At 38.1% G+C, this 144,179-nt stretch overlaps 1 pseudogene; it reads right to left on the bottom strand.

Annotated features, from left to right (window-relative positions):
• Positions 1 to 30,897: 30,897 nt before the first annotated feature.
• Positions 30,898 to 143,475, bottom strand: LOC133752676 (E3 ubiquitin-protein ligase makorin-1-like; annotated as a pseudogene).
• Between the last annotated feature and the right edge of the window lie 704 nt (positions 143,476 to 144,179).

Raw genomic sequence — 144,179 nt, 5'->3', positions numbered from 1 at the left:
TCATAGAGTTGCATTTGTGTGTCTAGTCCCTAACATTTCTCAAGGCTTTCTAAAAGTAATAGGCATATGAAATACTTTAATGAATTTTATATAGTAGACAGTTCTCCATCAACACTCTATGACAAATTCATTAATGAGTTTAGATTTTCATATTGGGGAAGACTTTGCTTCTTCAAAAAAGTAGTTAAACTCTGTAAAGAGACTTGTAATCTAAAGAGACCTGAAACCAATCTGTTTTCATCTTGCATCCTGTTCTGCCTTCCATGATATCTGATGTTTCCAAGGATTATGACTTTGAGGTTTCTTTTTTTTTTTTTAATAAATCAGTTCCTACAAGAACTATTTCAGTCATATCTTCTATAAATTTGGTGAAATTTCTTAGCCAATGTCTTCTGTCTTCCATAATCTTTGGTCTTCTAGATTAGTGAATTTTATTCATTTTCTCTGTAATCTTAGGTATGTTTTATAAGATAGAAAAAGATGTATGAGAGGCCAGCACCGTGGCTCAATAGGCTAATCCTCCGCCTTGCGGCGCCATCGGCACACCAGGTTCTAGTCCCGGTCGGGGCGCCGGATTCTGTCCCAGTTGCCCCTCTTCCAGGCCAGCTCTCTGATATGGCCCAGGAGTGCAATGGAGGATGGCCTAAGTGCTTGGCCCTGCACCCGCTTGGGAGACCAGGAGAAGCACCTGGCTCCTGGCTCCAGATCAGCGTGGTGCGCCTGCCGCGGCGGCCATTGGAGGGTAAACCAACGGCAAAAGAAGGACCTTTCTCTCTGTCTCTCTCTCTCACTATCCACTCTGCCTGTCAAAAAAAAAAAAAAAGAAAGAAAGAAAAAGATGTATGAGCAACCTATGTTCAACGAAAGTCTAGCCAAGATTTTTCATTACATTTATAAAATTTAATGGATGGGGACAGTGCTGTGGCATAACAGGTAAAGCTGCCTCCTACAGTGCCGGCATCCCATATGGGCCCCGGGTTCAAGTCCTGGCTGCTCCACTTCCAATTCAGCTCCCTACTAGTGTGCCTGAGAAAGCAGTAGAGAATGGCCAGAGTCCTTGGGCCCCTGCACCAGTGCGGGAGACCTGGAAAAAGCTCCTGGCTTCTGATCAGCACAGCGCCAGCTGTTGTGGTCATTTGGGGAGTGAACCATCAGATGAAAGACCTCTGTCTCTCTCTGCTTCTCCTTCTCTCTGTGTGCAACTCTGACTTACAAGTAAATAAATACATCTTAAATAAAATTTATTGGTACCAATTCTTTACACTTATAAAATACTACATAAATGTTCTTCTTTTAAGGAACTGGCAATCACTTTGAAATGAATTACATAATGAATACAGGCTTTTTTGCAGGCAGAACTGTAGATTTCCTGTTAGAGATGCCACCTGGCTTTACCTGGCCAGCTCTCCTCCCAGGCCAGCTACGTAATGGGAGTCAACAGGGTGCCTTCCCAAGGAGGTTCACACCTCCCTTAGGATGTACCCCATGTGAAGAGATAAATAAGTCTGAGCCTTATAATTTACAAGGCCTCAAAGCGCACCAGATTATTATCGACCCCCATCTGTCAGGTTCTATTTGCCTCTCAATCAGAAAACTTAGTTGTAGCTTAGATAGCACCTTTCTTAGGCTCTCTAATAACAAAGCTGTCCTTTGTATCTAGCCCACTTGGACTTTGTAACCATAGCCTCTACTCTACCACCAATGGCTCTACTCCCAACCTGTGTGTACTGATAGTCCTCTCCCCCACTTAATGTTGTATGATTGTTCAGAATTTCTATACAGACAAACCCCGCTACCTGCAAAAGTTAAGTGGCCTTTCTCTCAGTCTTGGCTGGAATCAGCTTTAAGTCACATCCATCAAACTGTCCCCACAAGGATCGAAAGACCCCCCACATTTCCTCTCTTCTATGAAATCCTCTCATTACCTGGTTAATGCTACTCTTAGGATCATTGGTTACTAATCTCACCCTGACTTTTATACTACAGTGTCTAAGTGTTTACAGCAGGTTATAATGGAACAAACGAAGACCTTCAGCAACCAGGTGGTCAACCAAATACTGCTACAGGAATATACTCGGCTTCTCACCCAGGAGACAGCGGCCTGAGACATTGCCCCATGCCAGCGAAGAGTACCTCGTCGCCCCATGTCAGCAGGAAGTAGCTCTAAAGACAGATCATTGTCCCTCTACCCCTCCTGGACTTCTGGGACTAATGTAATCCCATACAATTCCTGCTTTATAAAAAACAAAAGGGGGGAATGTTAGGAAACTGGCGCAGTTTTAGCCAGGTGGCCACATGGCCTAACCTCTGTGGTCAAGCTCCACCCCATCCTAATGGGATTCGCTGCTCCTGCTTCCCTGCCCACCCTTTGCAAAGTTTTAAAAGGGCCTGTTCCTGAACACGTGGCTCTCTTGGCTTCTCTCCTGCTCTCTTGGCTCGTCTCTCTGCTCTATTTTCTCTCCTTACTAGCTCCTCTCCTCTGTCTCTCTCTCTCTCTCTCTCTCTCTCTCTTATATTCTCTTTCTCTTCACTGCCCTAACCCTCTGGTCTGTTGGGTGTTCCCCAATAAACCCTCTCCCTTACTCCGGTGTTCAGTGTGTTTTGTGACGGCTAACACATGAAATTTATATGCCTTAAATAAAATTTTAAAAAAGAAAAAAAAAGAAATACTAACACCTCCTTTTACTCTTAATTGAGCAGTAAGTAAATGGTAAAAAAAAAAAAAATCCTCACCTTTCAATGCTAAAACCCTGACCTTCTGGTCTTGGATATTGGGAAGTCACATCTCATTAGTCAGGAGTGTCATTACTAGTTTTGTGACCTTGGGCTACTTAGTTAATCTCTCTGATCCTCAGTTTCCTCATCTATAATATGAGGATCATAATTACAGTGCTGACCTCAAAGGGTTGCTGTAATGATCAAATGCATACATTTCTGTAAAGTGCGTAACACATGGCTTATCACATGAAACTGATTAATGTTAACTACTATTAAGAGAAAACTAAAGTTGCAGAACATTATGTAAAATATGATATTGTGGAGGTCATGAAAGTCTGATCATGTCTCCCCTCAAGAGAACACGCTATTTTGAGCACAGTTGGCCTCCAGCTACCAGTGCCAAACTTTAAGATTCATTGTGATTCTCGTATGCTAAGGCTTCACTTTTCCTTAGATGCTGCCAAGTAATGACTGACAGGGTGGAGAGCCAGATTTGCTCTAGATTTGCACCATCCCTAATCCAGGACTTCTCTGTAGGCAACTCCTTTTTGAGGATTCCCCCATCAGTGTAGCCAAGAAATTTTCACAACTACATTGTATAGTTTGAGTCTATCTTCCAAATCCTTTCTCTTTCCACTCTTATTTCACAGATGTCAAACCTAAACTTCAAGCTAAAGGTTCTCCCTTCCTACTCCCTCCTCCACCTTTATCCTTCACGAATACTTTCCCCAGTAGATCTCTTTGGTATGTCATGCCACACTGACAGCTGTTTCTCTGAAGAGCCAAACTGATACAGAATATGATGTGTATGAGGAAAATAAAAGATACACCTTTCAGAAAAATTCTGGAAAGATAAATTTAAAAAATTGTCAATGGCCTGCAAGAAGTAGGAATGTGGGTTGGAGGATTTGGGTTTTTCTAATTATTGTTTTATATTTTATTTGAATTTTGTTTGAATTCTTAGTTAAAAACATAGATTAATTTTAGAAAGACAAACAATAAACAAAAAGAACTAAATTCAATCAGAAGAATCATGATATAATGAAAATGGATTTGGATATCTGCTCTGACATCTTTCAACTGAGGAAACTAGTTACTCAACCTTCCTCTCTTCATTTGGAAAAATTGGGACAGTGATTGCTACTTGACATTATATCTAATATAAAAAATGTATTCCCACCAATGAAATCCAAGGTCAAAACATTTAGTTCTCATTCCTTAACTCTAAGACTAACCTTGTCAGAACATGTGTTATATAGCATTAGCCAAGGATGGTAAAGGATCTTATCTACTCATTGATAGCATCTCCATCTGTTTTATATAATTTGAAGTATGTTATGGGGATCTCGATATTTGTAATATCACTGATGTCTGGAAAGCTCTTCTCTTAGATATATAGCTTACTCACTCATTCTTTTTACTTCTCACTGAGGCCTGACTCTGACCAACCTCACTGCTAGTCCTGTCAGTCTCAATCGTTTATTCTTTTCTTTTTCTGTTACTACAGCCTTTCTAATCTTCCAATATACAAGGGTACTTCCAAAAGCTTGTCTAAACAGAATTAAAAATAAGGTTTATTTTCATGCAAAAAAATTTGACATTCACGTATACAAAGGGTACCCAAAAAGTTCATGGAAATATGCTTTATGAAAAATATCCATACATTTCAAAATATTTTGCACCAAAATAAACTTATCTTTTAAGTCTGTTCTCCCATTTACTTCTGGAAGTAATTTTGTGCTACAAAATCTCTGATACTGTAGCAGAATATTACTGCTTGCAAGAGCTAAACTGATTATAGCACCAAAGAGACACTAATTACTATGATATAAGGTTAACTACACACCACTCAGAGGCAGTTTCATGAGATTTTGTTGTGCTCTCAGTAAGCATTTGAGAATGGTGCTCTCAGACAAGAAACGTAGATATGAATAGGTAGACAGATGGTCATTTTAGAAGGAGATAAGAACCTGAAATTGAGGTGGTCTCAGGAATGGAACACAAGCTTAAGTTAAATAATGATTTTTGGAATTTATGCTGCATTCCAGATTATGCTGGTACCCATATACAGACTCAAATTTAGGCAGCCAGAGGACAAAGGATAAAAAGATGTTCATTAGGCTAGTAAGTAATGAGATTAAAAACAGAAATTTGGTCACTAGGTTTGGTAACAGGATCAAGAGAAAAACTGAAGTTCAAGGGTACTTTAAAAAATTTCATGGAAGAGGCCAGAACTGTGGCTTAGTGAGTTAAGCCAAGCTATTGTCTGAAATATTGGCATCCCATATGTGCACTGGTTAGAGTCCTGGCTGCTCCACTTCTGATCCAGCTTCCTGATAACCCATGTGGGAGATCTGGAAGAAGTTCCTGGCTCCTGGTTTTGGTCTGGCAGAGCCCTAGCTGTTGCGACCATTTGTGGAGTAAAGCAGTGGATGGAAGATCTCTCTCTGTTTCTCCTTCTCACTCTCTCTGTAACTTTGCCTCTTGAATAAATCAATAAATATTTTTTTAAAAAAATACATAGAAAATGAAATTGTGGGATAGGCATTTGGTGTAGTGGTTAAGATGTCACTTTGGATGCTTGCATCACATATCTGGGTGCCTGGGTTTAAGCCTCAGCTCTACTACTGATTCCATCTTCTTATTAATTCAAACCCTGGGAAGTGGCTCATGATGGTTTATGGGAGACCTGGATCGAGTTCTGAGTTCCTGGTTTCAGCCTGACCCAGCCCGGGGTTGTTGGAGATATGTTAGGAGTAAATCAATGAATGGAAGATCTCTGTGTCCCTCTGCTTCCTGTCCTTGAAATTAAATACATAAAAATTTACAAAAAGTATATGGATTTAAAAGACAAGTTTATTAGGTATATAAAAATTGAAATAATGTATACTATGAATATTCAAAAATTCATGAAAAATATATTATAAAAAAGGAAGGAAATTTAAATTTTTTGCAAAAAATAAACATTTATCTATTTATTTTTTGAAAGAGTAAGAGTGAGTGAAAGAGAGAGAGATCCATCTGCAATTCACTTCTCAAATGGCCACAATGGCTGGGGCTTGTCCAACCCAAAGCCAGGAGCCTGCAACTCCATGTCACATGAGAGGCATGCGTCCATTCACTTGGGGAATTTTCTGCTCCTTTCCAAGCCGCATTAGTATGGAGCTGGATCAGAAGCAAAAAAGCCAAGACTAAAGCCAGAACTCTGATAGGAGATGATGGTGTCTCAAGAGGCAGTTTAACCTGCTGTGCAATAATGCTGGTTCCCCAAATAAATGTTTTTTAATTTCTTTTCCCCATGAACTTTTGAAATATCTACATATACTTCAGAAGAACAACTTGCAATACTTGTTCTTTTCTCTTACTGGGCATTATAATAACCTGCAGAGCATTTTTTTTTTAAGTAGAATCCTGGGATCATTAGAAATCAGAATTTTCAAGGCACTGTAAACTCAAAATTTACATTTTAAAAAGCTTCTTGAAATCATTCTACTGGAGTAAATCTGCTGACATTTTGCTCACTTCATTTTAGCTGATTCACTGCAAGACTGGTCTAAGATCTTGGAACGCTTTTGACCCAGAAAGTTAGGAATCAAATAGCATCTGAAATGGGGAAATAGAGGACTTAAGGGGTAGTTAAATAGCGTGAAAAAAGAAGAGTCTCAAAATTTCATTCCCTTTACACTGTATGAACCAAAAGGTAAAGTTTCAGGCCGGTGCCACGGCTTACTAGGCTAATCCTCTGCCTGCGGGGCCGGCACCTGGGCTCCTCTTCCAGTCCAGCTCTCTGCTGTGGCCCAGGAAGGCAGTGAAGGATGGCCCAAGTGCTTGGGCCCTGCACCCGCATGGGAGACCAGGAGAAGCACCTGGCTCCTGGCTTCGGATCAGCCATTTGAGGGGTGAACCAACGGAAGGAAGACCTTTCTCTCTGTCTTTCTCTCTCTCTCTCACTGTCTAAATCTGCCTGCCAAAAATAAATAAATAAAAAAAGGTAAATTTTCAGCTTTATCATTGCCATCCTCTACTCAATGTCAATCACAGCGCCTGCTGCATGTTAGGTGCTCTATAAATATTTTCAAAATTCATTGCATGTGATTATTGTCAAAGGGCAGATAGTGATTAAAATGCCAGTTTAGATGCCCACAGCCCATTTTGTGGTACGTTGGTAAGAGTCTTGGCTCTGCTTCTGATTCCAGCTTCCTGCTAATACAGACCCTAAAAGTCAGCAGGTGACAAATTAAGTGATTGGATCCCTGTCACCCATATGGGAGACTTGGATTGAGTTCTAAGCCTCTGGTTTCAGCCTGAATCAACACCAGCCTTTGCAAACACTTGGGAGTTAACCAGCAGACTGAAGGTCTGCAACTCTATCTTTCTATATCTCTCTTTCTGTCCAATACAAAAATTAGCATATAGGGGATAAGTTTTTCAAGTATTTGAAGCTCATCTCTGTGTGTGTGTGTGTGTGTTTGTGTGGCCAATAAAAAATTAGCATGTAAGTGATAATTTTTAAGTATTTGAAGCTCATGTTTTCTCACTTGGTGCATAATGGAAGCAGTCTAAAACATGATCTATTCTTTCAACACAGCCATTAGTATCCACTTACCAAGTTTAAGAACTTTATTGCACCTCTGAATCAGGCTAGTACTGGCAGAAAGAACTGGATATTTTAACAATTTCCACTGAGAACAATTCATTATCTCTTTTTCTTGAACAAAATATCACCATCTATTCAGATGTTGATGTTAGTACTAAGCTTTTCTGTGAGCATGGAAATTCACTCTTTTACAACCCTTGCTGTCACTATGGGTTCCTTCTGTTCTCCTTTCTTTGTCCCTTTTGTGGGGGGGGGGGGATATGTTTAAACCATCTAATTTTCAACTTGGTCTAAAAACCAGGTATGTAATGATGCATACAAATACATTACACATTAATGATAAAATGCATTTAGCTGATGACTAGGCCATTGATATTCCTATCTTGCAATGAGCATCTGTGAGCTCTGTAATTGCTGCTTCTGTAGTAGTTTCACTACAGCACCTTAAGGGCAATCAAGTTCACAATAGTGGAAAGTGATACAAATCACTGCAACTTGTAGCTTTTGCAGATTTGTGATTAGAGTGAGATTTCCTTCTATGAGTTGTATCTTATGAACATTAGTGTCTTTTGAATAAGATGAAATTGCGGCACTACAGTATATTCCTTGTTTTCTAGGCCCCACAGGCTTGGGAATGAGAAGGTGACAGTCATTACCAGCTACCTCTGTTTCCCTAAATTTCTATCAATGTGCTTTCTGAAAACTTCAGCCTCCCTTAAAATCCTCCCAAACATTTCTGAGGATCTCTTTGAGTTACTACCTGTGTGCTAAGTGAAGCCGTTTGCTTAGCTACTAGGTAGTGCCTGTTGTTTTCTACCTCTTTACCATTGCTGATGCTTCAGTGACTTTTATTGCTATTAGTGTCAAAAATGCCGATTTCAAGTCAGGTGTTTGATACAGCAATGAAGACACTGCTTGCGATGCCTGCATACCATATTGGAGTGCCTGATTTTCAGTCCCAGCTCCACTGCAAATTGCAGCTTCCTGGTAATGCACACCTTGGGAAGCAGCAGGTGATGGCTCAAGTACTTGAGTCCCTGCCATCCATGTGAGAAACCTGGATGGAGTTCTGGCCTCCTGTCTTCAGTTTGGCCCAGCCTTGGCTTTTGCAGGTATTTGGGAGAATGAACCAGCAGATGGAATATCTCTGTTCCTTTCTTTCTCTCTCTCTCTCTCTCTAATAAAATAAAATAAAATATTTAAAAGATTTATTTATTTATTTGAAAAGCAGAGTTACACACAGAGAGAGAGAGAGAGAGAGATCTTCCATCTGCTGGTTCACCCCCAAAATGGCCACAACAACTGGTGCCAGCCCAAAGCCTGGAGCCAGGAACTTCTTCTGGGTCTCCCATGTGGGTGTAGTGGTCAAGGGACTTGAGCCATCTCCTGTTGCCCTCTCTGGTGCAACAACAGGGAGCTGGATCAGAAGTGGAACAGCTGGGACTCAAACTGGTACCCATATGGGATGCCAGCACTGGGGCCAGAGCTTAACACACTGTGTCACAGAGCTGGCCCCTAAAACCAGTTTTTAAAGGCCAATTTTATTCATGCTAGTTTCCACTATCAGTGTAAATGCTGCTGTGATATAAAGACAAAGCTGATGATAGTGTTATCAAATGCTTTGGGCTCAATAGTTAAAGCCAAAACTCCATGTTTTCTCAATTTTTTCTGTATTTTTAATGTTCAAAGAGATTTTCAAAAGACACACAGCAGTCATATCAGGAGCCATATTAATCACAAGGAAGCTAGTAATACTTGAATTCAAGCCTGGTGAGAATTTAAATAAGCATATCTGGTAACTTTGATTGTTGTCTTTATCCATATTACACGATATGATTTTATTGGCAGAATAGATTACAACCTGCTTATACTATATTGTTTCCAAAGATGGCTAAACAATTTGTCCTATTCCACATGCCTTTTAGCAATATTGTTTTGCCAGTCCATCCATCAGAAGGTAGAAGCCATTTTTTCCTCTCCATGGATCTTGGCTGTCTCATTATTTTCCTGATTCCACAGGATGTTGCAGAAATGATGTGTTGTGACTTATAGGCTAAACCTTAAGATAAGCTATATCCTTAATTTTTACTCTCTTAAAAGTCAACTGCCAAATTAAGAAATTTGGGCTATCTACTAAATGATAAAAGACCACATGGAAAGAGAGAGGTTGCAAAGAGAACTGAAGTGCTCCAGTTGAGAACCAGCCCCAAGGTTCTAGATACATGAAACAGTCTTGGATCTTCCAGCCCTCAGTTAGGCTCTGTGTCCTTAAGCTGACATCATGTGCTATCACAAGTTAGGCATCCCTGCACAGTCCTGCCCAAATTTCTGACTGAAAGAATTAGGAGCAATAAAAGGTGTCATTCTAAGCCACTTTTGGGGGCAACTGGGTAACTTCTTATGCAGCAATAGGTGACAAAATCTTCCCCTTTATCTGGAAACATCTCAATATACAGAGATGAGTCTTCAATGTCTTGGATATGTAATACCTCTTTGATCATGCTTTATAATCGATTGATTCTAAGATAGTGCTTGACTCCGATTAGGGCAATCCAAGAAATAGAGGGTCACAGAGATGGGGATTCCTTGGAGTCTGGTAGCATTAACAAGTCTCCCTGAAAGAAAGTTCTATTGTACATTTCCAAAGGGTTATCCTGGATTCTTCCCAAGCTTTTATTGTTTAGCAATTCCCTCAGTTCTGTAAGCCAGAAGGATTTTTTCAACAAATTCTTATAATTGTTTTTACTTAAGACAATTAAGTACAGATAAAATTTACATATAGAATATACCAACATGAATATACTAATAAGAATTCTTTCTGAATTTGATCTTGAGTTTTCTCTGAAGTTTCACTTTAACTAAAAGAGCAAAATCATCCTTTTAGCTCAATTCTAATTTATTCTAATAAGTGCCCAACTTATTTAAGTTATTTGGGGGCAAAATGTCTTTTGGGGATTGTATTCTAACTTCCCCTTCACTTCATGGTATACTTACTTGGGTAGAATACAAAGAAAAGTACATGCTTTATTACAGTGTCTGTACATCAGGCTTTCATCTGCTTCCACTGGACAGCACACACTTCCGGCCGCCAGTTTCATTGCTGGCACTAGAATGAATTTTATAATTGTTTTATTGGATTTTATCTCACTTGTATAATATTTTCCTCCTCTCTTACTCTATAATGCGCAGGAAAAATAATGCCTGCTGTGAGTCAGCCAACCATAGCTAATGATATGTAAAATGTGAGCTGTGGAAAAAAGGTAAATTTGTTTTATTCCTTCAACAAATACTGATTTTTATAAAAAACAAAAGTATTTATATTTAAGCTTTCTTGCTAAGGACGAGAAAATCCTGCCCATCCTCCATCCCCAACCAAGCAAACAAACAAACAAAAAAACCTGAACTTTCTCTTTTGAAAATCAAAGGCAAAAAAAAACATAAATGAAGACTCATTTGTTCTCCCATTTATCCTGTTGTTGGTTCATTAGCTGGGGTTATGGCAGAACTACAAGGAAACAGGAGTTACTGAAAATAAAAATGCTTTCATTAAAAATCTCAAAAAATATTATACTCATCATATCAACTAGAGTGTATCTCTATTGTTTGCCATGCAAAAGGCCTGAACTATTTATGATGACAGAAGTTAGTCATAATGCATGTGCTTCACTCTGTGTGTGCCACTCTCAGTTAACTGGAAAAAGCAAGTCCCTATTGATCTGACAGAATTCAATATCTGAAATTAAACCTAGACTGACTTAAATGTGAAATAAAATGAATTTTTAGCAAAACTAGGCTATCAGAATGTATGAAGGGGGCTTCAAAAATTTTGTGGCTAATAGGATTAAAAGATGCAATTGCTTTGGTGGAAAGAAGTTTTCAAGGGGCTGGCACTGTGGCATAGCATGTAAAGCCGCTGCCTGCAGTGCTGGCATCCCATATGGGTGCCTGTTTGAGTCTCAGCTGCTCCTCTTCCCATCCAGCTCTCTGCTATGGCCTGGGAAAGCAGTAGAAGATGGCCCAAGTCCTTGGGCCCCTGAACCCACATGGGAAACCCAGAAGAAACTCCAGTCTCCTGGTTTTCTGGTTTTCGATTAGCACAGCTCTAGCCATTGCAGCCATCTGAGGAGTGAACCAGCGGATGGAAGACCTCTCTCTCTCTCTCTCTCTCTCTCATTCTCTCTCTCATTCTCTCTCTCTCTCTCTCTCTCTCTGCCTCAGCTTCTATGTAACTCTGCTTTTCAAATAAATAAATAAATCTAGAAAAAAACAAGTTTTCAAATCTATGAATAGAATCTTCAAAGCAATTGTTGAAAACGTGTGTTATGTAAATGATATGCATAGATTTCACTTTTTTTTCACTAACATCAAATGTACCTTTTAATGTCATTCTGCCAACAACTTTTTAAAAGATTTATTTATTTATTGAAAGGCAGAGTTACAGACAGAGGGAGAAAAAGAGAGAGAGAGAGATTTTTGATCCACTGATTCACTCCCAAAATGGCCTCAGTGGGGACAGGCTGGAGCCAGGAACCTGGAGCTTCTTCCAGTCTCCCATTTATGGGCAGGGGCCCAAGCACTTGGGCCATCTTCCACTGTTTTCCCAGGACATTAGCAGGGAGCTGGATTGAAAGTGGAGCAACCAGGATTAGAATCAACATCCATATAGGATGCCAGCTTTGCAGGTGGCAGCTTAACCTGCTGTGCCACAATATGGCTCCATCAAGAACTTCTGAAGTCCCCTCATAAACAGTATTTTACTTTTCAAGGTGGACTTGAGTAGAGGAGATTATGATTTAAACTGACATTAGCTAGATTTTCCAGGGATAGCGTTTGATGGAATCCTATGATCTTAATTCTGCTAGAGTGGCACCGAAGTATCTAAATAAGAATGAGACAAAAATGCGAAAATTCAGTTAATCTGGAACTAGACTGAAAGGTCATCATTAGCAGCCAGCTTATCATATGTATCTAGATTCTGACTAATGGAGTAAACACAGTAGGACAAAATATGCAGAAAATCCAAATGAAATATAGGATCCAGTCCTAAGAGAGAAGATTAGACTATTAAGCAGAGCTGTTGACTGATTGGAACTACATGAGGGGACCAGGATGGGGTACATGAACCGGAGGCCAACATGAGCCTGGGATTGGGGTTAGGGAGTGGAAATACAGACAATAAAGAATACTCAACCCAAGGGCTAAGTGAATTCTTGTAGTTCACCCCTAGCATAGTGAATATCCTAGTAAGAGAAGCAGTGGATGATATGTGGAAGATGAGAGACACAACGGAAAGAGGCTATATAATCCGAATGTTCACTCAAGAATGTTCATCTGTCATACACTACAGTAGCTAAAATAGGTTAGAGATATGAGAGAATGGAGGTTTGGTACCAGAAAATAAAGATGTTTATTCTAATGATGCTCCAACAGTTATTTTATAAAAAATTGTTATATTTGCATTTATGCCTTAGTTATAAACCCTATATTAAAACAAGTTTGAAGGATAATGGTATGCTCTCCTTACATAAGAATTCCCCATAGTTATTACATATTTTATAATACTATTTTCCATTATTTATTCTTTTTGATGAAATGCACAGCAGCCAAGGTAGTATACTGCTCATTTGTGTTTCATGGTTTGCCTTAGTTGTCGGACTTCTGGTTAGTATAGGCCTGTAGGTATTGGTAATTAAGGTCGTCTTATCTGGATTAGCCATAGAAAACTATTTATTCCTGTTATGAGTATTCTAAGTCTGCAATAGCCAAGTAGCATAAATGGAGTGGCTTAAACAACAGATATTTTCCTCACAGTTCCGGAGGCTAGAAGTCCAAAGTCAAGATGTCAGCAGAGTTGGTTCCTTATGAAGGCTGTGAAGGATTTATTCTAAGGCTCTCTTAAACAGCCAGGTTTTCCCTGCGTCTTCACATTGTCTTTCCTCTGTATGTGTTTATGTTCAAACTTCCTCTCCTAAGGATGTCCTTATTGGATTATGACTCACGTTAGTGACCTTGTTCTACCTTAATTATCTCTTTTAACAATCTATCTCCAGATAGTCACATTCGGAGGTACTGGTAGTGAGGATTTCCACATATGTACTCTGAAGGTGAAATAATTCAGTCCATAACAGTTCTAATCCAACAATTTGCTTTGCTTTAAGACAGATATAGTTTAAATGATTATTTTACTTTCATTTATTTCAAATACCTCTTTAAATAGTCACTTAACTGGTCTCTCCTTCTCTAGTCTTTTAATATATCCATGACATTGCCACCAACTTCCTCTCCTTTGCAAAAGCTCGCAGTTAGCCCTCATGGTATGCAAAATGAAATACTAAATTTTCAGCCTGACATCCAAAATTTGGCACCTCAGATTATCTGGGTTTGCTGATGAATGTGATTATAACTTTGGATTATTTATATTTTTAGAATTTTGCAAATGAAATCATATATTCTTTTTCAGGTAAACTAAGAATACCAAAAAATTGTTCTTAATTCTCATGACAACTGTCAAATTTTAGTCTCAAGCAGGTTTCCAACAGGAGTCGCATTATCAGGAAATAATTGTGACACAGAAGCTAGGCAAGCCAAAAAGAAGGGCAGGTTGGTAAATGCAGCCCTCAAAGGCCTATTAGAGCAATTAGCATCTGTATTAACATTAGCCCTGGCAGAAAGAGTTTCAGAATTATTTCTCATCCACTTTAATGAACCTTTATTATAGAAACCCTGAGGTATTTTATATCTCACATGGAAGAGTATAATTAGACACAAATTGATGGGCCTATGCCTGTTGTGATACTAGAATTTATAACAGATGATTCTGAACCTGTTCTCTGCCTGGTATTATGCCTCAGTGGCATTTGCAAGTGCTGTAACTAATCTTCTAAAATAATCGGTAACCAATCTGCACACCATTTCCCACTTCCTGATACACAAACCATTATGAGAGCAGCCAGGTGCAATTTTTTTACAGCTCTTCCCAAACACTATTGAGCATCTAATGACCTTGACAAAATTATCTTCATTAGAGTCTTGAACACTAATCCACTTTGTCTTGGTAAGAGTATTTTGTAGTAAAATGAGTTTTGGGTAATCTGCAGTCTGAAAAAAATCTTTGTTTTAGGTACATTTCCCCTTAAATGTTTTCTCTTATAACTCTTCAATTTACCTATGGTTCAGTAATTTAATTGATTCAATGCATTATTAGCCATCTTGGTATAATATTTTGTTTGAATTGATCTTGGGGAATTAAAACAGAATGACATAACAGCATGATGTTCTTTAACATAAAAACATCTCTTGTCTATTTCAGCTAAATGCCCACACTTAACCTTCTCCATGGCCTTCTTTAAAATAAATTGAAAATTCGGTATGCTCCCAATAATAAACATGTTATTAGTCAAAATAAAAACTCATACCAGGTATGCTTCATGAATATATGTAACCAGAATCCCTATGAGAAATATTCACAGGCAATTTTGGATAACTGAGAGGGTATAAGATGCTATAGCTCCATTGTCCATTGAAAATATTTTATTAAACAGGCTGGCATTGTAGAGCTTTGGGTTAAGCCACCACCTGCAAACTAGCATCTCATTTAAGCCCAATTCAAGTCTCGGCTGCTTCACTTCTTATCTAGATCCAGGTCTATGCTAATATGCCTGGGCAAGCAGCAGAAAATGGCCCAACTATCTGGGCCCCTGCCACTCATGTGGAAGACCCAGATGAAATTCCAGGCTCCTGGCTTTGGTCTGGCCCAGCCCTGGCTGAAGTGGCCATTTAGGGAGTGACCCAGCGAATGGAAGATCTCTCTTTCTTTCTCTCTCTCTCTCTCTGTGTGTATTTGTGTGTGTGTGTGTGTGTCTAGCTCTGCTGTTCAAATAAATATATCATTTTTTAAAATAAAAATATTTTATTAAGGATTCATAATAATTACTGGCATCTTGCCATTTATTGTAAGAGCAGAGGCATGGGCTTGCACCTTCCATGACTCACCACCAAATGGACTGATCATATGAAGAGTATTACATGATGAAAGCAAAGCAAGGCTTTGGAGCTTTTATCTGAGAACAACGCACAGAGAACACACAAATGACTCTTACATTGTATTAGCTTTCCCAGACTGGCAGAGAACCTTTCAGGAAAAGTCCTTAAGTAGAAAACTCAATTGCCGAAATTTCAATGACTGTAGGACTTCCTGCCTCACTGCTTACTACCTTGGTAATTGACTTTCACATTTCACCACATGACTTTACGTGCGTGTTCCAATCAGACCTTTGCTCTCTTCCTTTTTTCACTTGCCTCTTCCATGTTCTATATTTTTAGTAAAGTCTTGAAGCATCATACCTATATACTTAATGTGATTCTTGTTAGAGCTTGTCCCAGAAGCTCAAAAGGTCAAAAATTTTGAGGGACCACTATGTGGAGCATTTAAGCATGCATTTGTTACAATTAAAGTATTCAAGTTGCTCATCTAAGAGGTATAATACAGTAACAACTTTAGTATTACAAGGCAGGTTCATTCTCATCAAATAGTACTATTGGAAATGACCTTCTTCAGAGATTGTTTGGTTCAAATCCAATTATGTTGCAGATAATAAAACTAGGCATCCAAACAAAATAAATTAACAAAAAAACCAGCCACATTACTAGAGCTAGATCTGAAACTAACAGAAAAGCTCCAGACCCTGAACATAGTGCTTACCCTAATAGGCCAAGTTCTACCCCTTATCCAGTATGTATCATGAAGCCTCCAATTTTAGTAGTTCTGTCTACACAGCAAGCTATCTACCTCCTAGTTTTGGTTCAAATATATAGGTGAAATAGAAATATAAAGAACATTTGATCTTGATGCATCTGCAAGGTTTCTTCAATTGACCTCACAATTTAAATAGCCATTTAGTCAAAAAACAGCAGAAAGATATGTCCTATGACTGTAATGCATATATTTATGGTGATAAAAATTATATAGCAGTAATATTACTTGGGTCAAGGTATCTCACTGTTCTGAAACACAGTTTTGTCATTTATAAAATGGTCAGATGAAGGCTGGCGCTGTGGCTCACTAGGTAATCCTCCACCTTGCGGTGCCGGCACACCGGGTTCTGGACCCGGTCGGGGCACCGGATTCTGTCCCAGTTGCCACTATTCCAGGTCAGCTCTCTGCTGTGGCCCAGGAGTGCAGTGGAGGATGGCCCAAGTGCTTGGGCCCTGCACCCCATGGGAGACCAGGAGAAGCACCTGGCTCCTGCCTTCGGATCAGCGCGGTGAGTCCGCCTCAGCAGCCATTGGAGGGTGAACCAACGGCAAAGGAAGACCTTTCTCTCTGTCTCTCTCTCTCATTGTCCACTCTGCCTGTCAAAAAAAAATGGTCAGATGAAAACAGACTTGGGGAGGAGCCTTGTGGCATTGCAGGTTATATTATACCATCACCTGTGATGCCAGTATCACATATGAGCACTGGTTCCAATCCCAGATCCTCCACATTTGATCCAGCTTCCTGGTAATGTGCCTGTGAAGGCAACAGAAGATGGCCCAAGTACTTAAGCCTGTGCCAACCATGTGAAAGATCTGGATGGAGTTCACAGCTCCTTTCTTCAGCTTGGCCTAGCCCAAGCTATTACAGCCTTGGGAAGGGAGCCAGGAGATAGAAGATTTCTCTCTCTCTCCCCCTCCCCCAGTCACTATTCTTTTCAAATAAATAAAATAAATATTTTTAAATGAAATAAACAAGGATAACTAATGGTTTTCATCATACACAAACATGGATCATGATCACAGTGTGCATGCATTATCTTTATGGTTAGAATTTCATAATTAAGATACTACTTGATCACAAATATGAATAATCCTGAGAGTCTGAAATAAACTGAAGTAATTTTAGAGTTTATTCTTGTCTCAGTAAAATTTATTTTGATTTCTCTTTTTATGACCTTAAAATAATACATTATGATAGCATAAATTATTAAAAAGACTTCCTGTCCCCATTAATTTCTACCTTTTCTATAATAAAACTTTTAACCAATCCAATTCAATTGTATTGTTAATACTGCTTTGTAACTGGACTGACTACATCTTTTCCTTTTCATATTCTGATGAATGAAAGCAAACTACTGGGGCTCATGCTGTGGCACAGCAGGTTAAAGCCCTGGCCTGAAGCACCAGCATCCCATATGGGCACCTGCTCTAGTCTCAACTGCTCCTTTTCCAATCCAGCTCTCTGCTATGGCCTGGGAAAGAAGTACAAGGTGGCCCAAGTCCTTGGGCCCCTGCACCCACGTGGGAGACCTGGAGGAAGCTCCTGGCTCCAGGCTTCAGACCAGCACAGCTCCGACTGTTGACACCATTTGGGGAGTGAACCAACGGATGGAAGACCTTTCTCTCTGTCTCTCCCTTTCACTGTCTGTAACTCTACTTCTCAAATAAATAAATAAAATATTTTTAAAAAATAAATAAAAAAAGCAAACTGCTGAGCTTGTGACTGACTAAAGTGTCCTACCATTCCAATATAAATAATGCTTGCTTGTGAATTACAGAAACTGACTTTGAGAAAACCAGCTACAGTTGCAAAGTAATCTAGCATTCCCTGGTCATCCTGACCAGAGGTTTCAATTTTTGTAACAAAATACAAAGGGGTACAAATAACTAAGGGCACAATAAGCATGAGCTCCAGGTTGAGTGAGCTTCATCCTAATTAATGAAACACACAGCCTCTTTCAGCTGTCAGCCAAACAATATTTTGTAGCTACTTAGGTATCTTGCTATATTCCCTCCAGATAAAGTCAAGTCATCAAGCAAGGTTTCCAAGGAATTGCTGATGTGTGAGATTCCCTGTTATCAGACCCACAACTAGTTCATCACCTGGCTCAGTGGCCCATGCTCCTGCAATGCCCCAGACTCTCCTCACTAAGCAGGATGGTAGTTCTTGAGTTGCTGCTAATCTGCTGCCCTCTCATCTGGTAATAGATTAAACCGTCTCGTCTCTTCCTTTTACCCTTCAACCTTGTCCTCATTATTTTGATTCAGCTCAAGAGACAGGGTGAGAACCTACAGTACCACTTTCATCATATTGCCTCAAGTAGTGACAGCTGGGTCATACATGGGACAAGGGGGAATTGTCACCAGTGGTGGGCATTGTGGTGTAGCGAATTAAGCTGCTACTTGGGACACCCCCATCCTATATCACAGTGCTTGGGATTGAGTCCTGCCTCTGCTTCCAATCTAGCTTTCCAGCTTTCTGTTGCTTGGGTCCCTGTCACCCATGTGAGACACCAGGTTGGAATTCTGGGCTCAGGGTTTCAGCCTGGCCCAGACTCATGTTGAAGTGAACAAGTTGATGCAAGATCCATCTCTCTCTCTCTCTCTCTCTCTCTCTCTCTCTCTCTCTCTCTCTTTCATGCTACCTTTCAGATACATAAAAATAAACTTTCTTTGAAACAAATTAGTAGTCACTAATAATTTGTATAACATATAAAATCTCCATAAGCAATGGAGTTTGGATGCCTTCAACAACCATATCAGGCATTCCAGGCACTAGATTTTTTTTTAAACAGGCAGAGTGGGCAGTGAGAGAGAGAGACAGAGAGAGACAGAGAGAAAGGTCTTCCTTTCGCCGTTGGTTCACCCTCCAATGGCCGCCACTGCGCTGCGGCCGGCGCACCACGCTGATCCGAAGGCAGGAGCCAGGTGCTTCTCCTGGTCTCCCATGGGGTGCAGGGCCCAAGCACTAGGGCCATCCTCCACTGCACTCCCGGGCCATAGCAGAGAGCTGGCCTGGAAGAGGGGCAACCAGGACAGAATCCAGCAGCCCGACCGGGCCTATTGAGCCGCAGCGCCAGCCCAGGCACTAGATCTTGACACTATTTGAATTTCTGTGGGCCAAAATTCCCCCAAAGTTCACAAACTGAACTTCAAAGGATTTTTAAGTGGCCACTGCTAAAAGTTCAAGAGATACCATCAAATTACATGCAAATATGTGCATATTTTTGTGATGCACATATATTTAAGGGAGTTGAAATGAAAAATAGAGTCTGTTTTTACTTTTTTATTCTAATTATCTTGGCTGATGCACTTTATTAAAAAGTGATACCTAACTTCATTGCATTCTGTGTTGTCCCACGTGAAATTTCCATCTTTCTCCAATGTTTCACTTCCATTCTTCTCTAGGCATGTCTAAATTTTTCTCTCCGTGAGTCTTAAGAACACACTGTCTCCTTAAAATTTAATCTGTGATCAAGTACAAGGCTTCCTCTATTTTTTAGTCATTTTTAGAGTCCTAGTTATCCACTCATCCTAGAGTGTTTCATCTCAGATTTTCTCCTAGCTTTCAGAAAAGTTTGCCTAAGTATTGGGCTTAGGGCTCACTAACTTTGGCGGGTGGGCAGTGTTTGGTGTAGGAGTGGTATTGAAAGTTTAATTGTAGTCAGCATCCACTTTGGGTGGAATTTGAAATTATATGAGGGACCTTTAAAAATTAGCTCAAGTTTTAAAAGCAGAATTAGTTATGAAAGTGAGTACTTAGGGGGCCAGCATCATGGCACATTGCATGAAGCTGCCATCTGCAATGCCAGCATCTCATAGGAGCACCTGTCAGAGTCCCAGTTGGTATGCTTCCAATTCTGATACCTGCTAATATACCTGTGAAAGCAGTGGGAGATGGCCTAGGTGTTTGGGTGTCTGCCACCCATGCAGGAGACCTGGATGAAGTTCCTGGCTTCAATTTGTCCCATCCCCAGCCGTTGTGGCCATTTGAGAGTGAACCAGCAGATGGAAGACCTTTCTGTCACTCCCTCTCTCTCTGTAACTCTGACTTTGAAATAAATAAGATTTTTTTAAAAAGAAAGTTAACATTTATTTAGAAAGATAAAATAAAAAAAGTTTTTAAAGCTGACCAATATTTCAGATGTCAAAAATAAGAAATATACACATCTTTATTAATAACTATATGTAATATTTTATAAATTACTTTTTCCCCTCTACATTTTTGACTGCACATTCTTTCATTGCCTGTTCATATGACAGTAATTTTTTTTTAAGATTTATTTTATTTATTTGAAAGACAGAGCTACAGAGAGGTAGAGACAGAGAGAGAGGTCTTCCAACCGATGGTTCACTCCCCAGATGGCAGCAACAGCCAGAGCCACGCTGATCCGAAGGCAGGAACCAGGAGCTTCTTCCAGGTCTCCCATGTGGGTGCAGGGGCCCAAGTACTTGAGCCATCCTCCACTGCTATCCCAGGCCACAGCAGAGAACTGGATCGGAAGAGGAGCAGCCAGGACTAGAACCAGCGCCCATATGGGATGCCAGAGTTTCAGGCCAGGGCTTTAACCTGCTGTACCACAGCGCTGGTCCTGACAGTAAAATTTTAATATAATTTTCCTAGCATATATTACAATACAGCTTAGTCTTTTCTCTTGATAAGATGTTTTTTAAATGTATTCTCATTTATAGATGTCCTCTGTCTTCTTTTTAAACTTACTATTTTGAATAATTAAAGACACACAAGAAGTTGCAGAACTAATGCAATGTCTCTGCATAATCTTCATCCAGTTTTGCCCAATAATGACGTCTTGCATAGCCATAGTGCCAAATCAAAACAAGGAGATTGGTGCTGGTACAATGTATGTATAGACGTCTATGTCCCTCTATTACATGTATAGATTCATGTAACAACAGCCACAACCAAGGTACAGAACTATTCTGTCACCACAAGAATACCTTATGCTTTCATAGCCACATCCACCTCTCTCCCCAGTCCAATATTTGTATACTCTAATCTTTCTCAATTGCTACAATTTTGTCATTTTGAGAGTATTATTTAGAGAAAATCATACTATATGGAACTTTTTGAGAGTGACTTTTATTTATATTAAATTATATATCCTTGAGGTCCTTCCAAGTTGTTGCATATACTGACACTGTGTTCATTTTATTGCTGGGTATTAATTCATGATGCTGATACATCAGTTTGTTTCACTATTTGTGTTGGATGATATTTTGCTTCCAACTAGGCTAATATAAATGAACTTGAAATGAATAACTGTAGATAGGTTTTTGTGTGGACATGCATTTTCATTTATCTGGGATAAATGTCCAGGAAGGCAATGTTTGGGTTATATTTGATCATATGCTTAGATTTTAAAGAAACTAGCAGGCAAACCATTTTCAGGAGTAATTGTATCTATTTACATTCCCAGTCATGTATGAGAGGTACAGATGCTGTATCTTCACCACTCATATTTTCACACTTTATTTTAGCTGCTGTGATAGTCATGTAGTGATGTATCATTATGTTTTTTTTAAAGATTTATTTTATTTATTTGAAAGTCAGAGAGAGGAGAGGCAGAGAGAGAGGTCTTCCAACCGATGGTTCACTCCCCAGTTGGCTTCAATGGCTGGAGCTGCGCTGATCTGAAGCTAGGAGCCAGGAGCTTCCTCCAGGTCTCCCACATGGGTGCAGGTGCCCAAGGACTTGGGCCATCCTCTACTTCTTTCCCAGGCCATAGCAGAGAGCTGGATGGGAAGTGGATCAGCCGGGTCTTGAACCGGTGCCCATATGGGATGCCGGAGCTTCAGGCCAGGGCTTTGACCTGCTGCGCCACAGCGCTGGCCCCTGTATCATTATGTTTTAAATCTGTATTTCTCTAATGACTGGTGATATTACTTATTTGCCATGTGTAGATATTCCCCAATGAAATACATATGTATATTTTTCCCATTTTCTAACTGGATTATGTCATTTCTTACTGTTGAATTTTCAGTGTTATTTATAAATTTTAGCTACTTATAAATTTAAGTCATGAGCTCCTCATCAGATACATAGTTTGAAAATATTTACCTCTCATCTTTAGCTTGTATTTTCAACTTCTTTTTTTTTTAAGATTTATTTACTTATTTGAAAGTCAGAGCTACAGAGAGAAAGAGAGACAAAGACAGAGAGACAGAGAGGTCTTCCATTCAGTAGTTCACTCCTTAGATGGCAGTAACAGCCAGTACTGGACCAGGCTGAATCTAGGAGCCAAGAGCTTCTTTCAGGTCTCCCACATGGGTGTCAGGAGCCCAAACACTTGAGCCATCTTCTGCTGCTTTTCCAGGCCATTAGCGGGGATCTGGATCAGAAGTGGAACAACTGGGACATGAACCAGCACATATATGGGACGCCAGCATAGCAGGCCGTGGTTTTACCCACTACACCACAATGCCGACCCTTTAACTTCTTACTAGAATCTTCTACAGAGCAAAAGCTTCAAGTTTCAATGAAGTCCAGTGTATTCAATTTTTGTTCACTTATGAATCATTCATTTGGTGTCAATATGCTTTTTGCCTAATCCTAGGTTCTAAAGATTTTCTCCTATATTTACTAATATACTAATATAGTTTTATAGTTTTCAGTTTTATATTTAAGTCCATAATCCACCTTGAGTTAAATTTTATGAAGGTGAAATTATAGTTGCAGATTTTTTTCCTAATTTGTATCATGATGCTTCATCATCATTGGTGAAACAGCTATCCTTCATCCTTTGAATCACTTTTGCATCTATGCCAAAAATAAAATGACCCTATATACCAAGTTATATTTTTCTTCTTTTGAATTTCATTGACCTATGTGTCTATTCCTCCAAATACAACAGTCTTGATCACTGTCCCTATGTAAGTCTTGTAATTAGGTAGACTGAGTCTATCCACTTTAGTCTTTTTTTTTTAATTTTGAAAATTATTTCATCAATTCTAGTTCTACCTCCTTCCCATATGATTTTCAAAGTAATATTATGTACACTTACAAAATATCTTTCTGGGAAATTGATAACATTATGTTAAATTTGTCAACTTAGTGAGAATTGTCATCTTTACTCTGCTAAATCTTAAAATCTGTGAATGTAGTTTACATTTCCATTTGCTTATACCATATTTGATTTATTTCATCAGTGTTTTATAGTTTTTAATATAGAAGTCCTGCATATATTTTGTTCGATTCATATCTAAGCCTTTTATGTCTGAGTGGTAGTAAATGGTGTTATATTGTTAATTTGGGTTTCCTCATGTTCATTGCTAGCATATAGAAATACAAGTCACTTTTTATATTAATCTTATATCCTGTGAAAGCTCTTTTAGATCATATTTGATTTCAGATTCTCAAAGTCCACATTTTACCATACCATATCATTCTCTACATCAAAATGCACTTAATGTAGCATTGTAAAATCTTCCTTTATTGTGTTTAGGACTTATCTAATACTCTGACACTTATTCTGCAAGATTTAATGCTGGTACTATCTTGATTTAACTAGAAGGTGTAAACAGAAGCTTTTCAGTTACCAATAGACTCATATATTCCTACCTAAAACTTAACCTAAAAGCTTTGTTTACTGAAATGTTAAGAAGATCAAATTCACACCAGAATAAGTACTAAATCATTGTAATTTTCAGCAAGCTTATCCTTTATTGTTAAAATTAGGTCTACAAATGCATCAGGAACTGACATGTTTGGTGAGTTACCAAGGGCTTCTGGACTTCTATTCCAGGTGACTCATTATCCATCTCACCTCTCTCTTTGTCTTTACTTAAATGCAAATGAATCTCTTTCTGGTCTGAGGCAATTTTTTCCCTTCTTATTTCTTTGAGAAGCTCTATTCTGATTATAATTAAATTCAATTAATGGGTGAGGCTTCTGTCAAACAATGCACATAATTCAGTTAAACTTAAGGTGTAATGAATAAGACCAAGTTAACACATGTACAAATGATGGGGCAATGACAACTATATTGCAACTGCCTCGCGGCCAAAAAAGATTCCTTCAACTGTTAAAGTGAATTTTTATTTCAGAGGCAGTAAAAATGGGAAAAAATGTGTATTTTACAATATATGAAATATTTTTAGAAGAAGGAGCTCTTTCCATTGAAATTAAATTCTAAGAGAACAAGGATTATATCATCTTCATCACTACTTCCCTAATGTCTAAAACAGCTCTGAGCATATAGTGAATAGTTAATAAACATATGTTGTTGCATTGACTCTAAATAGGATTTCAAATATATAGATTACTTAGCTTCTTTCAAGTCACCAACCATTTATCTTTTTTTTACTGCAAAATTATTTTCAACTCACATTTTCCTATTCATTCACAAACCAAGCCATCACATATCTCTTTCCATTTTTTGTAAATTATTACTTATAACTTCTTACTTTAATCTTTTATCTCAATTCTGATACTCTATAGTCAATCATTTGTGTCACCAAAATGGCTGTGCAGTTAAGACTGGACTGATGATTTGGACATAAAATATCATGCAGGGTAATTTAACATATGGATATGAAGAAAAATGATAAAATTTTATTATTCTTCCAGATGGATGTAAAATGTGTTCTTGACACTTTCATTTATGATTTCCAACTTAGATCATTGCCAATATACAGTCACTACATCAATCATCCCCATTTAATTGTTTTGGTTTCTTTAATTACTAATCACTGCATAATCAATAGCTTCATTTGTGCAATCAATCTGATTTTGTCATGTATATAGCTAATGGTGTCAGATGATTCCTATTTTCATCCAGTCTTTTTTATCATAGTTTTAATGGTTGAAAAGTATACACTTGCTAATATCCATAGCCAAAGAAATAAAAAAGAATAGCGATTTCATGAATTGGAATTCCATTTCCTCCTCTATCATCAGGGTTAATTATATGAGACCTAGCCTCTATTGTGAATAAAATTAAACTGCTTCAATCATTCCCAAGTCTATTTCTTTCCAGTAAGTCAAATGTTTCTTAAATCCTCATCTGTTAATCAAGAACAAGGCTTTGTGTTACCCAAATGATTTTAAAAATAAAAAGAAATATAATGTTATTAACTTGGTACCAAGTATGTTTAGCTATTAGTATTTGACTCTAAGTGAAGCCAAAGTATCATTGAAGCAGCCATGATAGCATCACTCATTAAATATACATGTGTGATGCAGAATACTGCTGAGTACTCTAACAAAACTCTACCCAAAGTTTGGTGTAGGGCCAGTGGTGATCTGGCCAATATTATCAATTGGCAACCAAGTAAATAAAAACATTGAAATAAATCATTTAAAATGTCTAAAGGAAACACAGTAATTTTGTATTTATTGAATATAATGATAAAATAATCATTCAGAATTTTATTCTGTATGCTACTCTTCATCAATTTTTAATTCTTTTATTTTTAATTTTGTATATAATAAACCTGCCACAGATTGAAAATAATACATTTGATCCTTCAACAGAGATAATTTGAGAATTACTACTCTAGACTGTTAGTGATTTTATTTTTTAAACTAAACTTTATTGATTAGCGTTCAGTGAAATGAAGTCCTTTATTTGCATATCATTATAGATAATTAAATATGGTTACTACACTTACCTTTAAAAAGCAAAGAATAGTTAAGAGCTCAATTATGAGATAAATTCTTTTATGACATTTTATTGTTTGATATATTTGTTTTGCTAGTATTCATTCAGTGTCTCTGGAGGTTCTCTAGTATTACATTCACATCAGTGTATGTAGAATACTGTTTTATGAAGTCACTGGTTGAGTGTCCTTAAGTTGTATAACATTAAGTTATTTATTAATATTTTGGGGCCTAGGACATTACTAGTATTTTGAATAAAATTATAAGCATTCTAAGAGTTCTTTATATATATAAATTGAATCTTCTCAATAATTAGCCATACAGATTTGTTCATTTAACCTACATATTTTTAAAAAAGAAAAATGATAAAATTTTAATTGATAGAATATATACTTTTTCTACCATACCCTTTCTTGAAATGTATATGGAATATAAATTTTTAAATAGTAAATATACAACATTTTTATTTGTGTTATTTCAGTAGACTATGAGTATTTTATAATATGATTTGTGAAACTTATACCAAGTACAAATTTGTGATTGATATTTCTCACAAAAGGTAAGATTCACAAGTAATAATTATCTGTTTCGTCAGAAAAGTTATAAGGTTTGTGGCCACTTCTATACTCTTTTCCTGAAAGATACGCAATGCCTGAACAACCCTGTATTTTCCTGACTATATTATCATAATATTATATCACCTTTCTTCCACCTCCCTCCATCAGGGTCCTACCCTCTCTCATGAGGTGCTTTAGGTATAGTGTTCAGTAACTTTGGAACCAGATATCCATGTCTGAATCTCAGATTATTTACTTAATAGCAGGGTGGCCTTTTAAAATGTGTTATTTAACATTTCTGTATCTGAATTTTAATGTCTGTAAGATGGGAATAATAGTGCTCACTTCACAAGTTTGCTGTACTGCCAATATATTTTAGTAAAACACTTTTAAAGACACTAGTACAGTGTAAACAATGAATTCAGGTCATCACCAGTAAGTGGAAATAAATTATTCAAAATAATGATAACTGCTACACTACCAGGTGACTACAAATAACCTCCCCCAGATAACTAAAAGTGATTGGTACACTGACTAAGATATTAAGCTCTTATTTTCTACATTTCTACATTTCTACATTACTAGATTACCAATGTAGTATAAGTTGCAGTCAGTCAATTGTAAGATGCTCAAGTACAAACAGAAGCCCATGGAAGGGATAATTTTAGTCAATGTTATGGTTTTAACAGGATTTTGGTTCCCCAAACTCATCTAGATGTTTAAACTGGTCTTATGTTAACAGTTAGGGAGTTATGCTAATGGTTGACTGGTTAAGGGTGGAGAGTTGATCTAATTGTGGCATCTGGGAATTGAGCCTAGCATGAGGTCATCAGGGCACTAGCAGCTTGCTCTTGGAAGGTTATTGTCATGAGAGGGTTAGTTATATCAGCCAAGCATGTGTCTTCCCTCCCTCTACTTCCTGGTTTGCCATCCTCCAGCTTTAGCAGACACCGAAGCCAGTGGGCTCACTTGATCTTTGTGGACATCCAAACTGCAAGGCAAAGCAATGCTTCCTCCTTCCCAAATAACTTCTTTCAGGTATTTAAATTGTAGTAACAAAAAACGAATACAGAATATTGCTAACAGAGAGGTGGGCTCATAACTAATTAACTATATCTGAAGATGTGAAGGAATCTTTGGAATTGCTTTACTGGAAAAGATTAGAATTCGAGGGAACAGCCTAGAGAGAGTTTAGAATTTTGCAGGCAGAGTATTATGGGAAACTCTGATGATGGCTTAGCAGACAAGAACGCCTGTCAAAACCTGCACAGTGAAGGCCATGCTGAGAGTTTTTCAAAGGAAAATGAAGATTCTACTGAGAATTGGACTAAAGACCATCCTTGTGATACAGTGGCAAAGAACCTGGCTTTTGCACATCACTGTCCTGAGACTTTGTGGGAGTCTGCACTTGAAGATGACAGACTGGCTTGTTTGGTGGAGATTTCAGGGTAGCAAAGGATTCAGGCTGCAGCATGGGTGTTATTGGTTGCAGTAAGCAAGTTTCACAGTGAGAGTGAATAGCAAAAAGGAGCAGAGCAGGATTTTGAAAATTTGCACCCTGGCTAGGGAAAAAAGGAAGAAAAACCTTGTTTGGGACTGGAAATAGAGGTAGAGAAAGTGCTTGCTAAAGAGATTAGCTCAGATGGGGCCAGCGCTGTGGCAGGGCAGGTAAAGCCGCTGCATGCAGTGTTGGCATCCCCTATGAGCGCCAGTTTGAGTCTCAGCTGTTCCACTTCTGATCCAGCTCTCTGCTATGGCCTAGAAAAGCAGTGGAAGACGGCCCAACTCCCTGGGCCCCTGTACCTGTGTGGGAGATCCAGAAGAAGCTCCTGGCTCCCAGCTTCAGATTGGCCCTACTCTGGCCATTGCAGCCATTTGGGGAGTGAACCAGTGGATGGAAGATTTCTCTCTCTGCCTCTGCCTCTCTGTAACTCTGCTTTTCAAATAAAAATAAATCTTAAAGAGAGAGAGAGAGAGAGGGAGAGGGAGAGGGAGAGGGAGAGGGAGAGAGAGAGATATTAGCTCAGGTAAAAGGGAGTCATGTGTTAATAGACAAGACAGTTGGAGAAAGACCCTGAAAACATATCAGAGAGTTTTTCAGGGAGACTCTCCCATCAGAGTACCATGTGAGGCCTAAATGTGTGAATTGGTTTTGATCTTCCAGGGCACAATCCTTTCAGGAAGCAGCCCTAGGGTAGCTTGCTCACAGGAGCCAGCTCCACATCCTGGCTTGCCTGTGGTCTCTGAAGCCACTGTTGCCCTGATTCAAATGGGCCCTGGTGGCATGGCTCCTGTTGGTGGCAGACCTTGTCAGCTTCCACGTGATCCTAGTTTTTTGAAGAGATAAGAATGCAAGAGTTAGGAGGTCATGGTGCCGTCCACCAAGATTTCAAAGGAAAGCCTAGGAGGCCAGACAGTTACTCTGTGGAAAGGTTGGAGTCTGCATTAAAGCAATGCCTGGAGAACCTGTGAGAGTAAAGTTGCAATGGAAGCCCTAGAAAAGGTAAGAGGTGGCAACAACATGAGATGCCAACCAAGGAAAGCTGTGAGTAGTGTGACAGGCATGGCTAGAAAAACCCCAGACATCAGCAGGCAGCCTCAGATAGCAACCACGTGGGCAAAGAGGAACAGAGCCTTGCAGGCATGGAAGCCTCCACATAAACTTCAAAGGCTATTTCAAACAACTGGGAGCTCTGGCAGAGGTCAGTTGCAGTGGAAGAGTCACAGCTAAGAGCCTCCACTAGGCTTTCTCTATCAGGAAAATATCTAGGGAGCTGCAGAGATGAAAAACCAACTTATGAGAACTGAAGCATGAGCTACAACCAGCAAAGTTATAGGTGCCATTGGGATCCCTACATCCCAATGTACACAGTGTGCCTAGGATGCTGGGTATGGCACTTCAGTATTTAATGCTTGCCCTGCTTGATTTCAGACTTGCTTTGGTGCAATGAATCTTTTCTATTTTCCTTCCTTCCTTTTATTGTAATGTAAATGTTTAACCTGCACCTGTTCTGCCATTGTACCTTGGAAGTATGTAACTTGTTTTTGACTGTACAGGATTTCAAAGTAAGAGAATTGGAATTGAGGCTCAGAGGACACTATGGATTTCTGAATTAATTTTGGAGTAAAATAAGACCTTGGAACTTTTAGAGATGGAATGATTGTCGTATGTGAGAAAGACATGAGTTTTTAGGAAACAGCGACAGATTCAGCTCTTCACAGTCATGCAGACATTTCAACGTCAAGGTCTTTTGTTAAAAGTTAGTGGATTAATGTACATATTTGACAGATTAGGAATAGAGACTTGATCTAATTATAGTGTCTGGGAGGTGAGCCTAGACAGAGATCTTTGGGTCATTAAGGGTTGCTGGCAAACGGTGATTCTCATGAGACAGTGGTTATATAAACCAAGCATGCTTCCCATCTCCCTCTGCTTACTGCCTTGCCATGTGATCGTCCTTTGACCATCCTCCAGCTTCATTGGAGGCCCAAAACGATAGGGTCATTTTGTTCTGGACTATGAACCTCCAAACTGTAAGCTGGAATAAAACTTCTTTCCTAAGTGTATCTCTCAGGTGTTTTAGTTATAGTAATAAAGAGCTGACTAACATAGTCACAATAATGTTTTAGGCAGACAGGATGCCACATGCTATTATATCTCCCTGTACACAGCACCTTAAACTCTTCCACCCTGGAAGTTAAAAGCAAATGATTTTCTATTCATAGGCTTGATGCATCTAGCTTTCATTGGAAATAACAAGTTCTGATAGGGACTATTATACTGACAATTATATTGACAAAGAAAGTAAACAGACTGTAATTAAGAGTGTTGTAAATAGCAGATTTCTAGTTCTAATTGCTGTAAGTCACTGGTAGACAACTCCAGTAACTTCTCAGTAACTTGAATTTGTAATATGGAATTTGTGATAGTTTAAAAAGAAATTGTTACTTGTGAATTTTCTTTGTAAATGAGAAAATGTAATTATGAATTGTTTATGCAGACATCAATTATTTAAGCAATGAATAATTAATAACTTACAGAACAAACATGATCTTAAATGCTTAAGAATTTATAATTCTAAAATTAAAAGTGTCTCACCATAAGCTCATTATATTTTAATTAAAACCTGTCTGGTTGGTGCCTATTCTTAGTAATATTTTCCCTTATTTATTTATTTATGTGACTTCATTATCCAATACCTACTATATATCAGACACTATCTCAGGTGCTGTGTATACATTATTGAACAAAATAGATACTACATCTGCCCTCAGGGATATTTCATGTACTTTAAAAAAATACTATTGTCTTACAATTTTTGACACGTTTGACTTTTCAGTAATACTGACTTCTCTTTCTTTCTCTTTTCATTCACTCAAATTAATGACACTAGTGTAGTTGGATCGAGATTTCCTTTCTCCTCACATCTTTCCATTGCAGGAAAAAGGTTTAAAAATATATGTAAGAAAAACATTGTAAGCTATAGATTGATAAAATTCATGTTATTATCAAAGTTCCAATAAAACTAATCCAAACTGATGCCCTCAACTGGGCTTTACTGTCGTTTCAAAGCCTTCCACACAGCATCTGAGAAGGCAGCACATTTTCTGTGTCAACAGATAGTCAAAGCATAATGAGAACACATGGGTTATCATGGAATCAGAGCAGGAATTTCAGCGTGATCACTGAAAATATTTACTGAGATGGGATTTAGGTCACCTGAAGGGCCCCTCTCTTCTTCAAGAGTGGGACAAAGAACTCGGGAAGCCAAGTTCTGCCGCACTACATGACTATAGAGTATCAGACCCATCATACCAGAGGAGGGGCTAATACCTCCTTCATTACTGAGCTTAAAAGCCCTATAGTTGAAGGGTGAAGGTTACTTTCCCGAAATCTGACATCTAGCACAGCTAGACGTCCGTAAATTATTCCTGTCTTCTGTGTAGGCCGACAGGCCATCTGCCTAGTTTGCACTGTCCCTTTGCTGACTGTTTTCCCGAGGCTTGCTACCTAATCTCTGCCCTCAGATATGCTAATATCACAATTTCACTGTTCTGGAAGCTACTGAAAAGTGGCTGTGCACTTGTCTATTTTTATTCATTATGGGTTAAGCTTAACAGTTTGAAACATTTTCCCCTTATTTTCACATTTCTAGGGAATACACCTATCTCTCACATGCATAAAACTACATGTCCCACTAAATGAGAAATATGCTCAAAGGGATTAGGTAGATACATATTACAAGATTCATTTTGTCCTCAAGCAGTTAGTTTGTTCTGGCCAGATATCCTTGAGCTCTATAGCCATTAGTAGAAAATTTTATAGTAAATTTTCCATTATGTCTTAAGATAGTAAACTTATGTCTTATTTTGTTCTGTGCTGCTATGATAGAATACTTGAGATTGGGTAATTTATGCAAAAAATTATTTCTCATGGTTCTGGAGGCTGGGAAGTTCAATATCAATGTGTTGGCATTTGATGAGAATCTTCTTGTTGCTTCATAATATTACAAAAGTCATCAAAATGGTTAGAGAGGCCGGCGCCGCGGCTCACTTGGCTGATCCCCTGCCTGTGGCACCAGCACCCCAGGTTCTAGTCCTGGTTGGGGCGCTGGATTCTGTCCTGGTTGCTCCTCTTCCAGACCAGCTCTCTGCTGTGGCCCAGGAAGGCAGTGGAGGATGGCCCAAGTGCTTGAGCCCTGCACCCGCAGGGGAGACCAGGAGGAAGCACCTGGCTCCTGGCTTCAGATCAGTGCAGCATGCCAGTCGTAGAGGCCATTTGGGGGGTGAACCAAGGGAAGGGAGACCTTTCTCTCTCTCTCTCTCTCTCTCTCTCTCTCTCTCTCTTACTGTCTAACTTTTTTAAAAAAAGGGTTAGGGAAAGGGGCAAGGGCCAAACTCATTTTTTATAAGGAACCCTCTCCCCTGACAGCAGCATTCCTCCATTCATGAGCGCAGAGCCTTTGGGACTTAATCACCTCTAAGAGGTTCTGTAAACATTGTTGCTTTGGAGATTTAGTTTCCAATGCATGAATTCTGGGGTACACATTCAAATCATAGCACTGAGTTTAACAGAAGTAGATATGGGGTTGGTGTTATGGTGCAGTGGGTTAGGTTGTTGCTTGTGATGCCGAATCCCATAACAGGGTGCCAGTTTGAGTGTGGTTGCTCCAGATTCCTGCTAATGAGCCTGGGAAGGCAGTGGATGATGGCCCAAGTGTGTGAGACCCTGCCACCCACATGGGAGACCCAGATGGCTCTTGGTTTTGGCCTGTCTCAGACCTTGATGTTGCAGCCATTTGGGGAGTGAATCAGCAGATAGGAAGTACCTCTCTCTTTTTCTCTCTGTGCCACTCTGTCTGTCAAATAAATCTTTTTTTTTTTTTAAGTACACATGGTTCTTGCCTACTGATAGTTCAAGTTAGGCAATTTTTTTATGGTGGTGTGAATACAATACACATTCAGGAGAAACTAAATTTGCAATTTTTAATTTCAATCTTTTCCTGAAATAGTGAGATACAGTACAATATGTCCTTGTACTGTTTGGCAGTGGTAGTGAGCTGCAGCTTCCAGTTAGCTATGGGATCATAAGGGCAAGCATCCAGTTTTATACACTGCTCTGTGTTACTAAATTATGATGTTTGGTAAGTTAGGTATACTAAATGCATTTTTTACTTAGTCTATTTTCAATTTATATTGAATGTATTGTGACTTGACAGCACTGTAAGTTGAGGAGCAGCTATAGGTTTTGTTATGCTTCTTGATGCTGGACTATTATCATTACGCTTTTCTAGAAGAATAAGAGACTCGAGATATTAAAAATTCTATTTCATGGGGTGGGAGTTTAGTGTAGCAATTAATATCCCACATCACAGTATTGGGTTTGATGCCGAGTCCTGGATTCTGACTCCAACTTCCTGCTAATGCAGACACTGGTAGGCAGTAGTAATGGCTCAAGTAATTGGGTCCCTATTACACACATGGTGGATCCAGATGGAATTTCTGGCTCCTAGTTTCAGCTTTGCCTAACCATGACCATGGTGGGCATTTGGGGAGTGAACCAATGGATGTTAACTCTCTGTCTTATTGCTCTTCAAATAAATAAAATTTTAAAACTTTGTTAATTTTAATTTACAAGGAAAAATATAGATTTCATTAGTATAGATGATGCTACTACATACATTTTTGCTTTTTTGTAAAATTTATATTTTCTAAGCAGTTTAATAATATATGTTGGAACAGGAGGATATAATTAATAGTAAGTACTGATCATTTATTGGTTATATACTATATTCCAGAAACTATACTAAGTGCTTCACATATTTACTTTTCATAGCATGAAATAAGTATCAATACCCTCATTTTTTTTCCAGATAAAGCTAGTAGAAGCTTGAGAAAATTAAGTTCATAGTCACATAAAGAGTAAAGTTGAGAGCCAAGATTAAATCCAGATATATAAATGGACATAAAAGAACAAAAGATTATTAATGAATAAAAACAATTCCTTGATTCTCATGGGTGTTTTTAATAAGTAATAAGCTTTATAACTTAGGACCAGATACTTAGGCCAAGAATATTAACATGAACAGATACGATAAAATATGAAATGAGGATATATAGTGCACAAATGACTAATAAAGTGTGAGATGATGGAAAAATGGTGTTAATGAATTTTCAAGACTTAATATTTATTCTCATGTCCTGATGTCTACAGAGGCATTGGCATCTGTTGGGATCCAGTATATTACATAGCCAGTTTCTAAGACAGTAGATCTCCCTTTCAATGACTTTGTACTAGTCCGGTCTGTCATTGTGGATGGTCTCTTGAGCCAGTTATGTCCCTTGTGATATAAAAGGAAGTTACTCTGTGAGGCTGATTCAGCTGACATATGCCTCATTTACTTTCTGTGTTCTTTATTTTTAGAACACGGCCATGATGCTGGAAGCAGTTCAGCCATGTAGTGATCATAACATAAAAAACAGTTGCTAAAGATGGATAAACAGGAAGACAAAAGGTGACAAGATCGCTGTCGATATTTTGGTGTTATCACTTCAGCCCAGGACTGCTTAACTCCAGAATTTGAACTATCAGGAGCAATGCAGCATAATCGTTTTGAGCACAGACTCTGAAATCAGGTTGCCTGGCCTTGAAGCCTAGCTCTGCTGCTTATTAGGTGCAGGACCTTGGGCGAGTTACTGAAACTCTCTGTTTCTACTTCCATGGTAAAATTGGGAAGGAAAAAATATACCTTAGCTCAGTAATATTGAGAAAATTTGCTAAGTTAACACATCTAATAGGGCCTGGCACATAGAAAGAACTTAGTAACTGTTAGCTATAATTATGACATAGCAGATATAGAGCTGCTCAATTATGTAAGCCTTATTTTCATTGTATCTATTGTTTGTAATTAATTGTATTTTTTAAGATTTATTTTATTTATTTGAAAGGCATAGTTACATAGAGGGAAGGAGGGAGAGACAGAAATCTTCCATCTGCTGGTTCACTCCCCTTATGGCCACAACAGTCGGAGCTGGGCTGATCTGAAAGCCAGGAGCTAAGAGCTTCTTCTGAATCTCCCACATTGCTGCAGGGGCCCAAGGACTTGGGCCATTCTCTGATGCCTTCCCAGGCACATTAGCAGGGAGCTGGATCAGAAGCACAGGAGCTAGGACTCAAACTAGCGTCCATATGAGATGCCAGCATCACAGGCCGTGGCTTTACCTGCTACACCACAGTGCTGGGCCCCATCAATTGTAATTTTTAAATGATATATTCACCATCAAGTCTTTCTTCAATTGAATATGGAAAAATCTGCTTTTGTGAAATTACTATTTTTACATTCATTATGTATTACTACTCTTCATCTTAGGCAGTGCGATGTACAGTACATCCTAAAGTGTGCTGTGAGAAACACTGGACTTTGAGTGAAAATGATACTTATAGATGTCTCTTCTTGGAAATGTATACGTATGTGTATGTGTGTCTGTGTATGTACACATATATTCCACTGCTCCTCCCAACAACCTCACAAGATACTTTTGTTATCTCCATTTGCAATGACGAAACTTTAAGGGACAGAAAGTGTGTTAGTCTGATTAGTCTTCTACCCTACAAATAATACCCCAAAATAGGTAGCCAAAACAACAGAAACTTATTTTCTCTGAGTTCTGGATACTGAGATGTTCAAGATCAAGTTTCTGGCAAATCCACTTTCTAATAAGGGCTCTCTTCTTGGCTTTCAGATGACTGGTTTCTTGCCATGTTGTCAGATGGCTAGTTCTTTGTGTACACACATACACACACACACACGAGAGAGAGAGAGAGAGAGAGAGAGAGAATATCTGAGAATCTACTGGGTATGTATTCTCATAAAGACACTGATCCTATTAGAACAGAGTACTATTCCTATGATCTCAGTTAAACTTAATTACTTCTTTAGAGGCTCCATTGCCAAATACACCCACAATGGGGCTTAGGCCTTCAACGTGTTCTTGTCCAAGGTTACTTTAGTAGTAAACAGTGGAGCCAAGAGTAACATCAGATCAGGCTTCTCCAAAAAGGTGGCATTTTACCTAAGAATTGAGTGAGGTAAAGGAGCCAGACATTAGCCATGAGAAGATCTGAGGAAAGAACATTCTAAGCTGAGGACAAATAAAGGCAAAAGCTCTCAACCTGAACTGATACTCGATCATTAGAAGAAAAGAAAGGCCAGTACAGCTGGAGAATAAGTGAGAAGGGGACAATTTGTCCATTTTATGCATATTTACTGGAAATCAATTATTTGCCAGGCCCCATTTAATTCAGTGGGAATGTTAGTGGCCACAACAGACAGGTATTATTTGAAGAGCTAGTGTGTGGGAATTTTCCACAATTGAATAAAGACATGATTCTCAGATGGGAATAAAAGACATGAGTTCTGAAACAGATTCTCAGCTCCTGAAAACTGAGTAGAACAAATAAAATCACATATTCATGCTGTGGTTATACTATAATATGGCAATGATAGTTAAAAAATTAAAACTAAATAAAATAACTCATAAAGGGAAACATCACAGCAAGACATTTACAATTAACCAAAGACAAATATATTCCATATCAAAATTTGTAAGATGAAGTAAAGTGGTACATAAAGAAAAAATGGGGGCCGGTGCTGTGGCATAACGGGTAAAGCCGCTGCCTGTAGTGCTGGCATCCCATATAGGTGCTGGTTTGAGTCCCGGCTGCTCTCTGCTATGGCCTGGGAAAGCCGGAGAAATGGCCCAGCTCTTTGGGCCACTGCACCTGCATGGGAGACTCAGAAGAAGCTCCTGGCTCAGAAGTCTCCTGGGAGACTCAGATGGGCACAGCTTCGATTGTTGCGGCCAATTGGGGAGTGAACCAGCGGATGAAAGACCTCTCTCTCTCTCTCTCTCTCTCTGCCTCTCTCTGTGTAACTTTGACTTTCAAATAAATAAATAAATATTTTTTAAAAAAGAAGCAAGCATCATGAAAACACTCGACAGCACCAAATTCATTAACAGAGCTGGTACAATTAAAAACAAACCAACCAACCAGGAGTTAGTTCTTATCCACCAATATTAATCTGGTCTGTAAATGGATGGAATTAGATAATGGAAATAATTGTACAACACTGTGAGTATACTGAAAACTACTGCATTGAAAACTTCAAAACAATGAAAATGGTGAATTTTAATATTTTTTAGAATTGACACCTGCCCTATCATCTTTCTTAGTTGCAAGTAAATTATACTAAATTAAACAGAAGTTTTCTCTGATGCAATAACATAAACATCTTAATAATCCATACCATGATTAAGTACCTCTTAGACTCCTCAGTTATATAGTGAAGTAGTTTAATTGGATGATTACTGAGTTCTATTTTCAGTCCAATCTATTCTTGACTCCATTGGGATCTGTTTGGAAAAACAGACCTGTGTTGTCATGATAGATTCCTCTGGTAATAAAAATAAAGAAATGATGATTTTAACAATATCAACTTTTGCTTTCATCTTCTTCTTCTCAGTATCATTTAAGAGGCACAATTCATGTTTATTTCATAATTTAAATATATCAGGTTCAAGGGTAATCTTCTTCCCTAATAATGCAAATGTTATTTATTCTAAATGTATGCTTTTATGTGATTTTTTTCTGAAGTTAAAATATGTCATTACTACCTTTGATCTTAGCAAAGATGAAATATCATAGTGAAGTGAAATAAACAAATTTTTTAAGAAACAGGAGTATTATTTCTATAATGAAAATAGAAACCCTAAATCCTTCAATCAGATGACTGTCTCAGTCCTAATCCAAAGAAAACATTTGCTCTAGGCTGCACAAAATATTTACTTACACAGAACAAGCAAGGCACAAAAAGACACATGTGGATGTGAGAAAGTTTAATCTCTCCTCTTTAGGCATCCAAGATTTTACCCTCTATTGGGCACATTTTCTAAGCCTTATCAAAGTTCCTCTTTTATAAGAATGGAGTGAGGGTAGAGTGGTTAAAGGATGTGGGAGAAGACTTTCAATACCAGCTAAAAATTGGAGAGTAACTACTAACAATATTACATTAATATAGAATAAAAGCCTTTTTGTTTCTATTGAAAAAAAAGTATTCAGAGATAGGTTATTTTTTTTTTAGTATTTAAAGTTGTTTTAGTCGAGAAAAGTGCTTCTTAGAAAACGGCAGCTGCAAAATATAGTGACCTCTGCAACACTATTTATTTTTTAACATATTTATTTATTTGAAAGTCAGAGTTACACAGAGAGAGAGAGAGAGAGAGAGAGAGAGAGAGAATCTTCCATCCATTGGTTCACTCCCCAAATAGCTGCAACAGCGAGGGCTGGGCCAGGCTGAAGCCAGGAGTGAGGAGTTTCTTCCGGGTCTCCCACGTGGGTGCAGGAGCCCGAGCGCTTGGGGAATCCTCCGCTGCTTTGCCAGGAGCACTAGCAGGGAGTTTGATTGGAAATGGAGCAGCCAGGATTCTAAGGGAACTGGTGCCCTGGTGGGATGCGGGCACCGCAGTTAACCCTACACATGACAACACCAGCCCCAGTTTTTTCTTAAAGTGAAAGAATGGGTGCAGTCCATGATATCAAAGCAGCAGACAGGCAAGTCAGGAGCATGTCCAAGTTATTTTCAGGAAACAGAGCAACAAAATGTAAAGGTAAAATTTCCATTCGGGGAATTCCTCTAACAAGTTAACTTTAGCTTGCCTTGTGGATGACTACCCCTCCTCGCTAGTGGAAAAGTAGGACTTCTGATTGCAAACTACTTACTCCACTACAATAAACACCTCAGAACATGGTTTTGAGTCACTTCTGTCTACCTGCAAAGCTCACAGATGGAATGAGACAGATACCCGCAAAAACAAACATAAAAACCCAACAACAAAACTCCTCCAATGAGGACAAAGGTTTTTCAAAAAGTGCCTGGACTAGAAAGGATAGATCATAAAACATTAAATACAACCATGTATCCAAGACTCAGTTTGCGTTAATATATAGGATTACCAGATCGTCTTAACGTCTATGGTTAACTCCATTTCTCTGCTTATATAGGCAGAAAGAGCTAGCACTGCTAGATTAACCACTACCAATATGCTGCTGTATCCTTTAAGATCTACCCAACACACAAAGCAGAAACCACTCAGCCAAGTTTATCTACCAAGGCTCACACTCACACATAATTTCTATCAGCCTTTGGAGTCAATTTCCAACTCTGCACTGATCCTTATGCCGCTCTTTTATGTGTGATTCTTTAACAAGTCTCCTATCATGCTAAACACAGTGGAACTCTCAACACATTTGCACCTGGTTCTGGTTACTCAGTAGTATTACCTGTGTGCAATTTACAAGAGACGAAAACCACATGGTGGTGATTACAAGGCAAAGAACAGCTATAAAAACACAAATGCGCAGATTTCACCAGAACCTCAAGGGTCCACCTCCTACATCTGTAGCAGAAGGCTACTTACGATTCTCTCTTTCCTCAATGAGAGTCCAGAAGTGGTTCATTCGCTGGGCTGAGTATCAGCTTGACATTTCCACTTTCTCTGTGACTCCTCTCAATGGCCATCAGGGTATGCATGCTCATATAAACAGTTCCCTCAAAATAGGCAGATTCCATGTCTGTCATCAAAGTACCCACACGCCTTGTTGCTCATTGCCTCCTTGTATTTCTGAACGAATTTCTGCTTTTCTTCTTTCTCCTCCACCCACGACTCACTTGCAATGACAGATGTGACCCAGCATTCTGGGTGGAACTTTCTGATGTGCTCAAATTGCTTAGCACTCCTCCCGGTGTGAACACACTTGAGACACTAGGTGTGGCTGCAGTTGGAGAGGATCCCAAAGGAGCGCTTCTTGGGATTGGCTTTCTCATAGACCACCTCCATGTAAATCCCACACATCACATCCTTGCAGCGCTGCATAGCAAATGAGAGCCCCAGTGTCCTTCTCATGGGTCTCAATGCAAGATTTTATGTGGTGTGATCTCTGGGCAGCATCCATTGGTTGTAGGACCTGTAGCCCACACATGTCACATGGAATCTCCATAGAGACCAACACAGTTCTCCCCATAGTGGCACTGTGCCACCGCACTGTAGGGGCAAAGCTGCTTCTTTGTTTCCACAGCAGTTGTTCCTATGAGTCTGTCTTGGTCACCGAGCCCTGCGGGGTGCTTCAGTGCAGGGAGAGGCAGTCTGGCCACAGTAGCGCTGCCCAGGAACAAACTCAATGGCATCCACTCAGCCCTCTGAACCTGCTCTTACAGTTGTAAAGTTTGAATTTCTTTACTCAATTTCGCTTGATTTTATTTCAACAAGTGGTCCAACTGCTGACTCGAGACTTGAGGAAATAGCAAGGGATGATTTTGCAGTTGGGTCTGTAGCAGCAGTGGCTTCCTGTCGGACCCTCGCCAGCAAGGGTCCAACGCAGTCACGACACGGTCACTGTTTCTCGGTTCTCAAGGAACTTTACTCATGGAGACAGAAGGAAAAGGAAAGGGGAGAGGAGAAAAGAAGAGGAGGGGCCGTGGCGGCGGCAGCCCCCCGCCCAGATCCCAATGTCCCTTTATATCCCAAGTCCCGTGGAGCGTGTGCTCCACAGCCAATAGCAGTTCTCTTCACGTGCAGTTTATGCTAATGTCGTCCAATCAGATGAAAGGGCAGGTCAAAAGTTCATCTGTTTCACCTGGTTCCTCCTAGTTGTTTATGCAGAGTCCATCCTGTTTCATCTGTTTCACCTGGTTCCTCCTAGTTGTTTATGCAGAGTCCATCTTGTTTTGGTTGTTTTCGTAGGATTTGTGGTCGACCGATTGCTGTAAGCTATGTAGATACAAAAATGAGGAGGTTCCCACAGGTGGCCAGCCTGAAGTTCCCCACAGCTTCCCGTTTCAATGTCTTGCTATATTCATTCCTGCAGGGGCTGCGGTCTCCACACATACAGTACCCTCGCTGAAAATGCCTGCACACTACACCACAAGGACTGTCGGAGAGCTGATGCGGGTAGCGACAGTTATTTCCTTCCTCACAGACCCCACGCATAAAATACCTGCAAGTGATCTGCTTAGTCCAGCCGCCGCCTTCGCTGCTGCACCCCTCTCATCCTGGCCCCGGGACAGGGCGGTGACTGTGGGGATAGGAGTCGGGGAAGCCGCGCCAAGGCTGCCACAGCTGCCACAGCTGCCACACCTGCTGCTCCTTCTCCTGAAGTTGTGGCCGTTGGTCCTAGAGCTGCAACTCCTGCTATTACTTTTCATCCCACACAGCAATGGCCCAGATGTACCGGAACTTCTGGGATCACATAGTTTGGTCTGGCTAGGGAAGGAGTGAGGCAAAACGAGAAGACAGAGGTGCTGGCTGGATCCCACTGGCCCCAGGTCCAGATTACTTTCTATTGAAGACTTAGATGCTTAAGAAATTGAAGGTAGTAGGTTAGTGTTCAAAAAGAAGCTAGTGCCATTCAATTCTGACTAATCTGCTTGCTAGATCTGTCAGTTATTGAAAGAGAAGTGTGAAAGTTTCCAGCAATAAAGGATTAGTCTTTTCCCTGCAGGTATATAAGGTTTTTGCCTCACATATTTTTACAGTCTTTTTTAGGTGCATGCACATTAATGATTGTTATATCTTTTTGAATAATTGACCCTTTCTCTCTGTGTAATGGCCCTTATTAACCTGATAGTTTACCTTGCTCTGAAATCTGCTTTTCTGATGTTAATGTAGTTACTCCTATTTTCTTTTTATTAGTATGAGCATGATGCATTTTTCTACATCCTTTTACTTTGTATGTTTCTTTGTAGATAAAGTTGGCTTTCTTGTAGAAAACACATGAGGGGGGAGGCGGCAAGATGGCGGAATAGGCAGGAAGCACACTTAGTCCGGGGGGAGAGAAAGTTTAATATAAGTGGAGATACTGCAGGGTCAAGGAAGAGTAGGGGATGAAACAGCAGAGGAAACTCTTCCGGAACTAGTGATTCACAGTGGACCTGCGTGGAGAGCGTGGGAGCCCAAGTTCGGGACACCAGCGGCAGACTCAACGCACCAGCGCTGGAACGCGAGGTGAGCCGAACCTCCATAGCCCGAGATACCAGCAGGCAAGCGGAAAGAGGAGGCTAGAGGGAACGAGGCTTGAAACTCCGTGGGGAAAAGTTCACCAGGCTAACTAGAAGAGAGAGAAAAAAAATAAAAAAAAGTGACTGATACGGACACAAGTTTCTCTCTCTCCGCTCACCTCTCAAAGGCGAGCAAGACAGAGCAGGCGCCATTTTGGACATACGTCATAAGCAGGGCGACCTCAGGTCTGCACCAGCCCTGAGCCTAGCAGAAAAACCTGACTCTGGGGGGAGGGGTGAAATAACAGGAGATTAGCATCTAACTTGGAAACCCAGTGGGAGATTGCAGGAGAATTGGAGCCCACACTGAGGGCAGCAGAGATTCCCTGTGTGGTCCTTGGGAAAGAGCTTCGATCTCTGGCTCCTGTGGGTATATCATTTGCCTGCTAACTACCTCCAATTACGTTCAGCTGTGTGGAATTACTTCCCTTTTGAATCAAAAAAAGAAAGAGAGATTTACCACACCTAACCTGGGAGTGTCATCCTTGACACACCCTCAACCCTGAGGAACCAAACACAGCTCTCAGTCCACACTCATCTCAAGCCTCTAAGGCTCCACTGAAAGCAGACAGTCCACTTAATATAGAGCCATAGTGTAACAAGAAAAAACACCACAGTGAAGAAACCAAATATCTCCAACATGCCAAACAACAAACGCAAAAACCAAGCTAACAAGAACAAGGAAGAAACTATGACGCCCCCAAATGAAAAAGACACCCCAATTCAAGATTATGAAGATGATGAGATCGAAGAAATGCAAGAAGCGGATCTCAAAAAATTGATAAGAACATTAACAAGTTCTCAAAAACAAATTCTTGAACTACAGAAATCCTTCATGGACAAGATAGAAAATCTCTCTCGTGAAAGTGAAATATTAAGGAGGAATCAAAATGAAATGAAACAACTAGTGGAACAAGAAACTGTGATAGTGACGAGAAATCATAATGAAATGAAGAATTCAATAGATCAAATGACAAACACATTAGAGAGCCTTAAAAACAGAATGGGCGAAGCAGAAGAGAGAATATCAGACTTAGAAGACAGAGAACAGGAAAGGAAACAGGCAAACCAAAGAAAAGAAGAAGAAATTAGAAACCTAAAAAATATTGTTGGGAATCTACAGGATACTATTAAAAAACCCAACATTCGGGTTCTAGGAGTTCCTGAAGGCATGGAGAGGGAGAAAGGATTAGAAGGCATTTTCAGTGAGATACTAGCAGAAAATTTCCCAGGTTTGGAGAAGGACAGAGGCATCTTAGTACAGGAAGCTTATAGAACCCCTAATAAACATGACCAAAAGAGATCCTCACCACGACATGTTGTAATCAAACTCACCACAGTGAAACATAAAGAAAAGATCCTAAAAGGTGCAAGAGAGAAACGTCAGATCACTCTTAGAGGATCTCCAATTAGACTCACAGCAGACTTCTCATCAGAAACCCTACAAGCTAGAAGGGAATGGCGAGACATAGCCCAGGTACTAAGAGAGAAAAACTGCCAGCCCAGAATACTATATCCTGCAAAGCTCTCATTTGTGAATGAAGGTGAAATTAAGACTTTTCATAGCAAACAGAAACTGAAAGAATTTGTTGCCACTCATCCTGCCCTGCAAAAGATGCTTAAAGATGTGTTACACACAGAAACACAGAAGCATGGTCACCAATATGAAAGAAGGTAAAGGAAGGAAACCTCACAGCAAAAGATCACAGGAAGCTCAATTTCTCTTTGACATAGAATTAAACTCTGATGCTCTGTTAAAGCAATGTGTTAAAGTAATCTATTATGTTCTCTTGATGTCTGTTAAATTCTAATTGTTCAAAAACAGCTGAATTTTTATTAAGAGCTATGGGTTATTTAAATATGTGCTTTTTTCAAAAATTTGAATAATCACCTTGTAACAATGATCAAATTTGGTCTATGTTATGTCATGATTTTAAGAAATCTTATTTCAACCAGATATTTTGGATTTTGAGCCTTCTTGGCATTCTTGACAGGCATTCAAAAAATCAAAGTTTCAAACAATCTGGTCTCTAAAATTTCCAGTAAATCCTGGACTTGGTTTTTCCAGTTTGGGCCCAACTGAAAAAATCGAAGGACCTAGGTCTCTCATCTTATAGAGACACCAACTAATCAGTCTATTTGGAGTATATTACAAGTACTGTCAAGATGTGATGTGGTACCAGACTTTAAGTTTCTATAATGGAAAATGTTATAAATACAAATGTTTGAGAATTAAAAAGTCTAATGATCTTGTGTTACTAGACATGATAGTTATCTTAATGAGAAAGCCCCAGAGGCTTAAAGGGTTAAATACTTGTAAAATCCTACAGGTGCTTTCAAAAATACTGTGAAGTAAGCAAGTGCCTCTTGTTGGTTGATGAGTTTATAATTGTAAACATGGCGACTTAAAGTCTTTTGTCATCCACAGTTATATATGATCTGCTGCTCATAAAACTAAAGCATTGTTGGTTCTGTGTTTAGCTGTCCTCCTATAGGTTCCTATGGACTTTTTCCAGCCACTTTTATTGTATTCAGTACTTTGGGATGGCTCTGTAAACAGATGAAGCCAATAATGTATTAACAGTACCAACTGAGAGAAAGTATGGTTAACTGAGGTTACTAAAAAGAAAAAGCAATTCAAATCAATTGGCAATCTACAAAAAGAGTTAAAGATTTTAAAAGCTATTATTAAAATTGCTATATTGGTCTACTATGCTATGTTATATGTGTGTACATATTGTATGTCCACATGGGGAAATTTTATTAAGAGTTTTATTTTAAATGGCTTATAGATAAGATTGTCCATAAATTTAAGCTGCTAAAATCAATCAAAGATACATTTTAATTTGTGTGACCTGAATCTGTGTATCATATGTTTTAAACTTGTTGGTAGAGAGAAACTAAAAACATTTTATATGGTTGTGCTTAAGTTTACTGGTTAAACAAACTACACCATGTTAGATATTTAAGAGGTGTTTTCAAATACATGATTCTTAAAATTAATAGAAGGCATTGGACCTTCTGGTAAATGTTTTCTTAAGTTGTTATCTAATGGTTGAAACAGTTTGCTAAGTATTCATGTGATATTGCTATTGTCAGCAAGCGATCTAGGACTTGCTCCCTCATTTCTCTATTCTAAGCCCAACTTGTTCTTTCATTTCTCTATTCTCTTCAAGGTAGGAAACTAATTCTATTATGAAGGAATCTGTAGGATGCACAATTTAATCTTTAGACCTTATAAAAGAGATGGCTAACATTTTTCTGCAATAGCATAGCCAAAATAAGAACTCAAATAATAATCTCATAGCTAGATTCACTTTGCCATCAGCGAAGTATACAGTAAGTAGAAAAAACCTCCCTTTCAGACCAAAGGGAAAGAAAGTTTTAAAGTGAGAATATAATTTTCCTCATGGGCATTGTCTACCTTAGAAAAACTACTACAGAACATGCCTGTGACTATAGACTTGTAGTTCAGGCCACTGAAGATTAGAGATGGGACTTGGGCACTCCCTTGACTTGCATCCTCTGGTCTGCTTTAACACAAACCAGGAGGAAAAGAAAGCTCGGCATCAGAAGCAATGGGTGGCAGGCCTATTAATGGCTGATCTGTACAGTGATCTGCCCTCAAGGAGACCCAACAGGCCAGTCCACTGCAGTGGCTTTCAATGTGGTAAGCCTGGGCTTCAGCAGAAGTCAGCTTGTGAAGAGCCCTGGCAGCTCTGCCAAGAGTTGGATCACTGGAAATGGACATGCCCTGGAGTCGAAGGATGCCCAGGTCAGAGCCACAGATCTTATTGGCTCTAAGCTGAAAAGCCCTTCACTCAGCCCAACTTCCAAAGTGACCACTGCAGCTGAGGGGATGGTCAAGTAGGGTCAGCAACATTGCAGGCAGAACTGTAAATTTCTTGTTAGAGATGCCCCCTGCCTTTACCTGGCCAGCTCTCCTCCCAGGCCAGCCAAGTAATGAAAGTCAACAGAGTGCCTTCCCCTAGGAGGTTCACACCTCCCTTAGGATATACCCCATGTGAAGAGATAGATAGGTCTGGGCCTCTGAATTTACAAGGCCTAAAGCCCACCAGATTATTATCAAGCCCCTTCTATCAGGTTCTATTTGCCTCTCAATCAGAAAACTTAATTGTAGCTTAGACAGCACCTTTCTTAGCTCCTCGAATAATGACTCTGTCCTTTGTTCTAGGCCCTGTCTAGTGCACTTGGGCCTCATTCCTTTGTAATCATAACCTCTACTCTACCACCAATGGCTCTACTCCCAACATGTGTGTACTGATGGTCCTCTTCCCCACTTAATGCTGTATAATTGTTCAAACCTGGTAAATGCCATTCTTAGGATCATTGGTTACTATCCTCACTCTGTCTTTTATGACCTTGTCTAAATATGATCAGAGTCGGCGAACTTGGAAGGCTTCCATAGCCTTGGCAACTCATGACGACAGCCTAGGATGGTTACTGGCGCCATAAACTAGAGTGTCAATTTGTTGGGTCAACAACAGGAGCCACTGTGCACTTGCTCCTCAGGTGGGATCTCTGTCCTTAATGTGCTGTACATTGTGATTTAATGCTGTAACTAGTACTCAAACAGTATGTTTCACTTTGTGTTTCTATGTGGGTGCAAACTGTTGAAATCTTTATACTAAATTGATCTTCTGTATATAAAGATAATTGAAAGTGAATCTTGATGCAAATGGAAGGGGAGAGGGAGCGGGAGAGGGGAGGGTTGTGGGTGGGAGGGAAGTTATGGGGGGGGAAGCCATTGTAATCCATAAGCTGTACACTGGAAATTTATATTCATTAAATAAAAGTTTAAAAAAAAAAAAGAAAAGAGAAAAAAAAAACACATGAGGGTACTTCAAAATATTCATGGAAAATGTATATTATGGAGAAAATATGCATAGGTTTCCAATTATTGCACCAAAAATTTTTATATTTTAATTCAATTTTCCATGGATATTTTGAGGTACTCTATTTGTCATATTTTGTTTTGTTTTTCGTTTTTCTAAAGATTTATTTATTTATTTGAAAGAGTTACACAGAGAGAGGAGAGGCAGAGAGAGAGAGAGAAAGGTCTTCCACCCGCTGGTTTACTCCCCCAATTGGCCATGATGGCCAGAGCTGCTCTGATCCAAAGCCAGGAGCCAGGAGCTTCCTCCAGGTCTCCCACCCGGGTACAGGGGCCCAAGCACTTATTTGCCATATTTTGTTTATCCACTCTGATACTCTGTGTTTTTTAATTTATGTACTTAAACCATTGATAGTTATTATGATCACTGATATATTTGGATTAATATCAATTATATTTGTTAGAACTCTTTGCCACTTTTGATTTTTTGCTTTTTTGTTTTGTTTTGCACACTTTCTCTGTCTTTTCTGGATTTAATTGAGTGTTTTTTTATGAGTTCATTTTTTTTCTTCTCTCACAACATGTAAATCATATTTTATTTTTACTTCTTTTCTTGGTTGTTCTTGCAGTATACATTTACCACTAGCCAAGTCCACTTTCAAGTAATACTATACCAAAAAACTGGTAGTGCAAGTAATTTGTTACAAAATATTCTCCATAACTCCCTCTGTCCCTTTTAACCTTGATGTCATTGATTTTACATATCTATATACTATATTCATTAAACCCATTGTTATTATTTGAAACAATTTATTATCTGCTCTCTGGTAATGTTGACTAAAAGTGGATATATCTGTACCTTATGACCCAACATTCTAATCCATTACTTATATATGCCAATATAAATGTATATGTGTGCACCAAAAGACTGGTCAAGGATGTTCATACTGGCTTTATTTATTTATTATGATAGCTCAAAACTATCAATAACTGTTATTGACATACATCCCAAGATTTATAGAGCAAAACAACAGTTATTTATTTAGCTCACAATCCTATAGGATAACCAATTAGTTTCTCTTCTTTGAGCTTGATCAGCCAGTATTGGCTAGGATCATTCCTGTCTATAATCTGCTGGATTGACACTCTAGAATGTGTTAATCACCTCAGGATGTCCTAACAGCATACTATAGATCGGATAATTTAAACAGAGAAATTTCTTTTCTCACAGTTCTAGAAGATATATTCCTAGTCTGAGGCCATGAATGATTCTGTTTCTCCTAAGGACTCTGGCTGATTTGCAGATGGTTTCTTTTTTGCTCAGTCCCCTCATGACCTTTTCTCAGTGTGTGCTTATGAGGGCAGGAAAGAGAGAGAGAGGGAGAGAGAGAGAGGCAGGCAGAGAAAGAAATGGAGAGAGTGAATGAATTAATATTCTGAGGTTTCTTCTTACAAGGACCCCAATCATAGCAGATCAGGGCTCAACACTTACTATTTCACTTAACCCTTATTCCTTACAAGCTTTATCTACAAATATAGTTACATTAGGGGTTAGGTCCCCAATATATAAATTTTGGGGGTGTTAGCCATCACAAAGCATACCAAACACCAGAGTAAGGGAAAGGGTTTATTGGGGAAAATCCAGCAGACCAGAGGGAAGGGGCAAAGAGGGATAAGAGAGAGAGAGTATAAGAGAGAGAGAATATAAGAGAGAGAGAGAGAGAGAGAGAGAGAGAGAGAGGAGAGGAGCTAGTGAGGAGAGAAGAGAGATGAGAGGAGGAGAAGAGAGGAGCCAAGAGAGCAGGAGAGAAGAGCCAAGAGAGCCACGTGTTCAGAAACAGGTCCTTTTAAAATTTTGCCGGAGGGTGGGCAGGGAAGCAGGAGCAGTGAATCCCATTAGGATGGGGGTGGAGCTTGACCCCGGTGGTTGGTCCATGTGGCCACCTGGCTTCCAGCAATGGTGGTGGGGGCTAGATCTTAGGATGCAAATTACGGTGTAGATCGCACCATAGATAAAACTGTGCCAGTTTCCTAACAGGGGGAACACAAAGATCCATATAAAGTGGCCTCACTAATACCCTGATGACTGACAAGTTGTTGAATATGTAGACTGAGGATATAGAGTCATATGCCATTCATAATCTAGTAGGCTCTTCTGGGTTTCCTCACTTCACAGTTATAGGATTCCAAAAGCTCAAGAGTATGAGTTGCAAAAGTTCTTAAGGTCTATGCTTAGAAAGAATACCATATCAGTTATAGTCCAGATTCAATTGGTAGGGAAAGCAACCACATTTCTTGAAGAGAGGGCTTGAAAAATACTACCACCAATTTTGCAATCCTACATAAAACCCATATGTCTATCAGAAATAAAATGGATAAATGCATTGTTAAATTCAAATAATGGAATACTATATATCAATGAAAAAGAGCAAATTAATGCTATACCACACAGGTGAGTATGAAAAACATGTTGAATAAAAAATGTGTAAAATTATGTCTGCATGATTTCATTTACTTAAATGGAATAAATTCACTTTAGGGGCAAGAAGGGCATTTTATGTGCTAGTCTATTTCTCGATCAAAGATTTTTATTAAGGGAATATGTTTTATTGGTTAAAATTTACTAAGCTATACATTTAAGATTTGTATAATTTATTATATGTATTTTATAACTTGGATTTTAAAAATTAATCAACAGTCAATACTTCTCAGATATTCTCACTGGTGATTTTCTGCTGGTTGTGTGACTTCCCATTTAGAACCTAAGCTCTGTCATTTCTGATGAAACTCAAAGTGATTTTCCCACTATTACTTAGATATAGTCATTGTCTTCCTTTCAGTTGTATCATGCTATAGTCATATCCAAATTGGTTTATCGAAATGAGTTTTCAAACTTACTGTTCTCTCACTTAAGAGAAATACTGCAATCCACTTTTCAAAGTTTTGTTTATTTATTAGAAATTAGAGCTACACAAAGAGAGAGAGAGAGAGAGAGAGAGAGAGAGAGAGAGAGTGGGAGAGAGAGAGAGAGAAAGAGAGATTCCATCCTCTGTTTCATTTCCCCGATGGCTACAATGGCCAGCTGAGCCAGGCTGTAGGCAGCCCACAAACAAGTCATAGATAAGTCCTGGGATGAGAAAGTCACGTACTCCCATGTTGAAGGAGGATGATTAAACAAGAACACTCTATTAAAATTGACTGTGTTATGACGATGTTGCAGAAAGCCCGATAAGTTACGTGTGTATGTTGTTATCCTCTGAGTTGCCTTGGGCTATAGCTGGTTATGTATAAATATCTCTGAGATGCTGGAATAAACGAGCCTTGATCAGTTCATTTGTCTTGGCTCCATTCTCTGCGCCCTTGTCCCTCTTTTCATTCCCACTCCCTCCTTCAGGTTCTGTTCGACTGGTACGGCTGGCCCACACACCAGGCCAAACTCTGGTGCCAGGACAGGAACTTTATCTGGTTTACCCACGTGGGAGGCAGGGGCCCAAACAATTGATCCATCTTCCTTTGCTTTTACAAGGCAAGGACCTGGACCAGGAATGGAGCAGCCAGGACACAAACTGGGGCCCATATAGGATGCCAGCATTACAGGCAGCGGCCCTCCCAACCTGAACACCACAATGCTGACCCCTATATTGCAATCCATTAAATAGACATTTTCAGTAACAAAATTAGTGTAACTGCTATTATTGATTACTTTTCAGCCCTATAATAGTTTATAAAAACAATTACACTAGGAATACGGTGAGATGGCAAGAGAGTACATAGCTGAGCTTCTAACAAATATTCCATAAATGATAATATCTGGTCTCTAATCAATGTCTACTGGAAGCCAAATAATGCTAACCCAATTCTAAAGATTAGGCTGAAATTGGAGCATGCCCACTAAAATTGTCTGTGACATCTCTTCTTCTCTAAGAATGACTTCTTTGTTCTCTTTTCAGAACTGCCAGATGCATTATCCCAAGTAGCAGCAATGCAGAAAAGTGAGAGGTAGATGAAATATATTCCATTTATGCAACTTTTGGCAAGATTTGTAGAAGAAATGACCTTTGAACTTGGATAGGGACAAACAGGCTAAGGATTCAGCAAGAACAAAAATGTTAATGTCTGTGTCCTGTGCATTTTAGGGTGTTTTAGCAGCATCTTTTGTGTCTAGCCACTGGAATCTATTAGATGACCAACAGTGTGTTAAGGTATTACTAAATGTACTCCAGCGGTATTATTCCCTAACTGTTAGCACTAAAAAAAAGTATAAAGCATAATGGAAAGAATGATTGATAACTCTTTTAAAAAATTTCATTTAAGGTATACAGATTTCATGTATTGAATATATATAGATTTAGGAACATAGTAATACTTCCCACCCTAGCCTCCTTCCTTCCCAAACTCAAACCCTTCTTCTTCCTCCCTCTCCTATTCCCACTCTTAATTTTTACAAAGATCTAATTTCAGCTCACAATTGATGGCTCTGATAGGTCTAAGAGTCAAAGGGATCACACAAACAAGACAAGTGTCTGCTAATACTAACTGATAGAATCAAAAAGGGAGAGAAAGATCCAACATGGGAAGCAGGATACACAGCAGACTCGTAGAATGGCAGATGTCCTAAGCGACACTCTGGCCTCAGAATCAACCCTCAAGGCATTCGGATCTGGCTGAAGAGCCCATGAGAGTATTGTAGGCATGGAAAGCCAAGATACCATGGAAAAAAAAAAGACCTAAATGAAAGATCTTTGTGAGTGAGATCCCAGTGGAAAGAACGGGGCCATCAAAGAAGGAGGTACCTTTCTCCGAAGGGATGAGAGAACTTCCACTTTGACTATGACCCTATCGGAATAAGATTAAAGTCAGCGAACTCTAAAGGCTTCCATAGCCATGGCAACTCATGACTAGAGCCTAGGGAGATTACTGACGCCATGAATAGGAGTGTCAAATTGTTAAGTCAGCAACAGGAGTCACTGTGTACTTACACCCCATGTGGGATCTGTCCTTAATGTGTTGTCTAATGTGAAGTGATGCTATAACTAGTACTGAAACAGTATTTTTATACTTTGTGTTTCTGTGTGGGTACAAACTGATGAGGTCTTCACTAATTATATACTGAACTGATCTTCTGTATATAAAGAGAATTGGAAATGAAAAAAACGACCTGGTGTTAAATTGGAAATGGCATAGAAAATTAATTAATTAAAAAAAAACTATTATGTAGTATCTCTGTCTTTAATGTGCTGTACATTGTTATTTAATGCTATAATTAGTACTCCAATGGTAGTTTTTTCACTTTGTGTTGCTATATGGGCAAACTGTTGAAATCTTTACCTAATATGTACTAAACTGATCTTCTGTATATAAAGAGAATTGAAAATGAATCTTTATGTGAATGGAAGGGGAAAGGGAGCGGGAGGGGGGAGGGTTGCAGGTAGGAGGGAAGTTATGGGAGGGGGGAAGCCATTGTAACCCATAAGCTGTACTTTGGAAATTTATATTCATTAAATAAAAGTTTAAAAAAAATTTTTACAAAGATCTATTTTCAGTTTACTTTATATTCATAAAATTAACCCTAACACTAAGTAAAGAGTTCAAGAAATAGTGTATATATATCTATATATATATATACATGTGTACACATATATGTGTGTGTGTGTGTGTATATATATATATATATATATATATATAACCCATTGTTCCCTAATAGGAAAGACAAGGACTGTAAACAATCATTGAGTCTCAAAAATCTCAATTTCACTCCTATATGTTACATTTTAGGTACTCTATTAGTTACCACAGATCAGGAAAAACATGTGATAAGGTATTAATATTTCTAATAATCTTTTATATTGCCAAACTTCTGGGGGAAATAGCTCCCTAATCCATTAATAACTTGCTTAAATTAGTTCATTGTATTTTCTAGCCAATCCTTAATAATGTCCTAATGAAATAGAGAACACGTGAGTTTTAACTGAGTTGGTGAAACAGGGAAAATGTGAAAGGCCTTGAGTATGAAATAATCCAGATGGTGAAAATAACTGACAAAAATGGGGGATGGGGCATTATTTTCTGCTGTCTTCAACTGGTTAAATCACTTAAAAAGGAATATCCAAAGTAAAAGTGTTTATGCCATTTAAAATATTTTCCTTTGATTATATTCTTTATATAATCCTAAAATCTTTACTAAATATCTAAAACACCCGAAAATGTGCTACACATTAAGGTTGCAAAGATGAATGAGACATGGTTCTTATTCAAAGTGCCTATAGCCTAGTGGAGTATTTGAATATGGTAATGAAATGCATAGTGAGTTTCTTAAGAATGAATCAGAGTTATTTGGTACAATGGAGGAGGAGGAACTCCTTGAGTCCCACTTAAAGGAACAAGTGTACATATAGAACAGAGTGACAGTATTTGGACTGAGACTTAATGAATGAAAGGGATTTCAAAGGTTAGAGCAAATGGAGGGAATTACAAGGAAGAAAATGCTCAAAAGCGTAGAGGCATGAGAGTAGAAGAGCTTTTCCGTATTGAACACTCACATGTCATGAGAGTGGTAAACACAGGCTCTGTAGTTAGATAAGACAGCCTGTGTTTGAATCTCAGCATTAATACTTGCTTTACTATATAAACCTACGCATACCTTGTTGCATCCACTCGTCAGCTAAAATAGAATATTACAAAACCCAGTGACAGTCACACATGAATTTTATTGAAAATGAGAGGCAAATGAGAGGCAAGGCAACCGATTGGGACCGACACTCCTTACCAGAGTGCGGCCCGCAGTAGCGTGTTACACAGCTTTTTATAGTATTCTGTTCACAATTTTGAACCAGACCCCTGGTATGCAGTGAACAATAAACAAAAAAACAAACAAACAAAAAAAAAAAACAGAATATGGTTGTAAGATAACAATAACAAACCCAATAACAGATCCCAGATATGGTTGTAAGATAACAGTTAACAACAGCAAACCCAATAACAGATCCAAGACATGGTGGTAAGATAACCGTGAAGGACACATTTTGGTTAACCTAGTTCCTGGGAATTTGGGCCCACATAGCTTCACAAGATCCACCCTTAGCCATTAGCAAGCAAAACTGATATGTACAGAAGCAAGAGGTCTGCAATTAGCTTTTAGCCACACTCACTCCATTTTGATTTTGACTCTACACTCTTTTGTAGAGAATGCTGCATAAGTGCCTCTCAGGGGGACACCCCCCCTCCCCCGTAATTAGAGGCATGGCTGCAGGCTGCAGTTTCTGCTCACACCAAAACAGGCCAGGGATGGGCACACTTGCCCCAAAGGAATGTGGCAGCAGGAGCATCAGGGGGCTGATGGACCTGGAGTATTTTTGGGGATTTGTAAATTTGCAGGAGCATCTAAAAGGGCCTGTATCTGAAGGTTTGCAACACAGCTCTAATCCCTATCTTAGACCATCAGACTGAATTCCTTTTCCCAAATCCTTAAGTTGATATAACTTTGCCTATGTGCCTGCTGGCTTGTAGACTTGCTGGTACCCTCTAAATAAAAGTGGGAGTGCACAGCTATCCAGTGGCATGCTCTTAGAATGGATGCTCCCATGTCTTGTCTCCTCATTTGAAAAACCTCACACTTTTAGTTTATGGAGCCTCAATTCTGTCATCTATAAAAATAAATATCATTGAATTGTTGAATGTTTACAAAAGCCAGATAGTGTACTTTCTTCTGGTGATTCACATGCAAAAAATGACATAATTGCACATCTCAAGAAGTTTACAATTGGTGCAAAAGGCAAAGAATATCAGGAATTGAAGGGCAGAGTTATTTGTGCTTTTAAAGAGCTACTTACATAGAAAGATCACAATAACTCAGACTGAGGAATTCAGGAAAGATTTCCTGATTGTATTAATGCCTGCACAAATTATAGGGTTAGTAGATGTTCAGGTGACAGTCTTATTAACAAAGAAAGCCATGAATCTTTTTTAGCCATGTATTAATTAATATGGCTAAATAATTGGCAATGAAAATTGGTGCTCTGTGTGAAATTAGAGATCTTGTGCTTTTTGATTCTATTATTTTGAGGAGTGGTGATAGTGGTAAGGGAGGTCAAGGGGAGACCGTAAGTCACCAATTAAATGAAGGACTACCCAATGACTTCTGAAAGTACGCATATCTTTATCCCATTTATGAATGAAAATATGAGCAGTGTATTGGATTGAAACGTCTAGGGGCCGGTGCTGTGGCTCACTTGGTTAATCCTCCCCTTGCAGCACCGGCATCCCATATGTGCACCATGTTCTAGTCCCGGTTGCTCCTCTTCCAGTCCAGCTCTCTGCTGTGGCCTGAGAAAGCAGTAGAAGATGGCCCAAGTGCTTGGGCTCCTGCAACCACATGGGAGACCAGGAGGAAGCACCTGGCTCCTGGCTTCGGGTCGGCGTAGCTCCAGCTGTAGTGGCCATTTGGAGGGTGAACCAATGGAAGGAAGACCTTTCTCTCTGTCTCTCTCTCTCACTGTCTAACTCTATCTGTCAAATAAAAAAAAAATGTCTAAAAATATGTTTTAAACCTTGGTTGATCCATTTTCTTTTTTAAAAGACATTTATTTATTTATTTGTAAGGCAGAGTGAGAGAGAAATGTGGAGGGAGGGAGGGAGGAAGGGAGAGAGAGAGAGAGGGGTCCTCCATCTACCGATTCAATTCCCAAATGGCCACAAAAATCAGGGCTGGGCCAGGCTGAAGCCAGGAGCCAGGAACTCCATCCGGGCTTCCCACGTAGATGGCGAGGGCCACACTCAGTCCATCCCCTGCTGCTTTTCCATGTGCATTAGCAGGGAGCTGAATCAGAAGTGGAGCAGGCCAGGACTCGAACTGGTACTCCAAATTCTGATTCCAGCATCGCAACCAGCAGTTTAACCTGCTGTGCCGCAACACTGGCCCCTTTACTAATCTAATATTGGACTGTCTTTGTGGGTATTAACATTTAACCCATTTTAACTTTTCACGGCTACAGACACTCCTGGAGATAACAAACAGTACTTGTTGATGGAGTGTTGTGCTTGATAATGTGCTTTACATCATAGTTTCCTCTACGAAAGAGTGAGTAAGAATTAAGGAAGTCAACCTAGTATGTTTTGAGACAGACAATGCACAGAGCAAGGATGATTAGTGCCACAAACACTCTCACAAGTACATGTACACAATCAAGTACATTGAAACTAAAAGTGTTTCTCTCTTGATAAATATTTCAGTTGGCTCAAAGGTATTAAATCTATTGTATCTCATCTAAATCGTATTACCTGATGCTGTAGAAAAATTGCCAGGCTAAATACCATGAAAAACTAGGGCATATAGCATCTAAAGCTCAGTACAAATTTAATATATAATCATACTTTCCTTATGAGAATTTCTGCGCTTAATTTCTTCTTTTTAGAAATCCCATTGATATTCTGAATCAAAACCACATTGATATTCTGACCTGGAAGCAGTTTAATTATTTGTTATTATCAGACTTTGTCTTTAACCCAAGGGGAAAATTAGAAAGGCAAGCAACAAAATGATATGAACTTCAAATGACAAGTGAAGATGAGACATTAAAGATATAATTAACTCATGCTTTTTAGCATTCACAGACCATCTGTGTAATTACTCATGTACAGAGACATTATAACAATACACAAGAGCCTGGCCACCTATCCATCTACTCTAGTAAGGAATTCAACATAAGGTGAAACTAGTCACAGTTTATCCACCTCATATCCAAGACCCTGAGGACACTATGATAGCTAGGCTCCAAAATATGCTTGCATTTACACAACTCTTCTGAGCACTTCAGAAGGAAGAGGATTCATGTGAATTCTTTGAGATTCTCTCCTGAGTCCTGTGAAACTCCTCCCCAAGGACTTTTCTACAAGTGATGTTCCTGTTCACATGGATTGCTACCTCTTCAACTCTTATTCCATGCCCTAGAGTAGACAAGAAAGATTACCTTAGCAAAATAGTCTACAGATTGTTCTGCTCTTGGGCAAATTCATGTGCTCGTGGTTTTGCACCCAGAGAAACACTATGGTGAGGAATAGGGTAGGCAGGTCCTGCCTTAAGCAAAACAAGGGGGAAAATAAGGCTTACTTTTATCCATCTATTTCCTTTTATAATTTTTCTTATACTATCTGGCATCTTTTTTTTTCATGAAGGTACACTAATTTTTTACCATAGAAGATAGGAAGCTTTTCAGCTGCTTGATAATCCAGTGGCTCATTCTCTTGAATATAATATCTGATTTGACCTTGTGGCAGTGTTTTCTTTCAAGATTTATAGAATAATTTCATCTACAATTTTCTCCTTAAACTTTTTTTTATTTATCTGATTAAAATTGAATGCTAAGATTAGGATTTCTAGAATTATATTGTCCAAATTTGTGATCCTAATTTAAATATTTTGGCTTCTATAGTAGGCTGATGGTATAAATATGTAGAGATAGGTAGACATTTCAGAACTTCTCACAACTCATAAAACAGGCATTAATTTACCATCAGTGTATGTCAGGTATACTTGGGAGTTAAGCATCAAGTTTACTTATGCAAAGTTTTAAAACACACTCCTCAGGGAGTTGAGATACAATTACAGAACTTCTGACTTATAATACATCCATTAATAACAATAAATTGTATTTCTGTTTTGGAAAACCACAGGTCAATGAACTTGATTTCATTCTAATCAATATTGTTTAATATTGAAGTCATCATCAATCACAGTATCTAATATTATTGAACCTTTATGATACACTTAAATGATATAATATATCTCATTTAACTTTCACAGCAAACCTATAGAGTAAGTTCTGTGTTTTTTTTTTTAACTTTTATTTAAGCATTTATTTGCTTTTATTTGAAAGGCACAACAATTGAGAGAGGGAGACACACAAATGCCTACAACAGATGGGAGTGACCCTGTCTGAAGGCAAGAGCCTGGGCCTCTATCCAGATCATGGTGGCAGAGACCCAAGTACTTGAGCCATCATCTGCTGCTTACCAGGATGTGTACTAGCAGCAAAATCAAATCAAAAGCAGATCTCGGACCCAAACCTAGACACTCCAATATGAGATGTGGTTGTCCCAAGTAGTAACTTAACTGTTGTGCCAAGTGCCTATCCCCTATGATTTTATCTATTAAAAGAATAAGAGAATAGAGGATCAAAGAGATTAGGTAACTCCCAATATCATACACCTGGTAAGCAGTAGAATGTGGATTGAACCTTAATACATATGACTCCAAAGTCTTTATGTATAGTCCCATTGCACTGTTTCCATTGTGATAATTAGTATGAGCTCATTAAGTATATTTCACATAAATACAAGATACTTTCTTTATTAAATAATGTAGCTATGTTAAAAAGATAAATTTCATTTGGCTTTCATAAATACATAAGAAAATTTTCTCTCATGATGCTCTTATAAACAAAAGTCCATATTGATCCACAAAACATTGATAAGAAAATATGGATTTGTAACTACTGAAAGAGAATCATTGAAGCTAACATAGTTTTTTTTTTAATAATACACATTTTCTATGAACTTTTTGAAGATTGTACTTTACAAATTTTATCAAACAGAGACTCAGTATGCATTAAACAATAATTTCCAATTCTTCCTCTCAGCCTCCTGGTAACCTCTAATCTATATTCTTTATCTCTGAATTTGTTTGTTCTAGATAATTGATTTCAAGGTTCGGTGATTTGTAGCATGTATCAGAACTTCATGTCTTTCAGTGGAATGTATTCCTTTGTGTGGAAATATCACATATTGATTATAACCATTCATCTGTTGATGGACACAAAGGTTTTTTTTCTGACTTTTGACTATATGAACAATGTTGCTATGGGCATTTTATATATTTAGCTAAATTTTTACTTTCAATTATTTGGATATATACTTATCAGTGAAATTGCTAAGTCATAGGATAAATCTGTTTAATATTTTAAGGAACTACCAAACTCTTTTCCATAGTAGCTTCAACATTTTACATTGCCAGCTGCGAGCTGAGAGTTTTAATTTCATTACATGTTTTACAACACTTTTATTCATTTATTTGAAAGGAAGTTACAAAAAGAAGGAAAGAGGGAGGGAAGGAAGAGGAGAAGAAAACAAGATAGATAGATAGATAGATAGATAGATAGATAGATAGATATCTTCTATACACTGGTTCACTCTACAAATAGCTACAACTAACGGGGCTGGGCCAAGTTGAAGCCAGGGAATACATCTGGGTCTCATGTGGGTGGCAGAGGCCTATGCACTTGGCCATCTTCTGCTGCCTTTCTAGTCACATTAGCAGAGGGCTGGATCATAAGTGGAGCAGCCAGCGCTCAAACTGGTGCTCCTTTATGGGGTGCTAGTGTTGCAGGCAGCAGCTTACCACTCTGTGGCACAATATTGATTCCAACATTTGCTATTTTTTTTTTTTTGACAGGCAGTGTGGATAGTGAGAGAGAGAGACAGAGAAAAAGGTCTTCCTTTTGCCGTTGGTTCACCCTCCAATGGCCGCTGCGGCCGGCGCACCATGCTGATCCGAAGCCAGGAGCCAGGTGCTTCTCCTGGTCTCCCATGGGGTGCAGGGCCCAAGCACTTGGGCCATCCTCCACTGCACTCCCGGGCCATAGCAGACAGTTGGCCTGGAAGAGGGGCAACCGGGACAGAATCCGGCGCCCCAACTGGGACTAGAACCTGGGGTGCTGGCGCCACAGGCAGAGGATTAACCTATTGAGCCGCGGCGCTGGCCACATTTGCTATTTTTAATTTCCTTCATTGTAGCCATCCTAGCAAGTTTGAAATGATATCTTACTATGGTTTTGATTTGTGTTTGCCAGATATTGGGCATCTTCTTCAAGTGCTTACTCTCAATTTGAGTATCTTATTTGAGGAAACACTTATTCAATACCTTTGGCCATTTTAAAATAGATTGTTGGCTATTTTGTGATGGAATTGTAAGTTTTCAAAAATATTTATTCTTGGATGGGGCTGGCAATGTGGCATAAAGGGTAAAGCCGTAACCTGTGGTGGTGACATCTCATATGGGCATCAATTCAAGACCTGGTTGCTCTACTTCAAATCCAGCTTCTTGCTAATGCAACTAGGAAAGCAGTGGAAGATGGCCCAAGTCCTTGGACTCCTGAATCCATGTGAGAGACTCAGAAGATCCTGGCTCCTGACTATGGATTGGGCCAGCTCTGGCCATTGTAGCCAATTGAGGAGTGAACCACTCTCTTTCTCTCTTTCTTTCTCTCACTGTCTCTCCCTCTCTCTGTAACCCTGCCTTTCAAATAAATAAATTAAATCTTTAAAAAATATATACACTGTATATTAAACTTTCTGATATATGATTTGTAAGTATCTTTTTCTATTCTGTGTGTTAACTTTTCATCTTTCTGATAATGTTATTAAAACAAAATGATTTTTTAATTTTCATGAAATCCAATATACCTATTTTTTGTTCTTATCTATACTTTTGATGTCATATTTAATAAAATATTAACAATTCAAAAACCATGAAAATTGGCCCTTAAGATCAGAGATGAAAAGGGAAACATAACAACAGACACCACAGAAATAAAAAGAATCATCAGAAATTACTACAAGGACTTGTATGCCAGCAAACAGGGAAATCTATCAGAAATGGACAGATTCTTGGACACATACAACCTACCTAAATTGAGCCAGGAAGACATAGGAAACCTAAACAGACCCATAACTGACACAGAAATTGAAACAGTAATAAAGGCCCTCCCAACAAAGAAAAGCCCAGGACCAGATGGATTCACTGCTGAGTTCTACCAGACATTTAGAGAAGAACTAACTCCAATTCTTCTCAAACTGTTCAAAACAATCAAAAAAGAGGGAATCCTCCCAAATTCTTTCTATGAAGCCACCATCACCTTAATTCCTAAGCCAGAAAAAGATGCAACATTGAAAGAGAATTACAGACCAATATCCCTGATGAACATAGATGCAAAAATACTCAATAAAATTCTGGCCAATAGAATGCAACAACACATCAGAAAGATCATCCACCCAGACCAAGTGGGATTTATCCCTGGTATGCAGGGATGGTTCAACATTCGCAAAACAATCAACGTAATACACTACATTAACAGACTGCAGAAGAAAAACCATATGATTCTCTCAATAGATGCAGAGAAAGCATTTGATAAAATACAACACCCTTTCATGATGAAAACTCTAAGCAAGCTGGGTATGGAAGGAACATTCCTCAATACAATCAAAGCAATATATGAAAAACCCATGGCCAACATCCTATTGAATGGGGAAAAGTTGGAAGCATTTCCACTGAGATCTGGTACCAGACAGGGATGCCCACTCTCACCACTGCTATTCAATATAGTTCTGGAAGTTTTGACCAGAGGTATTAGGCAAGAAAAAGAAATTAAAGGCATACAAATCGGGAAGTTAAGAACTCAAACTATCCCTCTTTGCAGATGATATGATTCTTTATTTAGGTGACCGAAAGAACTCTACTAAGAGACTACTGGAACTCATCGAAGAGTTTGGCAAAGTAGCAGGATATAAAATCAATGCACAAAAATCAACAGCCTTTGTATACACAGGCAATGCCACAGCTGAGGAAGAACTTCTAAAATCAATCCCATTCAGAATAGCTACAAAAACAATCAAATACCTTGGAATAAACTTAACCAAAGACGTTAAAGATCTCTACGATGAAAACTACAAAACCTCACAGAAAGAAATAGAAGAGGATACCAAAAAATGGAGAAATCTTCCATGCTCATGGATTGGAAGAATCAATATATCAAAATGTCTCTTCTCCCAAAAGCAATTTATACATTCAATGCAATACCAATCAAGATACCAAAGACATTCTTCTCAGATCTGGAAAAAATGATGCTGAAATTTATATGGAGACACAGAAGACCTCGAATAGCCAAAGCAATGTTGTACAACAAAAACAAAGCCGGAGGCATCACAATACCAGATTTCAGGAGATACTACAGGGCAGTTGTTATCAAAACAGCATGGTACTTGCACAGAAACAGATGGATAGACCAATGGAACACAATAGAAACACCAGAAATCAATCCAAACATCTACAGCCAACTTATATTTGATCAAAGATCCCAACCTAATCCCTGGAATAAGGACAGTCTATTCAATAAATGGTGCTGGGAAAATTGGATTTCCAAGTGCAGAAGCTTAAAGCAAGACCCATACCTATCACCTTACACAAAAATTCACTCAACATGGATTAAAGACTTAAATCTACGACCTGAAACCATCAAATTATTAGAGAGCATTGGAGAAACCCTGCAAGATATAGGTAAAGGCAAAGACTTCTTGGAAAATACTCCAGCAGCACAGGCAGTCAAAACCAAAATTAACATTTGGGATTGCACCAAATTGAGAAGTTTCTGTACTTCAAAAGAAACAGTCAGGAAAGTGAAGAGGCAACAAACAGAATGGGAAAAAATATTTGCAAACTATGCAACCGATAAAGGGTTGATAACCAGAATCTACAAAGAAATCAAGAAAATCCACAACAACAAAACAAACAACCCACTTAAGAGATGGGCCAAAGACCTCAATAGACATTTTTCGAAAGAGGAAATCCAAATGGCCAACAGACACATGAAAAAATGTTCAAGATCACTAGCAATCAGAGAAATGCAAATCAAAACCACAATGAGGTTCCATCTCGCCCCGGTGAGAATGGCTCACATTCAGAAATCTACCAACAACAGATGCTGGAGAGGATGTGGGGAAAAAGGGACACTAACCCACTGTTGGTGGGAATGCAAACTGGTTAAGCCACTATGGAAGTCTGTCTGGAGATTCCTCAGAAACCTGAACATAACCCTACCATACAACCCAGCCATCCCACTCCTTGGAATTTACCCAAAGGAAATTAAATTGGCAAATAAAAAAGCCATCTGCACATTAATGTTTATTGCAGCTCAATTCACAATAGCTAAGACCTGGAACCAACCCAAATGCCCATCAACCGTAAACTGGATAAAGAAATTATGGGACATGTACTCCATAGAATACCATACAGCAGTAAGAAACAACGAAACCCAGTCATTTGCAACAAGATGGAGCAATCTGGAAAATATCATGCTGAGTGAATTAAGCCAGTCCCAAAGAGACAAATTTCATTTGTTTTCCCTGATCAGTGACAACTGAACACCAAAGGGGAAACCTGTTATGTGAAATGGACACTATAAGAAACAATGACCTGATCAGCTCTTGTCCTGACTCTAGATGTACAATGTAATACTTTATCCTTTTTAGTATTTGTTGTTGTTGTTGTTCTAGTACTAGTGGTTGAACTCTGTAATCAACACACAATTATTCTTAGGTGTTCAAATTTTAACTGAAAAGTGATCCCTGTTAAATCTAAGAGTGGAAAAAGAGAGGGAGGAGATGTACAATTTGGGACATGCTCAATCGGACTTGCCCCAAATGGTGGAGTTAGAAATGTGCCAGGGGATTCCAATACAATCCCATCAAGGTGGCATGTACCAATGCCATCTCACTAGTCCAAGTGATCAATTTCAGCTCACAATTCATGGCTCTGATAGGTCTAAGAGTCAAAGGGATCACACAAACAAGACAAGTGTCTTCTAATACTAACTGATAGAATCAAAAAGGGAGAGAAGGATCCAACATGGGAAGCGGGATACACAGCAGACTCATAGAATGGCAGATGTCCTAAACAATACTCTGGCCTCAGAATCAGCCCTTAAGGCATTCGGATCTGGCGGAAGAGCCCATGAGAGTATTGTAGGCATGGAAAGCCAAGATACCATGGAAAAAAAAAGACCTAAATGAAAGATCTCTGTGAGTGAGATCCCAGTGGAAAGAACGGGGCCATCAAAGAAGGAGGTACCTTTCTCCGAAGGGATGAGAGAACTTCCACTTTGACTATGACCTTATCGGAATAAGATCAAAGTCAGCGAACTCTAAAGGCTTCCATAGCCCTGACAACTCATGACTAGAGCCTAGGGAGATTACTGATGCCATGAACAGGAGTGTCAAATTGTTAAGTCAGCAACAGGAGTCACTGTGTACTTACACCCCATGTGGGATCTGTCCTTAATGTGTTGTCTAATGTGAAGTGATGCTATAACTAGTACTGAAACAGTAATTTTTACACTTTGTGTTTCTGTGTGGGTACAAACTGATGAGGTCTTTACTAATTATATACTGAATCGATCTTCTGTATATAAAGATAATTGGAAATGAAATAAAACAACCTGGTATTAAATTGGAAATGGCATAGAAAATTAATTAATTTAAAAAAAATATTATGTAGGATCTCTGTCTTTAATTTGCTGTACACTCTTATTTAATGCTATAACTAGTACTCCAACGGTAATTTTTTCACTTTGTGTTGCTATATGGAGCAAACTGTTGAAATCTTTACCTAATGTATACTAAACTGATCTTCTGTATATAAAGAGAATTGAAAATGAATCTTTATGTGAATGGAAGGGGAGAGGGAGCGGGAAAGGGGAGGGTTGTGGGCGGGAGGGACGTTATGAGAGGGGGGGAAGCCATTGTAACCCATAAGCTGTACTTTGGAAATTTATATTCATTAAATGAAAGTTTAATAAATGAAAAAAAAAGAAAATTGGCCCTTAAGCATTTATCACTCTAGTTTTTAAATTGTGTTTTTGATGCATTTTGAGCTAAATTTTATATATAATCTAAGGGCCTAAACTTAGCCTATTGCATATGAATATATAGTTCTCATAGCAACATGAATTGTTTGTTTCCCCATTGAATTGTGTTAGTACTCCTGCCAAAAATCAGTTGATATTGTGTGCAATGATTTATTTTTGTATTCTCACTCCTGTTCTGTTGGTTTATCTAGCTATACTTATATGGTCACCAAACTTTTTTTTAAAAGATTTATTTATTTAGTTGAAAGTCAGAGTTACACAGAGAGGAGAGGCAGAGAGAGAGTGGTCTTCCATCTGATGGGTCACTCCCCAATTGGTCGCAACGGCCGGAGCTTCACAGATCCAAAGCCAGGAGCCAGGAGCTTCTTCTGGGTCTCCCACGTGGGTGCAGGGGCCCAAGGACTTGGGACATCTTCTATTGCCTTCCCAGGCCACAGCAGAGAGCTGGATTGGAAGTGGAGCAGCCGAGTCTCGAACCGGCACCCATATGGGATGCCCGTGCTTTAGGCTAGGGCGTTAACTCACTGTGCCACTGCACCACAGTGCCAGCCCACACAAAACTGTTTTGATTACTGTAGATTTGTATTAGGTTTTGAAATATGGAAGTATGAGTCCACCAACTTTGTCATTGTTATTCAGGATTGTTTTCATTATTCTGAATCCCTTGAATTTCTATGCGAATTCAAGGATCACTGTTATAGTTAATGTTGTGTGTAAACCTAAGAAGATAAATGTACCCAGGTATTTGGTCAGACATTGTAGATGTTTCTGCTAAGGTGTTTTAAAGGTGTGGTTAACATTTAAGTCAGTAGACCTTGAGTAAAACAGGTCACTTCTTATATTGTGGGTTGTCCTCATCCAATTGGTTAAAAAGCCTTAGTAGAAAAAGACTGACTTCCCCAGAAGAGAGAACCTATCATTAAATTGTCTTTGGACTCAAATTGCAGTACCAGCTCTTCCATGGGCCTCCATCTCACTGATCTATCCCACAGATTTTATAGTTGTCATACTTTACAATTGCGTGAGCCAGTTCCTTAAAAATTCTCTTTCTCTTTACACACACACAAATACACCCCTGCACACACACAGTGATTTTAAAATGCTCAGGGAGAATGGAATTAACAGTTAAAAATGAAAAATAATTTTTTTCTCAACATAAGCTCCATCAATTTCAAGACACTTTTGTAAGCAATGATACCACTCTTTTAGTCCATCCGTAAAAAACTGAGGCTCCTGGGAATTTAACCATATCAACACAGTCTTTTCTACATTGCTAACTGAAGAAAAGTGAGTGTCCCATTAAGATTTTTTAAGGTTAGGAAACAAAAAGTAGTCAGAAGGAGCCAAATCAGGACTGAAAGTCGATGCCTAGTAATTTCCCATTGAAAGTCTTGCCTGATTGCCCTTGTTATATGTGAGAGATGAGGAGGATCATTGGCATGTCAGAGAAAGTTTCTCTGGTGAAGATTTCCTGAGTGTTGTTCTGCTTTGGTTAAATTTCCCAAAGCCCTCCTCTAATTAGTAAATTCTGCTGTCCTCTGGACTTCAAACTATCAACAAGCAAAATACCCTGAACATTCCCCCAAATTGCCACATAACCTTGACTACCTGCTTTTGCTTTCACTTGGCCACTTGTACCTCTTGGTATCCATTGCATGGATGATGATTTGTCTTCAGAATTGCACTGATAAAACCATATTTCATTTCGTGTTTTTATCCATCAAAGCGATATTTTTAGGATCTTGATTCAACTTATTTAAAATTTCCACTGAAATTTCTACTCCTGTCTGTAGCTGATAAGTTTTGGCACCCATTATGCAGCAAAGTTTGCTTTACTTTAATTTTTCAGTCATAATTGGGTAATCTATACCAATTTAGATGTCTATGGTATTGGCTACTATTTCTGCTGTTAGTTACTGATCCTCTTCGATTAGAACACAAATAAGATTAGTTTTTCCTTGCAAATGTATATGGATGTTATGCCACTATACACTTTATTTTCCTTCTTTAAAGTATCTCATCCCTTCTTAAAATGAGTTATCCATTTATAAATGGCTAATTTCTTTGGAGCATTACTCCTATAAACTTTTCATATAGGATTAACAATTCTTCAACCCTGGTTTCAATATAAATTTGATGTTTGTTCTTCCTTCAATTATAGAAGAATTAATTTTGCTCTAAGCATGGATTTTTTTAAAAAAGATTTATTTTATTTATTTGAAAGAGTTACAGAGAGAGGGAGAGGAAGAGGGAAGGGGGAGAGAGAGAGAGAGGGCTTCCATCCACTGGTTCAGTCCCCAAAGGCCACAATGGCCAGAGCTGAGCTGATCCGAAGCCAGAGGTAGAAGCGTCCTCTGCATCTCCCACGTGGGTGCAGGGACTTAAAGACTTGAGCCATCCTCTGCTGCTTCTCCACTCCCATTAGCAGGGAGCAGGATCAGAAGTGGAGCAACTGGGACTTGAACCAGAGCCCATATGGGATGCCTGTGCTGCAGGCTGGTGCTTTAATCCACCATGCCACAGCAGCAGCCTCAGAGCAGAGCTTCTTTTCACACTTATGGCTTATCCTTCTTAGTGCTTCAAAGTCTTGTATAGACACATTGTAACTAGTATGAATTTATATTGTCACCAACCATTTTCAAATCCATACAGAGTTTTTTTTTTAAATATGAATTACCCATAACCTTTTTGAAGACTACCTCATATGCACATATGCAGAAACACACATAATTTGGTGACCTTAAAAAATGGAATTAAAAATGCAAATTTCCTATTAAATTTTGAAGTCATAATATATTGGTTATGTTTCTCTAGATAAGTGATAAAATCAGCTTGTCTACTACTTCAAAAATTATAGTGGGGTTTTCATTAATTTTCATTTTATTTCTATTGCATATACTTAGTAAGTACAATATAATATTTTGATAGATAGACATAATAAAATACCTAGTCTGGTCAAATAGTTAATATATCTCTTACCTGCCATAGTTACCTTTATTTTGTGATAAGACAACCTAAAATCTATTATCTGAACAAATTATCATTATACATTATAATATTAATAACTATTGTCTTGATGTCATACATTATATTTCAATATCATATAGTTGTGATCAGAAATGATACTTTGTATGATTTCAATCTTTTAAAATCCATTAGTATCATGTTTCAATATTTTAAAACTTATTAGGCATCAGGAAGCATAACACATAATATTTCCTGGAGAATGGGCCATGCAGGAAGGTGGACTCAGGAGCCAGAGCTAGGAATTCAACCCAGGGTACTTCAGTGTGGAATGTACACATCCTACCTGGTCTCTTAACCACAAGCCAAATGCCAAGCCCTGGAATATCTTTTTCAATCCTTTTATTTTTCAACATCTCTTTGTTTTTGTAAACAAAATGAAAAAGTATTCTTGTAGATAGGATACAAGTTAAGATACTTTTTATCAATCATGGAAATTTCTTCCTTTCAATTGGAGAATTTAGTTCATTTAATTTAAATGACTGAAGATAAATAATTACTTCTGCCACTTTGCTGTTTGCTTATAATATGCTTTATATATTTTTGTTCCTAAATTCCTACATCAGTGACTTTTTTTAAACAAAGATCATTATTATTATTATTATTGACAGGCAGAGTGGACAGTGAGAGAGAGAGAGACAGAAAGAAACGTCTTCCTTTTCCGTTGGTTCACCCCACAATTTCCGCTGCAGCCGGTGCACCGCGCTTATCCAAAGCCAGGAGCCAGGTGCTTCTCCTGGTCTCCCATGCGGGTGCAGGGCCCAAGCACTTGGGCCATCCTCCACTGCACTCCCGAGCCACAGCAGAGAGCTGGACTGGAAGAGGAGCAACTGGGACAGAATCCAGCGCCCCAACCGGGACTAGAACCCGGTGTGCCGGTGCCGCAGGTGGAGGATTAGCCTATTGAGCCGCAGCGCCGGCCAGCAAAGATTATTTTTAAAAATTTAATTATGTATTTTAGAGGTAAAGAGACAGATGGAGAATGCATGTTGGTTTATTCTTTAAAATGCCTGCAATGGTTGGATCTGGGCTGGGCCAAATCCAGAGTCAGGAATTCAATCCAGATCTCCCACATGGGTGGCAAGGGCCCTAGGACTTAAACCATCACTACTGCTACCCAGGATGTATAATATAATGAAGCTAGAGTCAAGACCTGGAGGCTGGTATCAAGTCCAGTACTATGTTATGTGATGTGGGTATCTTAACTGGCATCTTAACCATTAAGATAAATGCCTGCTCCCATCAGTACCTTTTCTTAGTATTTATTTGTTCTTTTGTAATTTATAACTTTAATTCCTTTCTTCTTTACTTTTTTGTTTGTTTTTAACTTTCTTAATGATTATCTTGAAGACTACAATTAACATTAAATTTATAATAACCTGATTTAAATAATACCAATTTCTTTTCAATAATATATAAGTACTCTGACACTTTTTTAAGATTTATTTATTTGAAAGGCAGAGTTACAGAGAGGCAGAGGCATAGAGAGAGAGAGTTCTTCCATCTGCTGGTTAACTCCCCAGATGGCCACAGTGGCTGGAGCTGCGCCAATCCGAAGCCAGGAGCTTCTTCCAGGTCTCCCACGTGGGTGCAGAGGCCGAAGGACTTGGGCCATCTTCCACTGCTTTCCCAGGCCATAGCGGAGAGCTGGATGGGAAGAGGAGCAGCCGGGACTTGAACCAGCACCCATATGGGATGCTGACACTGCAGGCGGAGGCTTTACCTGCTTTGCCGCAGCGCCGGCCCCAGTATTCTGATCCTTTACACACATGACCCTCCTCCTTTATATCTTCACAGATTATTTATTTAAATATACGTGTCCATTAAAATGGACTGATATTTATTGTTTTTTGCAATGTCCTTTTAAATCATAAAAAGTTAAAAAAGAAGACTTACCAACCAAAAGTACAATAATATTGGCTTTTATATTGAAATAGATATGTACCTTTACCTATAATATTTACTAATTTATCTTCAAATTACTGTCTAATGTCGTTTCTTTTCAGCCTGAGGTCAGCCTTTCACATTTATTATAGGGAACATCTAATTGTTACAAACTCCCTCAGCTTTTTTTTTTTTTTTACTTAGGAATTTCTTAATCTTCCCTTCATTCTTTTTTTTTTTTTAAAGATTTATTTATTTATTTGAAAAGCAGAGTTACAGAGAGAGAGAGGCAAAGACAGAGGTTTTCCATCTGCTGGTTCACTCCCCAAATGGCGACAACTGCTGGAGCTGTGCCAATCTGAAGCCAGGAACCAGGAGTGTCTTCTGAATCTCCCAAGTGGGTACAGGGGCCCAAGCACTTGGACCATCTTCAAGTGCTTTCCCAGGAGCATTAGCAGGAAGCTGTATTGGAAGTAGATCAGCCTGGTCTCAACTGGGTGCCCATATACAATGCCAGCATTGCAGGCAGGGGATTTACCCGCTATGTCACAACACCAACCCCTCCCTTCGTTCTTGAAGTATAGTTTGCCAGGTATAGAATTCCTGGGAGATGATTTTCTTCTTTATCTCAGCTCATTGATTATGTCATCCTACTGACTTCTGTCCTCCCCAGTTTCTGATGAGAAATCAACTATTGGTTTTATTGAGGATTCACTGTATATGATATTACTTTTCTTTTCCTACTTTTAAGATTTTTCTTTTTCTATTTTGACAATGTGATTTTAATGTGTCTCTGTGAATCTCGTAAGTTTATCCTGTTTGGATTAGTTGAGTTTCATAGATGTGTAGGTCCATATGTTTAATTGTGTGTGGAAAGTTTCCAGCCATTTATTCTCCAAATATTCTTTTATAAATGTAAATTTTCTTTCTGAAAATTTTTAGTTTGATGAAATCCAAAAATGACTATTTTTATTGTACTTTTTAAAAATTTTTTTTTTATTTTTGACAGGCAGAGTGGACAGTAAGAGAGAGAGACAGAGAGAAAGGTCTTCCTTTTGCCATTGTTTCACCCTCCAATGGCCGCCGCGGTAGGCGTGCTGCGGCCGGCGCACCACGCTGATCCGAAGGCAGGAGCCAGGTGCTTCTCCTGGTCTCCCATGGGGTGCAGGGCCCAAGCACTTGGGCCATCCTCCACTGCACTCCCTGGCCACAGCAGAGAGCTGGCCTGGAAGAGGGGCAACCGGGACAGGATCGGTGCTCCGACCGGGACTAGAACCCGGTGTGCTGGCGCTACAAGGCAGAGGACTAGCCTAGTGAGCCGCGGCGCCGGCCTATGCTTTTGATGTCTTATTTTATAAATCATTATCAATTCAAAGATCACCAGAATTTATGTTTAATAATTTGTAATTTTCAAACTTACATTTGATTCTTTCATGCATTTTGAGTTAATTTTTGTTTATGGCATACAGTAAGGAGTCTATCATCATTTTATCCAATATAGTCCAGATAACTTGTAATGAAATTATGGTCTAGGGACTAGCAACATCACTATTACCTGGAAACTTGTCACAAAAGCAAATTCTTAGGCTTTTTACCTACTGAGGCAGACCCTCTGGGTGTGAGGTCCAGTAATCTGTGTTTTAACAAACCCTTCAGGGGATTTTGTTACATGAAAATGTTTGAAAACTGCCTAAATGCAGTCTGCTGACTTTGGCCCACTGACTTGCTACAAGGGAAAGAAAAACACTATTTCAAGTTAGACTGCTGTTACTCTATATTCATTTTGGCATAACCCATATTCCTAATAATTACAAGCTAAGCCTTGGACCAGAAACTGTCATGTGAACAATAGAAAATTTTACTTACAAAGAGTACTTTTGAAAAAGCTCCTAGTTGAACTAAGAGAGAGATCCTAGTGTTATTCTGCATGTGGACTATCAATTTAGTCAGGTGTTTTTTTTTTTTATACTGCTTACCAACAAAAGATAATAAAAACTAAACTGATGCACTATACATGTTTAAGATGCCAGTATGTTAAAAATAGTTGCTTCCAAATGTTAAAAGGTATCTTTCACCAGTGTTTTTTTTTTTTTACTTATACTTTCTATTTTGGAAATATTTGTAGCATGCATTTTAACAGGTGTAGGAAATTAACATTTTTATCTACATCACATCCACAGCCCTCACAATTGACACAGACTGGAGCAGAAAATGATTAGCCTATAGCAGCATCTAAATAATGACTCATTTCCAGTAATAATATATTTCTGACATGCATGATCTCATAATTAATCTTGATGTTATAAGTTCTAAATATTTTAAATGTCAGCAGATTAAATGTTACATTAACTAGAGTTTCATAGAATTTAAATGCCATCAGTTTTTTGTTGTTGATGACTTCTGTATCCCCAGGAAAGAACTCTCCCAGAGCACCAAAACTTAGCACGGAAAAACAAAAATGCTGACCCTTATCTATTTCCCAATAATTTTTGTATTTAATAGGACCTAGGAGAACATTATCCATTATCTGCAAAGTAGCAAATAATGTGACCTAGTTTATTTCACAAATTGGAGACATTAAAAATGGTAAATATTGTTGGTCTGCTTGTTTACATTTTTGAGCTTTAGCAGAACAGAAATTTGAAGACATTGTCATGGCATATCTAAGAGTTTAAGGCTAATAAAAGTAACTGTGAATGACATATTTCTTAGAATAAATAATATTGCATTTTCTTGGCTCTAATATAAGGAAGATGTATGAAATTTGCAATTATGCACTCATAACAGTACTCTTCCTAGACTTTACTATTTGTTCTCCAGAATGTGATTTCTCACATTCTTATTTTCTTCCAGTAGCTACAGAGTTTTCTGATCTAAGAAGAATATAAAATTTTTTCTGAACACTTTATTTTTTATTTTTTAATGATTTTAAAAATCTGTTTGAAAGGCAGAGTTGCAGAGAGAGAAGGACACACACACACACACACACATACAGATCTTCCATCCACTGGTTCAATCACTAAATTGTAGCAATGGCCAGGGTTGGGTCAGGCCAAAGTCTGGAGTCTTAAACTCCATCCTGGTCTCCCATGTGGGTGGCAGAAATCAAGGACCAAAACACGTAGGCCATCCTCAACTGTCTTCTCAAGTACATTAGTAGGGAACTGAATGTTAATTGGAAGAACCGGGACATGAACCAGCTCTCATATGGGATACAGCATTGCAGGCAGTGGCTTAACCTTCTGTGCCATGACACCAGCCCATTTGACCATGTTAAACAGTAGGAAAATTTTTCCTTAGGAATTTTCAAATGCTCACAAATATTGTCTGAAGTATCCAGGTAAATGTCAACATACTTCACTTGTTGAAACATATTTAAGTGTGAACACATTCTCTTGACTTGAATCTAGGTATTTTTATACTTGTAAAGAACCATTATAGGAATTAAACTCATGGAATAGTTTAAGATTTCCAATAACAAAATCTTTGGTCCATTTTCTTTTATTATTTGAATGAAATAATGAATCTTTACACAGAAACCATTACAGATATGAAAATACTTATCATTTTGCTTATGTTTTGTATAGCATTATCCTTTGTTTATGAATTTATTTGTAAAGTTTTTGGTAAGTATAGATAACTGGTAGTTTAAGAGTGGACTATTTATTCAGTCAGTTCTTTTTATTCAAATTATTTACTCAGTAGATTAGCATGAACTTAACCTTCTAGACATGACAGGGTAACAATCTGAAGACTTACCTTTCCGCCTTAAACAGCTAGAAAACTGGCCAACATATACTAAAAAGTCATTTCCAACCACTGAATAACAGGCAGCACAGTGTGCTCCTTATGGGGGCAGAATTGTTAACTAAGACCAACGGTAGGACTCTAGTGAAAAAGCAAACTTCAGAGTTCAAGGAAACAAGGGTGGTTAAAATTCTTTGCAAAATACATGAGAAAAGGGTGATACATATAAAGTCCCAGATATCTTTACAGAGAATTTCTTAGTCTGAGCACTAGTCCACAAATGTAGGAAAGAAGGTCATGGGAATCAACCATGAAATAGAAATAGGTGGAACAATTCTTGGAGCTCACACAGTGCAGGGAATACGTTGTTTCCTTTCATCCAGAATAAATAAAATGCTTACTTAATACACTGGACTTAAAGTAGAGTCCTGAAAAAGGGTACCAACCTTGGCAATGGGACTATCCTAGACTTAGATAAGGGCAGCTCTGAACTTGTTGTAACTAAACATAATAAAAACTCAAAAAGACGAAACTGATTATAAATTACTTAATTGCATTACAGACCAAAGACATCAATTTAGTTTTTCCTATCTTTTGTTGGTAAGCAGTATAAAAGAAACACCTGACTAAATTGATAGTCCACATGCAGAATAACATTAGGACCTCTCTCTCAGTTCAACTAGGAGCTTTTTCAAAAATACTCTTTGCAAATGAAATTTTCTTTTGGCCACAAATGGTGCTGAGTCAGGCCAAAGCCAGGAGCCAGGAGCTTCTTCTAGGTCTCCCATGTCAGTGCATGAGCCCAAACATTTGGGCCACCTTCCACTGCTTTCCTAGGCACATTAGCAGGGAGCAGGGAAGTGGAGCAGCTGGGATTTGAGCCAACGCCCATATGGGATGCTGGCACTGCAGGCAGAGGCTTAACCTTCTATGCTACGGTGCTGGCCTGAAACATATTTCTTATTTATAAAAACATGTGGGCAAACTTTAACACAAAGAAAAATAAAATCGTAGATATTAAAAAGACTCAGATGGAAATTCTGAAAGTGAAATATAACTAAAATGATAATACATCCAGTGGTATTTACAGAAGTTTATACATTGCAAAAATATTAATGAACTTCAAAGTATAACAATAGTAACTAACCAAAATGAAACACAGAACAAAGCAATGAAAAATGAGCCAACATTCAGTAACCAGTGAGATGACATGATTTTCTACTTAAAAAACCCTAAAGAACTTCCAAAGACACTAATGAATTAAAAAGTGAATTTAGGCTGTGATGCCAGCATCACATATGGACGCCACTTCTAGTCCTGGCTGCTCCACTTCTGATCCAGCTCCCTGCTAATATGCCTGGGCAAGCAGCAAAAGATGACCCAAGTCCTTGGGCCCATTCCACCCCATGGGAGACCTGAAAGAAGCTTTTGGCTCTTGTCTTCAGGTCAACACAGCTCTGGCTGTTGAGGCCATCTGGGGAATGAACCAGAGGATGTGAGATATCTCTTTCTCTTTCTCTCTCTCTCCTCCCTCTGCCTTTCAAATAAATAAATAAAAATCATTTTTAAAAAGGTTTACTTAGCAAGATCACAGGACATGAAGTCTACATACTGAAATCAGTTGTATTTCTAAATAATATCGACAAAGAACTAGAAAGAAAAATAAGTTAATATTCATAAGATCTTCAAAAATAAAAACATAGAATAGCTTTATATAGTATATTATACATTTCTGTAGTCTGTAGTTGCCCTACTGTGCTATGGGACACTAGAATCTGTTACTTATAATTAATTGTGTCTTGGCACCCTTTTTCCAATCTCTTTCTCTTCCTCTTACCGACCCCCAGCATCCCTGGTCTCTCTAGTAATTACTTTTCTTTTCTTTTTTATTTGACAGGTAGAGTTATAGACAGTAAGAGAGAGACTCAGAGAGAAAGGTCTTCCTTCCGTTGGTTCACTCCCCAAATGGCCGCTATGGCCAGAGCTACACCGGTCCGAAGCCAGGAGCCAGGTGCCTCTTCCTGGTCTCCCATGCAGGTACAGGGGCCCAAGCACTTGGGCCATCCTCCACTGCCTTCCCGGGCCACAGCAGAGAGCTGGACTGGAAAAGGAGCAACCCGGACTAGAACCCAGCACCCATATGGGATGCTGACGCCACAGGTGGAGGATTAACCAAGTGAGCCACAGTGCTGGCCCCTCTAGTAATTACTTTTCTAGTTACATATTGAGGCTTTTTTTTAAACTTCCACAAATGGGAGAAAATGTGTTATTTGTCTTTCTGTATTTGGCTTGATTCATTTAACATAATGACCTATAGTTACATTTATTTCACTTCAACTGTCATGCTGTCTGCATCTCTATAAATTTTGCACTGTGCCTCATAAATCTGTACAAATGTTGCATGTTAATTAAGAACTTTTTAAAAGAAAATGGATAAAATGAAAAAAAGTAAAGTTAAAGAATAATTTTATGAAATATGCATGAGGATTTATATACCATAAATCAAAAATAAAAATGCTGAAAGTAGTAAAGTAGGTAACTAAATGTAGATATATCCCATGATCATGGATTGTAATATTAAATATTGCAAAATGTAATAAATTGACTTAGATATCCAACACAATATCAGTCAAAATCTAGTTAAATATAGTTAACAGAAATAAACTGATCATAAAATCTACATGGAAATGTAAATGACTTAGAATAGTACAAATAATTCTGTACAAAATAAAAGTCAAATGATTTATGCTATCTACTTTCAAGAGTTACTATAAAGCTACAATAATCAACAATGTGACATTGTTATAAAGATAGACATATGCATCGACAGAACAGAATAGGCTGTTCAGAAATAGATTTTTAGATATGTGAGAATTTATTTTTGCCAAAGGTGCTAAATTTATTCAATGGGAAAAATCTTGTCAACACATCATTCTAGAATATTGGCTATCCATATGCGAAACAATGTATCTCAACATTGAATCCACAATAAAAACAAAAATTAACTGGAAATAGACTATTGACCTAAATTTAAGAGCTAAAACTATAAAACTTGTAGAGACAATATAGTAGGTAATCTTTGCTATCTTGGGCTATGCAAAGATTTCTTAGATACATCACAACCCATAGAAAAAATGTGATAAATTTGACTTCATCAGAAATAATAAAGCTTGTTATTTAAAATAAGAGGGGCCAGCATTGTGGCACAACAGGTAATCCACTGCTTGAGATCTCAACATCCCACATACTCTTAGGTGTAATTCCCAGTTGCTCTACTTCTAATCCAGCTCCCTGTAATGTTCCTGGGGAAGTAGTGGGAGATAGCCGAAGTAGTGGGCTCCTGTACTTCCATGGGAGAGCTGGATTAGCTCCTGGCTCCAGGCTTTCCCTCAGCCCAGATAAGCCATTGTGGCCATTTGGGTAGTGAACCAGTGGATAGAAGATCTATCTCCCTCTCTATCTCCTTTCCACCCGCATAACTCTGACACTCAAATAAAATAAATAAACCTTCAAAAAACATAAGAAAGTGAAAAAACAAATCACACATTAGAGGAAATAAGTACTTGTAAAACATATGCCTGATAAAAGACTTATATCCATAATTTTAAGAAACTTTTAAACTATTATAATTTGTAATTAATTTTACCTCATATTTTTACATTTGTAAACTAAGAAAAGCTGTTTCTTCTCATACTTTAAAATAAAAATTCACACACATTATTACCCTTATGCTGAAATTGAATGTTTAACTCAATCCTATAACATATACATATATATATATATATATAAAATTTACACACAATATTTTCAGTGCCTTGCAATATATTACTTTTATTATTTCATGTTTTTATTATAAAGCTAATACATGAACATATGCTCCTTGTAAAGTATTTTGAAAATACCTATTCATCAAAAGTAAAGTATAACAGTCTCTCTTATCATCAATCTGTAGTCATATTCCCACTCTAATATTTTGTCAACATATTCTTTAAAGATTTATTTATTTATTTGAGTGGAGAATGAGAGAGAGAGAGAGAGAGAGAGAACTTTCACTGCTGTTTCTCTCCCTAAATGCCTGCAGCAGGCAGAACTGAGCCAGGCTGAAGCCAGGAGCCAACAACCCAATACTGGTCTCCCAAGTGGGTAGCCCCAGGGGGCCAAGTACTTGAGTCATCACCTGCTGCCTCTCAAGATGCACATCAGTAGGAAGCTGAATTGGAAGCAGAGTCATTCCAGTACCAGATGGTGGCTTAACCTTTGTGCCACAACACTTGCCGCCTCCCCCCCACCCCGGCAATATTTTGTTGAGAATTCTTGCAGTTTCCTTTTTTATGCATTTTCATAGTCTTTCAGTCAGGATTAAGTTTGGCTTCATATAAAACAGAACCTCAAATAAGAGTGACACAAACATGATGGAAGTTTATTCCTCTATCCTGTAAGTTAAATCCAGAGGTATTTTATTCAGAGCAGAAATGGCAGCTGCACAATCACAAGGAACTCAGAATCCTTTTGCTCCTCCATTCAACCATATGTTGTTTCCATTGGCAAGGTCACCTTATGTTCTACAATGGCTGCAGTGTGGATGCTGCAGTCATTCTGCATTCATTGGAAGTTAAGGAAAAAATGGAAAAGAAAAAAATAATAAAGAGGCACCTCTAATTATATGCTTTCCTTTTAGGAAGGATCCTAAATATCTCTACACTAAATTCTCTTTTATGTATGTTTTCCTAGAATTTTATTTTGTGGCCACATCTTGGCTGCAAGCAAAGTTGGGAAATATCTATTGCTGGAAACATTACCACACTTAATGCTGTAGGGCTTCTATTAGCAAAGAAGAATGTATAAATGGATATTAGACATGCAAAGACAAGTATCTGCTCATACACATAAAGAAAAATAGACATGGGTATATTTTCCTAAAGAGAATTACACCATTCATATTGTGATACAAGTTACATTTTTCATTAGGTGAAATGTTTTTAGAAGTCTCTCTATACCTGTATATAAAAATTTTCCAATTTTGCATATTTACAGATACTCACTGAAACAATATTTATATTACAAGCACAGATTATAGCAATCATTAGGATAGTTGGATTTTTTTCCCCAGTACAAACAATCGCATGTATACTTAAATTTATTTTAAGTATAAAACATATTGCCCAATTACTTTGCAAAAAACACTTAAATGTTTACTTCAAATAATAATGAAAAAATAATCAAACTCATTACTTATTTTTTCATCTTTTATTTTTTAACTTTTATTTAATAAATATAAATTTCCAAAGTACAACTTTTGGATTACAGTGGCTTTTTCCCCCCATAACCTCCCTCCCACCTACAACCATCGCGTCTACCACTTCCTCTCTCCTTCCATTCACATCAAGATTCATTTTCAATTCTCTTTATATACAGAAGATCACTTTAGTATATACTAAGTAAAGATTTCAACCCTTTGCACCCACACCAAAACACAAAGTGTAAAATACTATTTGAGTACTAGATATACCGTTAATTCACATTTTACAACACATTAAGGACAGAGATCCTACATGGGGAGTAAGTACACAGTGACTCCTTTTGTTGATTTAATAATTGATACTCTTGTTTATGGCGTCAATAATCACCTTAGGCTCTTGTCATGAGTTGCCAAGGATATGGAAGCCTTTTGAGTTTGCCAACTCTGATCTTATTTAGACAAGGTCATAGTCAAAGTGGAAGTCCTCTCCTCCCTTCAGAGAAAGATACCTCCTTCTTTGATGTCCCGTTCTTCCCACTGGGATCTCTCTCACAGAGATCGTTCATTTAGGTGTTTTTTTTTTTTTTTTGCCAGAGTGTCTTGGCTTTTCATGACTGAAATACTCTCCTGGGCTTTTAGCCGGATCCAAATGCCTTAAGGGCTGATTCTGAGGCAAGAGTGCTATTTAGGACATCTGCCATTCTATGAGTCTGCTGTGTATCTCGCTTCCCATGTTGAATCATTCTCTCCTTTTTAATTCTATCAGTTAGTATTAGCAGACACTAGTCTTATTTATGTGATCCCTTTGACTCTTAATGCTATCATTATGATCAATTATGAACGTAACTGATCACTTTGACTAGTGAGATGGCATTGGCAATTGCCACCTTGATGGGATTGAATTGGAATCCCCTGGCACGTTTCTAACTCTACCGTTTGGGGCAAGTCGATTGAGCATGTGCCGAAGTGTACATCTCCTCCCTCTCATTCCCACTCTTATATTTAACAGGGATCACTTTTCAGTTAAATTTAAACACCTAAGGATAATTGTGTGTTAATTACACAGTTCAACCAATGGTATTAAGTAAAAAATACTAGAAGGAATAAAGTATTAAGTTATTCATTGACAGGACAAGGACTGATCAAGTCATTGTTTCTCATAGTGTCCATTTCACTTCAACAGGTTTCCTTTTTGGTGTTCAGTTAGTTGTCAACAATCACAGAGAACATATGATATTTGTCCCTTTGGGACTGGCTTATTTCACTCAGCATGATGTTTTCCAGATTCCTCCATTTTCTTGCAAATGACTGGATTTCATTTTTTACTGCTGTATAGTATTCTATAGAGCACATATCCCATAATTTCTTTATCCAGTCTGTTGATGGGCATTTAGATTGATTCCAGGTCTTAGCTATTGTGTATTGAGCTGCAATAAATATTGAGGTGCAGACAGCTCTTTTATTTGCCAATTTAATTTCCTTTGGGCAAATTCCAAGGAGTGGGATGGCTGGGTCATGTGGTAGGGCTATATTCAGGTTTCTGAGGAATCTCCAGGCTGACTTCCATAGTGGCTTTACCAGTTTGCATTCCCACCAACAGTGGATTAGTATCCCTTTTTCCCCACATCCTCTCCAGCATCTGTTGTTGGTAGATTTCTGAATGTGAGCCATTCTAACAGGGGTGGGGTGAAACCTCATTGTGGTTTTGATTTGCATTTCTCTGATGGCTAGTGATCCTGAACATTTTTTCATGTGTCTGTTGGCCATTTGGATTTCCTCTATCAAAAAATGTCTATTGAGGTCCTTGGCCCATCTCTTAAGTGGGTTGTTTGTTTTGCTGTTGTGGAGTTTCTTGATATCTTTGTAGGTTCTGGTTATTAATCCTTTATCGGTTGCATAGTTTGCAAATATTTTTTTCCCATTTTGTTGGTTGCCTCTTCACTTTCGTGACTGTTTCTTTTGCAGTACAGAAACTTCTCAATGTGATGTAATTCCAATTGTTAATTTTGGTTTTGACGGCCTATGCCTCTGGGATCTTTTCCAAAAAGTCTTTGCCGGTGCCAATATCTTGCAGGATTTCTCCAATGTTTCTAATAATTTGATGGTATTGGGTCATAGATTTAGATCTTTAATCCATGTTGTAAACTCATTACTTCTAAAAGACAATAATTTTCATTAGGGAAGCAAAATGTATATGCTGAAATCTCAGAACAAAAAAAGTTAAATCTCTATGCATTCCAAGGTACCTAGGTTGCCAAATCTCCTCCCCAGAGCAAACTACAGTTACTAGCCTCTCTTATTATTCCAGTGAATTTTATATAGTAAAAACATGTAATTGGGATTTATACTCCATTTTTCAATGAAAATCAAGTAATATTTTTTTTTTTTTTTGCTTTTGCGTTTTGGCTTTGTCACATACCAATATATATTAAAAGTGGTCTACGTGACCTCACTTATTTACATCATTCTTTTTTTTCTGTAAAACATGCCAGGGAATGGATGAACATAAATTACTCAAACACTCCCCTCTGGTGTATATTAAGATTGGTCTGCTGTGTTTACAAGCAATGCTGCAGTAAACATCATGTGTTTTATACTTATATTTATGCATGTGTGTGTATTTATGCACATATAAAAGTTTTGTGCAACTATAACACATGTGTAACATATAAAGGTAAGGGATATATTCTTTTGAAAGTTTGATCAGAATTGCAAAATGGTTCTGTGAAAAGGTTGTAAAATTTAAATTCTTACGAACAGTGTATATAGTTCTATTTTTTCATTCTTTTACAGAGATTAATATTATCCAAATCTTTGTCTTGCTTTTGTTCCAATAATATAGGTGAAAAATTATATCTTCCTAGTTTTTCAATATGTATAATAAATGACATTCAGGATAATTATTTGTAATTATAAACCATATCTATTAATTTTTCTGTGATATAATTGTTCACCTGGTTCTTTTTAATTGTAAATATATTTCTGAAGATATTTTAAAGAAAAAGTGATTGATTAAGATTCTGTTAAACTATCTCTTTTTGCAAATTTCATTGAGAATATGTCAAACTCAGACAGATACAAGTATTATTGAATATCTTAGACATTGGTGCTAGTTTCCAATTTTCCCATTCTACCTTGTAAAAACCTTCTTCCTTTCACTTTGTTCAGTGGTATCCCATAGACAGTGTGAGCTGGAAATTTATGCTTTCACAATTAAATAGCTCAAACTGTATAAATATCCTTTGGGTGACAAAAAGAGAGAGTGGAATATGGATCTTGTTTCTATTGGTCCAAACCAGGGGTCACTCAGTCTCTATTGGAACCACAAAGATAATAAACCATCATGGAATAAGAAATAATAATGGGGAATGTGAAAATTAGACTACATCTGAGCTATTCCTTAAGTCTAAAATTCTTACAATAAAAAAATGTTGATCCATTGGTGGCAGACATTTGGCCTAGCAGGTAGGAATCTGCTTGGTGTGCCAACATCCCATATCAAAATGCCTGGGTTCAGTTCCTTGCTGTTCTCCTGATACCAGCTTCAGGCTAATGTACACTCTGGGAAGCAGCAGTGATGATTCAGTTGGTTAGGTCTGTATCACACACATGGAAGACCAACACTGGATTCTCAGCTTCCAGCTACAGCCTGACCAACCCCTGGGACCCTGGGAGTTTCTCTCTCTCTCTGTCCATCTCAAATAAATAAAATAAAAAGCAATTATTACAAAAGTTGCCTATAAAATATTGTTCTATATTGCTAAATTTTCCTGTTTTACAGGGAAATCTAGAAATAAAGGTTTTTATGTAATTTCTTAATTGTTCTTAATGTCTCAATTTTTGCAAAATACTACATAAATCAAACAAGCACATAAATCAAACATAGCCCTTAGGTTATAACTTGCTAGCCTCTAACATATCCTTCGTGCTTAACTCATTTTATATAGAATTTAAATAATTATGTTTATTATAATAGCACTAATTTATTGTCAATGTAGAACACATACAATTTGTCAGGCACTGTGTTAAGCACTTTAAAAATGAATATTTTGTCTTGCTTAGTCCTTCTAAAAATCTATATGATAGGTATTTTTCTCATTTTATAGATGAAAAGTAGCATACCTTGTTTGAAAGAGCAAAATTAGTTTTTATATCCATGACTCTCTGAAATCAAAATCTATGCTCTTAACCACTTACTGTGAATGAAATTTTACAATGTGATTTCATTTATATATCATTTGATGACTTTGCCCCCTAAACTTGCATTAAGTATCATAATGTGTAAGGACATAACAGAATTTATTTAGAAGAGGTAAAATGAAGAAACAAAATGACCCCATTTTGATATAATTTTTGTCTTTATTTTCTTAGAGTAAGTGCAGAATTCATAGGACTTGTTTGAGACTGTTTAGAAATAAATCTAAAGCTCCTAACACCATGTCTGAGTCATAGCTAACTAGTCTATGACTACCATGTATCATTGTGTGTCTTTTTGAAATAGATTCATATATTTTTGGTGTATTTGTTTATTTCTGAAAAAAAGTAGGTTCACAGTTTCTTCTTTAGAGAAAGTATTTTGCTTATTAAACACAAAATAAATTCACTAATAACCAAATAAATAAATGGTCTAAAAATCAACTAAATTTTAACTCTTTCATTTATATATAATGTTGGTGATGATCTTTGAAAAATACAACCCAAAACCAGGACTACAAATACTGCCAAATGTTTGTGCTACCTGAAAAGTGAGGATTGTACACTTTAGCTAACACTGAACACTTTATCTTCTTTCTCTCTGTTATCCAAATTTAACAAGTTCTTTGACAATTGTTACAGAATTTATTGGGACTTTTGACAAGGCAAGAAAAAACCCAATTGTGGATTGAATCCAAAGCTTGCTAAGATTTGCTTTCTGATAAAACATTTTCATTTTGTCCCAACTAACTGAAAAATCTTCCAGAGCTGTGCATTTACCATGATTGACATTGCTAAAAAGAAATCATTCTTCCCTTTGATCTCACTAACAGTTTCACAACACTTGGGACTTTGGCCTTCTGTTGTAGGTTACCTTAACTATTGATTGAGTGGCCTTTTCCATCTTCCTAAAAGTTACATTATGAGAGTGAAGATATATGTTTCTGTGAACCTGCAGAGATTCTAAATCTTCATTTCATCATATTTTTTTCTGAAAAATATTGCCATGGAAGTGACTCATTTAATAAATCTAGTTATAGACATGCAATATTTTGCAACCAGATAAAAAGATAATGTGTATTTATAAATATCCAATTCTAAATATTAACAGTAAACTTTCTAGAAATTGGATGATATCCAATTTTCTGTATCCGAAAATCAAAGGATAGTGTTCTGTGGTCAGAGTGAAATGCCACAATACATCATAAATCAGTAATCTACCAGGACTTCTGCTTTACTTTTTTTTCTACTGTCTTATTGAACTAATAATGAAAATGTGTCAAATTCATGGCAAGTAAGGAAAGCTGTTGTAGAATTCTTATAATCCTTAGAAATTCAAATAAACTTTAAAAAAATTTAAATAGATAATATTTGTAACACTATAATACTTATGTAAGGCTACCCAAAATATGATTTTTGACCTTCCAAAATAACTCTTAGGAAATTCAGTCATAGTTACAATTCCCGTTAGTGATCAATCATCCATTGATCTATTCATTGTTTATTACATATTAAACACTGTGTAAGTCACTAATCTACAAAGACTAATATGACACAGGTTGGCTTCCAATAAGGTCACAGAAATATAAAATGTAATCTCAATAAAGTTCGTCTGTACAAAGATGTTTGATGTTGAGGACATGGTGAAGAAGGGATCAGAAAAGGAGATCCAAAGAGGTAAAGCTGAAAGTTTTCATATTGATTTCAAGGGAATCATCAGGTATAAGTGCAGAGGAATAAGGAAGGGAATCTGAATTGCTCAAAACACTGGAGAGTTCTGAATGACTAGAACTTCAAGTGCAACAGGAGAATTAAGGCCAGATCTTGGAGGATACCACGTATCATACAAAGAAGTTTAACATTTCTGTTATGAACAATGTGTTATTAGTAGATGACACATTTATCCTCTGGAAAAGAAACATTCTGGTAAGGTCTGATGTCAAGACAATTAACTGTTATATGGGAAAAATTACTTGATGTTTCTAGTCTCAGTTTCTTTCTGGAGTGAAATGAACATTTTAGTAATAAAAGCTTACTGTTATTGTTCACTGTCTGCCAGATACCAGGAGGCTTCACATAAATATACCTACCTCATAGACTGAGTGCATTAACAACAAATATGCATGTACAGTAGTAGCATACGGATTGGCACCAAGCTGGCTAACTCCATCACTCCACCATTTAAAAGATTACACTTATAATCTCTTAACAAACAATAAGATAGATATAACTTTAAATCTTTTCAAACTTTTTCTTCAATCTAGCTGAATAAAATTGGCAACTAGCAAACCCAATTTAATGAAAGATGCAGCTGGAAATTTGAATGTTTCCCAGAAAAAAAAAATCTTAACATCCTCAGCCAAATACATGATAATGAGAAGAGCAGAAAAGTTGGGGCTTGAAAATAATCACTAGTCAAGTGTCACATCTTTGGATATAGCCACTAGCCTGGGGTCAATCAAAGTTTCTCTGCATGAGGAGAAAAGAATGCTGATTCTATTCATTTTATTGCCTGTCAACTTCTCAGTATACCTAGGGGGTCGCTGATCATTTTTTGCCACTTTGCCAAGGGGGTTCTAATACTTATAATGAGATTTGGTGTTGAATACAGCTTCTGAGTTCCTGAAAGCACATAATTTAACACTTTAGTAAAATAATCCCTGACACATATTAGATTTCATTTTCCTACCATTGCCTCCTAAGGATCATGAAAACTAGTTTCATCTGAAGAGATTTCCTGCTTTCCCCTTAAAAAAGAAGCAATTAAGGTAGGCTAAGGCCACCTAATCTTCCTTGAAAAATGAGTACCTGGGTGAGGTGGAGGGGAGTCTCATTGCATTGAATATAAAGAAAGTAGGTAAAAATTCAATTCCTGCAAGACTCAACTATGTGGTCAGAAATATTCATTCCTTTTCAATAGTAAGCGCAAAAATCTATCACTAACATATCCATCTCAGATAGCTAACAAGGTGCCTCCTATGTCTCTTTGAATCTGAAAATAACAGAATTAATATATTTTATATTTCTTAATCTCAGCCTCTCTTTAAGACTTCAGAAATTCATGGACAACTGGAATTAAAAGTAAGTCTATTCTGGTGTAAAAAATTAGAAATCCACACTTTTTTATTATGCAAATTTTCCATGAACATATTGATGTCCCTTCATATGCCAATAAATTAATGTATAACCCTATGTTTTTATCTTTTACTTTGAAGGATTTAAAACAAATGTGTGGGGGCTGGCACCATGGTGTAGTAGGTTAATCCTCTGCCTGCAGCACTGGCATCCCATATGGGCACCAGTTCTAGTCCCAGCTGCTCCTCTTCCAATCCAGCCCTCTGTTGTGGCCTGGGAAAGCAGTACAAGATGGCCCAAGTGCTTGGGCCCCTGCACCCGTGTGGGAGACCTGGAGGAAGCTCCTGGCTCCTGGCTTTGGATCGACACAGCTCCGGCCATTGCGGCCATTTGGGGAGTGAACCAGCAGAAGGAAGATCGGTCTCTCTCTCTCTCTCTCTCTCTCTCTCTCTCTCTCTCTGTAAGTCTACCTCTCAAATAAATAAATAAATAAAATATAAAAAAAAAACAAATGTGTGGAACTGGTATATCTGCATCTGTCTCTTCGTCATCACCACTTAGCTGGTGGAAGATATAATAAACCAATCAACTTTGATAATTTTTAGGATATTAGATTATAATTTAAGAAGTGAAAGTAGGGTAAGATACAGTAAGGATGGATACAATTTTTAAAAAGTACCTTAAGTTACTAATGGAACTTAGTGAATGTAAGCATAGATCTTAGAAGGTTGAGTGATTGACAGAAAGATACCAACAGATACAGCAAAAGAATAAATAACTGTGTGTGGGGGCATGTGTTTTAGCTAATGTTTATACCCTATTGAGATTCACATGGTTTTGTCCTTAGATACTATTTTTTAAAAATTTATTGATCTTTTTTATGTGAAAAGTAGATAGAGAAAGAGACAGAGGGACAAAAATCTTTCATCTGCCTGTTCACTCCCCTAATGCTTTCAAATATTTAGGTCTGGGCCAGGCTGAAGCCAGGAGCCCAGAACTCCATCTGGGTCCACCGTATGTGTGAGAGGGACCCAAGTCCTTGATCCAATCTGTTGCTTCTCAGGGAGTGTTAGCAAGAAGCTGAATCAGAAGCAGTATGATGAGGGAAGGCATCTCAAGCTCCAATGTAACCAGCATGCCAAACAACCACTCTTGTGCTATTTTTTGTTCCAGAATCCTCACAAAACTACCTGAGTCAGGTACATGATTGACATTAACATTAGCATTGAAAAGTCACGTTGACAGCATACACCCTATGAGATGACAATGGCACTCTACTTTTGTTGTTTTCCTCCTAAAACATTATGCATTAACAAGAGAAAAACAGAAAAATCAATCCAAGCTTTGGGACAGTCTACACAACACTTACCAGCACTTTTACAAATGTCAAAGCCTTCATAAAACAAAATATGAGAAGCTGTGATGAGGCTAAAAAACATGACAACTACATGTAACAGTATGCTTGATGGGATGTATCTTGGTTATCATCACAAGTGGTGGCTTAGACCACTGTGCCACAGCGTTGCTGCCTCTTGCTTCCTTTTGTATGCACACACACACACACTTCATAAAAGTACAGAAATGCATCAAATAAAAATCAATTTTATAGGAAATAAGGTTACATAGTATTCTTATAAAGAGATATGATAAATAGGCCAGCGCCATGGCTTAACAGGCTAATCCTCCACCTTGCAGCACCCGCACACCGGGTTCTAGTCCGGGTTGGGGCGCTGGATTCCATCCCGGTTGCCCCTCTTCCAGGCCAGCTCTCTGCTATGGCCCAGGAAGGCAGTGGAGGATGGCCCAAGTCCTTGGGCCCTGCACCCACATGGGAGACCAGGAGAAGCACCTGGCTCCTGGCTTTGGATCAGCGAGATGCGCCGGCTGCAGCGGCCATTGGAGGGTGAACCAATGGCAAAAAGGAAGACCTTTCTCTCTGTCTCTCTCTCTATCCACTCTGCCTGTCCAAAAAAAAAAAAAAAAAAAAAAAAAAAGAGAGAGAGATGATAAATAAACCGGTGCCCTGTAATTAGGTGCATATACATTAATAATTGTTATATCTTCCTGTTGAATGGATCCCTTAATCATTATATAGTGCCCCTCTTTGTCTCTCCTAATAGTTTTTGTGGTAAAATTTATGTTATCCGCTATTAAGGTGGCTATACCCGCTCTTTTTTCATTTCTGTTGGCATGGTATATCTTTTTCCAGCCTTTCACTTTCAGTCTGTATGCATCTTTGTTGGAAAGATGTGTTTCTTGTAAGCAGCAAAAAAATGGGTTTTATTCCTTAACCCAATCAGCCAATCGGTGTCTTTTAACTGGACAGTTTAGGCCATTAACATTCAATGTGACTATTGAGAAGGAGTAACTTTGCCATGCCATTTCCCAAAGATATTTTCTAATATATGCTTTGAACTTCCTGTGATCTTTTGCTGTGACGTTTCCTTCCTTTACCTTCTTTCATATTGATGACCGTGTTTCTGTGTTTCTGTGTGTAACACATCTTTAAGCATCTTTTGCAGGGCTGGACGAGTGGCGACAAATTCTTTCAATTTCTGTTTGCTGTGAAAGGTCTTAATTTCACCTTCATTCACAAATGAGAGCTTTGCAGGATATAATATTCTGGGCTGGCAGTTTTTTCTCTCTTAGTACCTGGGCTATATCTCGCCATTCCCTCCTAGCTTGTAGTGTTTCTGATGAGAAGTCAGCTGTGAGTCTAATTGGAGATCCTCTGAGAGTAATCTGATATTTCACTCTTGCACATTTTAGAATCTTTTCTTTATGTTTCATTGTGGTGAGTTTAATTACAATGTGTCGTGGTGAGGATCTCTTTTGGTCATGTTTACTAGGGGTTCTATGAGCTTCCTGTACTAGGATGTCTCTTTCCTTCTCCAAACCCGGGAAGTTCTCTGCAAGTATCTCACTGAAAAGGCCTTCTAATCCTTTCTCCCTCTCCATGCCTTCAGGAACACCTAGAACCCGAATGTTAGGTTTTTAAATAGTATCCTGTAGATTCCCAACAATATTTTTTAGATTTCTAATTTCCTCTTTTTTTCTTTGATTTGACTGTATACTTTCCTGTGCTCTGTCTTCTAATTCCGATATTCTCTCTTCTGCTTCACCCATTCTGTTTTTAAGGCTCTCTAATGTGTTTGTCATTTGATCTATGGAGTTTTTCATTCAAATAACCAAACATTCAAGAATTCATTATAAGTAGGCCTTTGAGGTGTACATTAGGTCAATTTATATAATACATCATTAATATTTACATATTTGGCTGAACTATATACTGATTCAAACTAATCTATACTTATATACTAGTATATAGGTAGAGTATATGTTAATGTAGAATAAAATAAATTTTTAAAAAACGTAAACAATTGTTCTAGATTTAAAAGTTACAGTATGGGCTGACATTGTGGCATAGCAGGCTAAGTCCCCGCCTGTGACAACAGTATCCTATATGGGTGCCAGTTTCTGTTCTGGCTGAGACATTTTCAATCCAGCTCCCAGCTAACAGCCTGGGAAAAGCAGCAAAAGTTGGCCCAAGTGTTTGGACCCTTGCCCATGTGGGAGACCTGGAAAGAAGTTCCTGGCTCCTGGCTTTAGTCTGGTCCAGGCCTTGTTCATTGTGGCCATCTGGGGAGTGAAGCAGCAGATGGAAGATATTTCTCTCTCTCTCTCTCTTTCTCTTTCTGTGTGTGTGTGTGTGTGTGTAACTGTGTTTTAAATAAAATAAATTTTTAAGATTTTTTAAGATTTATTATTATTAATTATTTATTATTTTATTATTTATTTATTTGAAAGGCAGAGTTACACACAGAAAGAAGGAGAGACAGAGAGAGAGAGAGAGAGAGAGAGAGAGAGAGAGAAAGAGAGGTCTTCCATCTGCTGTTTCACTCCCTAATTGGCTGCAACGGCCGGAGCTGTGCCGATCCGAAGCCAGGAGCCAGGAGCCTCTTCTGGATCTCCCACATGGTTTCACGGGCCCAAGGCCTTGGGCCATCTTCTACTGCTTCCCCAGGCCATAGCAGAGAGCTGGATGGGAAGTGGAGCAGCTGGGACTTGAACCAGCACGCATATGGGATGCTGGCACTTCAGGCGGTGGCTTTACCTGCTATGCTACAGCGCCAGACCCATAAATAATCTTTTTAAAAAAGTTATAGTAGTTAAATTGAGTAATGATCGTGTGTGTGTGTGTGTGTGTGTGTGTTTCTCCATGATTTCTGATTTTGCCAATGTGGCCCTGGAAATTTGTAGTTTTGCAGAGATACCCTAGGTAATTTTTATTACCAAACAAGTTTGGAAAATCCTAAGCTAAGCGATTGACATAGACAAGTCTATCTGGAAGCAGAACTATATAACCTAAAATAATTCAAAGAGAATAAGAGAAAGAAAATAATTTAGAACTTGCTAATATCACTTATCAGTTATGTCGATATCACAGTCTTGCATTCCTCAGAGCTGCTTTGTGATGCATGAGGTATTGAGAGTTCTCCAGAAAAAGGAAGCTTCACCTTAGGGCGTCTTCTGTTATTTGTGTGATACAAGCTTCTGGAGTGCCTGTTAATCTTACATGGGAGACAGATGTGGTACCAACCTGTGCGAGAGGAACAACATGAATGTAAGAACACAGGGCAGAATAAAATCTCTTGGAGAGATTGTTAAAAATATATAGCCCTGATTCCTATCCCCAGAGATTTGGTTGAATTAGGTATGAGGTGGGGCAAAGAACTCTATTAATCAGTTGAAAGCAGAACCCAAGCTGACACTACACTGTGGTTTCTCTTGGTCTAACTTCCATTCATCTGGGGCTGACTTTCCCTCCAGCTGTGTCAACCCAGATCAACTCTTTTGCTTTGAAGTCTTCTTAAGTTAAGATTTATGGGTAAGAGTTGGCAGCTGTAATTGAAAGAGAAACGTAAATTCACAGAGCACATACTGCTTTCTTCAGTCTGTTAGAGAAAGGGAGTTGAGGCAAGCATGACAAAGGAAGGCACAATGTCAGCCAGATTCCAGACCCTTCTGAAGCATGATAATGTGTATCTAATTGGGGAAACAAGCTTAAAGGGCTCTTTACCTGGTTTGCAATTCTGATATTTGGTGACCTCTGACTATATGAACTAATTCAGAGGGAAATAATTTGTAGATACCACAAAGGACTTAAAATCTTGACTCCCTGCTGTATTAATGGTTTAGAGAGAAGCCTATTGATTATTCATTCTATGCAGTTAATGCAGCATACTAGAGTAAAACTAAAATGGAAAACAGGGATAATCACCTTTAAGTGCAAAATGTGAGCAACCAGAGGTAGAAGGAACAGCAAATTAAATAGTAGATAATGTAACCTAAAGTCTTCCAAATGCCCTTAAGATCCTAAGACACTCTATAGACATAGCTAAGACTAATGGTGTATTCAGAAATACACAGGTTTAGTTAAAGTAGTTTTAGAAAGAAAATTCTCATCTGTTTTTCCAAACTAATATAATTTAAAATATCTCTAGTTCACTAAAGACAAATTATTTCCATGGTTCAACATTTTCTTATTTTCTTTCCTCTCTCCTTTCCTCTTTCCTTTTCTCCCTCCCTCTCTTTCTTCCTACCCCCTTATTCCCTTACTGTCCTCCTCCCTTCTTCCCATATATCTTATCTTCCTTCTCTATTTCTCTTTCTTTTTCCTCTCTTTGTATATAAATATTGATGGCGTATCCAATGTATAATGAGCATTGCGAGAACAACCAAAAATGTTAAATAAGGAAATGTGGGGAGGGCTGGTGCCGGCATCCCATATGGGCACCGGTTCTAGTCCCAGTTGCTCCTCTTCTAGTCCAGCTCTCTGCTGTAGCCTGGGAGGGCAGTGGAGGATGGCCCAAGTGCTTGGGCCCTGCACCCGCATGGGAGACCAGGAGGAAGCTCCTGGCTCCTGGCTTCAGATTGGCGCACGGCCACTTGGGGGGTTAAATAAATTTAAATAAGTGAATTAAAAAAAAGATCTATATAGCATAGAATTAGGTCTCATAAAAAGGACAAAGCTGAATTAAACAATTTTGTTGTGTAATGTGAATATAAAATAAGACATGCAGGAGTAGACATTTGCCATAGCAGTTGAGACACCTAAATCCCATGTTGGAGTGCCTGGGTTTAATACCTGGCTTCACCTTCTGATTCCAACTTCCTACCAATGCAAACCCTGAAGACAGCAGCGGTGGCTTTAGTAATTGTGCTCCTGTCACCCATGTGAGAGACTTGGATTGAGTTCTTGGTTCCCAGTTCCAATTCCAGCTCAGCTCTGGCCATTGTGAGCATTTGGAGAGGGTGAGGGAGTGGATGGGAGCTCTGTCTGTATTTCGCTCTTGGTCTCTCTCTGCCACTCAAATACATAAATACAAATTTAAAAATATGTGTAATAATAATATTAGGTCAATGAAAAAAGAGGTTTAAGTGTACAGATGAAATCTTACATAATTATATAGGTGGGAAGGATTACTTCTAGTTCCCAGCTGAAAAATCTTTAAAAAGGAGGTATTATGTGGAGTGAGTCTTAAAGAAAAGAAAAACCAGTGGTGCAGTGGTTTAAACTGCCACTTGGGATGCCCACAATCTGTACTGGCATGCCCAGGGTAAAGTCCGTCCTCTGCTTACACTATTTCCTGCTAATGCCCCTGGGAGGCAACATTAAATGGCCCAAGTACTTAAGAAGGAGTTCCTGGCTCCTGGCTTCAGTCTGGTACATCCCCCTGATATTGTGGGCATTTAGTAGATGGAAGATCTCTCTCTCTCTCTCTCTCTCTCTCTCTCTCTCTGTGTGTGTGTGTAACTGCCTTTCAAATAAATATTTAATTTTGAACTCAACATAGAGTTAATCATATGTGTATAAAGTTAGTTGAAAATAGATCTTAGTAAAAAATAAGAATGGGACTAGGAGAGCGAGGAAGAAGAGGGATGGCAGCGTGGTGGGAGGGTGGCCATGGTGGGAAAACTCACCATGGTCCTAAAGTTACAATTATGAAATGCATGAAGTTTGTATTCCTTAAATAAAAGGTTTATGGGAAAGAAAGAAAAAGCTACACTGTTGCTCTAAACAAAAACCTTAATAGGTAAAAAATAAATAAATAAAAAAGGGAAGAAAACTTTAACAGGTGGGATATGTGCATATGGATTGCTCTGTTTTTTTTTTCTTGTCCCTAATTTGCATGTGTTGTGTGCAGAATAAGAACTTAAAACAAGGACCCAGTATCACAGATAAGTTTTCACTCGAACTTGGCTGTCTAGTATATAAGAGAGGGAATCAGGGATACCATAGCACTTCAGCAGGCAGATGCAGTCAGTTATGTCAAATGGAACTCTGAAAGCCTCCAACTCAGTACATGCCCCTCACAACTACAGAAGTGCTTTTAGCTTCAAAATTTACTTCCCCACTCCCTAAGCATTGCCTCTACTCACTGCCAACACTGTGATTTTACTTACTCTTCACACTGTCAACTGCACAGGTATGAATGTGCAAATTCCTTGAATATGCATATGTAAATAAAATTTGTCTCTAAAATCTTCCTCATCCATTACAGCACATGTGTAGATGCCTAATCAGCAGACATAAAAATGTACTCAACTCTTCCATAAAAATGTGCTTAGTACTGAGGCAGCAAGCTCTCAGCCTGCTACCTCTCAATTTTAACTTCTTTTCTTTTCCAAAATACTCACTACCTATGATGGGAAAGCATGCATTAAGTTCTGGCAGCTTTACAGGTCGAAATTTGCACATGCTCAATTAGGATTTTTGCCAATTCCTTTGTCATAAGAACATGAATATTTTCTCAGTGGGTATAGCTAGCCCCCTCCATGTAATCAATGCATATATACCTATATAATTATCAGAATTTGCTCCTCTTGTCATCTTTGTACAAATACCCTGTCCCTAATTTTTTTAAGTTTGATTTTCATTGTCCATCATGCTCCTCAACATTTTTTTCTATGTGGCTGAAGTCAATTGCAATAAATTAATCACAGACCGCTTTCAACTACATTGTTGTGTGTTTGTTCAGACATGGTTTTTATAGATACATCAATTCAGGATTCTCACAAGTACAAAAACTCTAAGAAAGCTTCTACAACAACATCTTCATTCATTCATTCCAATTCATACAATATCATTTAGTAACCCACTAGAGCCACAAAGATAATGAAACGCTCCACCTTGATGTCAATATCCATCTATCTCTCCTAACTAGATTTTCTATTCTCATATTCTCAAGGGATAGAAAAACCTAGATTCATATGAGCAAAAAAAAGGTGCCACAATAACAGACATTTCCAAAGATGTTTGTCAACTCCTATATCCTAAGACCTTAAATGTTTCCCTCATAATCAGTATCCTTCCCCCAACCATTACTATTCACATCACTTTTCCCCTAATAGGCTGTTTCTGCACTAAGTTCACCCTTCCAACCTAATTGGCTATCCTCCTTCTGGCTACCTCCTGTAGGACTACTCAGATTTACTACAAGATAATTTATTCCTACCTCCACAACTCAAGAAAACGCACACTTTAGTTGTGTAGGAACTTGAAGAGGAGCCCTCCAGAGTGTTTCATTATCGCTTGCCAGTACAAAGGGATTATCAGGGCTTCCACACAGTGAATCTCTGCCTTGGTGCCTTGGCAGTATCTCCTACCATCAAGGGAACATCAGAAAATGAACTAAGTCCTTCTATTGCTGATAACTTAAGCTACTAGGCAGCTTTGAATTATATTGAGACTCTACCATTGATATCTTCTTGAAATCTCATTGATTATTGATTACTTTTGATTTATTTCAGAAGCTCTGTACCCCTCACAAGGATATTGTAATTAAAGAATCATAAGCTTCTTTAGCTTAAAGCCTATGTAAAGAGTATCCCAATCTTCTCATTTTTTTTTTTTTTGACAGGCAGAGTGGACAGTGAGAGAGAGACAGAGAGAAAGGTCTTCCTTTTGCCGTTGGTTCACCCTCCAATGGCCGCCGTGGTAGGCGCGCTGCGGCCGGCGCACCGCGCTGATCCGATGGCAGGAGCCAGGTGCTTCTCCTGGTCTCCCATGGGGTGCAGGGCCCAAGCACTTGGGCCATCCTCCACTACACTCCCGGGCCACAGCAGAGAGCTGGCCTGGAAGAGGGGCAACCGGGACAGGATCGGTGCCTCGACCAGGACTAGAACCCGGTGTGCCGGTGCCGCAAGGCAGAGGATTAGCCTAGTGAGCCGCGGCGCCGGCCCAATCTTCTCATTTTTAATAAAACTGAGATCTAGGGCCAGAATTTTTTTTTCACAAAGTGCTGACTACAGAACCCAAAGCTTGGTACATTTTTCTTTTTGTTGACTGCTCAAATAGATTTTACTTTTATTTCATGAAGACTTTTATATTTGAGGAGATTATTTATCTAAAATCTGTTATTTAGGTTGGGACACTGAGTGTCAATATTTATGTGTGAATCTTTTGATTTCTAACCATTGTAAATGCATTGATTTAAGATGGTGTTAGCCCAGAATAGTTTGTGATTGATAAAACCTGCAAGAGTTCATGGTAATCATCTCTGTGCCATTCTAATTGTAGAGAATGCTCTGCTGAAGAGGACTCCATACTTGTTTGTAAGGCTCCACAACATGATTTTGAGCTGACTTAGAATCTGGACCATTACTAATTTGTAACATTGATTTTGGTGCCATGGACTCCTTTTTCAGTCTAGTGAAGGCAATGAAACTATTTAAATAATATTTCAAAGTACAAAAAATAAAACATATAGGATGACAGAATGTATCAATTATATTAAAATAGCTATAAAATATCTCTAAATGAAGAGTACAGTATACATGTTCTTGCTTATTAATATTTATCATCAAATATTATTGTAACTAGTTTTAAAATGAAGATTAATATGCTGTTTTGAGATAGCTGCATCTGTAGTGTGATTTAAAAATATCTATCCTTTTGACTAATCACAAAGTACAAACACTACTGTATCATCTTCTCTACATTTCCAACTGAGGGAAATACTAAATTAATTTAGAGGATAAAGAAAATAAAGAAATAATTATTTCCCAATCCAACTACATGAACAGTGAATTATGTCCACAGACTTATCGATCTTAATTAAGAAGCATTATTTAAACATAATAGAAATGGTGATTTTGTTTAAGGAATATGAATTTAACAAATAATTCATCATATACTTGTTATATTTTCTATTTCATTTGATTTGAAGAAGGCAAATGAATTTTACTTATTATTAATATTATTTAAGTGTATAAATATATTTACCGAATCATACTGTAAAACTTTCTATTAAAAACTGTGTTCTGCTTCAGATAGCCTCTGAACTCAAATATTATAACTAAAAAAGTATCTCTGATTCTTTGCATAAATCAAGGAGAGAAATACATTTTAGAGAATCAAAATATGTTGCATCAATATGATATCAAACTTTTTTCAATCCAATAGCTATGAATTAAATGCCATAGAGCTATTCATCAGTGTCATTAAATATTCTGATTTATGACCAGCTGATGATGAAATGACAGTTCAAAAAATCTCATGTGCTGTTAAGCTTGTTCAGAAGATTAAAGTATGCTAGCTGCACTATTTACATGCTTGAATAAATATATTTCAATAATTTATGACATATAGAATAATTTGTATTATGTTCCAAATAATTCATTTCTCTTTCCTAGATAATATTTAGTAAAAGTATTCTCCCAAATTTCAGAATTTAATGAGCAATTGTGTGCTCAGTGTAATGCTTTCACTGAAATTCCTTTGGAAAACTGTTCTCCTAGGTAGAAAAATACCCTGAATCCCAGATAATGGGGATTGGTTCTGAAAATTGTCAAGGTATCAACTGCTTACTTCTTATTCACAGGAATAATTTGAAATCATTTCTTTTTTTGCCTATGCAACTAATATCAGGAAGGAAAGTTGGAAGGAAGGAAGGAAGGAAGGAAGGAGAAAGAGAAGAGAGGAGAGGACAGGAGAGGAGAGGAGAGGAGAGGATGCAAACAGAGGAAGAGAGGGAAAGAGGAAGAGAGGGAGAAATAAGGGAGAGTGAGAGAAAGGAAGAGAGAAGACACAAAGGTAAAGGACATTTTAACAGAGAAGGTGAAGAATTGTGGATGTAAAATGTACAATAATCATGAATCTCACACTCACATTTTCACTTTTAAAATATCCTATAGCTTTCTGATAGTGATAGCTATGGTCTATATAAGTAGTCAGCAAACTATTCTCCACGGGCCAAATCCAGAAGAGTTTCATAAAACTCATGAGCTAAAGAATGTTTTTCACATCCTTAAATGATTTTTCAAACTCAATGATATAGACAAATCACAGAAATTCCAATTCCAGACCACATACATGAAATTTTATTTATGCTCACTCACTTCTATATTGTTAATAGCTGGTTTTGTGCTACACAGGGAGAGTTGAACAGATGTAACAGATACCCTACTGTTGGCAAAGCTAAAAATATTTACTATCTTGCTCTTTATAGAAAAAACTTTGCCAACCTCTACTCTAGATGATACAAAATCCACTGCTAAAAATGTCATTTTCTATTCAATATTTAGTATTTAAATGTAAAACATGTTTTTAGATGAAAAGTGTTATTTTTAATGTTGAATTCCTTCCAGCTGATTTGTAGCTTTCCATATAGCCTTAGCTGAACTGTTTCATCCACCTATGAAAACATGTCTTTCAAAGTCATATTGCTTTGTGGAATCAAGGAGTCATAAAAAGTTCTAACTAATATTGTCTCAGGCCCAACCGCTACATCTATTGTGAGAACTGCAGCTCCATTTTCTTCTTTCAGATGAGGAAATCTCATGTGTATCTGTGATCACAGCTGGTCTTTCACAAGCCATCTTATGTTGCTCCCAATGTTGACCACAGAGGTCTCAGGGCAACCATTCTTCAAATAGTTACTGAGTGGTGCTTGCCAACTTCTAGGCTTTCTGTCAGGCAAGGACAGAGAAGGTGAGAACACAAATTGTCTTAGCACCAGCTGCACCGTGGTCCTGGAATGCCTCCTGTTGCTCTTACTTTGTTTAGAATTTTTTTGTTTTCTCATCCCTTTTAATACCGTTCATGTGTATCTCTCGGCGTTTCCTAGGTTAAAATGTAATGTCACATCACAGACTCATTTTCCTTGGAATGAATTTATCTATCCATATTGTTCAGGTGAATATCTCTAGACACAGCACCTGTTTTTGATGTATAAAAAAACCTATATTCCTCCCAACTTTTAAACATGCCTATCCATTTTTGAATTCAGAGAGTACTCAGAGTTGAAATCATGTATTACTTTTACTATGCAGTACTGTATAATGGAAACATTATGTCTCATGAAGGTTTCAGAATATTATTTACACCAAGAAGGTTGTCAGTGAAATCAATAGTTTACTTTCCTGTTACACTGGCATAGAAATTCTATCTAATAAGGTATATTAAAGTCACATGCAAATGTTAATAACTAGCAATCAAAGCATTTTCAAATTTCTTCATTCAAAAATACACTATAATAAATGAAATTATGCCTTCGAGTTTACCCCAAGTATCACTGACATAAACAAGGCTTAATGTCCACTCTGCTAGCCAGTCTACAACCCAGTTACATCTTCCATGATACCATGCCCTATTGGGGGAATATAAATGTTTCTCATCTCCACAAATACACTCTAAACTTCAAGAACTTAGACATCATGTCTAATATTTGTCTACAGTCATGGTATTACACAATATGAAGGCTAGACTTTAGATAGGTAGTCAATAAATATATATTGTTTGATGCTATTGATGATGATTAAATAATATTTATTTTGTTAACCTGTGACATAATATTTTTAATATGAGAGAAAGACTGGTTAAAGGTGCTGATACAAATATCTTAAAGGAGTGATTGATACATACTAGAAAACCTATGACTATTTACTTAAACATTTGAGACCGGCACCACAGCTCACTAGGCTAATCCTATGTCTGTGGCGCCAGCACCCCGGGTTCTAGTCCTGGTCGGGGCGCCGGATTCTGTCCTGGTTGCTCCTCGTCCAGTCCAGCTCTCTGCTGTGGCCCGGGAGTACAGTGGAGGATGACCCAGGTCCTTAGGCCCTGCACCTGCATGGGAGACCAGGAGAAGCACCTGGCTCCTGGCTTCAGATCGGCGCAGCTCGCCAGCCGTAGTGGCCATTGTGGGGTGAACCAAAGGAAAAGGAAGACCTTTCTCTCTGTCTCTCTCTCTCACTGTCTAACTCTGCCTGTCAAAAAACAAAAAAGAAAAGAAAAGAAAGAAACATTTGAACTGTTACTCAAAATTTTGCATTTCTTTTAGTAAGTGTTGCTGTTACATTATACCTGGGGTTGTTAAGACAATTTTCCATAATATTTCTCTACACAAAAGTTACACCAACACTAATAAGCTAAAAACTAATTTTAGGGACTCTTTACCTTTGTATCTAAATATATATTTCATAAATGATGTTTATCTGTATTATGATTGAATATGTTTAACTGCCAACTCATAATAAGTCAACCAAAAAGAAAATAGTTGAATCTACATATTTTGTTTTATTTATTATCCTTGGATATTTTACTGTAGTGTTTTCTTTTTAAAAATATTTATTTATTTGAAAGAGAGAGAGAGAGAGCGAGCTGGCTTTCATTCCCTGGTTCACTGCCCCACCCTAAATGCCTGTAATAGCCAGTGCTGGACCAGGCCAAAGTTAGGGGTTGAGAACTCCAATTTATTTCCTCTCATTCTGCCAGGGCAGGAACTGGCCACACTTTTAAGTAAAAACAATGCTTGCTTCTCTCTCTCTCTCTCTCTCTCTCTCTCTTTTCTCCTCCATTCACTCATTCATGAAATGTACTTTGAGGAACAGCTACATCCCAGGCAGTCCTGGTGGTCAAGAATGGATCAGATGTTTTTTCTTTCATAGATTTTGAAGGTCAAAATACCCAAAGAAAATGAAACCATGTGTCCACACAAAAGTCCTACTTGAAACTTCATGTACAGATGCCAACAAATGGGGGCCAGCATTGTGGCATAGCTGGTTAGTGCTGCCTGCAGTGCTGGCATCCAAATTGGACATCAGTTGGAATCCTGGCTGTTCCACTTCCTATCCAACTCCCTGCAAATGCACCTGAGAAAGCAGCAGAAGATAGCCCAAATACTTGTGCCCCTGCCACCCATGTGGGGGACCCAGATGAAGCTACTGGCTTCTGGCTTTGGCTTGACCCAGCCATTTGGTTGAGTGAACTCTCCCCCTTTCTGTCTCTCTCTATAATGCTGCCTTTCAAATAAATCTTTTTTAAAAAGCCAAACTGAATATAACCCAAGTGCCCATCAACAGATGAATGGACAAACATGTGTGGTCCATCTCCACTGTGGAATATCATACAGCCATGAACAGGAGTGAGGCTATGACACTCACTACAATTGTTGAGGGACCTTGAGGGCATAATGGGTCAGTGAGAGATGCCAGACACAAAAGACCACACTGTGTGACTCCACTGATAGGAAACATCCAGAATAGGCGAATCTAGAGACAGAAAATGTATTCAGGTCACTAGAGGCTAGGCAGGAGATGGGTAGTGATTGTTACTGGAATGAGGTTTCCTCTAGGATGATGAGAATCTTCTGAAACTAGACAGAGTTGGTTGTCCAACCTTCTGGATGTCCTAGGTTCCACTTGATTATGCACATCAACAAAAATTTCCGCTCCATTTTTTAAAGCAAGCTTCAGATAAAGTCAGAAGGTTTTAAATAGTGAAAAATCTATTCATTGAGGTGGTTTCTTTTTGGGAGCCTTGCCTTCCTGCTGTGTGCTTCTCTTGTCACAAGTCAATAAGGGTTTCCTCTGAGGAAAAAAAAAACTCACAGCAGCAGAGTCCCAGCACAGAAAACAAAAAGTTTCCCAACATGTTGCCATGAAATTGCAGGTTCCCAGCAGGTGTGCAAAAACCTAGTTTTATGCCACCCACACGGCATTTACAAAGAGTTTGAATTTGCCATCAAATCAAGTATGTGGTCCCCACCCCCAAAAACGAAAACTAAAAAGTCTATATTTCATCCTTTCTGGAACTGAGAATTTTCCTTCCAAACTGGCACCAAGGAATTGACCCTTGAACACCCAGCTGCCAGAATTTCCTTCCTGCTCTGTCAGTCATGCTATGTTCGTGTATCCACCAGCATCTGAGTATACAGTTCCTGTTGTAGAATCATCTAGAATAAAAACTGACATCACGGGCAGGGTGCCCATCATGTGCCAGGCACTACACTGAGATGTTCATTGTGTCATTTATCCCTGACAGCAACCCCACCAGGCAGGTAGAAGCCCATTTTGTAGAGTTGGAAACTAAGGCTAGATTTGAGGCTCCTGTACAGGAGTTCCTAGGGGCAGAGCTTGGATTGCTCTCTACTTCCTTCCTGTGCCTGGTTGGCACAGGTGCACACACTTCAAGCCCTCTCAAAGCTTGGTAAAGCCAGCTACCATCCAGAATGGCATTGGCAAGTGCTAAGAGGCGGTTGCCGTGTTCTCCATGTGTCTCCAGCATCTCATCTGACATACAGTCGGTGCATACCCTGAATGAGGATGCTGAGCCATTGAGCTACATCATTCTAGGCTGCTGTGAGCCCTGGCTCTTAGGAATCAGCAGAAGAGCTGAAGGTGCAGGAAGACACTGGAAGAGCTGTTAGCCTCTTATGAGCATGGCCCTGGTGGCGGGTGCCTGGAGTTGGGGGGAATAGATTCATGACTGTGGTCCCTGAAAGAGGTGCTCTTGTGCATCTGCAAGTGGACTCTATTTTTCCAGAATGAAGAAGTCAGGACCCTTGGAAGTTCCTTGTCTGTCAATCCTGCTTCACATCCACGTTCTCCATGGGGAGCTTGGTTTCAGTCGGTCAGCCCCACGGGAGCCAGGGAGAGGCGCCAGCTTACGCAGGGATGAGCTTTGGTACTTTAGTTGTTTTCAGTGATAAAATGCCTTTCATCTCTAAGTGCCTATCAAACAACATATGTACACTTTTTATCTAATCAGTGTTTATGTGGTAATAGGAATTGATTTCCCTGTTGTTGACATTTAATGTAGTCTACATTATCCTAAACATTGGCACTAAACTTTAAAACCCTGCTGGAAAAAGCACATTATATGTTTATATTTTTCTTTAGGATAATTTAGCTGTACACTTGTAGAAAAATTACTCTACATTAGTGTGTACAAGGAGAGAAATAAGTGAGGTCAAGGAAGCCTCAGCCAAAATTACATGGCCCAAAAAGAGGAACCTCCTAACGCTTTCGCCATCCCCTGCTGTACTAATGTAGAATGAATTCCAAAAAGAATGAGCTTAATTAGTGAGAACTCTGAAGACCTCCCAAATCTTAGGTGACAGAGGCTGTTTTTTAGAAAGAGAGATTTTAAAAGCCTATTAAAAACAGTTGGACAGCAACTGCTACAGTGATAGACACTGTTAGTCATAATAATTATGAAAACTTAAAATTGCTCTAGAAAGCTCTGGGTGTACTTGAAGAGAAGTTGCAATAGATTTATATCATTTTCTATCTGAAATTCCCAGGGTTTTCTCTCTAGGGACTCAGAGTTAGTGTTTCTTAAGAAGGTTGTGAGTTCAGGCAGGATTCTGTAACTGCAGGTGTAAGTACACGGTAACTCTGGGGCACACTTGAATACTGGAAAGAAGTAATGAGAGCAGGCAAACAGCACTGCTATGTGAGAAATATAAACACTGAAGCAATATGGTAAAGTGCACAGTGTGCTGTAACTAGGAATCTGATTACCTGAAGTCTTTTTGTACCTCTGATTTATATGTCACCATTTCTGGCCATTGTGCACTTAGCTATACCAAAAACAATAGATAACAAGTGCCAATAAAGCAGAATGAATGAAAATGAATGCCTTCTCTTTCCATTACAATACACATGCAATGTGGTATTTTTGTTAATGTGCTCTGCAATCAACTGCTACCACTTGTATATAACTAGGTAAGAACCTGTGGTGGTTGGCTGCTTCAGGAATACAGTAGTGAGCCATAGTTAGTAGTGCAAATGATTGAATGGAGATTGATACCTTTAGGAAAAAGGGGAACAGATAAGGCTAGGAAATAGGAGCCATCTGACCATAAAGCAGACCTGGCAAAGTACCTGTCCAATAGGGGGATCCATGGCAAATGTTTTAATATAAACAAATTCTCAATTAAGAAGATAAAATGTACCACCATTTTGGTTTGGGGGATTCCCCATGAATATTATTTTCTTGGTTATCACTGCCTTTTTAAGTCACTGGTCAAATTTGCCCAGAGTACAATGTGACCTTAGATTGAAAGTTGAGAAAAAAGAGCCAAAGGAGCTAATTAATAGCTGGAGCCATCAGTTACTATACTGTTTGCAGCTGGATAACAAGTAGTCTGATTTTAAAGATCAGGTGAAGCAAATGTCTCAGACTACCATACAATGCTTGGCACAGAGAAGTCATTTGTTATGTTTTTGCTGTTAGGAGTGGTTATGAGTCAAGGTTATCCAGAGAAACAAAAAATACACATATATATGGAAGAGAAGGTGTTATTTTATTAAAGTGGCTCACATGAGTTAATTCAAGTTCTCATTTTTCATTCTTTTTTAAAAATTTATTTATTTTGAGAAGTACAGTTACAGACAGAGAGAAGAGACAGAGAGAAAGGTCTTCCTTCCGTTGGTTCACTCTCCAAATGGCTGCAATGTCCAAAGCCAGGAACCAGGAGCTTCCTCTGGGTCTCCCATATGAGTGCAGGGGCCCAAGAGCTTGGACCGTCTTCTACTACTTTTCCAGGCCATAACAGACAGCTGAATTGGAAGAGGAGCAGCCGGGAAGGCAACTGGCACCCATATGGGATGCCAGCACCTCAAGCAGACTAAGCCTACACCACAGCACTGGCCCCTGAAGTTCCCATTTTTCCAACATAAACACCAATTTAACCATAATATACAGACAGAATATTACTATGAGAACTCTAGAGACTAGTGGAGAAATTACAGAACTCAGATGAATGAAAAACAAAGAAGGAATTCTAACAAAAAGGGTAGGAAAGTTTGTAATATTTTGTGTGCTCATCCATTATAACCTTCCAGATCCAACCTAGTACAGTGCCACTGGGAGCAAACTTCTCACATTGTGGATCCTTCCTTGGAATGGACACAAACACATGGATCATGTATCCAATGTTCTGGCAATGGAACTGCCCGAGGAACTGGTATCTGTCTTGTCTTATTTGGAGCATGTCACAGGACTAGTAGCCTTGTTTGGCAACGCTAAAAACAGTTGTGATTACTGCAGCATATTAGAACTATGTTTCTGTAGGAAGACTCTAGGGCATGCAACAGATTACAGATCTCTTAGAAAAAGCTAATACATAGTGCTTAGTGAATTTGAGATGACCAAAAGTACAGAAGACCAGAGAAGACAACATTCTATAAAATGTTTTGGGAGAATCTAAAATCTCTAGCTGGGTTGATTGATAAAAAATTTCCCTTCTACAAGTTCAGTAGATAAAGTCTGGGAGAAATATTTCATTTCTCAAATGCCCAAATCCCAGTTTAAAAAAAAATCATAAGGAGTACAATGAAATAAGGAGACATGGCTCAACCAAAGAAAAATAAGGGTCCAGCATCGTGGCCTCGTGGGTGAAGCCACTGCTTATGATGCCAGCATCCCATATTGGAGTGCAAGTTTGAGTCTTGGCTGCTCTTCTTCTGAACCAACTTCCTGCTAATGTGCTGGAAAGGCAGCAGATGATGGCCCAAGTGCTTGGGTCTTTGCCACACATATGGGAAATCTATAAGGAATTCCTGGCTCCTGGCTTTGGGTTGACCCTGCCCTGACTGTTGCAGTTATTTGGGGAGTGAACTTGCAGATGGAAGATCTCTTTTTTCTCTCTCTCTCCCTGTCACTCTGCTTTTCAAACACACACACACACACACACTTAAAAAATGAAAAGAAAAAATCAGGGGCAGCATTTGGTACAGTGGTTAATCCACTGGTTGGGATGCCTGTATCCCAAATTGGAGTGCCTGAGTTTGAATCAGAGCTCTACTCAGGGTTCCAGCTTCCTGAAAATGGATACCCTGGGAAGCAGCAGGTGATGGCTCAGGTTCTTGGGGCTCTACCACCCACACGGAAAACCTAGATTGAGTTCCTGACTCTCAGTCATTTGAACAGTGAACCAGAAGATGGGACACTCCTCTCTCTCTCTCTGCATTTTAGTAGAAATACCCTTCAAGTTTGGAGTTTCAATTTATATTGTAATTCAGCAACCTGCATGACCTGCACTGGTTTTCAGCAATTGTTAACTGTATGATAACAGGAAACAAAGATTTTTTTTCATGGAACATACAGGAATATTCAGGTTATTCATACAACATGTTAAAATGGAAACTGGAATTATTGAGATCATCCTTTTCCCTCCACTTTACCCAGTACAATTAGGAGCATCTAGTCAATTTTATTATACTCCTTAATTTCACAAAACTGTTCTTTGTTCTCAGATATATGGTGGATTAGAACATTGTCGCTAAAAAGTAAGGTCATCCCTCAGTGTAGGTGAAGATTGGTTCCAGGAACCCTCAGAGACAGTAAAATCTGCAGATGCTCAAGTTCCTTATATAAAATGATGACATAGTATTTGCATAAAACCTTCCATATATTTTAAACCATCTCTAAATTAGCTGCAATTCCTAATAGAATACAACACTATATAGTTATTATACTGTATTGTCTAAGGAATGACAAGAAAAAAACCTGTACATGTTCAGCACAGATGCAATTTTTAAAAATATGTTTTCAAGGGCCAACACTGTGGCATAGTGGGTAAAGACGCCACCCTGCAGTGCCGGCATCCCATATGGGCGCTGGTTCGAGTCCTGGCTGCTCCACTTTTGATCCAGATCTCTGCTACGGCCTGGGTCCTTGGGCCCCTGTGCCCGCATGAGAGACCTGGAAGAACTTCCTGGTTCCTGAATGCGGATTGGGTAAGTTCTGGCTGTTGTGACCATTTGGAGAGTGAACCAGTGAATGGAAGACCTCTCTCTCTCTCTCTCGACCTCTCTCTCTCGACCTCTCTCTCTGCCTCTGCCTCACTGTAACTCTGTCTTTCAAATAAATAAATAAATGTTTTAAAAAATATGTTTTCAGCATACCACTGGATGAATCTATGGAAATGGAGCTCAATTGTATTTCATTAGCGTTGACTATCAGTTCTTTATTTACTCTTGTAAATAAAGTCATTAGTGCTTTTAAATCTAATCAGATTAGAAAACCAATTCCAAAAATTTTAGAGTCAATCAGAAAATTATTCTTAAGCTTCTGTTCTAGAACCGTGCTTGGTACTGAATCTATCAATCTGTCTGTCTATCTATCTATCTATCTATCTATCATCTGTCAAAGTTCTCCAGAGAAAGAGAGAGAGAGAGAGAGAGAGAGAGAGAGAGAGAGAGAGAGAGAGAGAAGGAGAGGAACTGATCAAAATGTATTTTAAGGAACTGGCTCCTTTGATTGTGGGGGCTGAAAAGTCCAAAATCCGCAGGGCAGGATATCAGGCTAGACATCCTGCTATTGTTTTGAGATCAAAGGCTGGGCACTTGCAGAATTTGTATATTGCAGTGTTGAGACAGAATTACCTGTACTTCAAATGGCTTCAATCTTTTCTTTTTAGGCCTTGTATATGTTAGATGAAGCCCACTGACATAATGGACAGTAATCTGCTTTAGAGGAAATCTACTGATTTAAATGTTTATCGTGCCTACAAAATACCTTCACAGTAATGTTTAAACAAGAATTTGACCAGAAAACTGGGTGCCCTGACCTAGCCAATTAGTATGTAAAATTAGTCATCACAGTGATATTTACCTGTTATCTTGTGTGTTTTTTCTGATCATCTATGCCATTATTTGGTAAGATACTTAAGACGTAGAAAACTAGATTAGCTTCATGGACCACGCTTGAGCTCTTCAGAGAAGACTGGATGATAATGTACTTCATATATATGTACCTGTAGCAAGTTTCTTATCTTCTCTTACCTTCCTCTTTTCTCACTTGCAAAATGGAGATGTAATTAAACTCCCAACCACATAGAATTTTTGTGATTATCAAATGAAATAAAGCATGGCACATAGTAAACACTTTATGAATTTAGATATTATTCTATTTGTGGTAAATTCTAGTATTTGCTCTCCAAAATTTACTCATTTTTAGAAAGCCACTCTTCTTTAAGAGGAAAATATAACTAGATTATATTTTCAGACTCCCTTACAAAATTATACCATTTGATTAATTTTCACCAATTGCATATACACAAAAGTGATATATATATATATATATATATATATATATATATATACAATCAGTATTTTAAGGATTGAATATTTGGGCTGATGTTGTGGTGTGGTATATGAAACTGTCGCTTGCAATGCTGGCATCCCATATAGGTGCCAGTTTATGTCCTAGCTGCTTCACTTCTGATCCAGCTCCCTGGTAAAGGCCTGGGAATATCAGGGTAAAATGGCCCTAGTGCTTGGGCCCATGCTACCAAGGTGGGAGATCTGGAAGAAGCTCCTGTCTTTGGTTTAGCTCAGTCTTGGCCATTGTGGCCATCTGAGGAGTGAACCAGTGGATGGAAGATCTTTCTCTCTTTGTCTCTCTCTCTCTAACTCTCACATCCAAATAAATAAGTCTTAAAAAAAAAGAATTGAATATTCATTCTGCGTGTTCTCTTGTTCCTTTTGTTAACTGATGAAGACAACAAAGATACCTTAGAATAGGAAGAGAATTATGTTAGTCTGACATATCTGCATGTCTTATAAATGAGACACTGACTGCCTTTTGTTCTGAGCTGTCTTAACAAGAATGCTTTTACAGCTAGCAACCTTGGATAAGATTCTTCCTCAGAGAAAAGAGCAGGTATGCTCATCTTCCAGTAAAACAATGAATGTCTCCCTCTTTCATAAAATCAAGCAGATTGACACTTAAAAAATTTGAGTGCCCTATAACCCAGCTCCCTTAATGTGCAGGTATGGCTTGGCCCTTTTTATGTCACCCTGTGGGATTTGGGGCTCAGGGAATCAGTGTTAAATAAATAAACACCTGTATTTTGGCTATTGCTATGGCTTTGAGGGATTACCGCTAATTTTACAAAAGGACAGGCAATGCTTTTTACAAAGACATTATTTTATGTTATCGCTATGATTTCTATGGTTACTAATTACAAGTTTATGGTTCTTGGTAGCATATTCTCCAGTATCAGTAAACTGAAGTGGGATTCCAGAACTACTTATTAAGTGGAGCCAGTTGTAAAGCTTTCTATCTCACTAATCTGAAATACCCAGGAGTAAAATATAACAGTATAACAGTAAAATAAATTTTAAAAAAGATTTATTTATTCGTTGAAAAGCAGAGTTATGGGGGGGGAGTCAAAGAGAGACAGCAGACAGACAGAGATCTTACATTCACTGGTTCACTCCCCAAATGAGCACAACGGCCAGTGCTGGGCCAGGCTGAAGCCAGAAGCCAGGCTCTTCCTCCAAGCCTGCCCCATGGGAGCAGGGACCCAAGCACTTGGGCCACCTTTCACTGCTCTTCCAGGTGCATTAGCAAGGAGCTGGATTAGAAGCAGAGCAGTTGGGGCTCGAACCAGCACCAATAGAGGATGCTAGTATTGCAGGCAGTGGCTAACCCCACAATGCTGTCTCGGTAAAATAATATTATTAATAATTTAACAAACATCTTCCTAGGTATTTTTAATGCTACAGACTTAGGTTTAAAAAGCTCCATAGTTCCCAACTAGACACAAAAGTGTAACATAGATTCTGCCCTTAAGGAACTTACATTCAGGCTAGGTAGATAAGACAAATACATCAAAGTTCAATGGTACTACAGGATATATGATTAAAAGCTAAATTGTGTGGTTAGAGATTATAAATGATTTATGGAAAACGGGATTAATCAAGGAAGGCTTCAGTGAAGACAGATTTGAAATGGATATTTCAGGATGGGGATTCTTCTGAATGGACAGCAAAGGGAAAGGAGCTTCAACAGGAGGAACAATGAACAATGAGAAGAAAGTCATGAAGAGAAATACAGACTTGTGGTAATGAGAAAAAGGGACCTATGCCTGGAAGGTTCTGTTTTGCTGAAGCAGTAGGGTACAGGGCTCACCATCAACAACAAAAGAAGATAAAATCACTGCTTCCTTTCTAATTACTCTCACATGTAATATTGATAGCTCCCTACTCTAAACCTCACCCCATCTTTGTCTCCTTTTCCTCCCTCCTGCAATTTTATATGGTTGTCTCTATTTGACACTAACTTTATAATGTTAAAAGTTTTTTAAAATTGATCTCACATCTCTGTAGTTACTGCCTTGCTTCTTTGCTCCCTTTTAAGACACAATACTAACAATAAGGAAACTGATATTCTCTCCAAATCCTCTTTCTCAGTTATATCTAAAATATCTCCATTTAGGTTTTGTCCTAACAATTTTACTCATACATCTTCTATAAGAATCATCAATGACTTCTACATTGCAAAATGCAGTGGTCAATTTTTAGTCTTCTGGATGAATCAAGAAACAGGCAACCTGGCATATGACTTTTTCATATTGAAGCATTTTATTTGACTTGAATGTCACTATTCCCCTACTTTTTCTCCTATTTCATTGGCAACTGTTCAGTCTGCTGTTTTTTGTTTGTTTGTTTGTTTGTTTTTGTTTTTTTCTTCATCTTACCTACTCTTGAGCACTGAAGGCCTGGAACATTTAGACTTTCTATTATAACTTTTTTATCTCTTTTCACTCCCTTGAATACTGCATCATATTTAATGGCTTTCAGTTAACATCTGCATACTGAAAACCCCCACATTTATATTTATAGCACATACTTCTCTCCCAAACTGCAAAACATTATATCCAACTACTTAGTCCACCTGGTTGACTAACAATAATGTCAAACTTACCTGTCCAAAACTGATCCCTTAATCACTTTCCTTAAATCTGTTCCTAGCATAGTTTTGTATTTAATTAAATAGAAATTCCACTGTTTCAGCTATTCATCTCTAAGTTTTCCAGTCATGCCCTTCATCTAAGTATTAGAAGAATCTTTTGACATTGCCTAAAAATGCATCTTGAAATGCTACTTTTCAACAACTTCTCTGCTAACGTATTAGTCCAAGCCATCATTTCTCTCACCTATATTGTTGTAATAATCTCCAAACTGCTTTTGTATCTTTACTTGCCTTCTTAAATTCTGTTTGTAAATTGCAAGCAATGGTACTATCAAACTATTTATCTGATCGTATTACTCCTTTTCTCAAAGTTCTCTTTTGGTTTCACACCTCACCCAGTAATCTATAAGGCCTCACTTGATTAATTATTCTCCCTCTAATTTAGATTGTTACTTTTCCTTGTAACCCAAGTTGCTCACTCTGCCCAGTCACACTAGCCACTTTAAAAAAATTGTTTATTTGAGAGAGAGAGAGAGAATATATATATATCACCCTATTCTCTCCTGACCTCTAAGGTTTATGCTGAGAAGCCTGCCATTAGTTTAAAAGTAATTATCTTACAAGTGACCTTGTATTTTACTTTTATTTTGTTTACAACTCTCTTTATGATGTACTTTTTGAAGATTTGCCTATATTATGCCTTGGAGATTATCTATTTGGGGGGGGGGAGTGGTCCAGTCTATTAGATATACTTTGGGCTTCATATATGTGGATATCTCTCTCAAGATTTGGAATGTTTTTCAGCATTTATTTTACTGAATAGACTCTTTATGCCTTTTCTCTTGTCTTCTTGAATATCCTTAATGTGAATATTTGCTGCTTAATGGTAGCCCACAAGTTTTATAGATTTCTTTATCTTTTTTACATCTGACTGAGCTGTTTAGAAAGACCTGTCCTGAACCCAATGATTTTTTTCTGCTTAATTCTGATAATGAGACTCTCAACGGTATTTTTATTTCATTTATTGAGTTCTTTAGTTCCAAATTTCTGATTGTTTCTTATTATTTATCACTTTGTTGAATTTTTCATTCATACCATGAATTATGTTACCAATTCCATTGAGTTGTCTGTCTGAAATCTTTTGTATTTCATTAAGATTGCATGAAATTTCTCATATTTTGCATTTGCCTGCAATTCACCTGCAATGCCAAAATCCCACATGGATGCTTGTTCTTGATCTGGCTGCTCCACTTCTGATCCAACTCCCTGCTAATGTACCTGGGAAATCATAGGAAGATGGCTCAAATTCTTGGGACCCTGCACCCACATAGAAGAAGCTCTGGGCTCCTGGCTTCAGCATGGCCCAGCCCAGCCCAGTCCTTGCTATTATGACTACTTGGGGAGGGGTGAACCAGTGGATGGAAGATCTCTCTCTCTCTTTCTCCCTCCCTCTCTCCCTCCCTCTGTCTCTTCTCTCTCAGTAGAAAAAAAATAAATTTTTCTTCAGAAATGTTCCATACTCAAAAAAAAAATTTGTCAATTAACTCATCACTTCTTTTCTTTGTGATCTGTTGCAAACCTGGAAGGATTTTGGCAATATGTACGAGTGTTTCAGTATCTTAGGCTGCAAGTTTTGTGGGATTGCATCACTATCAAGGATGCAGAAATTTTAGGCAGGATGGGTTCACTGGCAGCTCTAGGAACAAAATGCCCAGCTGCAGATTTGGGGTGTCCATAGTTTATCTGGGTTGTATGAGGGTATGGCTACCCTTACAGGCCCTAGTGGGTACAGTGTATCATGCTTAGTAATGGGATATGATACCTGTCAGTGTCTGAAGGCTACATGGGGATTGTTCCCCTAACAGGACATTTGTCCGAGTTCAAAGGCTGAAAAGATGATTTTGCAGGGCCTTCATGAGCCAACTTTTTCAGGACGATTTTCCAAGTTGTTTTCTGGGACTCAAAAATTGGGTAGGTAGGGCCAAGCATTTTATTTTCAGGGCCTTAGTGAACCAAGTTTCTTACAATAGGCTGTTCAACTGCTCTGGGAACACAGGATGTTGAATGAGACTTCCTAATTGCTTCCTAGGAGTCTTGATGGGCTGAGTCACTCACTCAGGAAAGACTTCTCAACGACTTCCTGGGGTTTGAGTTGTTGGGCTGAATCACGCACTTGCTCTCTTGGACCTCTATGGGCTGAAATGCTCAGGGAAGGGTGACCAACTATATTCTAGAGCTGAGCATAGGTGTCCTGGTTTAATCTGGCTCCTTTGCAATGCAGTAGGAGAATGGGTGAGGCCATGTAACTTCTTCTGGAGGTCTTCCTGGTCCATCATTAATGTCTAGTGCCCATTTGCTTCCTCAGGCCACTGGTGCTTGGGCAGGACCAAAGAGATGCTTTCATGGAAGCTGGAAGGTAGACATTACTGCCCAGCTGTTTCTGGGTCTTCTGTAGCCTGAACCTCTCAGGCAGGGCAGCCTAGATGCTTCCTTGGGGACTTAGAGAGTGAATGTGGCCTACTGGCTAGTTTGCAGCTCCTGGCTAGCAGAGGTGCTGGGGCAACTTCCCAGGTGACTCCTAAGTGGCTGGAGTCTCAAGATGTCATTGTGCAACAAGAGCCTGTGCAGGGAAAGGCACAGCATGGACTGAGCTCTTTCTCTAGGGCAATGAAACAGTGTGGTAATCTGACAGCTCCCCAAACTAGGCCAAGGGCCAGTGAGAGCCAAAGGGTTCCATAGCAGTAAATATCTCAGTCATCTGGAGGCAGTCTTAACTTTTGCCTACTGAACAAAATCCTTCAGGGTTCAGGGTTGATCTTGAGAGATGGAATAGTCAATGCTGTGTGTTTGGTTCCCTTATGTAGAAGACCACTATGTCTCTCCATGCTTTACAAAGTTTCTGTCACATATACACAGACACTGGGACACTTTGCTTCAAACGTTCCCTAGAATAGCTATTTTTTTTTCTTTTGTTTTAGTCATTTGTTGTGGAGAAAATTGCATCAGATATCTCCTGTCAACCATCCTGATGACTTTTTTTATCTTTAAGATACAACATGTAAGAGAAATGCTGGAAAAGTCATCACACAAATAAATTTTCTGAATTACTTGTTTACTTTGTAATGTCTCAAGTATGTCTTTGAAGTTTATTACTTTCTACTGTAGAAAGAACTTTACACAATGGATATTCTAGTTACTTGTCATTTAGTCCCTTCCCCTGGCCTTGCTACCTCACCTGGCTTTTCTCTGATTGATTCTTGAAACACAAATAAGACAAAACCATACTCTATTTCATAGCCTATTTGTTACAGTGGCCTATAGAATACTTTTCATTGAATATAGATATAAATTATTGCTACAAATTACTTAACACTTGTAGCAAAAATATATCTTAGATTGTTCTTGCTTATGATGTCATCTTTTAAATTAATTTATTTCTATTTAGACTAAGCATTATTAGAAAATACTAACTTGACATGAAAGTATATTGATTTTTATTGATAATATATAAACTGTACCAATAAAAAGCCCAAGGAGTCACCTTGTTTTCTATTTTCTCTTGCTTTGTTATATCCCATTGTTATTATAGACATAGTTACACTTGATCTTAGCCAAAAGGCCAGAAGCGATGCACATAGCTAATAATGTAACTTAATGTTTAACTGAAGTGTTACTACAATGTCTTACTTTAGTTTTGCTTATTTGAAGATATGATAAATATTTTTCTTGCATGCTTTTCCTAATACATGGAGGTGACATTGGTACAAAGTGGTTACAATTACTATGTCAAAATTATTATAAAAATATTAGTTGAACTCTTACTATTTTATGAACAATGTGTTAAGTATTTCATAAATAATATCACAATTAACAATACGTTTTACAGGTATAAAAATAAAAGATGAAGAGGTTAAATTCCCCAAAGTTGTAGCTAGCCTGATTTGACTCCAAAGATTTAAGGAATAACCACTGCACTGTACTGCTTAATAACATTAAGAATAAAACTGTCCTCTTTTATGTGTTTTTTGAGAAAGCATTATACAAAATTTTTAAATATCATTTATTTAAAGTCTGTAATTTGGCTAATGTCAAATCCCCCTGTCCCTAATGAATAGACTTTAGTTACCAAAGGTAATTACTCTTCAATGCATCCTGGGGGTTATTTTCCCTGGGCTGTTTGTTTTAATGCACCTCATGTTGCTTCCTATTGGATGTTTATTCATTTTTCACATTAAAGTGGAAATGATATGTGAATATTCAAAAGCCCAAAATACTAATGAGTAAATCAAACAGTCTTATTAATAGCATTCTACTACAGAAAATCCCCATTATAAGGCAGCATAATTGCATTAGGAGATTGAGCTTGACTTTGAAACATCATTAGCACATATATTGGAAAGGGTCTTTTATTCTTTTTTTTTTCTGTTGCTTAAACATTATGCCTATATGATTTAATTACCCCAAAGACCAGACCTAAAATTCTATTTTAAATAGAAGCAGTCTCAATAAATTGCTTCACAAATAAGGATGATCTTATATTCCTGTACCTTCCATTAAGCTATTTTAAGCAGAGGTGCTTGGGAAATAGTAGCTCATCCTAAAATCATTATTGCAAAAATTCTGTGCTTGTGTGACAGAAACCACCAATGAGTGGTAAATGAACTCTTTTTATTCTAACTTCAGGCATTTAGTTTTTAGAGTGCCATAAGTAATTTTATTGAAAAATTATTTGTGTTCACTAGAAATATTTGAAAGAATGGCGACAGAAATACAAGCACATATTAATATTGATGTGTTTCTTAAGTCTCTGTTAGTAAACTGCGAAAAATAAATTGCTCACCCCCACAAACATTTGAAAACTACCCACTCTAGAGACTAGTAGGTTTATTAATTGCATATTTTTGGAAGTGGGATGCTTCATAGCAAATAAAGAACAAAGATTTTGATCTATAAAGAATGCAGTAGACTGGCTCCAAAGTGATTTACTTAATCGATCTAAAAGAAGCTTGGTTCATGATTAGCAAGAGGACAAATAAATCTTCATTTAAAGCCGTGGGCATATGTAAACTCAATATATTGTCAAGAAAGCAATTCCTAAATGAAGAACAAAGAAAACCTCATATAGGACTTAGATTCCTTTAGCACTGGAACAGTAAAATTAAAAATAAATTTTACCTTCCTTATTTTACAGCTGTGATCAGAAAAAGTGAAAAACCTATGAGAAAAGAAGTAAACAAGATAAACATCTTCATTGTCAGATTATGTTCTTTTAAAATGCAAGTACACGACACTAATTAGCAGCTTGGTTGCAGAACCGAGCACATAGGCAACACAGTAATTAAATAGAATTTACCTGGTGATGCTTTTCTTCTTTTGGGTCCCAGGAAATTTCTAGCTCAGGCATTTGCAAGTTTTGTTCCAACAGAGGGAGTATGGTGCATTATGCTTTGGATTAGGTCAAGATTCAGTTCAACTCAAAGCTCCAACACTTACTGACAACTTAGGAAAGTTATTTAAATTCTCTGAGCTTAGACTTGAGACCATGATGGCAACCTGTGGAGTGAAGATTTGGAGCTTCCACAGATAGGAGGCCTCTACCAGCCCTCTTCTAATTTCTGGCAGAAAGTAAAACTCCAGCTCTGGGGAGAGGTCAGGAGAGGGAATTTAGGATTATGCCTTGGAGCTCAAACCCCAACCTACAGTGCTGAAACCTGGCGCTTGATAAAGTCCAAAGGCCTCTAGCCCTTGGCCCATGCTCACAGACTGAACCTTAGCTTTCCCTGACATGATTATAGCTTCTATGCTTCAGAAGATGCAATCATTTTGGTGATATCACCATCAGCCTCTGATGGCCTTGGCAGATACCCGCAATACTTTGTATGGCCCTGTGATGGTGAAACTCAGATGTGACCAGCCTGGGGCCAGTCTGGGTGTTCAAATGTCTGCCTTTATCAAATCTCCTTTGTCTTTTGGCAGAGAGTAAGAGGCCACAGGATTGTGACTTGAGCCTCAGTGTTTGGCTAGTAAAGCCCAAACCTGGATAGATCCTAATGGTTTCTTACCAAGACAGGTGCTGGCGGACAGAGTCTTTGGACTTGCCCCCATAGCAGGTGAAAATCTATGCCCTGGTGAGACAGACTTGTTTTGGTGTGTATCACCTCCAGCCTCTTGCAGGGCTCAGGAGCACCCCTGAGATTGCACACGACATGGTGATGTGAGTCTCAAGTGTGACCACCTAAGGCCTACCTGGGGGGCTGCCTCTATCACTACTCCTGCAACATTTGACAGAGAGCGAGGAATCACGGAACTGTTTTGGGTCTCAGTACCAGGCTGAGAAAACACAAAACTTGAGAAGATTCGAATGTTCCCCATCCGTAGGTCACTGTTTGCTGACAGAGCCTCTGGACCTGTTTTAGTGCCCAGAGGAGTTCTGTAGTCCCAGCTGAGTGATCATGTACCCCAGTCAACATCACCAGTAGCTGGTAGGGGAAGCATCAGGCAGTGAGCCCACCTCAGCAGTAGACTATAGCAGGTTCAGTTTTGGTCCTATATATAGCAAGACAATCTTGGCCTTGGTGAGCTGAGATCTCTGGATGTGATCTAGTACTGCAACCTTTACAGACATAGGCCAAGGAGTCTGAGCCTACCACAGACCTAGTGAGATAGTGAGATGCTTGTAAGGATGGGCTACCCCTCTTTTGCACTTCCACAATTCATACTGAATAATGCATCAAATGCTGATGTGGGGTAAATTTAAGTTTGGGGTGTACCTTAAAACTGAATCAGTGAAAGCATGTTAACAGTGAACCTAGAGAAAATCTCTACTTAGGGTGTGATATAGTGCTGAAATAGCAGGACAGACTATACACAGGCTCAGAGAAAATAAATGGACTACTTAGAATTTCTAGAAGGATGGTAACAAATGATGTCAGATTACTGCAACTTAATCCTTTATTGTACAGATGACCTCACACCCCATCAAGCATCAAGAACTTCCAGGGAACCATGACCTCACCTAAAAAGCAAAATAAAATACTAGAAACCAACCATCTAGGAATTGCAATTTCCAAATCCTCAGGTGAAGATTTCAAAATAGCTGTTTTAATAAAACTTGGTGAAATTCAAGAGAACACAGAGAAACTAATGGATATTTAAACAGAGAGAGGTTTGATAAAAGATGATAGTAATTAAACAAAATCAAACAAAGATCCTTCAATTGAAAAGAACACTTACTGAAATTAAAAACATGATAACATACAACAGTAGCAGAATAGATCAAACAGAAAAACGAATCAGTGAGCTCAAATACAGCCTATTTGAAAATAAACAGCTGGAGGAGAGCAGAAAATAAGAATCAAGAGAAATGACTAGGGGCCAACACTGGTGTAGTGGGTAAAGCCGTCACCTGCAGTGCCAGCATCCCATATGGGATGAATCCCAGCTGCTCCACTTACGTTATAACTCTCTGCTTTGGCCTGGGAAAGCAGTGGAAGATGGTCTGAGTCCTTGGGCCCCTGCACCCGCGTGGGAGACCCAGAAGAGGAAAACTCTCTCTCTCTCTGCCTCTGCCTCTCTGTAAATCTGCCTTTCTTCTTCTTCATCTTTTTCTTTTTTTTTGACAAGCAGAGTTAGACAGTGAGAGAGAGAGACAGAGAGAAAGGTCTTCCTTCTGTTGGTTCACCCCCCAAATGGCCTCTACAGCCAGCGCGCTGTGCCAATCCAAAACCAGGAGCCAGGTGCTTCCTCCTGGTCTCCCATGCGGGTGCAGGGCCCAAGGACTTGGGCCATCCTCCACTGCCTTCCCGGGCCACAGCAGAGAGCTGGACTGGAAGAGGAGCAACCGGGACAGAATCCGGTGCCCCAACTGGGACTAGAACCCGGGGTGCCGGCGCCGCAGGCAGAGGAATAGCCAAGTGAGCCACGGTGCCGGCCCTGTAACTCTGCCTTTCAAACAAATAAATAAATCTGTAAAAAAAAGAGAGATAGAAATGAAGAAATCTTACAGAAAATATGGGATAGCATGAAAAGAACAAATATTTGTGTTAGTGGGGTTCAAGAGGAAATTGGGAATGCCAAAGAGGATAAAGAATTTTCAAAGAGATAATGAATGGAACCTTCCCAAGCTTAGAGAAAGATACTATCCAGGTACATGAATGTGAAAGACAATTGTTCAGATTCAAGCCAACCAAGTCTACCACCAGATATAGTATAGTCAACCTCTCTAAGGTTAAAAATAAAGAGAGGAGTCTCAAAGTTGCAGGAGAAAAGCAAGTGACACGTAAAGGAGGCACCAGTTCTCTTGACTGCAGACTTCTCAGAAGAAACCTTACAGACCAGAAGGGGGTAGGATTAGCCTTTTGCAGTACTAAAGGAAAAAAACTGCCAGCCAAGAACACTGTATACATCAAAAGCTATCCTTCAGATATGAGGGAGAGAGATAGACACATCCCCATACAAACAAAAACAGAGAATTTATCATTACTAGATATGATTTACCAGAAATGCTAAAGGGAGTTTTCCAATCTGAAAGAGATGATAATGAGTAAGATGAAAATATTAGAAGGTAGAATATTCATTGGTAGAACTAGCTATACAAAGAAATTCAGAATGTTCTAATATTGAAACATAGTGTATAAACCATTTATATCTTTATGTGAAGACTAAAACTTATAACTACATTAAAATTTAAGAGATAGGAAATATTGAAAGTAGGTTAAATGTAACAATAAAATTTCAAAATGTGGGGAGGAATGAACCACAAATGCAGACTTTTTGTTAGGATTTATCTCTTTTTAATTTTTCTGTTCTATCTATATAAGCAACTTTAAGTTATTATCATTTCCAGATAGCTTGTTATAGCCAAATAAGTTTTTTTTAAAAAAACATTTATTTATTTGAAAGTCAGAGTTACACAGAGAGAGGAGGGGCAGAGAGAGAGAGAGAGAGAGATCTTCCATCTGCTGGTTTACTCCCCAATTAGCTGCAACAGCCGGAGCTGCACTGATCCGAAGCCAGGAGCCAGGAGCTTCTTCCAGGTCTCCCCCGCGGGTGCAGGGGCCCAAGGACTTGGGCCATCTTCCACTGCTTTCCCAGGCCATAGCAGAGAGCTGGATCGGAAGTGGAGCAGCAGGGTCTTGAACCGGCACCCAGATGGGATGTCAGAGCTTCAGGCGAGGGCGTTAACCCACTGCGCCACAGCGCTGGCCCCCAAAAGAAGTTTTTTGTAAGCCTCACTGTAACCTCAAAGCAAGAGCCTATAACATAAATAACAAAAATAATAAAGATGGAATCAAATAAACCACTAGAGAAAATGACAAGCACAAATGAAAACTGAAAAAGCGAGAGAAAGAAAGGAATTAAAAATACAAATCAAGTATAAACTGATAATGGGGCAGTTCTGTGGCTTACTAGGCTAAGCCTCTGCCTGCAGAGGTAGCATCCCATATGGGTGTCAGTTTGAGTCCTGGCTGTTCCATTTCCAATCTAGCTCCCAGTAATGGCCTGAGGAAACAGTGGAAGATGGCCCAAATGTTTAGACCCTTGCACTCATGTGGGAAACCACGAAGAAATTCTTGGCTCTTGGCTTTCGATCGGCCCAGCTCTGGCCATTACAGCCAATTGGGGAGTGAACCAGGGGATGGAAGACCTCTCTCTCTCTCTCTCTCTCTCTCTCTCTCTCATTCTGCCTCTCAAATAAATAAATAAATCTTAAAAAAATGATGATAGTAACATCTTATCTAGCAATAATTCCCTTAAACAGCAGTGGACTAAATTCTCCAATTAATAGCCATAGAGTTACTGAATGGATTAAAACACGGGACTCAATTACATGCTGCTTACAACAAACTCACTTCATATCTAAGGACATCCATGGACTACAGGTAAAAGGATAGAACAAGATGTTCCAAGCAAATGGAATACAAAAGAAAGCAGGAGTAGCCATATTTCTATCAGATGAAATAGATTTTAAATAAAAAGCAGTAAAGAGAGATTCTGAAGGTTATTGCATAATGATAAAGGGCTTGATTCAGCAAGAGGAAGCAGCACCTGTAAATACATATGCACCCAATATTGCAGGACCAAATTGCATAAAGCAGAAGTTAATAGACCTAAATGAGAAGTATGTGCTAATACAATAATAGGAGGGGATTTCAACTCCCTTACTTCAGAAATAGACAAACCAGCTAGACAAAAAAATCAACAAAGAAGCAACAGAGTTAACTTGTACCATAAATCAATTGGACCTAACAGACATCTCCAGAGCTTTCTGTCCGACAGCTGCAGAATACCCATTTGTAACAGCATACAGAATGTTTTCCAAAGTATATCATATGGTAGATCACAAAACAAGTCTCAACAAATTTAAAAGAATATAAATCATATCTTTTCTGATCATAATGCAATAAAACTCGGAATCAATAATAAGAAAAACTTTAGAAACTACATTCCATGGACATTTCAAAAGTTACTCCTGAGAAATCAATGTATCAAGGAAGGAAACAAGGAGACATTTTTTTAAAATTATTAAAATGAATGAAAACAGAAATCCAGCATATGAAAACCTCGGGGACACATCAAAAGTAGTACTAAGAGTAAATTTTATGGTAATTAATGCCTGCATTAAAATGCAAAATGATATCTAGTAAACAAGTTATCTTTGCACCTCAAGGAACTAGAAAAATAAGAACAAACTGAATCTAAATTGACAGAGGAAAGAAATAATAAAAATCAGAGCAGAAATAAATGACATAGAGACCAAAAAAGAACACAAAAAAGTCAATGAAATGAACAATGGATTCTTTGAAAAGATAAACAAAATTAATCAAGAAAGAGAAAAATCCTCAGGAGGTTTTATAACATATTAACAAACTACAATAATTAAAACAGCTTGAACTGGCATAAGAAATGGATCCATGGATCAATGAAACAGAATAGAAACCATAGACATAAACCCTCACATCTACAGACATTTGGTTTTTGACAAGGTGCTAAGAATGTGCATGGAGAAAAAGGATAGTCTTTAGTAAATGATGCTGGGACAATTGTATATGCAAATGTAGACGAATGAAACTAGACCCCTTTCCCTCAACATGTACAAAAATCAACTTAAGGGGCTGGCGCTGTGGTGGAATGGGCTAAGCCTCCGCCTACAGTGCCAAGATGGAAAATGGGCGCTGGTCCATGTCCTGGCTACTCCTCTTCCACTCCAGATCTCTGTTAATGTGCCTGGGGAAGCAGTAGAAGATGGACCAAGTGCTTGGGCCCCTCCATCCATGTGGAAGCCCAGGAAGAAGCTTCTGGCTTCGGATTGGCCCAGCTCTAACCATTGCAGTTATTTGGGGAGTGAACCATCAGATGGAAGACCTCTCTCTCTCTCTCTCTCTGGGTCTCTCCCTCTGTATGTAGCTCTACCTCTCAAATAAAGAAATAAAATTCTCTAAAAAACAACTTAAAATGGGTTAAGGGCCTAGGTATGAGGCCTGAAATTTTGAAATTATTAGAAGAAAATATGAGGTGAGGGGAATTCAGCACATAGAATAGACAAGAATTTTCTAGATCAGACCCCCAAAACAAAGACAATTTAAATAGGCAAATGTTATTTCATGTAACTAAAATGCTTTTGCACAGCAAAGGAAATAAGAAATGGAGTGAAGATACAACCCTCAGAAAGAGAAAAAATATTTTCATATTTTCAAGGTGTATATCTGACAAGCCGTTAATATCTAGTATAAATAAATAACTCGAATGATTCAATGGCAAAAAAAAATCCAGCTAAAAATAGGCAGTGGATCTAAACAGACATTTCTCAAAGGAAGACATATACGCAGTCAACAAGTAACATTAAAATATACTCAACATCATTAATCACCAGGGAAATGCAAATCAAAGTCACAGTGAGATATCACCTCACTGCAGTAAGATTGGTTATTATCAAAATGACAAAAGATAGTGTTCACAAGAATGTAGAGAAAAGAGACCTTGTACACTGTTGTTAGGAATGTAACTTAGTATAGTCATTGTGGAAAACAGTATGTGTGTTCCTTACAAACTAAATGTAGAGCTATCATATGATCCACAAGTCCTACTCTTGGGTATATATCAAAGATAAATGAAATTCATCTGTCAAGCACACATCTGTACTCCCACATTTATTGCAGCATTATTCACAAAAGCCAAGAAATGGAAACAGTCTAAATGTCTATCCACTGATGAATGGATAAAGAACATGTAATAAATATACACAATGGAATATTACTCAGCTGTTAATAAGGATAAACTCTTCTCATTTGCAACAACATGGATGCAACTGGAAGTTATTATGTTAAGTGAAATAGGCCAAGCAGTGAAAAACAAATATCACATGGTGTGTTCATATAGGAGTCTAAAAATAGGTGATTGCATAGAAGTTAAAAATATAAGGGTGGTTACAAGAGACTGGGAAAGGAAGTGAGGAGAGAGGGGTGGTGAGGTTGATTAATGTGAAGTAGGTTATAGCTAGATAGTGGTAAGAAGTTCTGTGATTATATTGCATAGAAGGATTATGTTAATGTACTGTATATTTTTCTATCAAAAGATATAATTTTTAGATATTTTCACTATAAAGAAATGTTAAATGCTTGAAAGGACAAATATATTTACCCTGGTTGGATATTTACAATGTATACATGTAATGAAATATCACATGGCATCCCATAAATATGCACAATTTAAATGTTTACTAGGTAAGTAAATGATGTAAACAAAGAATCATCTAAATCTGCCTCCTTATCTGTAAAGATAATAATGACATCTAGTATCTTGGGCTGCTACATAATTAAGTTAGATAACATACGCACTGTACTTAACTCATAACTGAGCTCAGTAAATGTTAGTTTCTTTATTCCTTTAGTCTATGAAGAGGGTGAATAGAGCTTGGAAAACCCTGGTGACATCTTTGGATGCAAATGGAATGTTTGATTAATGTCCCACTTTTAGTTATTACTTCCTAGTACTTTATCTATTCATCATGAATAATCAGTTGGTTAACAGAAAATAGTAAACTAAGTCAAGCAATATTTCCCTGAAATATATTACTGGATTGTTTAGTTTCAGGGAGTGGGGCTAAACCCCTTCACAGGAACATAGCACTCCCTGCTCTTAAGAAGTGTTGTTTTGGAACTGAACAACCACTGTATCTTCATTCCTGGACAAAGCCTGGCTGCAAGTAGAGGAGAATGGCTGGAACCCATTAAGTTATGAAATTCTCCCTCTTCTGTCTTCAGAGATGTAAATGCAGACTGTAGAGGTAGACACCTATCTTGAACCCCAGCTTTACCACTTACTAACCACATACCTTTGGGCTAGTCTTTCTATTTGTCTAATCCTGTTTCATCATCTGTAAAATCCAACTATTACAGATCTTGAGAGAATTAAATGAGATAACTCATGAAAAGCATTTTACATGTCCTGATAAATAATAGTGGTAAACTACTTAGCCAGGACATCATTATTAGAGCAGAGGAGAGTCGGTCATGTGAGTTTTATCCATTCAATTTTCCTGGCAATGAAGGCTGGGAGAAGTTTTGCGAAGAGCCTCTGTATGTCAGTTATATAATGTCCTGCCCAGCTTCTCAACCCTATGGAAGGCTAAGTATAAATTTAAAGACCTATTTATACAGAAAAATCCATGAACAAAATACAGTGCCACATCAAGACCAGTGTGGTGAAGAAAAGATGGAAGAGAAAAATTCTTCCTCTGTCATCACAGAATACAGCATGATATCAGTGATCCAAAGGAGCTTAAGTATATGTAGCACTGGCTGTATCAGAAGCTTGGGGATGCTCCCTTGTGGAAACGTCAATAAGATACCTATCTTGGTGGATTCACAGATTTGAAGACTTGGCAGCACTGAGTCTGTAAAACATACACACCAGTAGATGTTCATTTTCTTAAAGGCCATCTGCAAATGAGACACTGTTAATTGATGTCTGACTCTCAAACCCAACCTTGGTATAGATCATCAAAATAAGCAAATCAAAGCATCTGCTGCTTCAAGGAACAAAACAGCAAGATCCAGATGGCAGCTGTGAGGGCTGCTCATTAACTCATGTGGACCCTCCTCTGGGATTCCCAAAAATAGTTGTGGGGAGGAGACTTGAAGGGAAAATGAAAGGTCTGAATGAATGAGATGAGGCATAGGCATGACCAGAGCAAGTTTGGACCATTATTGTGATTTTAGTTAGTTTGTTTTTTTTTGGTATCTTTTAACCCCCAAACAGGAATGGGATGTCAAAGGTTGATTGTGTTTTATAAGCCTGCTAGTGAGTTAAAAGTCATCAGCATATTATAAATCTGTAACTGTAACTCAAGCTTAATGTCCCTTGTAAATCTTAGCAGAGGCCTTCTAGTTCTAGTTTATCCATATTACTCAGGCTAGCAAAGGAGGTTGTTCATTTGGAAGTGATGTCAGTCTTTTAAACTGCCATAGTCATTCCCATCTTAAAGAAACTCAGTAAGGATCAGCATATTACTGAATGTTGACAATGAAAAATTTAAAAGATCCCAAACAAAGCAATTAAATAATTCTTATTTGTTTAATGTGATCATCTTCGAACTCTATATGTGATATTTAGGGGCAGAAAGTTTTCATACTAAGAAATTAAGGTTGATATGAATACTGAACTTATTGTATAGCTACTTATCATTAATTTTATTGACAGGAAACACATTCTCCAAAGGGAATATATTGTCCAGTGCTTAAATTGTGCTATGTAATCCATTTACAAATCTATGAAATATGAATCATAAGCCAAAAGAGAATATTTCTATTTCCAAAGCCCCCCCAATTTTTGGCAAATTGATTTTTATTGCTCTTTTGTTTTCACCTTTTTATTTAAGGACATTTTCAAATAACAATATTGCCATCTGCTGGTCAGTTCACTGGGTCCAGAAACAAATAGAGATCTGTCTCCAAAAAATAATAGCAATAAAAAGATTTGGTAGTTGAAAACATTCTCATTTATATCTGTCACATTTTGTGTAATGTAAAATTCATAGTCACAAAGATTGTAGGCTAAAACAAAATATTTGATGTGTAATACAATTCTTAAGTAAATTAGCTTTCCATAATGCCAGAGTCTTTAATGCAATGAATACTTTTGTATTTGTTCACATTCTGTGAACTCTTGAGAAGAAAAATTTATCTTTGAATAGTTCCTGTGACATTTGAGATACTTCTTGCTACTGCGGTAGCTTAATGCATAGATATATTACATGGGGAAAATGTGTTAGCTTAAATCTTTTTTTAAATGATGTCAATTCAAAGGAAACTAATAGCTTTAAAAATAGAGCTATCCTAAGGGAATTCCTGTGATTACTGGAAAGGACATTTTTGTCTGTGAACCACAATCTATAACCTAGAGATTATATCCTACAATTACATTATGACATTGATTTGGTTATGCTTTTATTTCATAATTTTTAGTGCCCATTAATGTGAATAAAACAAAGACAAGTCAGAATACTTGTGAATCTTGAATATTTAAAATGGCGTTTTTTCTTTTTCTGTTTTTGTTTTTCAAAATATACCTTCTGATGTATCTTGGGCATTGAGTATAGAAAGCATTCATGATGTTATAATATTTGTAGAGGAGCAGAAAATACTCTGAAGTGAAGGTAATCTATCTTAATATTCTCATTTCTATCACACAGAACTGTATGCCAGCGGGTATGATGGGATGAATCACTATGTTCCTAAAGTTGTACTTATGAAATGAATGAAGTTTGTATTCCTTAAATAAAAGGTTTCTGGGGAAAAATAAATAGATAAATAAGTAAATAAAAAAGAATATCCTAGGGATGGGTATATCTCTAGATGAAATTGAATTCTGGATTAATGTAAAAATAAGGCAAAAAAAAAAAAAGAGAGACTCCAAAGCCTTTATTGATCTCCCAACAAGACCATAAGGAATCTCAGAAGTAATCATAGGAACTGGTATTATGGTTCAGTGGATTAAGCCTATACTTGCTATGCTGGCATCCCATATCGGAGTGCTGGTTTGAATTCCAGCTGCTCTGCTTCCGATGCAGCTCCCTGCTAATGTGTCTGGGAAAACAGTGGAAGATGCTCCAAGTGTGAAGTGTGTGGGCTCCTGCCATCCAGATTGTAGATTCAAAGGGAGTTCTGGTCTCCTGGCTTTAGCTTGGCCCAGCCGTGGGCATTGAAGCATTGAGGGAGTGAACCTGCAGGTGGAAGATATTTTTATCCCTCTCTCCCTCTCTCTATCTCTCTCTGTTTTTCAAATAAATAAATATTTTTTACAAAGAACAAATTATAAACTCTTGTTATTCTTTGAGTCTTTAAATAAAAATAAACACAGCACAAGTCCCTAGGTAGTAATCACCATACATCCATCACAATAAATAAAATTCAGTGTAGTACTATTTAAAGTGTGTTCCGTAGACCATGTAGTTTATCCACTGGTGGTATTAAGAGATGGTAGACATTTAAGATATAAGTTCAAGTGGAAGGTGCTTAAGTCATTAGTGGTGGGGCCTATGGAAGGGGTTAATGGCAGTTTCTCAGAGTGATTTGTTTTCTGTGGCAGTGAGACATTATATAGGAACAAACGTAGTCCTTGAATCCCTCTGTTCTTGTCTTGCAATGTGATAATTCTCACATTCACTCCTGCCATTGTGATGCCATCCACCATCAGGCCCTCACTAGAGCTGAGCAGATGTTGGCTTCATGCTCTTGAGGCTCTAAAGCTGTGAGCTAAATAAACCTTTCTTTATAAAGTATCTCGCTTCAGTGTTTCATTATAGCAATGAAAAACAAACTAATATAGATCACAAAGGTCAAAATCATGTGGGAAATGTAAAAATGTAGACCTTTGATTTCCACCCTGGACCTTTTACATTAAGTGCTAGAGGTAAAGCAGTGAACAAAAAAGGAGCAAAAGAATCTTTTCCCTCAAAGAAGTAACAGAGACAATGACTCTTAATCTGTAAATTAGAAATGACCTTGGTATAAAAGAGGAAGATCACAAAGCAGTAACTTAGATGATTCTGACAAAGAGGAAATTTGAAGAAATACCTTACCCTAGGAAAGACAGACACACACTCGAATTGAGTAAGAAGAACCTGAGGCATAGTCTTATATTGAGGATTGCTGTCAAGAAAAGGTAAAAAAGTAAAAGAGAACAGGGAAATCTGAGAACAATGTAACTGCAAAGAATGGGAAAGCAGAATGAAGAAAGGGAAGTAAAGTAAAAAATAAATGTAAAGGAATAGATCTAGTCTCTCTCTCTCTCTCTCTCTCTCTCTCTCTGTGTGTGTGTGTGTGTGTGTGAAAGTTACATGGAGGCCGGCGCCGTGGCTTAACAGGCTAATCCTCTGCCTTGCGGCGCCGGCACACTGGGTTCTAGTCCCGGTCAGGGCGCCGGATTCTATCCCGGTTGCCCCTCTTCCAGGCCAGCTCTCTGCTATGGCCCGAGAAGGCAGTGGAGGATGGCCCAAGTGCTTGGGCCCTGCACCCCATGGGAGACCAGAAGAAGCACCTGGCTCCTGGCTTCAGATTGGTGAGATGCGCCGGCCACAGTGGCCATTGGAGGGTGAACCAATGGCAAAAAGGAAGACCTTTCTCTCTCTCTCTCACTATCCACGCTAGCTGTCAAAAAAAAAAAAAAGAAAAAAAAAGAAAAAAAAAGAAAGAAAGATACATGGAGAGAGAGAACATTTTTCCAAATGAAGAACCAAAGAACAAATTTGACTATGTTCATTAGAATTTACAGTTGAGGTGGGCATAATCTAAATGAAAAGGAGAAGAAACCAAGAAAATAGAAGTAGTAGAAGAGAAAAGTTACTGTCCATGCCTGAAAGAGAAAGCAAGCAAGAGGGAATGCCAATCTTGTGATGAGCAAGACCGTGAGTAGGAAGCAGAGAAAATAGGTGGCTGAAGTACAAACTAGTTGAAAAAGTGGGAGTGTAGATGGGTGAAAAGTATCATAATCGATAAATGGAAAAATATTTATATTTTCATATTTTAAAGATGTATCCTTTTGACCTTTTCACCATACTGCCATTTTTCTTGTACTTTGTCCAACAATAATGAATAGAAGTTGTAAACATTCTTCAGAAAAAGAAAAAAAATGATTTGGAAATCCAGTCAAATGAGTTATTATTGTATCTTTTTTTTTTCTCTATTATGAACACTTCTGGTGGTCATGAGAACAGCAGGTCTTGTAATGCTCCAGAGTTGTCAACAGTTTAGCATTCACACAGAAATACCAGTTCGTTCAGTGCTCCATTTCACCCTTTCTATAAACAATCCTGTTTTACTGTAATGAGGCATCTCCTTCAAATAGACTCCCTAGAAACTCCTTAAGGTCTAGAATTTCATTAACTGTTTTGGCAAAATAATTGTGTAACTTAGCAAATCTAAACTGTTAGTTTTTAAAAGGAGACTCTTTCCATGTTTTAAAGACAGTTTAGAAGTATAGAAATATTCAGAGAATGAACTAAGAAATGCACAATCACCTGTGCCCTAGAATTAAGAGAAAGTTAGTATTTGGTTATTTTTGTTTTCAGGGTTTATGCCCATTGGTGTTTATAAAAGAAACAAAACCATAGTAGCTAACTTAGAGTCCCCTTTTCTCTTCCACAGCTTTAATGCTATCCATTTCCCCCATCAACATACCCGCCTTAGAGACAATAAAATGAATGTGCTATGTCCTGTAACCATTTTAGTCTTTTAAAAGATTTGATTATGAGCATGCATTTGCACACATTGTTGACATTACACAGTGTTACTAAATGTTTTTACTTTAATTTTCTAGTAAGAACACTTAACATGAGGTCTACTCTCTTAACATTTTAAGGGTACATTATTGTTGACTATAGGTACAAAATTTTACAGCAGATCTCTAGAATTTGTCTTGTTTGATGAGTAATTCAACATTCCTAATTATTAACTTAATATTTCTCTTCCTCCCAATGCCTGACAACTTGTGATTGTATAAATTTGACTACTTCAGTAAGTTGAATCATAAAGCATTTGAGTTGGACTTATTTCACTTAGCATAATGTTCTCAAATGTATCACATTGCAAAATTTACTTTTTATAAAAGACTGGATAGTATTCCAATGTGCATACAAAATGTATGTGTGTACCACATTTTCTTTATCCACTCACTTGTCAATGGACATATAGGTTTATTTCCAAATTGTTATTGTGAATAGTGCTATAATAAACATTAGGAATGAAGATGTTTATCATCCTAATTTCAATTCTTTGTATAAATACCCAGAAGTAAGACTGATTTATGATACAGTTGTTCTGTATTAAACTTTCTGAAAAAACACCGGAATGTTTTTCATAATGGATGCACTTCTTTGTGTTCACATCAACATATTGCAAAAATTTTCATTTCTCCACATCCTCATCTACACTTGTGTGCGCTCTCTCTCTCTCTCTCTCTCTCTCTCTGGTAGTAGCAATCCTGACAGGTAGGAGATAATAATACATTATGGTTTTTCATTTCCTAATGATTTGTGATGACTATTTTTTTCTCATAAAAGTGGCCATTTGTAGGTCTTCCAAAGAGAAATGTCTATTCAAGTCCTTAGCCTATGTTTAAATTGTGTGCTTACTATCAGTTTTTTACATCATTGAACTTATATAGTTCAGAAACTCACTCCTTTTCAGATATATGGTTTGTAAACCATACATCCCATATATAGCTCTTCACTCTTTTGATTGTTTCTTTTGCTATGGAGAAGTTTTAGTTTGATGTAATATCACTGGCTCATATTTGTTTTTATTATCTGTGCTTTTACTGTCAAGTCCAGAACATCATTGCCAACCAATATCATGAAACATTTGCCCAGTTGTTTTTCTCTGAATTTTAGAGTTTGGGGGTCATACATTTATGCCTTTAATCCATTTTGAGTTGACTGTTGTGACTCTTTTGCATGGGGATATCCATTTGGTTGAAGAGACTATCTTTTCCCCTATTGTTATTCTTGGCACCTTTATTAGAGACCACTTATTTCTCGGCTCTGTATTCTGTTTTCTTGTCCAATACTATGCTTTCTGATCATTTTAGCTTTATAGTATATTTTAAAATCATGGTTTTCTTTGCTCTTTTATATTTTAGATTTAACAATTTAAAATATTCTCCAAATCTGCCTCATACACAAGCATTATATATATATATATATACCATTATATATACCATATATATATATACATATATATATATCATTATTTTAAAGCATTGGTGGATATGTTAATATCATAATCTGAGATTAAGGAAAAATAATAAAATACACAACATTATAAATATCTATATACCAAACAATATGCCATCCTTACTCTTTTGACTATAAACATAAAATTCCATTTATGGAGCCAACATTGTAGCATAGCAGATTAAATCTCCACCTATGGCCAGTATCCCATATGGCACCAGTTTGTGTCGCGGCTACTCCACATCTGATCCAGCTTACTGCTAATGCACCTGGGAAAGCCCCAGAAGGTAGTCCGTACTTGGTCCCCTGCAAACACTTAGGAGACCCAAATGAAGTTCTTAGCTCCTGGTTTCTACCTGGCCCAGCCCTGGCCTTTGCAGTCATTTGGGGAGTGGACCAGCAAGTGGAAGATCTCTCTCTCTCTCTCTCTCTCTCTCTCTCTGTCTCTACTTGTCTCTCTGTAACTCTGCCTTTCAAATAAATAAATAAGTTAAAAATAAACAAATTTCAATTTATGAAAGAAAACGTGGAATTTGTCTTTCTGTGTCTAGCTTGTTTCAGTTACTATAATAATCTCCAATTCCATCCATTTTGTTGCAGGTGTCAGAATTTCAATTTTACTGCTACATAGTAGATAGTTGTGTATATATGCCACATTTTCTTTTTCCATTCATCCACTGATGGGCATCTAGTCTGATTTTATATCTTTACTTTTGTGAATACCGCTACAATAAGAATTGGAGTATAGGTATCTCATTTTTATTTTCTGACTTCATTTCCTTTGACATAATCCTAGAAGTGGAATATTTAGGTCAAATGATAGATTTATTTTTAGGTTTCTGAGTAATCTCCACACTGGATTTTTTTTCCATAATGACTGTATTAATTTACATTCCCACCAAATTAGAGTTCCCTTTTCGCCACAACTTCCTGGCATTTGTTAATTTTGACTTTTTGATAATAGCCATTATAATTGGAGTGAGATGGTACCTCATGATTTTTTACTTCCATTTTTCTTATGGCTAGTAATACCAAACAGTTTTTTTTTTATGTGTTTATTGATCATTTGTATTTCTTCTTTTAAAAAATGTCTATTTAGATCCCTGGCCCATTTCTTAACTGTTTCCTAATTATTTGTATTGTTGTTGTTGAATCTCTTGAGTTCCTAATATATTCTGGATTTTAGTTCTTTATCAAATGCATAGTTGCTAGTCTTTTTCCCATTCTATCAGTTGTCCCTCCACCCTGTTGATTGTTTCCTTTACTGTCCAGAAACCTCTTAGTTTGATATAGTCCCATCTATCTATTTTTTGCTTTTACTGACTATGCTTTTGGATTCTTCTTGAAAAACTTTTCCAGCATTGTGGCATAGTAGGTTAAGCCTCCACCTGGGTGAAGCTTGGAGCTAGGGAGTCTCTTCCTGATTATATGGTGCTGTGCTGGGGAAGGAGTTCTAGCAAGAAATTCAGTGTCCTGAATCTCCCTATTGGCTTTGGCAAGTCTGGTTTTGTGTTTTTTTCTAGTACAGAAGCTTTTCAACTACTTTCTGATTTCTCACAAAGAGAATTTGTATGTGACTTTTTGCTGAGCCAGTGTGTTTGAGTAAGGAAGGAAGATTTAGGATTTCCTATTCTACTATCTTGCTGTGTTTTCCCAATCCAAATATTCTCATATTTGCACAATTCTGCAGCACATTTTTTCCAATCATCATTAAATTTCCCAGATATATTTATAATGGTAACTTAAATCAAATTAATGCATTTTGTTATTTGTTTGGAAAATGTGTTTTGCCTTTATGGTTTTTTGAAACTTTAGGTTGATTCTTTTTTTTTTTTTGACAGGCAAAGTGGACAGTGAGAGAGAGAGACAGAGAGAAAGGTCTTCCTTTGCCGTTGGTTCACCCTCCAATGGTCGCTGCAGCCGGCGCACCGTGCTGATCCGAAGCCAGGAGCCAGATGCTTCTCCTGGTCTCCCATGGGGTGCAGGGCCCAAGTACTTGGGCCATCCTCCACTGCACTCCCGGGCCACAGCAGAGAGCTGGCCTGGAAGAGGGGCAACCGGGACAGAATCCGGTGCCTCGACCAGGACTAGAACCTGGTGTGCCGGCGCCACAAGGCGGAGGATTAGCCTATTGAGCCACGGTGCTGGCCCAGTTGATTCTTTACTGCCATTATAGACAATGATTACCATTTGTCTGAATGTCTCCTGGTATATATGCTTAAGATGTTTCCAGGTACGTACTTAGAAGCTGAATTGGTGTGTCATAGGGAACATGCACCTTCAGCTTGACCAAACAGCTCCAAATTAATTCAAATAAAGTGTATTGATTTTCACTGTTACCAGGATTTCTTGTCTTGCATCTTTGCTAGTAGTTGACATTGTCAAACCTTTTGCTGATATAATTGTATCATATTTTTTATTTAATGTTTTACTTTGTCACTATTATAACTTCTACTCCTCATACTACTATTAGATTACAGCCTTTGGTCTTTACTGTCTACTAAGCTCTTTTTTAAAAAGACTTATTTATTTACTTGAAAGGCAGAGTTACAGAGAGGCAGAAGCAAAGAGAGAGAGAGAGAGAGAGAGTGAGTGAGAGAGAGAGAAAGAGAGAGAGATCTTCCATCCATTGATTCACTCCCCAAATGGCCCCAATATCCAGAGCTGGGCTGATCTGAAGCCAGGAGCCAGAAGCTTTTTCCAGATCTCCCACGTGTGTACAGGAGCCGAAGGACTTGGGCCATCTTCCATTGCTTTTCCAGGCCATAGCAGAAAGATGGCTCAGAAGTGGAGCAGCTGGAACTCGAACCAGCGCCCATATAGGATGCCAGCACTGCAGTTGGTGGTTTTACCCACTATGCCACAGCGCCGGCCTCCTAAGCACTCTTCTAAGAACATTTATGTATGAACTAGTTTAGTTATCACAATTATTGTATGAATTATTTATAGTTTCTATCTTCATTGAAGATATGGAAAAACTGAGACACGTTAACATTAAATAACTTGTGAAAGGTCAAATATCTAATAAATGAGGTTAAGCATCATTGCATGTCTTTATTAGAGGATTTTCCTCTGTTGTGTATTTATTTTTATTACCTTTTGCCACTTTGTCTATCATGTTGCTTATCTTACACTTGTGGATTTGTGGAAGTTCTTTACATATTCTGGGCATACCATTCTGTAAGTGTGGTGGTTATATTGCTCAATTGATTTCTGGGGGAAAGTGTATTAAAATCTCTCATTACACAAAATGGAAGATTTGTACACTTCACCTTATAATTTTATCAATATATTACCTAGTAGATTTCTAGGATAGATGTTAAGACTTACAAGGACTTTATGGTTATACCATTTCTCTTTCTTCTTCTGTTTATGATTATGCAATATCCTCCTGTAGTTACATTATTTTTACCTGAAATTATATCTGTGTAGTATCTGTATTACCGCATAGAGTGCTTACACTAGCAATTACTAAATTATTGACTATATTTAATTTTTCTTTTACATCACTGCCTCTCCTATTAGACAATTATATATCCTTGTCCTGTTGACATCAGGCTTCACCTTATGACTTACTTTGGAAAAACAATGTAAGGAGAAAGGCCATGCACCACTTTCAACCAAAATCTTTAAGAGTCATCATATCGTTCCTCCATTTTTTCCTTTTAATATGGGATACTAATATCAAATACAGAGATATGCCATTGTCTGGTCCTTGGATGGAAAACAAATGGAGTAGAATTGGAGATAATCCCTAATGGACTTACAACATGAATAAAAAATACCTCTTTGTTACTGGAAGCTGCTAAGCTCTCTGGAGCCATTTAAAAATTGCAGATTGGTACAACATGACGCATTGATAGAAAGCTTATACCTGAGCCAAAATCTTTCACAAGCTCATCAACTCCAGCTCTTGTTTCCCAATATGAACTACAGTTCTGTCTTTATGCAACAAAGACGATTTTCCTTTTTTGATTTCAAGTTCAATAATTCATTCAAGCATTTTAGGAGTTATGCTTTTCTAGTATTTATATGTATTTGAAGTAAAAGTAGAGCATTCTCTCATTAGCTTAGATTATCATATTTACTTAGAAATTCTTGACAGTATTTAAAATTGTTGGTCTTTGAAGTAAACCACTATTAGTCTGTTGCTTAGAGTGTTTTTGGAAGTTTTGATTTTACGATGTTTTGATCAATAACATCATAGGACTTTTAATGCTTACATAGTGAATTTCAATAAGCATTGCATACTTTTTCTTATACATGTTCTCATCTGTTTAATGAAATAACAGAACTAGTAATTGACCCCACATACAAAAATGTTGTTTGCATGTTTCTTAGGTTTTAGAAACAAGTACAATTTCATCTTTATTTTTAATATATATATTTTTAAATTTATTTGACAGGTAAAGTTATAGACAGTGAGAGAGAGAGACAGAGAGAAAGGTCTTCCTTCCATTGGTTCACTCCCCAAATGGCCGCCACTGCCGGCGCTGTGCCGATCCGAAGCCAGGAGCCAGGTGCTTCTTCTTGGTCTCCCATGTGGATGCAGGGGCCCAAGCACTTGGGCCATCCTCCACTGCCCTCCCAGGCCACAGCAGAGAGCTGGACTGGAAGACGGGCAACTGGGACTAGAACCAGCGCCCATATGGGATGCCGGTGCCACAGGCGGAGGATTAACCTAGTGCACCATGGCGCTGGCCCCAATTACATCTTTCTTTTTTTTTAACTTTTATTTAAGGAATATAAATTTCCAATGTACAGCTTATGGATTACAATGGCTTCCCTCCCCATTACTTCCCTCCCACCTGCAACCCTCCCCTTTCCCTCTCCTTCTCCCCTTCCATTCACATCAAGATTCTTTTTCAATTCTCTTTATATACTGAAGATCAGTTTAGTATATATTAAGTAAAGATTTCAACAGTTTGCCCCCACATAGCAACACAAAGTGAAAAAATACTGTTGGAGTACTAGTTATAGCATTAAATTAACAGTGTACAGCACATTAAAGACAGAGATCCTACATGATATTTTTTAAAAATTGATTAATTTTCTATGCAATTTCCAATTTAACACCAGGGGTTTTTTTTTTTTCATTTTCAATTATCTTTAAATACAGAAGATCGATTCAGTATATACTAAGTAAAGATTTCATCAGTTTGCACCCACACAGAAACACAAAGTGTAAAATACTGTTTCAGTACTAGTTATAGCATCACTGCACATTGGACAGCACATTAAGGACAGATCCCACATGAGATGTAAGTACACAGTGACTCCTGTTGTTGACTTAACAATTTGACACTCTTGTTTATGGCATCAGTAATCTCCCTAGGCTCTAGTCATGAGTTGCCAGGGCTATGGAAGCCTTTAGGGTTCGCCGACTTTGATCTTATTCCGATAGGGTCATAGTCAAAGTGGAAGTTCTCTCCTCCCTTCAGAGAAAGTTACCTCCTTCTTTGATGGCCCTGTTCTTTCCACTGGGATCTCACTCACAGAGATCTTTCATTTAGGTCTTCTATTTTTTTTCCAGGGTGTCTTGGCTTTCCATGCCTGCAATACTCTCATGGGCTCTTCAGCCAGATCTGAATGCCTTAAGGGCTGATTCTGAGGCCAGAGTGCTATTTAGGATATCTGCCATTCTGAGTCTGCTGTGTATCCCACATCCCATGTTGGATCGTTTTTTCCCTTTTTGATTCTATCAGTTAGTATTAGCAGACACTTGACTTGTTTGTGTGATCCCTTTGACTCTTAGACCTATCAGAGTGATCACTTGTGAACTGAAATTGATCACTTGGACTAGTGAGATGGCATTGGTACATGCCACCTTGATGGGATTGTATTGGAATCCCCTGGCACGTTTCTAACTCCACCATTTGGGGCAAGTGCGATTGAGCATGTCCAAAATTGTACATCTCCTCCCTCTCTTTTTCCCACTCTTATATTTAACAGGGATCACTTTTCAGTTAAAATTTAAACATCTAAGAATAATTATGTGTTAATTACAGAGTTCAACCACTAGTACTAGAACAACAACAACAACAAAAATACTAAAAAGATAAAGTATTACATTGTACATCAACAGTCAGGACAAGAGCTGATCAGATCAGGGAACAGGAAAGGAAACAGTCAAACCAAAGAAAAGAAGAGGAAATCAGAAATCTAAAAAATATTGTTGGGAATCTATAGGATACTATTAAAAAAACCAACATTCGGGTTCAGGGAGTTCCTGAAGGCATGGAGAGGGAGAAAGGATTAAAAGGCCTTTTTAGTGACATACTAGCAGAAAATTTCCCAGGTTTGGAGAAGGAAAGAGACATCCTAGTACAGGAAGCTCATAGAACCCCTAGTAAACATGACCAAAAGAGATCCTCACCACGACACATTGTAATTAAACTCACCACAATGAAACATAAAGAAAAGATTCTAAAATGTGCAAGAGAGAAACCTCAGATTACTCTCAGAGGATCTCCAATTAGACTCACAGCTGACTTCTCATCAGAAACCCTACAAGCTAGGAGGGAATGGTGAGATATAGCCCCGGTACTAAGAGAGAAAAAACTGCCAGCCCAGAATATTATATCCTGCAAAGCTCTCATTTGTGAATGAAGGTGAAATAAAGACCTTTCACAGCAAACAGAAATTGGAAGAATTCGTCGCCACTCGTCCAGCCCTGCAAAAGATGCTTAAAGATGTGTTACACACAGAAACACAGAAACACGGTCATCAATATGAAAGAAGGTAAAGGAAGGAAACGTCACAGCAAAAGATCACAGGAAGTTCAAAGCATATATTAGAAAATATCTTTGGGAAATGGCATGGCAAAGTTACTCCTTCTCAATAGTCACATTGAATGTTAATGGCCTGAACTGTCCAGTTAAAAGACACCGATTGGCTGATTGGGTTAAGGAACAATTCCATCTTTCAAAAGATTATCTTCTCTAAATTTAACTAAAATGGATGGCAATCATTCTAATTTTTATTAGCTTTGTTTTCTCCCAGTAATATATGGCAACATTTCTAAAAATAGTCACCAATTGTAGAAAGCTATGTTCTGAATTCCTTCTTTATACTCTTATGTTTGAAGAGGATTTATTAAAACATGGGTAAAGTGAAACAGAGAGCAAAATGAGCAGCAGTAATTTGCTTCTTCAGGCAGAGAGTAAAAGCTTGAACATTTATGGTATATGAAAGAACCAATTTCAAGGAAAAGTTTTATGTTTCTGGAAAAAAACGTGTGTGAGTACGTGTACCTTTTTGTATGTATAATATTGACACACATACATTTCAGATAATGGATTTGTGGTTAGTTAATTGGTATGAGGGTATATGTATATGTAATAGATGAATTTTAGTGTTTCCGTTTAAAAGCTACTAATGGATTTTAGCATTAGAAATTGTAAAAAATTGGATCAAACTCAATCACACTAATTTTCATGATTTTCACAAAAATTTCATATCCTTTTGAAATGGAGCCACTAAACAGTGCCTTGAATGAAGATGATAAATACCATCAGCCCCGTCTCCTAGCTGCCCTCCCTTAGCCTTAAATGTCCTTGCCCTGCCTTTTGATAATAAAATTAACTCAATGGATTTAGAGTGGAACAGCTGACCCTGCAAAGTTCTAATCACTAGACTGAGGAAGTAATTTGTTTCTCCAATAGATAACAACTTGATGGCTTCTATTGTCTCAAGAAGTTTATTTAGTGGAATTCCAGGTCAGGAGCAGAAAGGCACTACCATCTGCCTTTAGCCCCTAGACTGAGGGAAGCCCATTATGCCATCATAAAAATTCCCTGAAAAGCATGGCAATGCTGACCGATCAATGGAAGGCCACGAGCACCACTGACCAACCAGGAACTTGGACATGTGCTGAACAGTCACCTCTCAGCCGCATCATCAATCTGTAAGAACTTTCCCTGCTTACCCCTTGGGAAGCCCAGGAATTAACCAATAGCTGCCCGCCTCCTTGCTCTATGCTTTGCAATTAACACCTAATTTCGCCCACCATCCCAGTATCAATGATTGGCTTTTTGTACATCTGGAAAGTGCATGCAGGTTTGGAGGGGTCTATAGCAACTCCTCCGACTAGTTTTTGGATATTTTTGCTGTAACAATCTTTAATTTGCACTAATGGTTTAATCTATATTTTCACTGTATAAAGAAGAAAGACTGACTTCTCCTTGACAAAAATGAAAGCACTAGTATTACTCCCTTTTCAGTAATGCACTTTGGGTCCTACATTAAATCTAGATTGATATATTTAATAAAAGGATACCTGTAAAATGACATTTGTTAAAATACAATGATTTGGGCTCTACAGATGAAATAATCCCAAATGGTAATTAAAAGAAGAAAAATGCCTATACTTCTTTTCAGAGAACGTATAAAGATGCACTTGCTTGCTTCACATAGAAGTGTAAACACTTTAGAAATCATTTAATATTTCTCTGGCTCCTTGGAAAAACTTTGGGTGCAAATAAAAATACATCTATGCAATCTAATATTATTAAAATTTTGCTTTGAAGTTAATATCCTCTAAAAATAAGAAATTAAGTACCACAATCCATTATCTTTGCAAAATACCAAGAAAACATCTAACTGTCTTACCTTGCTGTTTTCAGTAAGTCTGAAAACCTGTTTGTCAACGAGCAATTCTATTTTAATTGACCAAACATAAAATCAGTTGGCTGAAAAAATTGCAAATATTGTTGAAGCAACTTCAAAGGTTGGTTTATTACATTTTAGGATAATGAAAGCACACCAATTTCAAGGTTTTACACATAGTTCATAGACCATGAAGTCCAGGCTTTATGTTTGATGGTTGCTGTACTTCAGGAGAAAAAAAAAAACATGGAAGAGTAAGGACAATATACTCCTGGGGTCATTTTCATTTGTATCCCCTTGGCACTAACAGCTATAAGGAACCTAATTGAAAGTATCTTAGGAAACAAAACATCTATAATGAGATATGGTCAAGAAAAAATTCCATAGAAAATGGTTTGGATGTCTTCAACTAAATTTACTACTCTTTGTCATATGAGAAAATCACTTGACCATTTCTATAAAATAAGCAAGTGGCAAGGAGATTGGTTTCCATTTTTCCAGGACTTTTGGTTCTGAATCATTCTTTTGAACTCTTTGGATCTCACTGACATCACATTCTAACAGTATTCCCCAAGGTGGCAATAATTGTGAGAGTCGACATGAATCCCACAGTACACTATTCTACCAAGAAGGTCATAGCCATTGCCTAGAACATTATTTGAGTCTACTGCTGGGGTAGCAATTACTCTCATACTGTGGGAGTCAGCAGTTTTTTTAACTACATACATGAGGAGTTAGAGTGTGATGGGAGGTGCAGCTCATGTCTAACTGCTAAAGTTTACTCATCCTACATTTGTATAAATAAAAGGAACACTCAAGTGACCCTTTCCAATGTAAAGAAAATTAACTTAAATGATTTAATTTTCCAAACCAAAATTAGAAGTGTAAACTCTCTGCTGTTCAGAAAACACGGAATCCTGTCTTCAAGACCTATTATTCTGTGAAATTCATCATTTGGATTTATCTACAGGCTTAAAATTCCTGATTGCACCTAAGATGAATTTAAAATATAAGGTCAAAGATATAGGATTGAGCATGTGGTGAGGATGGCACAAAATCTCATAGATACACCAACAGAGATATAACTGTCAGAAATTGATAAAAAAAAAAAAAACTATCGAAATACATATAGGTGTGTGGTAGCCAGGATCTTAAGTCATCTTCATTATCTCTGATTACTGGTATTTATAAACTCATATAATTTACTCCACTTCAGTGTGGGCATGATCTGTAACTTTTCTCCAACAAGTAGAATATAGCCAATGTGATACCATGTACTTAATTGTATGTCTATGATTATTTTATATAAAATAGCAAGCTCCATGTGGTTGGAATCTCTTATCTCATTGATGAGCTGGGAGAAGCAAGCTGCCATGTTATAGTCTATAGTGTGGAGAGACCCACATACCAAGAAACGTGGGTGACCTCTGGTTGATAGCCAGAAGCTTCATTCTGGCATGCCAAGAGGAACTGAATACAGCCAACAACTATATGAACTTGGAAGTAAATCCTTTCCCAGCGAGTCTTATATGAGAACCCAGGCCTGGCCAATACTTTTTTTTTTTTAACTTCTCTGAGAACTCAGTTATTGTCATGCTAAGAATCCTGACTCACTGAAATTGTGAGATAATAAATGTGTGTTGTTTTAAGTGATAATGCTGGGATAATAGTGTTATGTAGAATTAGAAAACTAACACAGGTTATGTCAATGGCAGAAACATAATATTTTAGAGCAAATTTATCCCTCATGAGCCAAAGCCAGTAAAGGATTAAGAGACATTTATAGATGTGTATCATGTTTCTAGATGGAGAAGGAATAGTGATATAAAGTTCTGAAGATAAACATAGCAATGTCTTTAAAGTATGCACACTGCCTGATATGTAGTATCTACTCAATTAATGTTATTTGCTGACGGTGATTGTTGAAAGTAAAATGAGTTGTGGTTGCTACTGAACATCATGACCCTTTGAAAACTGAAACTTTCTTATTTTCATTTTCAATTATCTTTATATACAGAAGATTAATTTAGTATATATTAATAAAGATTTCAACAGTTTGCACCACACAGAAACACAAAGTGTAAAGTACTGTTTGAGTACTAGTTATAGCATTAATTCATATTGTACAACACATTAAGGACAGAAATCCTACATGGGGAGTAAGTGCACAGTGACTCCTGTTGTTGACTTAACACTTGACACTCTTGTTTATGGCGTCTGTAATCACCCTAGGCTATAGTCATGAGCTGCCAAGGCTATGGAAGCCTCTTGAGTTTGCCAACTCTGATCTTATTTAGACAAGGTCATAGTCAAAGTGGAAGTTCTCTCCTCCCTTCAGAGAAAGATACCTCCTTCTTTGATGGCCCGTTCTTTCTGCTGGGATCTCACTCACAGAGATCTTTCATTTAGGTGTCTTGGCTTTCCATGCCTGAAATACTCTCCTGGGCTCTTCAGCCAGATCTGAATGCCTTAAGGGCTGATTCTGAGGCCAGACTGCTATTTAGGACATCTGCCATTCTATGAGTCTGCTGTGTATCCCACTTCCCATGTTAGATCGTTCCCTCATTTTTAATTCTTTCAATTAGTATTAGCAGACACTTGTCTTCTTTATGTGATCCATTTGACTCTTGATGCTTTCATTATGATCAGTTGTGAACTGAAACTGATCACTTTGACTAGTGAGATGGCATTGGTACATGCCAACTTGATGGGATTGTATTGGAATCCCCTGGCACATTTCTAACTCTACCGTTTAGGGCAAGTCCAATTGAGCATGTCCCAAACTGTACATCTCTTCCCTTTCTTATTCCCATTCTTATATTTAACAGGGATCACTTTTCACTGAAATTTAAACACCTAAGGATAATTGTGTGTTAATTACACAGTTCAACCAATGGTATTAACTAGAACAAAAAAATACTAAAAAGGATAAGTATTAAGTTATTCATCGACAGTCAGGACAAGTGCTGATCAAGTCACTGTTTCTCATAGTGTCCATTTCACATCAACAGGTTTCCTTTTTGGTGTTCAGTTAGTTGTCAACAATCACAGAGAACATATGATATTTGTCCCTTTGGGACTGGCTTATTTCACTCAGCATGATGTTTTCCAGATTCCTCCATTTTCTTGCAAATGACTGGATTTCATTTTTTACTGCTGTATAGTATTCTATAGAGTAGATATCCCATAATTTCTTTACCCAGTTGATGGTCATTTAGGTTGATTCCATGTCTTAGCTATTGTGAATTGAGCTGCAATAAACATTAAGATACAGACAGCTTTATTTTTATTTGCCAATTTAATTTCCTTTGGGCAAATTCCAAGGAGTGGGATGGCTGGATCATGTGGTAGGGTTATATTCAGGTTTCTGAGGAATCTCCAGACAGACTTCCATAGTGGCTTAACCAGTTTGCATTCCCACCAACAGTGGATTAGTGTCCCTTTTTCCCCACATCCTCTCCAGCATCCTTTGTTGGTAGATTTCTGTATGTGAGCCATTCTAACTGGGGTGAGGTGAAACCTCATTGTGGTTTTGAATTTCATTTCCCTGATGGCTAGTGATCCTGAACATTTTTTTCATGTGTCTATTGGCCATTTGGATTTCCTCTTTTGAAAAATGTCTATTGAGGTCCTTGGCCCATCTCTTAAGTGGGTTGTTTGTTCTGTTGTTATGGAGTTTCTTGATTTCTTTGTAGATTCTGGTTATCAACCCTTTATCTGTAGTAGAGTTTGCAAATATTATTTTCCCAATCTGTTGGTTGCTTCTTCACTTTCCTGACTGTTTCTTTTGCAGTACAAAAACTTCTCAATTTGATGTAATTCCAATTGTTAATTTTGGCTTTGACTGCCTGTACCTCTGGGGTCTTTTCCAAGAAATCTTTGCCTGTGCCAATATCCTGCAGGGTTTCTTGTGTTCTGTAATAATTTGATGGTGTCAGGTCATAGATTTAGATCTTTAATCCATGTTTAGTGGATTTTTTTGTAAGGTGTAAGGTAGGGGTCTTGCTTCATGCTTCTACACATGGAAATCCAGTTGTCCCAGCACCATTTATTGAATAGATTGTCCATGATTCATGGACTAATACAATTCTGAAATATAGGACAGACGTAGAAAAACTTTGCAGCTGAATATTCTAGTCATGGCAGTCAGCTCTAGGGTTTGGAATTTCTGTGTGTGTGTGTCTCTTTATCTGGAGAAAAGCTGCTTACATACATAGCCATGGTTTGTGACTTATTAGCTATGATCTCTGGGGTAATTACTTATTTCTGTAATTCCACTTCCTTTTTTTCTAAAATGGGGATGGCAATATTACAGTTTATATAGTTGCTGTGTGAATTAAGTAAGTTAATTCATCTAAAGAAACTGAACAATGCCCAAGAGATATATATTCATCAACAAATGTTAGGTATTATAATAAAATCAATAACTAAAATGTGGAAACGACCATCAACAGATAAATGAGAAAGAAAATGTGATTTTTACATACAACAAAATATTATTCAGCTTTCAAAAGAAATGAAACCTAAGACATGGATGAACTCTGAAGACAATATTTTAAGTGAAATAAGCCAGACGCAGTAGGACAAACACTGCACAATTCCATTTATATGAGAATTCTAAAATATTCATAGAAGCAGAGTAGAATGGTGGTTGTCAGGGACTGGAGAAACAGAGAAGTGCATGGTAGTTGTTCAATGGGTATAGAATTTCAGTTATGCAAGATAATAAGCTCTAGAGAAGCAACATTGTGCCAATACTTAACAGTGCTGTATTAAAATTTTGTTGAATGGTAGTATCTCATTTTAAGTATTCTTATCACAATTTTTTTCATTGACCAATTGTCTCATTATTTATCTACATTTACTCATTTCATCAATATTTTACTTCAATGCTTATCAAGATACGACACTGAACAAAACAGACATAGTCCTTTAAAGTGTAATTGAAGGAGAAAGGCAAAGGTTACTACTTACAATTGTCTTGTTCCCACTTTGTTCTGCATTCTGAAGCATCTTCTTACAGACGAACATTTCACCAGCACTGGCTCCTTGAGAAGGACTCCTAGAAGAAAACATCTTTGTCGCTGCTGCTGCGTTAGGAGCTTTTCTAAGATTTTTAGTGTGTATCTATGTCATTTCTAACTGTACCAATGGGGTTTTCTCTGAAGTCTAAATATGAAGCATTGGTTGCATGTGGGCAAGATGGCCTGTAGGAACACTCATTGGTAATGACAAAAATCATACCTTGTGGCCACGGCTAATGAGAGGAAAAGAGACGGAATCAGATTTTTTTTCCCCTAGTAGAAAAAGAAGATATGGTAGCATAGTTGGTTCTGGCGGCAAAAGAGAGACATGGCATAGGAATTAGGTGTTATAATATCCACACTTTTGAAAATTATAGTGTGTGAACTACATAGCTTAAGTCAAAATTAATTTTAATAGTGACTGTATCCTTGGAATGATTTTCAGGTATTTGGGAGTGATCTTGAGCAATATTTGAGTACAACCAAATTACAGCATGCAAGAAATATTTGAACACCCCTACATGCTTCTTGAAGTTCAGAGTCATAGGATTTGACCTAAAACACTCTTTATGCAGCCATCTCTTAATCATTTGTGGGAATACAGGCCAGAGTTGGTACACTTTTTCTGCCTATTTGGGACAATTCCAGGTGGTGTAAAGAACGAGGAGAAGCATGGCAGCAGTAACTCATTTCTGGCCCAAGTGTGCTTTTGTGACTGTCAGCACAGAGCTCCATGCCATCTTCTCTATCTCTGTC

The sequence above is a fragment of the Lepus europaeus genome, chromosome X (genome assembly GCF_033115175.1).
Source record: "Lepus europaeus isolate LE1 chromosome X, mLepTim1.pri, whole genome shotgun sequence".
Taxonomy (NCBI): domain Eukaryota; kingdom Metazoa; phylum Chordata; class Mammalia; order Lagomorpha; family Leporidae; genus Lepus; species Lepus europaeus.
The sequence above is the reverse complement of the archived record's forward strand: the minus strand, read 5'-3'. Positions and strand labels throughout refer to the sequence as shown.